Genomic DNA, 144,179 nt, shown 5'->3' with positions numbered 1-144,179 from the left:
ATATATCAAATAAACAGAATCAGACATACAAATCCTGTATTTGCAGGTATAGATCAAATAAATACATGGAAACAGCATTGCAGGTATTAATCAACTGAATAAGACATACAAACCCTGTATTTGCAGGTATACATAAATAATGTATGGAAATATATAGATATGGCTCTACAGAATAACGCAAAAACCCAGCTTTGCAGGCATAGATCAACTGGAATTCACATAAAAACACGTCATTAAAAGGTATATTTAAAACCCCCTAAATTACAGGCATAGATCACAAGTTGCGTCCACACTGCCCACACAGCAATCACACTCCTATCATACCAAGGCAACCAGTAAATGCTGGTACCTAGGCAAGATGGGACTGTGCTTGCTGTGATTGCTGTTAGCAATCACACTCCTATCATGCCAGGTCAGCCAGTACATGATGGTACAGGGTGGCTGTAAGTGATGTGTAGACCCCATACTGCTGGCAGCATCAATACACAAGGGGGCAGCTAGCTAGGTTTCAGCATGTACTGGCTGACTTGGCATGATAGGAGTGTGATTGCTAACAGCAATCACAGTTCCATCATGCCAAGGTTCCAGCACTTACACATCCATTCTATCACACACACATTCATTCATATCATTCACAGATTCATTCCCTCAATCACCCATACCCATTCAAACACCCTCCCCACCCCCTTACCTGCACTGCAGCTCCTCGATGCCGCTGACAGACTTCAGCAGGGGGCGCGGCCTCCCTCTGCGTTCTCTGCTAGCTTCCGCTTCCTCTTTGCAGTACAGAAGACCCTCCCACAGGTAAGTAGCAGGGCTCGAGGTGCGGCCCAAGTAAGATCGGTTGCCCTGGCTGCCGATCTTACGCGGGCCGCACCCTCTCTCTCCTCCACATTAAAAAAAAAAAAAAAGACGGGATTTAAAGTCGCATTGCGACTTTATTCCAATTTCGGCAGGGGGGCAACAGGGGGGGCAAGGATTAACCTAGGGGGGGCAATTGCCCCCCCTTGCCCCCCTGTAGCGACGCCACTGCAGCTTAGGTTTGTAAAGTTGCATCTGAACAAACCATAAGACTTCTGGAACAATATCCTTTGGACAGACGAGGCCAAAGTGGAGATGCCTCAAGATTGTAAGCTTGCGAGCAGGGCTCTCTCCACCTAATGTATCGGTTTGTCTTAGTCTGTCAATTCCTGTCGTCTTGTCATACCCCTTGAATATATGTATTATATTAAGCGCTGCGTAGATTGTTGGTGCTATATAAATAAAAGATAATAATAATGTTTCTCCATAATGCACTAATCACAGCGTATCAGCACAAACACCTCATTCCAGCTGTCAAGCAGGGTCTTGGAGAAGTGATGATTTGGGCTTGTTTTGCAGCCACGGGACCTGATAACCTTGCCGTCATTGAGTCAACCATGCACTCCTCTGTTTACCAAAATATTCTAGAGTCAAATGTGAGGCTATCTAAACCTTGGCAACATAAGTGAGTACCCCCCTAAGTGGAAATGTCCAAATTGGGCCCGTTTTGTGTGGCCACCATTATTTTCCAGCACTGTCTTATCCCTCTTGGGCATGGAGTTCACCAGAGCTTCACAGATTGCCACTGGAGTCCTCTTCCACTCCTTCATGACGACATCACAGAGCTGGTGGATGTTAGACCTTGCGCTCCCCCACCTTCCATTTGAAGATGTTCAATAGGGTTTAGGTCTGGCGATATGCTTGGCCAGTCCATCACCTTTACCTGCGGCCCAATCTCCAAATGGAGGGGATCATGCTCTGCTTCAGTATGTCACAGTACATGTTGGCATTCATGGTTCCCTCAATGAACTGTAGCTTCCCAGTGCCAGCAGCACTCATTCAGGCCCAGACCATGAAACACCCACCACCATGCTTGACTGTAGGCAAGACACACTTGGCTTTGTACTCCTCACCTGGTTGCCGCCACACATGCTTGACACCATCTGAACCAAATAAGTTTATCTTGATCTCATCGGACAACAGGACATGGTTTCAATAATCCATGTCCTTAGTCTGCTTGTGTTCAGCAAACTGTTTGCGGGCTTTCTTGTGAATCATGTTTAGAAGAGGCTTCCTTCTGGGACGACAGCCATGCAGACCAATTTGATGCAGTGTGCGGCATACGGTCTGAGCACTGACAGGCTGTCCCCCCACTCCTTCAACCTCTGCAGCAATGCTGGCAGCACTCATACACTCAACTTCTTTGGTCGACGATGGGGAGGCCTGTTCTAAGTGGAACTTGTCCTGTGAAATCGCTGTATGGTCTTGCCCACTGTGCTGTAAAGTTGTTGAGCAGTTGTTCAGATCCTCAGAGAGTTCTTTGCCATGAGGTGACATGTTGAGCTTTCAGTGAGTGATAACACCAAATTTAACACACCTGCTCCCCATTCACACCTAAGACCTTGTAACACTTACGAGTCACATGACACCAGGGAGGGAAAATTTACACAGGCTGTACAATCACTACATTGTGGCAGAGTCTCATTTCTTTAGTGTTGTCACATGAAAGGATATAATGAAATATTTACAAAAATGTGAGTGGTGTACTCACTTTTGTGAGATACTGTTGATATATATATATATATATATATATGCATTAGACATGCATTTTTAACTACATAATATGTACTTATCTCTCTGAAGTAAAGACACTGATTGAAATCTGAACTGGCAGTTAGTTTTTATTCTTTAATATTATACCCCGCTGCCAATACATTTTATATTGAAAGAAATTGGACTCTACGCAAGCATTTCCTTGGGCCCCATGCTGACTGCAGATTTGGGGAACACTGTGAGTCAGTGCAGTCTTCCCTCCTTCTGACCCTACCGTGACATTGAGAGGTCCTCTCCCAGTAATCATCCCCCAGAGTCCCTTTGTCCCCATTCACTAAACCATACCTCTCTTTTTCTTACTCCCTGTAGTTCAGGTATAGATCAAATAAACAACACATAAAACAGCACGTATAAATTAACTAAATAAGACATACAAACCCTTTATTTGCAGGTATACATAAATAAAGTATGGAAATATAGCATAGCAGGTCTAGATCAACACATTACCACACAGACCCAGGATTGCATTTATAGATCAATTGAAATTCACATGTGAGCTCAGCACTGAAGGTATAGATCAAATAAACAACACATGGAAACAGCATTGCAGGTATTGATCAACTGAATCAGACCTACAAACCCTGTATTTGCAGGTATACATAAATAATGTATGGAAACATAGCATAACAGATATGGATCAAGAGAATAACACCTTAACCTAATGCTGCAGGTATAGATCAATTGGAATTCACATAAAAACTCAGCATTAATGTAACGGCCAGGAATGGTCAGGATCAATAGCTGGGGGTCCACAGAACACGAACCAGAACAGGTGTCCTTATCAAGTGGACTCCCTGCTTTGTGTCCTGATCAATGAACTCCCTACTTTGTGTCCTTATCAGGGCCGGACTGGCCCACCGGGATACCGGGAAATTTCCCGGTGGGCCGGAAGGTCCGTGGGCTGGGCGGCCGGCAGACTAACCATGAAGACAGCCGCTGAGCGGCTGCAAATGGCATTGAACGCCTCCCTCGGTGCCAGGGGCGGGCTGGGCAGGGGGGCAATTGCCTCCCAGGCTGCCCGAAATCTAATCAAAGCGGCCGCTGTGTGCTGACGCGGCCGGCCGGCATCAGCACCCAGCAGCCGTGTGCGATGGCCGTCTAGTGATGGGAGCAGTGTGAGGGGTGAAAGCTCCGCCCCCTCGCACTGACCTTTCACCCCTCACTCTGCTCCCATCACTATGCGGCCATCAGATTGCTGGGAATGTAATCTGAACGGCCGATGCGTGCTGATGCCGCCGGCCGCCTCTGCTTCAATACTTTTTTTTTACTTTATATGGCAAGCCGATCCAGCTTACCATATAAATAAAAAAAAAAGTGTTATAGTAGCTCCGGCCGGCGGCATCAGCACGCACCGGCCGTTTAGATTACATTCCCAGCAGTCTGATGGCTGCATAGTGATGGGAGCAGCGTGAGGTGGAAGCCCCGCCCCCTCGCACTCAGACTGCTGCAGCACCGGATGACAGGTCAGTGGCATCCTGTCAGAATAGAGGAGAACAGTATGCAGCTACCAGGAAGTCAAGAGAAGTAGAAGGTGAGTAAAATAATGTATTTTTTGTACTGTATAATGTTTTTTGTATTTGTTAAAAACAAAAAAAATCGGCATGTGTGTGTATGTAAGTGTGTCCCCCTATATGCCACTCTGCCTCCAGAAATTCCTTATACCCCCCTATATGCCACTCTGTCCCATGATATGCCTTTTAACCCCCTATATGCCAGAGTGGCATATAGGGGTATCAGGTATTTCTGGATGCAGAGTGGCATAAAGGGGGTTAAAAGGTATATCATGGGGCAGAGGAGCATATAGGAGGGTATAAAGCATATCGGGGAGGCAGAGTGGCATATAGGGGGCATAAGGCTTTTCTGGAGGCAGAGTGCCCCATGATATGCCTTTTAACCCCCTTCATGCCACTCTGCCTCCAGAAATGCCTTATACCCCCTATATGCCACTCTGTCCCATGATATGCCTTTTAACCCCCTATATGGCAGAGTGGCATATAGGGGGTTAGAAGGCATATCATGGGACAGAGTGGCGTATATTATTTTTTATTTAATATGGCAAGCTGGATCGGCTTGCCATATAAAGTAAACAAAAATGTCCCATGATATGCCTTTTAACCTCCTATATGGCAGAGTGGCATATAGGGGGTTAGAAGGCATATCATGGGACAGAGTGGCATATAGGAGGGTTGAGGCATATCAGGGAGGCAGAGTGGCATATAGGGGGGTATAAGGCTTTTCTGGAGGCAGAGTGCCCCATGATATGCCTTTTAACCCCCTTTATTCCACTCTGCCTCCTGAAATGCCTTATACCCCCCTATATGCCACTCTGTCCCATGATATGCCTTTTAACCCCCTATATGCCAGAGTGGCATATAGGGGTATAAGGCATTTCTGGATGCAGAGTGACAAATAATGAGATAAAAAGAATGGCGAATAGTGTGACGCGGGTATGTATAAGGGGTGCGTGTGGGTATAAGAGCTTCACCGTGAGATAAACTATATGGGGCTGGTCTCCAAATTTTTCCAGGGCTGCTTTTCAGTCCCAGTCCGGCCCTGGTGCTTATCAAGTGGACTCCCTGCTTTATGTCCTTAATAAGTGGACTCCCTGCTTTGTGTCCTTATCATGTGGACTCCCTGCTTTGTGTCCTTATCAAGTGGAGTCCCTGCCTTTCGTACCCTTCAAAGTGGACTCCCTCCCTTTCGTACCCTTCCAAGTGGGCTCCGTGCCTTTGGTGCCCTTCCAAGTGGGATCCCTGCCTTTCGTGCCCTTCCAAGTGGGCTCCATGCCTTTCGTGCCCTTCCAAGTGGGCTCCCTGCCAAAAGACTTATTTCCGGTATTTATTAATCCTGCCATACGTCCGGTTTCTTGCTAACAGACTTTATAACCCTTATTTGGTTGTCCTGTCATAATACATACAATACATTGCATTACCTAGATTTCTGCTTGTGGTGTCTTTGTTTGTATAATAATGCATCGTGGATTACAGATCGAACCCCAAGTATCTCCTGCACATGGGATCAAATAAACAACTCAACAAAACATAGCATTTTTAGTATAGAGCTACTGAATAAGACATACAGTGGGGCAAAAAAGTATTTAGTCAGCCACCAATTGTGCAAGTTATTACAAAGATGAGAGAGGCCTGTAATTTTCACCATAGGTACACTTCAACTATGAGAGACAGAATGAGACAACAAAGTCCATAAATCACATTGTCTGATTTTTAAAGAATTTATTTGCAAATTATGGTGGAAAATAAGTATTTAGTCAATAACAAAAGTTTATATACCCTTTGTTGGCAATGACAGAGGTCAAACATTTTCTGTAAGTCTTCACAAGGTTTTCACACACTGTTGTTGGTATTTTGGACCATTCTGGGGCTGTCGCTGGGCAACACGGACTTTCAACTCCCTCCAAAGGTTTTCTATGGGGTTGAGATCTGGAGACTGGCTAGGCTACTCCAGGACCTTGACCTTCATTGGCCGGGGCGGTGTGTTTGGGATCATTGTCATGCTGAAAGACCCAGCCACATTTCATCTTCAATGCCCTTGCTGATGGAAGGAGGTTTTCACTCAATATCTCATGATACATGGCCACATTCATTCTTTCCTTTACACGGCTTAGTCGTCTTGGTCCTTTGCAAAAAAACAGCCCCAATGCATGATGTTTCCACCCCCATGCTTCACCGTAGGTATGGTGTTCTTTGGATGCAACTCAGCATTCTTTCTCCTCGACGAGTTGAGTTTCTACCGAAAAGTTCTACCTTGGTTTCATCTGACCATATGACATTCGCCCAATCCTCTTCTGGATCATCCAAGTGCTCTCTAGCAAACTTCAGACGGGTCCGGACATGTACTGGCTTAAGCAGGGGGACACGTCTGGCACTGCATGATTTGAGTCCCTGGAGGCGTAGTGTGTTACAGGTGCCATTAATACAGGTAACGAGTGGAGGACAGAGGAGACTCTTAAAGAAGATGTGACAGGTCTGTGAGAGCCAGATATCTTGCTTGTTTGTAGGTGACCAAATACTTATTTTACCGAAGAATTTACCAATTAATTAATTAGAAACCCTACAATGTGATTTCCTGTATTCTTTCCCCCCATTCCTTTTGTATTGTTAATCCCTTTACTGCCCCTGTTGTCTCTGGGATGCAGATTAAGGGGGCGGTTTCTATCCCAATATCTTCTTTTATGTTAATGTGTGTTTTGCTGGATATATCCAGCCGTCTGTGTCTAAAATAAATCAGTTCTCCTCTTGTTGTACCTAAAGACTATGGGTACTGGATAGTGATATCCCTTTACTTTGCTTGGGGATATTGCCTACGGATTGCGGGGGAATTATTGCTTTTGGTGGAAGTCGCTTTTGGCGGAGAGGGACAACCTGAGGTCCCTGGTCGGTCCGTAACATGAGCACCTTACTAAAACTTAGAGTCTAACATAGTGTCCCAGAAACCATTGGGGAATTCCCTACCAAAATGGGATGATGTCCCTTTAAAGTATAGAACAGCCAGCAAGCAGACTCATCGCATTTCTTTCGGAATCAGAGGCTGACCACAATGATGAATCCTGAGACGTCTTTGTGGAAAGATGTTAGTGTCGAGGGAGGTTGCAAGCAGAAACAGGATGGTGGGCTCGCAGTGAACAGGTAAGTGTAGCATCTGACAATATGGCTCTTTGAATTAATCAGGTGTTTCGAAGTATTCTTAAACTAGCACTGTCTCTTTATGTGGGTAGATATGGTTAATTGTAAACTTAAAAGGGTTCAAGGTCATTCTGGGAAAAACTTGTTTTTGCAGAGCTAGTTAATTAGTGATTATATAATGATAGAAGTGATACATCAGAAGTTGTGTGGATTATATTTTTTTACGCATTAGAGACTGGCTGCTATACATACTTATATTGTTAAAATCACTACTGATTTTAAACTTCTGGCACTGCCTAAAACAGGGTTCCATGACTCCAGTCCTCAGGGCCACAAACAGGACAAGTATTGCTTAGCGATTTCTGTTATTGGGAAGTCAACGTTCAAGCCAGGATATTCAAAAACTGTAGCCTTTTTGCAGCCCTCAAGGACAGGAGTTGTGCAGCCCCATCATAAAACAATGTTTGTTCTGTGTTTTACACTAGTTTTGTTCACTAAACCGTCAGTTTAAAAGTGAATAGTGGCCAGTTATTTGATATTATACTATATTTTAAAAAGGGACCACCCAACCGAGTACATAATGCAAGAAAGGGCTTGATGGTCCTGCAGCTGACACACAAAACACCTGCAAGATTTAACAGATTTCATTCAGTATATTATGAAAGACCATCCGTGACAAGTTTCTTCTGCAATGAGAGAATTAGCGCTGCTTGGCAAGTTCAATCGGTAATCTGGTTTTCAAGAAATCTCAATTATTTTATTACTATACTTGAAGCAAGACCAACAAAACTCTTCTTGCAGAAGTACTAGGGTTGTTACTTCATAATGCTTAGCAAGAACACAGAGAGAAAACATTCACCAAACTCCCAAAATTCCATAGTGAGGTGAGTTGATTCCATACATCTTCCAGCTCCTGTGTTAGCGAGTAAACCTCAATGCTTGCAAGTGTAAGCTATTCGTGCATACTCACACACACACTATATATATATATATATATATATATATATATAATTTTTATTTTTTTGTGGATGAGAAAACCAATTCAGTTAACATCTGAAATAAGATGGCTCCAATTAACTTTTCTGCCAAGTCCAAGAGGGGAACTGAGAGAGACACTTAATTTCTTACTCTTTTTTCGAAAAGGCTTAGAATGCTGGGGATTTTGGCAATAAAACAAAGAAAGAATTCAGCATATACCCAATGAATAACATTCCAAGACTCCTATCTAAGGCATAAATATCGGGGATTCCATCACACTATACGATCATACATTGCTTAGCCCACTACTATGTCAAAATACCCCAAGTTTGGCAAGTCCTATCTAATTTTTCATGGCTATATTGCTTACCAAGGAGCTGAATCAGTGGGACTGCACTGGATTTTAACCCAAAGAAGATTCTCAAGCAATTTAAAGCCTTCTCGGGACTTCATTAATGAGGCACCTGTGTGCTGGTGGGGCTGCTCAACCCTAAGGTTTAAGTAGACTTGTAGATTTGGATTCTTACAAATGTTATTCTTAACAATTTTTGCCTCTCAGTAAAGCAAATCTTCCTTGGCGTAAGTAAAACTTTCTTACATTAAATACAAGTAAACATTTCTGGGGTTCAATAAGCTACTGGAACTGTACATTAGTCTGCGCTAATGCTGTGATGGCATCACAAGATCCTCCAAATAACGACTTGCTAGATGCCCCCAAATATGATATAATCCTAAACCTAACAAGGAGTAACTGTCACCCGCTCCCGCAAATCCGCTGTCCCCCTTTCATCCTGTGTCCGTCCGGCTGCCAGTTCGCCGCTACACTTACCTCGTGGCGAGGTCAGGAGTGTCGGCTGGGTGCTCGGCATGGTGGTCGTGCTCCCTCTGCTGGACACGCGCGCTACTGCCGCTAGTTTTAGCAGCAGCTGCCGCGTTCTGGCAGGTAGGGGGCGCGTGTGACGTCAGCATTGGGGGCGTGGTGGCTACCGGCGCCAAATTAAAAAATCCGGAAGCCCTGTTACCTGTACCCTGGTGTGGTCTTTTGCTGTTTACCTGTTCAGTAGCGTTCTATGGTGAATCTAACCTTGGCTTGTCCTGACTACCCTCTGATCTGTGATTTGGCTGTTTGTTCCTCCACGTGTATGACCTGGATTGTCTGACTACCCACTTTGGATTTGCTGTCCGCCATTCCCTGCACTTTTGTATCGCCTCATTTAGCGAATTGTTCCCTGACCATTTATCTCCGCTTTCCCTATTTTGTATGGATCTCTCCCGCTATACCCAGAGACTATCTACCTCTCCATATCTACCTACTCCGGGGCCTCCTCACTGTTGGGATCATCGAATACCTGGGGGTTGCTTCTCAGTGCACTCCTCCAGGAAAAGAACTTCCGCGGTGAGTGCTCTGGTTTATGGTAGACGTGACAGTAACATGTAATATGTATGAAAAATCATTAAGGCCGCCACACTTACCTGTGACAAGTCATCATGGCTTCATCCCATCCTTTAACCTCTGTGGTCAAGACAGGGTTCTATTATATTTTAGGGCAAATAAGTGAGGTTTTCTTTACAAGCCACTGTTTATTATTTATGGGGAATCTTGTGCTACTGCCACAGCAATAGTGCAGACTCAAATTTCAAAACTAGTTGCTTGAGGTCCACAGAATCCCTGGGAAATTTATTTTTATTTAATGTAAGAAAGATCTACTTTAATGAGAGGGTGGTGGAATAAGCATATGGCTCCTGGATGGTGCTGGTCATGTTGCACTGTTTGGAAAAAAAATTAAAAAGTAGAAACATTTAAAAAAAAAAAGCTTTGGAAAATCTTTCTGTCCACCAACCAGAAAGTATTTGGATCCCTTTAATCACCTCCAAATCATAAAAGACCGATACATGTTGCTGTAGTTAGATGCTGCTGCTGAATATACCTTTTTCAGCAGTTGCCCCTATCCTTTAGACAAATTCAGTTTTCTTTTTTTGGTCACACCAGTAGGAAAATGGCTGCATAAAAAGAAGCAAGACGACTCTATGCTATGATGTTTTTAAAAACACGTGTTTGTGTGATAGTTTTGGAAATTAAGCTTACCAAATTTGAAAAAAAATCCTGCTTGAGAAAACGTTAGCTCTTAGATTAAGATATCAACCAATGCAAAGTTCCTGTCTATTGGGCAATTATTTTGCTTGCTATGGCGAGAACATCACACTTAAACCTTTGTGCAGATTCACTTTCCCTACATCCAATGTGTATATTTCTGGAAAGTTTGCAGGGCAGGAAATTTGTTATATTCTGGTTTTAAGAGTGCAATTAATCAGGTAATGGTATATACGTAAAAGTAATTATGCTGTGTTTCAAATATTTTATTCAGACATTGTCACCTTTGACTTCATTAGTTTTTCCTTAGTTAGAAGCCAGGCAAAAAATTAACACTTATAACAAGATGCCGAGTCATTCTTGTGTTTCTTACAGCCCACAAAGAATTAGAAAGATGTTTGCAGCGTCACTGTGAGGGTATATCTACTCATTAAAGGGTTATATTAAAGTGTACGTCACCTTAGACATTGTAGTTAATTTCTTCAGTATTCGCAATCATTTTTAAGGATCTGCAGTTGTGACTTCATCCTCTTGGTACTTATCTCACCCATGGCTATAGGAGATGTATTGGACAAGGATAGCTTCTTCTCTCCCTTTCAGACCATTCTGGTGGCCCTTCTCTCAGCTCCACTAACTCTTGTTGCCACACACAACCTCATGCAAATATTCACAGCCGCAGTGCCACCACATCACTGCCACTCCAACTTCACACTGGACCCAAAGCACCTACCAGCAGATCCTTGCACTCGGTATGTCTCACCTCTGATGAATGAGACAAAAGCCTGCAGTGAGGAAGATGGCTGGGATTATAACCGGAGTGTTCACACTTCCACTATTATTAGTGAGGTAAGTTTAATGTGATCAAGATAGTTATCCCAGGACTTCTCATTTAGTGCACCCACACACATTATATATTGTTTTTTGGGGGGTTTTTTTCAGGACAAGCAGGTCTTTCTTTAGATACCATTATTTCTACCATATAATCTTATTAACTACAAAAATTTTATAAAAATATTTTGTAAAAAGGGACTTTTTCTGACTTTTATTTGAAAAATCTTTTACTCGTCTACAAAAGCTAATGAAAAAAACTGTTAAATAGATTCTAATACCATATTGCTACTTGTACTTATTACCTTATAATGTGCAAAAAAAATAGTTTTGCTATTTCAAAACTATTTTTTTAAAATATGGTCATAATGCGGCTGCCCCCTTGTCCTATTTGGGACACCTTTGAAACCTGGCACTTCAATTCACTCCATTAGACCATATGTTTGAAAACTAGACACTCCAGGGTATTTGAAATACTAATATTATAACTCTTTCAATGCACCAATTCTACCACCAGCCTTTGTCAAACTTTATGGTAGTAATTTTTTTCACACACATTGTGCTTCAGGTATGAATTTACAACTCCTCATATATGCCACTGTCAAACACCTCAATATGTGTTCAGCAACATCTCCTGAGTACAGTGATACCACCCATGCATGGGTTAGTCAGGTTATTTGGGAGGTAAAAGGCCACCTTTTGGAGGTGTGCATTTTATGGAATTTCAGGATCTTATCAGTCCGTGCAGTCCTATTTTTGGGACATCCTTGACATCCTTGAACTCCAATTTCATTTACCCCATCAAAAAAACATTAAAAAAACTAGACACCCCATGGGCATTTAAAATGCCATTATTTTAACTCTTTCCATACGAACTGGGTGGTTCCCTGGGTGGCTCCTTTTTTATTTTATTTTTTTTACTAATAACATTGTGATTAGTGAGCTGGGCTCCATTGACTTGCATGGTTGAATGCAGCACCTGCAGATAGACCCTCTGTAAACTTGTTAGCTTTTCAGTTGGGGCCACCTTATGAGTTGCAGCAATGTCACTCACTGATAGCGCATGTGGTTGCTCTTTGGAGCAATCACAAGGTGATCAGGGCAGGGGGGGGTGTGTTGCTAAATGTCCTGATATCTAGGTATGTCCGCAACAACGGAAGAGAACGGAAGAGAATGCTGATCGCTTTCAAGCTGGCCATCATCTTTGTTGATCGGTTTGACTGCGGCCAATTTTTCTGTGAGGGGGCTTTCCTCAGGGCTAGCCTCACTTGTTAGGCTTCCGTGGATGTTGCAAAGCTGCCAACTGCGGTGATTGTAGCCATTTAAAATCAGCCCGTACATGTACAGGTTTTGTCGTGAAGTGGTTAAACAGGACAAACACTAGAAGGTACACATCCCCTTTCTCAAGCAGTGAAGTGTTCAACTTTGGTATGCTAGACCTAGCTATTATTTTAATAATGGCCACAGATATCAAACCATATCTACAAACTTACAATCATGTGAAAAAGAAAGTACACCCTCTTTTAATTAATAATTATGGTTTTATATATCAAAAGATAATAACAATCCTCTGTCCTTTAGCAGGTTTATAAATTAAACCTCAGATGAACAACCACACATGACATATTACACCATGTCATGATTTATTCAACAACATTAAAGTCAAAATGGAGAAGCCATGTGTGAAAAAACTAAGTACACCTTATGATTCAATAGCTTGTAGAACCACCTTTACAGCAATAACTCAAAATAATTGTTTTGTGTATGACTGTATCAGTCTCTCAATCCTGTGTGGAGGAATTTTGGCCCACTCTTCTTTACAATGTTGCTTTATTTGTTTTTTAGGTTTGCAGCCCTTTTGCATGTCCCATTTTGGACATGAAAAAACTGCAATACCGCACTTTTACTGCAGTATTACTTCACATTTACTGCACTTTTACTGCATTTGTACTTCACTGTACTGCAGTTGTACTGCAGTTATTTTTGTACGGAAGTACAAATGCAATAAAGCTACAGTACTTTGAAGTACAACTGTAGGTTTGCAGTATAAAAAAAAAGTGCAGTAAATGTGCAGTAATACTGCAGTAAAAGTGCAGTATTGCAGTTTTTTCATGTCCAAAAAACTGCAGTATTACTTCAGAAAAAACTGCAGTAATTTTTCGTAAGGGAGGCATTTGTTTATGCACAGCACCAGGGCCGGCCCGACAATGGAGCCGAGTGGGGCAACCGCTCCAGGTGGCCCCAAGCCCCTTTTTTTTTTTTTTTTTTTTTTTTTTTTTTTTTTTTAAAGCGAAAGAGAGAGAGAGAGAGGGGCGCCGAGTGGTTTTCGCTTACCAAGCTGTCAGTACCCGCTCGGCGCCCCTCTCTCTCTCCTCTGCGGCGAGTCTTCCTGTTCGGTCTCCGGGCCGGCTTGTAATGCTGAGTTCCGGAAGATTTCCGGCGCTCAGCATTACAAGCCGGCACCGAGACCGAACAGGGAGACTCGCCGCAGGACTGCTGAAAAGTAAGTACAAGGGGGGGCGGCCGGGGGGGGAGGAAGGGTAGATAAGGGAGGGGGCGGCATTTTAAAATTCGCCCCAGGCGGCATTTTGCCTTGGGCCGGCCCTGCACAGCACTCTTAAGGTCCCGCCACAGCATTTCAATCAGGTTGAGGATTGGACTTTGACTGGGCCATTGGAACACCTTGATCCTTTTTTTTTTTCATTCATTCTGTTGTAGATGTGCTGATGTGCCTGGGATCATTGTCCTGTCGCATGACCCAATTTCAGCCAATATTTATGACAGCCTCACATTTGACTCTACAATACTTTGGTGTACAGACAAGTTAATGGTCAACTCAATGACTGCAAAGTTCTTAATTCCTGTAGCTGCACAGTCTGGCTTGGGGTGAAGTTTCTGGGATGTCCACTTCTGGGAAGATTGACAACTGTCTTGAATGTTTTCCACTTTTGAATAATCTTTCTTACTGTAGAATGATGGATTTTAAATTGTTTGGAAATGGCCATATAACCCCTCCCAGATTGATGGGCAGCAACAATTGATTCTCTGAGATCATTGTTGATGTCTTTTTTTTCTTGGCATTGGGTTAACACAAACTTGAATTCTCCAATCAACAAGCTGCTAAAACCTATTAATTAACCAAGGTCATTTGACTGGCAACACCTGTCTGCTGCTTAGTATCTTAATTTATATAGAAGCAGTAAGGGCAGTAAGCAGTAGTTTTTGACATATGCCTTCTTTATTTTGGCTTTATTTTTGTTGAATAAATCATAACACAGGTGAGAGTCTATGCTGTACATAGATAGCATGATCTCCCATTCAGCGACAGGGAGGCTTCTAAGGAACTAACTGTATGTCTATGAGACATTAAGGGGTTAAAGTCCACTATTTTTATGATGGCATGATATGTCATGAAAGGCAAAATGTGTTTAATTTTTCTACTGTTTTTTCTACTGTTTATTATACAATGTTTACAACACTGACTCTCTCATGCTATCACACAGTGGGATTTGATATGTGACCGGGAACCTCTGAAAGAAGTGGCTCAGTCTGTCTACATGGCAGGGGTTCTGGTGGGCGCAATAGTGTATGGAACTCTTGCAGACAGGTGATATGCTTCTTATCATTGCACAATGCAGCTATTCAGCCTCAGGATCCACTTTTCTTTTCTGTATGTATCTTTGTCAATCACTGTACATCATTAAGAATATTTCCTCTGTTACCATTATGTTCTATTAACTGCAGAATATATCATTGTTTTTTATTAGGTTAAATAATAATAATAAATACTCATAAACATCATACTGCATATAATTTTCACATTTATTCTTTTGTATAAGCTTTGGCTCAAGAAACCAAGTAGCCATGTAAATCCCTAGACATTTGCATAAAATAAAGATATGGCAGGCTATACTCATATTCAAACTTATACTCACGTGACACAAATTCATACATTTACTGATGTATTCATTTATTTAAATGTCTCTCACAATCACAGTAAAGGGTCACTGATCCATTGTGTACAGTATAGTACTGCATGGCTTATAACATCATAGGAAAACTTGCAATTGATCTTTGAGGTCATTGCCACAGCTAAAGCACACTAGATCCAATTTGGTACAAGCAAGCAGTAATAATATATTAATGCTGCGTATAAACTGATTAGTAGATACACTTGTAAGAAAATAACAGTTACATTTATGTGACAAATACTGGGATGAAAGTGGAAATCTATGATTGGATAGGAAGCCTTCTCTATGGAAGTGACTGTGAATGTGGTGGAGTAATAAATAAGTCTATGTAACTCCTAATTTAGTCTCAGCAGCATATCTTTCTTACAAAAAAATTTACTTTAAAAGAAGTTTATACCGTATTGGCCCGAATATAGGCCTCACCCAATTATAGGCCGCACCCTTATAGTTTGGTGCTATTTTAAAGAAAAAATACACATTAGTGGAATGATATTCTATCTAATGAACAGGGATACATGTATTTTAACATTTTTTGTATCTATTATGCAGTAAGTCCTGTTTTTGACAGTATATACAAACAGAAATTTGGAAAACCAATGAAAACCAATTCCCCCTTAATTCATAATGCGCCTTACTTAAAGATATGCCACTCTGCTGCCCAGATATGCCACTCTACCTGCCTGAGATGCCACTCTGCCTGCCTGAGATGCCACTCTGCCCACCTGAAATGATTTATGCCCCCCAAATATGCCACTAAGCCTCCACCCCCCAGACTTTCCAATGCATCCCAAGACTTGTACCCAGACTCCCTGGTGTCTTGTGGGGGCAGCAGGTGGATGGCTGCGCAATGTGCGTAGACAACCTCTGCTGCTGCCCACAACTTCCGCCAGCAGAAGTGCTGGCAGCAGCAAAGGTTGTCTCAGCGCATCGCGCAGACGTTCACTGGCTGCCAGAGAGGAGGATCACTTGCAGCACTGCAGGAGACCTGTATCCTCCTCTCTGGCAGACGGTGGACATCTGCACGATGTGCTCAGACAACCTTCGCTGCTGTTTGCCGGAACTTCCGCTGGGGCTTCTATGATCGAAGGCTGGTTATGTCACGCGGGCTCTCCGTTCTAGAAGCCCTGGCGGAAGTGCCGGCTGCAGCGGAGGTTCTCTGCGTGCATCGCGCAGATGTCCACCGGCTGCCAGAGAGGAGGATCCAGGTCCCCTGCAGAGCTGCTAATCCTAACCCTGCTGCTTGCTAAATGAAAAATTAAAAAAACACCTGCCCGGCATCCGGACATCAGGCGATACAAACTGTGCATCCCTGCGCTAAACCCTGATTATAGGCCCCGTCCCACTTTTAGTGCAGCCTATTATCAAGCCAATATGGTAGTTATAGGGACTTTGTTTTATCATGACAAAGACCTAAAGCAGATTTTTCAGTCCTGTTGTATTGGTCTTCAGAAGTTGAAGAAAAGTGAAAAGAAAACAAAATCCCCAAACACCTTAAACTACAAATAAATCACTGTGGAACAATTTTTTTTTAAAATCTATTTTAATGTAGTTTTTTTTTTTTATAGAGGCTGCAGTATAGAATCTGTGACCACATATAAGATAAGCCAATAAACTGAATTGTAAGAAATCTTGCCATCCTCATTTCGTCTGCTTATCTCACCACCACAATGCACCTCTCCTCTGCTTTCATGTGCAGACCTTCTGCAGATTACCAGCATGGAATCACTTTTTGTCTGACCTATAAGTTTTAACAATTATGTTTTCCATATGTGCATTTAATAACAATATAATCTCCTAAAAGGTGAGTTAGGCCTCATACCGTATATATATATATACGGTACTTAACCTTAATCTAACCAAGGCTGGCATTGCAGCAATAGTTCTATAGTGTCTCATAGTTAGCTGCAAGCCCCTTAGGCAGATGGATATATATATTTATATAGATAGATATAGATATATATACTTATACTTATACTGTATATGTTAGATATGTAGCACATTAATGTCAATTATTATTAAACAGTATGTAATATGGATGATCAAGCTTTACATGCTTCTCATTATTCAATGTTTCAGGTTCGGACGAAGGGCAGTACTCCTGTGCTGTACACTCCAGATTGCAGCAATGGGAACAGGAGCTTCCCTCTCTCCAAATTTCATTAGCTATTGCTTCTTCCGTTTCCTGACTGGAATGGGGATCTGTGGTTTTCTTATTAATGACCTTGGCCTCAGTGAGTCTCTTTTATATTGAGTGTGAAATGAAATTAACTGCTTTGTGCCTAAACATGTTAAATGTAATGTTTAATATCTGTATAGAACACCTTGGGTGGGAACAGTGCCAAGTTAACTAGGTCAAGCATGAAAGCATGAAAATCCCTTGTGGACACAATATGCCCCAGGTCTAATTGGTTAAAGCAAATCATTTGGGTGTTATATGGTTGGCACCAAAGGGTGCCACTTGAGAGGAAAGAAAAGATTTGTGTACTCTCAAGGGCCCATTCAGCAATGGTCTACGAAGCCCTCATTCTACAGCCAAAACATATCAATTTTAAAAAAGCTCACTCAAAAAGAAAAAACTTGCTACCAAAATGTAACAAAAATGTAATCAACCTTTGGCACTGGGTTAAAAAAAGACTGGATTACTTTATTATTTTTTTAACACTTTTATTGCTTGGGAGCCCCTTTTCAACTGAAAATCGAAGACTTTGTTTACCATTAAAAATGTAGAAAATTTATTTATTTTGATGAAAAACAAGATCTGCAGTATAATTCTTTTTGATATAGGAGACAAAAACACAAATAGTATCCAAATATAGTGCAGTATCATTTATAATACAAAACGTCCTAAGCTGTGAGCTTCTGCAAAGGACATCTGATGTTAATTCCCTCTGTTATTCTTATTGAGTGGCGCATTTATTAACTGTTCATCTCCTAATTAGCTTTTATTTATGAAATATTAACCTCACTGTATATATTTTTTACAGTGAATACATAAAATGTAATACATGTACAGTGGGGCAAAAAAGTATTTAGTCAGCCACCAATTGTGCAAGTTCTCCCACTTACAAAGATGAGAGAGGCCTGTAATTTTCACCATAGGTACACTTCAACTATGAGAGACAGAATGAAACAACAATGTCCATAAATCACATTGTCTGATTTTTAAAGAATTTATTTGCTAATTATGGTGGAACAAAAGTTCATATCAATACTTTGTTATATACCCTTTGTTGGCAATGACAGAGGTCAAACGTTTTCTGTAAGTCTTCACAAGGTTTTCACACACTGTTGCTGGTATTTTAGACCATTCCTCCATGCAGATCTCCTCTAGAGCAGTGATGTTTTGGGGCTGTCGCTGGGCAACACGGACTTTCAACTCCCTCCAAAGGTTTTCTATGGGGTTGAGATCTGGAGACTGGCTAGGCCACTCCAGGACCTTGAAATGCTTCTTACGAAGCCACTCCTTCGTTGCCCGGGCGGTGTGTTTGGGATCATTGTCATGCTAAAAAATTCAGCCACGTTTCATCTTTATTGCCCTTGCTGATGGAAGGAGGTTTTCACTCAAAATCTCACGATTCATGGCCCCATTCATTCTTTCCTTTACACAGATCAGTCGTCCTGATCCCTTTGCAGAAAAACAGCCCCAAAGCATGATGTTTCCACCCCCATGCTTCACCGTAGGTATGGTGTTCTTTGAATGCAACTCAGCATTCTTTCTCCTCCAAACACGACGAGTTCAGTTTCTACCAAAAAGTTCTACCTTGGTTTCATCTGACCATATGACATTCACCCAATCCTCATAAGCAGGGTGACACGTCTGGCACTGCATGATTTAAGTCCCTGGCGGCATAGTGTGTTACTGATGGTAGCCTTTGTTACTTTGGACCCAGCTCTCTGCAGGTCATTCACTAGGTCTCCCCCGTGTGGTTCTGGGATTTTTGCTCACCGTTCTTGTGATCATTTTGACACCACGGGGTGAGATCTTGTGTGGGGCCCCTGATCGAGGGAAATTATCAGTGGTCCTGTATGTCTTCCATTTTCGAATAATTGCTTACACAGTTGATTTCTTCACACCAAGCTGCTTGCCTATTGCAGATTCAATCTGCCTGGTGTAGGTCTACAATTTTGTTTCTGGTGTCCTTCAACAGCTCTTTGGTCTTGGCCATAGTGGGGTTTGGAGTGTGACTGTTTGAGGTTGTGGACAGGTGTCTTTTATACTGATAACAAGTTTAAACAGGTGCCATTAATACAGGTAACGAGTGGAGGACAGAAGAGACTCTTAAAGAAGATGTTACAGGTCTGTGAGAGCCAGATATCTTGCTTGTTTGTAGGTGACCAAATACTTATTTTACTGAGGAACTTACAAATGAATTCATTAGAAATCCTACAATGTGATTTCCTGTATTCTTTCCCCCCATTCTGTCTCTCATAGTTGAAGTGTACCTATGGTGAAAATTGCAGGCCTCTTTCATCTTTTTAAGTGGGAGAACTTGCACAATTGGTGGCTGACTAAAAACTTTTTTGCCCCACTGTAAATATTTATTTATTTAGTTACATTTATTTTCAAGCTCAGATAGTTAACATAATTAATATCTTTTAAATTTACAACTTTTTTTTAATAACATTTCCATCTACCTGAGCTTTGTATTGAGTGTATAGGAGAAATAGCCAGAGGAAAGAAAGGAAAAAAAGAGAGATAAGCATGAGCATATGCACATGTAAGTAAATAGATTAATAAATAAAAGTAAGAGTGAATAAGACTACTCTGTTGGGTTAAGGGGAAAAGAGGAATTATCTAGCTTCTCGAGTTGTTATAGTTTGTCTATAATTTTGCTGAAGAAGCCAATTTCTCCACAGGTTCCACGTTCTAATGAATGCCTTCATATTGTGTTTGGCCAAATATATGAATTTTCCATGTTGTCTAGTTGATTCTAGCAAATTAATCAATTCATCTAAGTTTGGTTCATCTGCCTTTTTCCAGCTCCTTGCTATAATTATTTTTTATGCAGTTGTTATATGTAAAACCATTCTCTTTGTGAGTAGGGGGATGTCACCTAGAAATATATCCAATAAATCAATTTCTATGCCCCAAGCTATTTTATAACCTTAAGCTTCCTCAATTATGGCATGAATCTTTGTTGTATATATGGGCATTCCTACCAGATATGACTCATTGTTCCCTTCTGAATGCAAGATCAAGAGTCTTTGTCATCAGTGAGAGGGTAGGCAACAGAGTTGGCTGTAGTATGTTTTCTTTGTTCAATAGATATTCAATTTTTGAGTCCCATATCTTTAATGAACGTGCTGTAGTTGGTAATATATTTGGCAATTTTTTATCTTTAAACTGCACCATAATTGTTACATGGAATATGGATATAAAACTCTATTGTCAATCATCAGTCAAACTGGTTGTTCTTTGGCAGATCTTATAATATGTGAGATTCTAGCTAAATAAACATATAGAGCTATATTAAGCAAGCCTAGCCTTTCTTTCTGTAGGAACACAGTTAGTTGCAGATCCATAGACCTTTGTCTTTCTCCAAATAAACGTTGTAAGTAGTCTTTGGAGGCCTGTGAGTTCCTATCTATTAATTTGAATCAACAGAGTCCAAAATAGGTACAAGATTTGAGGTAATATTTTAATGTTCTCCACTCTTCCTGTCCAGAGATCTTGTACCTTGACCACTCCTCTAACTCTAACTTTTTTTTCCCAAAGCTTTCTATAATTATGCAAAAACAATCTGCTGGATTTTTTCAGAGCTGTATTTCCAGATTCATGATTGAGTGTTGTTTCCTAAATGTTAAAGCTAAAGTTGTTTACTGAATGTTAAATGGTAGAGCTTGTGTTTTAACAACGTTATTTCTATAAAAGGGACTTTAGAGTATTCTAACACCTTCTGTAATCCATTTACTGAGGAGACTAGATTACTGAGAAATAGATGTCATCTGCAAAATTATTTGTGGCCGAGCCTTATACCCAGAGGCGTATCTACTGAAAATAGCGCCTATGGCAAGCACTGAAATTGCACCCCTGTCCATATATCTAAAACCCATTTATTAGCCCCTGCTGCCGATATATATATATATATATATATATATATATATAAATATTAGACCCTGCTGCTGATAGCCGGTATAGATCAACACACAAACCCAGATCGAAATTCACTTGTGATCTTAGCACTGAAGGTATATATCAAATAAACAGAATCAGACATACAAATCCTGTATTTGCAGGTATACAATAATTGCAGGTATAACAATTTGCAGGTATGAAATGTAGCATCACAGGTATAGATCAAATAAATACATGGAAACAGCATTGCAGGTATTAATCAACTGAATAAGACATATTAACCCTGTATTTGCAGGTATAAATAAATAATGTATGGAAACATAGCATAGCATATATGGATCTACAGAATAACACAAAAACACAGCTTTGCAGGTATAGATCAATTGGAATTCACATAAAAACATGGCATTAAAGGTATATTTAAAACCCCCTAAATTACAGGCATAGATCACAGGTTGCACACCCCAAAGTCAGCCCTGGCGTCCACACTGCCCACATAGAACCTGACCAGCACCCAGATAACACACATAAGATTTGCCACCTTTTGTCCCCAAATAGCCCAGCACAAGTCAACTTTGTCCCCAAACAGCCTGGTCTGTGCCATCTTGGTCCCCAAGGATCAAACCTCCTGCTAGTGCCATCTTTGCCCTTCCACAATTATACAGCTATGATACACACAAACACTTTTACAGTCACTAACTAATTCACACTTTCATTCAGACAACTCATCCACACATTAACTCATGCTCTCCCTCATTCAGACAATTCATCCACACATTAACTCATGCTCTCCCTTATTCAGACAATTCATCCACACATTAACTCATGCTCTCCCTCATTCAGACAACTCATGCTCTCCCTCATTCAGAGAACTCATCCACATATTAACTCATGCTCTCCCTCATTCAGACAACTCATGCCCTCACTCATTCAGACAATACATTCACACATTAATTCACACTCTTTACTTATATCTACTTTATATACCGTATTGGCTCGAATATAGGCCGCACTTTTTCCCCCCACTTTAAGTCTTTATTCGGGGGTCTAGCACCCGACGCCCAGGACATGCAGTCTGGGCGCCGGGCAGGCAGCAGGGTTAGGATACAGATCCCCCGCAGCGGTGCAGGGGACCCATATCCTACTCTCTGATACGCTCAGACAGCCTCCAGTGGCCAGCACTTCCCACGGGGGGAGTGCTGGCACGGGAGATTGTCTAAGCACATCGTGCCGACGTTCACCGGCAGCGGTGAACGTCCGCACGATGCGTTTTACCTCTGCCCCCAAGACTTACCAGAGCAGACTCCCGGGTGTCTTGCGGGGCCGGCGGGGGACACCTACGCAATACGCGTATACAACTTCCGGTGCCGGCACATCTGCTGAGTCCCAGCACCAGAAGTTGTATACGCGTATTGCGTAGATGTCCCCCGCCGGCCCCACAAGACACCCGGGAGTCTGCTCTGGTAAGTCGGGGGGGGCAGGGTGGCAGCATATCCCGGGGGGGAGGAGGAGGATAGTGGCAGCATATCTCGGGAGGAGGAGGAGGAGGACAGTGGCAGCATATCTCGGGGGGGAGGACAGTGGCAGCATATCTCGGGGGGGGGCAGTGGCAGCATATCTCGGGGGGGACAGAGTGGGAGCATATCTCGGGTGGGGGAGAGTGGCAGCATATCTGGGGGGGGAGACAGAGTGGCAGCATGTCCATTAAAAAAAAAATTCTTTAAAAAAGCACCAAACTTTTAGGGTGCGGCCTATACACGGGGGCGGCCTATATCCGAGCCAATACGGTATCTAAAGTTTTTCCACTGGGATAATTCTTGAGTTTTTTCTGTTATTGAAAACCCTTCAACAAGGCCTAATAGTGGTATCCTGAGAATCCTTATGGGCCTGGGGCTTTAGAAGCTTTATGAGCTTTTATTGCTTCTTCTATTTCCTTTCTTGTATATGGCTCTAGAACAGGGGCGTCCAACGTGCGGCCCGCAGGCCAAATGTAGCCCTCCAGACTTCAAGGTGCGTCCCGCGTGAGCAGGGTCGGACTGGCCCACTGGGAAATTTCGTGGGCAGCAGACTACATTCAAAGCGGCAGCCCGGGGAGCCGAAGTCAGAGGCAACTGGAGGCGGGGTACGTCGGCAGTAGGTGGCGGCGCTTCTCCAAGCTGTTCCAGCACTGCCTTCTCCTGCATACTGAGGGCAGGACAGCCCAGAGTCTGGTTGAAGAGACAGTGCCGTCTCCTTCAACACAGAGTTGTAAGGAGAGTGTGATAGGCGGATCTTCAGATGTGACGTCATATGTTATAGCAGTGCTGTTGCAGTACGTCCCTTGTTCTGTGCCCCTATCCCTTCTGTGACCCTTTTGCTGATTTACCTACCTGATCACGGATTGTCTGACCATGCCTATTGTTTTGCTGCCTGAACCTGACCTCGGATTGCTCTCTGACCCTGCTTATTGATTGCCACCTGCCTTGACCTTGGTTTGCCTACCGACGTTCTCTCTCTGTTTTTGGGACTCTTCTCAATACGCCCCTGCATATTGGACTCCTCCCTCACTTACACTCCAGGTACCTTGCGGTCCCTGACACAGAGCCTGTCCTGGTGTCTGTGTGTCAGAGCCTGTCCTGGTGTGTGTGTTTGGGGGTCAGTGTGGCAGAACCTGTCCTGGTGTGTGTGTTTGGTGTGTCGGTTTTGCAGAGCCTGTCCTGGTGTGTGTGTGTGTGTGTGTGTGTGTGTGCGTTTAGGTGTCAGTGTGGCAGAGCCTGTCCTGGTGTGTGTGTGTTTGGGGGTCAGTGTTGCAGATCCTGTCCTGGTGTGTGTGTGTGTGTGTGTGTGTGTTTGGGTGTCGGTGTGGCAGATCCTGTCCTGGTGTGTATTTGGTTGTCTGTTTCCTGGCTCTTTACTTACTGCAGGAATAAATAGAACTATTTAATTTTTACTTATCCAGAGATAAAACACCCACCTGAATTTGTAGTCAATTCAGAGGACAAAACATTCTTGGCCCAGAAATCAGTGAGAAGAAAAGTAAAGGTTTTGTTATTTACACTGTTTTAATCTGCAGGATTAGTGGCACTAAATTGTGGCTTCAGCCGTCCCGCATATGATGACTTTTTTAGTGTACTGATTACTCAACCTGACAGCAGTGTACCACAACTCTCATCATAATATAGTTATCCAGACACAGACAGTGGTACACCACAACTCCCATCATTGTATAATGATCCAGACATGGATGGTGGTACAGCATGACTCCTGACATTATATAGCGAGCCAAACACAGGCAGTGGTAGAGCATGGGTCCTATGATTGTATAGCAAGCAAGACAGAAACACTGGTACAGCATGACTCCTATTATTATATACCAGACACAGACGGTGGCACAGCATAACTTCCATTTCCCATCATTTGCATTTTGTTGCTTTTTCTCTTATTTGCACTTTATCTTCTTTCTCTGTAAACCAGGTCCTTAGAGCACACCCTCTCCATCATTTGGAGAAACAGGGAGGAGGCTGTCCCTGTGGCTTCTCCCTGTTTGGGAAGTACTCCAAGGGGCCAAAATAATGCAGATTTGCAGAGAAAAGTACAGAAACTCTTCTCGTTTTCTGCAAATCCTTTATTATTCTGGCCTCTCAGAGTACTTTTGCAAAAGGGTGGAGCCACACAGACAGGCTCTCCCCTCCGTTCCTCCAATAAGGGGAGTACTCAGAGAGGCTAGAATAATACACACATAAATACTCTGCTCTCATGAATAGCAAACAATTAGAAAGACAACATGTTAAATATATGTGTGGCACAATTACTGGCACCCTTTAAGTCAATAATATATGCACATTTTGAAACCTCAATAATACGTTAACTAATATTTATACACTGTTGAACAGGAAGTCATGTTTGAACAATCTCTTGTTCCTAGTTACCTAGGTGCACTAAAACTAAAAAATATTTTACTTCAAATATCTATGAATTCATAGGGGGGCCAATCATTGTGCCACACATATATTTAAGTTTTTATTTTAAGAAACCTGTGTTGTGATTGCAATTGTTTGATGAGAGCAAAGTATTGTGTAGAAGAACTCTTGAAGAAGAGATCAAAAGGTTAAACAATAAAGACAACTGTTCACAGCCTGCTTTGCTCAGATTTGCCAAGGGTGCCAATATTAGTGGAGGGCACTCTATATACACTATATGGACAAATGTATTGCGACCATTATACTAACAGGGACATTTATGACATTGCATTCTAAATACATAGATATTAATATGTAGTTGGTCCCCCCTTTGCAGCTATAACAGCTTTTACTCTTCTGTGAAGGCTTTCCACAAGATTTTGTAGTGTTTCTGTATGTATCTGGCACTTATGTTGGGTGAGAAGTCCTGGCTCACAATCTCTGTTCCAGTTCATCCCAAAGGTGTTTGATGGGTTTGAGGTCAGGGCTTTGTGCAAGCCAGTCAAGTTCTTCCACACCAAACTCATTCAACCATGTTTTTATGGACCTTACTTTTCTATTGGAAAGTGTTAGTGTATGGTAGTAGAGTGTTAAAGTGTCAGCATAAGTGTGTTACTGTATGATGTTAAAGAGTGCTTATATGTGTGTGTTAGTGCATGGCGTTAACATGAGTATGGGGAGGCAGTTGGCAGCCATACACTGGTCGAGCTGGTTTGCTGCTGGGACAGTATTATCGGTAAGTATGTGATCCTGGTGTTTGCCTGGTGTGCCAGATGGCCAGTGCAGCACAGCATGCAGTTATGTCTGCAGTAAAGAATAATATTTGCCTACAAATTCATATTCAAATTAGATATTTCAGTCACTTTAACCTATTTATACTAGGCAGCTGTCATGGGTATCAGATGAACAGCAACATTTTCACTATGAAGGGTAGACTACTAAGGCTAATGTGTTGCAAATCAGCTTTGCAAAGTCTCTTGAGTGCCTTGTATTTTGTGAGTAATGGTGAGCACCCCATGCAGATGAGCACTGAATCCTTTCAGCATATCCTGCATGAAGAACATGATGAGTGGACGGGTACTGCTTGTTTGTGGACTCTAGTACAACATTCTAAACATAGATAACTATTGAATAAGTAACATACCAACTACAATTTAAGATTTAAATTTAAAAAGGCCTGAAAAAAAGATTTCACTCTATTTTATTCCTTCCAAGAATTAGTCAAATGAACTCTGGTGCTTCAACATCCTTTTCTCTCACCAATCTGATAAGCATTCAGTGGGGAATCTTTCTCATTCACCTGGTGGCTGCTCATGGTCCTGCAATTAAACCAGTGGAGGACTTGCTAAGGTGCTGGAAGAAGTGACACAAAACACGGTGGTAATCAAATGTGCTGTACCAAAGAGTAAGAGATGTGGTTAATATGTTAAATACCGTATTTGCTCGATAAGACGACCCTGATTATAAGACTATAAGATTATTTAGAAAAGAAGAAAAAGTCTGAATATAAGAATAAAAATTGTTTTACTAGTAAATACTAATTCACATAATAATAATTTTTTGGTTTTATTACCTTTTAGTTACCAACCTGCCCCCAGTTATGTACATCTGCCCCATGGCTTGCTGCTCTGCCCCCCAGATGCCTTATACCCCCTTATATGCCACTCTGCTCCCCCCGATATGCCACTATACCCCCTGATATGCCTTATACCCCATATATGCCACTCTGCCCGTCTCATATGCCTTATACCCGTCATAGAAGCCCCAGCAGAAGCAGAGGTTGAGGATCCAGGTCCCCTGCAGCGCTGCGGGGGATCTGGATCTTAGTCTTATAGTCAGACCTTTATTTGAGGTCTGATTATAAGACGACATTGAATATAAGACGGGGTATTTTTCAGAGCATTTGCTCTGAAGAAAACCTTGTCTTATAATCGAGCAAATGAGGTAATACAGAAATAACTACACAACTGGTCCTTTAGCTCAGTCCATGACTCCTCAGGTAGGGAAAAGCCATTACATAGGTATATATAGGGACTCTGACGCATATTTAGAGGACAGTGCTCAAATATAGAATCTTTCTGCACAGTAAACAATCTTAAGAACCATACCTCATCCTTCTCTTGCAGCCATGGAATGGACCCCAAAGAGATTTCGCCCAGCAGTATCAATGTTTCAAGGTTACTGCCTCACCTTTGGGCAAATTGTTCTTGCAGGGGCAGCATATGCCATAAATGATTGGCGTTGGTTGCAAATGGCACTCTCCTTACCCTTCTTCATATTCTTCATATTCATTTGGTATGTTGGCACAACAGAATGTACAGGATATAGCAACCAGGCAGATTACAGTATTTATCCTCCACTATCCCTCCGCTGGGTAATTTATCTCCTCATTTTCTTGTATCAGGTGGATACCAGAGTCTTTCCGCTGGCTCACACTCACCAGGTGCCCCCACCAGGCTCTTATTAACCTAAATCGTGTGGCCAGAATCAATGGGGACAACACAGGAAGCACTATTACTCTTGAGGTAACAGTCAGCTCAGTTCTGAAACATAGTTGCACATAGTGAAACAAACATTCCATTTTCACACTAATTTGTGATATCACCTGTATCACTTCCACCCCGATAGTCCCTTTTTCATCTCTTCTTCTCCAACTATATAGAATTCCTGACTATCATTTATTTCTCCTGCCTCTCTTTTTCAGATGTTACAACAGGATGATCAGAAAGGTGGTCTTGTCAAAAAGATGACACCATTTGACCTCTTTCGCACACCTGTTATGCGCAAAATAACCATTAGCCTTTCTATGTCCTGGTAAGCAACTTAATTTATATGGTATATGCCTAAACATACACAAATTTATCTAATTCCAACATAATATATTGTTTACACATTGAGTCCTTTGCCTGCTCTTTTGCATCCTTGAATAACTTCCTGATGCACTATTAATTGATCCCAACTGTATTCTTGTTCAGTCTGTTGTTGCTTCAATCTGATTTTTGCACAATAATTTTTTTCCCTCAATGCAGTCCGCAGCACTCCCGTGTATCATTCGTTTTTTACCTGTCACTCTCCTCTTTCATAGGTTCTCCAGCAGCTTCTGTTTCTTTGCTCTTGCAATGGATATACAGAGATTTGGGCTGAATATATACCTAGTTCAGGTGATTTTTGGCTGCACGGAACTCCCTCTTAGGATCTTGAGTACAATTACAGCTACTTATATTGGCAGGAGATTCTCAGTTTCCTTCTTCCTTTTAATTTCTGGGGTCTTTATTCTGGGAAGTCTAGCTATTCCAACAGGTATGTTCCAGCCAAGACGACATATCTGTTTAATATTTTTCTGCATTTCTACAACCACTCACTGCTTTTATTGTACTTGTTTTCTGGGAATAATAACACTTAGCAGCAGCTTGTGGGAGATGGCATGGCTCCCAGATAAGTCCTGTGCGTGGTGGATACAACCCAGAAGAGGTGGCAACCCTAAATACAGGTTGCTGGTAGAGTTTTCTTTTTGCACACTTCCTTGACCAATTAAAAATACGGTGTAATACATTTTATCAATTATGTTTTGCCCATTTTCACAAGTATTACCTTTGGAAAAAGACTTCAATGCCTTTCCCAATAAATATATATACTTTCTCCCTCTCCCATCATTCATGTTATATAAAGGTTGTTTATTAGATTTTATGACTCTAATATATATATATATGTCTAATATATATATATATATATATATATATATATGTATATAGTACATGACTTGTTTGAACATATATATATATATATATATATATATATATATATACATATATTATGTTCAAACAAGTCATGTACTAGCTTATGACCAGTGTGTGTGCGCATAACAACATAAGAAATTCAGCACATTAGATGCTATACATCTGTTTAGGGGGGCACTAGCAACAATCCTGTAAATTACTGACTCTTTTATGTATCAATAATAAAAGGAGGTTGTTATGGTGTGGGTGAAGGTTTTGTGGTACATTAGGTTATCTGATTCTAGTGGAGCAACATTTCATTTTTCAACATACCTGGATGTTCATAATGAGAATATATCAATGGCTATAGTTTAGTTTCAGTGCTGCCCAACTTCTTTATTGTGGAGAGCTAGTTTTGATGGACCTACAACCTGGATGACTGGACTCATGAATACATTTAAAAACACATATACTGTACATTTAAACTAGCACACACATACACACAATAATAGACATACACACTTTTACAGTTATGTATTCACACACCTACCCATACACACTAATACACACCCTCACACAATACACACACATACACACTCACACTAGCATATTCACACTTAGCATATTCAACATTCTTCCACATACACAGACACACCTACACAGTCTACCCTGCTGACCATCCTGCTACATGCAGTGAGCTGCAAAGAAGCACATGAAGTACTGCATTGCTGAGATGTATGTGAACCTTCGTATGAATTTACATATCAAACCTTAAATCCATCAATAATATTTTGACCGTTATATATCTGTTTTGACCTTTAGACAAGATGATCCTACAGATGTCCATTGTTGTCCTGGCTAAGGGATTTCTTGGTTCATCTATTGTGTGTGCCTATCTTTATACAGCGGAACTTTTTCCAACTGCACTCAGGTAAAGCTTACATGTTTATTGCACATTTCAGAGTGATGTCACACCAACTTGTGTAGTACATACATGGACTTGTTACCTGGTAGAGATGGTATGGCCAATTTCAGCATGAGAGGGGTTAATTCGATTGTATAGGCATGTGGTGCCAAAAGGTCTTATAACATGAATTTGTCTTTTGAAGCTGGGACTTCAACCCTCTGCAAGGTGTGAAATGTTACAGAGGAGGTGCCTCTACGTCTAGCTCCAATGTAAACTGTCTGAGTAACCCACCATATGCCTGTCTCTCCTCATAGATAGTGGATTCTTTTGATATGCTAAGTGACTGCTAGCAATCAGGAAACCATTTCTTTCAGGGTCATATCCAACACATACATCAATAATGACACATGGATTCATAATCATAGCTCCTTTTGTGCATATGTAGAACGGGGAAATCACACCCTACAAAAAGTAATACAAATATGGTTAGTGCAAAATTGGAAAGAGCCAAACTGGGTTTTTTTGCCTTCTTTTGGATCAACAGCAACAAATATAGGAAAGGCTGAACTTGATGGACGCATGTCTTTTTTCAGCCTATATAACTATGTAACTTAAGCTGTTTGGAAGAAAGTGTGAAGTCTGTGGTATTCAGTCATAAGTAGCAAGTGTGACATATCTATGGACTTCATAATTTACAAGAAATTAATAAATGCAAGAATTATCGCTGTGGCTCCACAACACAAGGGGAGGTCACTTATGGTTCATATAGGTACACCTTCCCTCTGCTTATACCACCTCCGGGCCGGCTTGGAAACTCGAGATGAACTGGAAAAAAGCGATGATAGGAAATTGGTCAGTGTGCTTACTAAGGGCCTAGATCTAATTTATTTAAATTATTAATAATTGTATATTTTTCAAATATTAACTTCAGAAATTAGTTTTAAGGGCATGATCTATTCTGATCCCATGGCATCACAGTATGTTGCCAGTTCAATTGAGGTGACTGCTGATTTTGTCTCTTTACAGTCTGGGGTGCTTTAATTTAGCTTCTTTTGCTACCCAAACAGTCATTTTCATGCTCCCTTGTCTATAATCTGTCATCCATTTAACAGACTCTGTTTTCACTCCATGTTTATTATGTCATCTATTTTCTTGACCTCTTGTTCTCCTCAAAGGCACAAGCTATTTTACAGAATTTTTGTTCGGCCCTAATTTCCCTATCTCTCATTAACAAATGGACCCATGTCTTTATGGACCTTGCTATAATTATTGGCACACACTTCTTAATTATTGAAATCAGAGTTTGGGCTAGGCTCTTTACTTCCAGTGAAGGAAAATCTTAATGTTTAAGCATACTAAGACATTTTGGACAATGCTATGCTTCCAACTTTGTGGGAACACTTTGGGAAAGGCCCCTTTCTATTCCAGCATGACTGTGCACCAGTGCACAAAGCAAGATCCAAAAGGACAAGGTTGGATGAGTTTTGTTTGGAAGACTTGACTGGCCCGCATAGAGCCCTGACCACAACTCCATCAAACACCTTTGTGATGAACGGTGTGAGCCAGGCATTCCCATCCAACATCAGTGCTCTACTGGATTAAGAGGAAAAAATTCCCACAGAAACACTCCAAAACTACACACAGAAAATATACCCTCTTTGAATTCTTTGTTTTACATATCAGGACATGATAACAATCGTTCGTTCGTTTTCAGGTCTGAAAACTAGTGAAATACACTCTCTGATGAACACATCATGTCATGATTTATTCAACAAAAATAAAGCCAAAAAATGTAACCCATGAACCCATGAGTGAAAATCTAAGTACACCTTAAGCTTGTAGAACCACCTTTAGCAGCAATAACTTGGAAGTAATTGTTTTCTGTATGATTTTATCAGTCTCTCACATCGTGAGTTTGGCTCACTCTTCTTTGCAACGCTGCTTGAATTCATTTAGGTTTGCAAGCATTTGTGTTATATCAGGGGTGTCCAAGTTTTTTCTGCAGTGGGCCACTTCATCAGAATTGTATACGTGCAAGGGCCGCACTCATTTTTCACTGTGAGAAAATATGGCCTTTAATAAAATATGCAGATTAAAATAAAGTAAATGGCACAAAACCTTTACTTTTCCTCTCACTGATTTCTGGGCCTAGAAAGTGTTGTGACTACAAATTCAGGATAATTAAAAATTAAATAGTTCTATTTATTCTAGGGATGCACCAAAATGAAACTTCTGGACCAAAACATTCACTTAGCCAAAACCGAAAATGACCCTCCTGATAATAATAAAAACTCACATTTTTAATAAAAGTAGGTAACACACCACAATTGGACGAAAAAATTAGGAATGTGACTTGGCATGATAGGAGTGTGATTGCTAACAGCAATCACACTCCTATCATACCCAGGCAACCAGTACATGCTGGTACCTAGGCATGATGGGACTGTGCTTGCTGTTAGCAATCACACTCATATCATGCCAAGTCAGCCAGTACATGCTGGTACAGGGTGGCTGTAAGTGATGTGCAGACCCCATACTGCTGGCAGCATCAATACACAAGGGGGGCAGCTAGCTAGGTTTCAGCATGTACTGGCTGACTTGGCATGATAGGAGTGTGATTTCTAACAGCAATCACAGTCCCATCATGCCTAGGTTCCAGCACTTACACATCCAACCAGTAAATGCTGGAACCTAGGCATGATGGGACTGTGATTGCTGTTAGCAATCACACTCCTATCATGCCAAGTCAGTCAGTACATGCTGGTACAGGGTGTGGTAACTTGTCTTGTCCCCATAAACAAAGGGATTAGGTTAAGGTGGGCGTTCTTAGAATCCTTCCCTCCCACAGTTCACTAAAGGAAGTGATGAAACAGGATGTGACGTCAAATGAAGGGTATATAATATAATACCACACATGGACTCTTTCAGTTCTTTTTCCTTTTCCTCCATGGTGGATGTGGTGAGAGCGAGCTCCCGGCAGTGAGCTATTATCGGATCTGGAGGCTTAACATTGGGTGAGATCAAATTGTGTTGAAGGGAATTGTTATATGTATAGAGAGAGAGATAAAAAGGGGGTTGTTGTCCTGTGGGGTTTGGCTATGCGTGTATATGAGATAAATGTGTTTGCTGTGTTGTTACCTTATAATAAATACCTTTTAATGTAGACGAACCTTTGTGAGATATATTTTTATATTTGGTTTAAACACCACACAGGGTGGCTGTAATTGATGTGCAGACACTATACTGCTGGCAGCATCAATACACAAGGGAGGGCAGCTAGCTAGGTTTCAGCATGTACTGGCTGACTTGGCATGATAGGAGTGTGATTGCTGACAGCAATCACAGTCCCATCATGCCTAGGTTCCAGCACTTACACATCCAAACACCCTCCCCTCCCCCTTACCTGCACTGCAGCTCCTCGATGCCGCTCACAGACTTAAGCAGGGGGTGCGGACTCCCTCTGTGTTCTCTGGTACTGCACAGAGGAAGCAGTACTGGAGCAGAGTCATGTGATGTCACGTGAACTCTGCTGGGTTCCGCTTCCTCTTTGCAGTACAAAAGACCCTCCCACTGGTAAGTAGCAGGGCTTGAGGTACGGCCCGTTAAGATCGGTTGCCCTGGCTGCCGATCTTACGCGGGCCGCACCTCGAGGTCTCACGGGCCGCATGTTGGACGCCCCTGTGTTATACACATACCTGCTCCCCTTTCCCACACTGCACGTCCTCCCATTGTCAGGTCCGCTACGTGGTGTGATGGTTTGCAGCCTACTAATCGGCTGAGACAGCCTTTTTTGGTACCTTCATTGGGCACCATTTTGATGGTAGGTTTTGTTATGATGGCCAGATAATCACCTGGCTCCAAATTTGATTATTTAAACGCCTGACTTCAACCCTATGGTACACAATCCTCGAAGTGGTTTGTTGTATTTGTTGTTTTGGCGATTTCTCTGTAATTTTGACCTCACCTTGTATGACCACTTCAAGATTCGAAGAGAGGTACAAATGACACCAGCAGCAATGAAGTCCAAAATTAAGCACAGGTCTGTACACGACCTGTGCTTAATTTTGGACTTCATTGCTGCTTGTGTCATTTGTACCTCTCTTCGAATCTTGATTGACCTTGGCTTGTGACTTGAGTTTGGCCTGGCTCCCGATGTCTGGTCTGGTTGCATCCTCGTTTCTTTCCCATGTGGTGAGTCTGTTCACCTTTTATCACGCTAGTGGTTTTGGTGAGGTGTTCTGGGCATACTTTGGTATACAGAGGAGTTCAATAACTGACTGACGTTTTTCGCTCCTCAGAGCTTCATCAGAGGTCTAGGCTAATGAGGAGCAAAACATGTCAGGGGGGCTATTTGTCTGAGTTTTTAATAAGCTTGTGTCACTGGTCATAATTCAATTATTCTTGTTGTTAGGACTGCAGCCATCAACAGTATATATTATGTGATACTGTTAGTGTTATATGACTGTGGGCATATGCCCTCATGTCACAGTGACGTATACCTTTTACGTAAGACACGCTGGCCGCTTTAAGAGTCACAGCCACATCGGCTGCAATGGCATTTCGGTGTGCCGGCCAGTTCGGCCGGCCTACCGCGGATGCTGCGGGCGTTAAAGATGGCCCTGGTATGGCCGAATCAGCCGCTTAAATGGGCGGCCGCGTGGCCATTTAATGTAGATTCAGGCCCAGCCCGCCCCTGATATGCTGTTTAATAATGTACAAATGTCTGTTGAGAGCAAAAAAAAAGTATTCTTCACTAACAGCAGCTAGACTATTCTCATTAAGAAATTATTATGCTTCATCACTAATGCTGTATTTTTTTTGCAAAATATCACTTAAGATTTTATAAAAGGTATGATTTAATCATATTGTTACTTTACTAAAATGCAGGCGACACAGAAACATAGAATTTGATGGCAGATGAGAACCATTCAACTCATGTAGTCTGCACAATTTTCTTTATGTAAAGACCTTAGTCAGTCCTTAATTTTGTCTTGTTTCAGGATAGCTTTATGCCTACCCCACAAAAGTTTAAATTCCCTTACTGTATTAGTCTCTACCACTTTTGATGAGAGGCTGGTCCATTTATCTAACACTCTCTCAGTAAAGTAAAACTTCCTTACATTACATCTAAGCCTGTGACACTGCAGTAGAGACTATGACCTCTTGTTATAACAATTGTCCTCCTTTCAAATACATTTCCCACCTGTCAACCTTTTATGTATTTACAAAAATACTTGAGCAAAGCAGGATCCCCAAATACATAGCATTTTTTTGGTTAAAACTTATTTGTTTGTAATTTTCTCCACCAACAGACAGACAGGAATGGGATTCACCAACATGATGATGAGACTGGGTGCAGTGGTGGCTCCTGTAGCAATGATGACAAAAGTATATGTGCCATTTCTACCCCTTATCATATTTGGGGTGGTGCCAATTATTTGTGGAGTACCTATTTTGTTTCTGACTGAAACACTCAACTGTCCTCTTCTGGACACCGTAGAAGAAGTGGAGAAAAGGTTGGTATTGATGGGACACATGGATATTTCTATCTGATTGTACAGATTATGACACCTTCATGCATAGTAAATATTCAGGAGTTCAATAACAAAACAAAGAAACTTATAATTATACAACGCATGAAGTAAACTGTGGCACCGCTGATCCCTAAAATGTCAAGCCTTACCAACAGAATACGCATAAACATTCTCTACTTACAATGTTTGTGCTTTTAAGGTTAATATAGGTACATACAACCTGGCATAAAAAGATCTGGTGAATGGTATATATGACTATACATACTGACATTTGATAGCATATGGTTAATGACAGCTATAGAATTAAACCTACCATTTTTGTAATTGGAAAACACACTATCATGTATTTGTATTTCTTTTCAGAGACAGAAATATTACACCCGAGATGACGAATGATTCAATACATGAAACAGGATCTGTGCGGGGTACCAAACTTTAAAACAGCCTTTCTATAAACACAGGCAATGCATACTGCCACATTGTTAATGGTGAACAATAAAACAATACTGAAGGAACACAATAACTACATCTGCTAACTGCCTCTGCTGAACCTTCTTGTTCTCTCTGATAAATTTAAAGTATTACATTCTTTTTTTTCCCTTCAAATAAAATTTTATTAAGGACCGAGATTGTAGTACATCATCATAAAAAGTTAGTCATGCAACATGAGTAATACATCCATAGCGAGACATATAACAGAGTGCATATGGTGAGAAATCCAAATCGTTACACATTGGAGATCAAAGAATGACCAAAATAAGGTGCTGTGTTTGCTGGTGTATGATAAAGGTACGATACATCACATATAGTAGACTCAATGGAGCAGTTGCATAGTGGAATACAACAGCCAGACCTACAGATTTTCGAAAGGAGATAATTTCATGAACCGAACGGCGGTGCAGAACTAAAACCGATAAGAAAGAAAACAAAGTGAATCATAAAACATCGTACCCTGGGGGTCGCACTGTGGAGAGCAATCCAGATCCTGGATAAATATTGCCGTAAATTTTGGTAACAGATGCTAAGCTGGGAATACAGTAAATGGCGAGAGAAAGAGAAACCAGAAACCAGGTGCGGTCAGTACCTCTCAAAAGTCCCCCCAATTCCAAAAAGCAATGTTAGTGACAATGTTCAGAATAGACCGAGCTGTCCAACCACAGAGACCAGACACGATTGTATAAATGGATTGTGTGGGCTGCCATATGTGACATTTTCTCCATGATCCTGTGCTTTTCTAGAGTGGAAAGAACTTCCGAAAAAGAAGGCTGGGACGACGCTTTCCACTTTTTAGCTATACACAATTTGACGGCCAGGAGAACGTGAATTACTAGTTTCCTTATGTTGGAGGGAGGGGGTCATCAAACGTGTAGGAGGGCACGCTCAGGAAGGTAGTCAAACTCAGTATGGCAAATGAAATGAAGGAATGAAAATACTCATATGTTAGCTGCGGATTTTGCGCGTCTGCTTGCGCTTCGTGCAGATCTCGCTGCTATTCTTAATGCCCAATCTCAGAGATCTTTTGTTCGTCTTAGGGCCCTCTTCTATGAACATGGGAACAAGCCGGGGAAATACTTAGCCCGCGCTTTGCGTAAGAGGAGGCAACTCTCCTATATCTCCAGGATTCGCTCCGCAGGGGGTGTCTTGCGCTACCTCCCATCCGAAATTGCGCACGAATTTGTAGCCTTCTATTCTAACCTCTACAACCGCTCCCCTACACACGACTCCTCTGGTGATTCGGAGGCTCGTCGATTGGCTATTGCTCACTATCTATCCCGTTATTTACCCCGTCGTCTGTCCAAATTGGACTCTGAACAGTTGGAGGTGCCGATATCTCTGGACGAATTGTCTAGGGCGATTAAGCTTTCTAAACCGGGGAAATGCCCGGGTCCAGATGGTCTTACTTTGGCCTATTATAAAAAGTTTTTTGATATTTTGGGTCCCCATTTGGTCTCTGTGTTTAATTCTATCTTGAAGGGGGACTGCTTTCATCCCCATACTTTGGCGGCCACGGTAGCTGTGATCCCAAAGGAGGGGAGGGATGCTGATCTGTGCGGTAGCTATAGGCCTATCTCCCTGTTGAATGTGGATGTGAAACTATTCTCCAAAATACTGGCTTTGCGATTGGGTAGATTTCTTTCGGCTTTGATCCATCCTGATCAATCGGGCTTTGTGCCTGGTAGGGAATGCAGGGATGGGACTATCCGTGCGATGAATCTTATCCACCTGGTTCGGCATTCGGGGGTCCGGTCTATTTTGCTTTCTACAGATGCTGAGAAGGCATTTGACCGGCTCGACTGGACGTTCATGCTCGCTGTGCTTCGGGAGGTCGGTCTTGGTCCTCACATGTTGGGTTGGGTCTCGGCTCTGTACTCTCGGCCTTCGGCCAGGGTTCGTATCAATGGGGCTCTCTCCCCCTCGTTCCCTATCTCCAATGGCACTAGGCAGGGTTGCCCGCTTTCCCCACTGCTTTTTGTCCTCTCCCTGGAACCCTTTTTAGAGGCGGTGCGCCTTAACCCGGATATTTCAGGGGTTGTCTCTGGTGGTATACAGCATAAGACGGTGGCTTTTGCGGACGACATGTTATTTGCACTTACGACTCCCCGCGTTTCGCTTCCCGTGCTCCTCGAGGAGTTTCGGCTTTATGGTAGTCTCTCTAATTTGAAAATTAATGCGGCTAAATCTGAGATATTGAACATTTCCTTACCTAGGGCGGAGGTGGACTCTTTGACCTCCTCCTTCCCATTCCGGTGGTGCGCTCAGGCTCTGCGACACCTGGGGGTCTGGCTGACTGCGGACCTCTCTCTTTTGTATAGGTTTAATTTTCCTCCACTGCTTGATGCGATTCGCAAGGACCTTCGTTCGTGGGGATCCTTGGTTATTTCTTGGATTGGTAGAGTTAATGCCCTTAAGATGAACGTTCTTCCCCGCATATTATATCTTTTGCAGGCCTTACCTATAGTTCTACCGAGGACCTTTTTCTCGACGGTGCGCTCGTTGTTCCTGTCCTTTATTTGGGCTAGAAAATCTCCTAGATTGGCCATGGCGCTATTACAGAGGCCTAAAGTGCAGGGTGGTCTGGGGTTGCCTTGCGTCCGCACTTATTACTTTGCTTGCCATCTCTTGCGGTCCTTGGAATGGACATACCGCCCTTCCCATAAGTTGTGGATACCTTTGGAGGCGAGCGCTTGTCTAGTCCCAATCCAAGCACTTACCTGGTTGCCTCCATGGGTGGCTCGGCGGCAGGTGGAGGGCAATCCCTTTGTGTTGGCCACCTTACGGGTGTTACACGCTGTTTCTCGCAGGGGTCGGACGCTGACTTACCCTTCTCCCAAAACTCCTCTTCGTGGTAATCCGGATTTTCCCCCGGGTGTTTCTGGGGGTGCTTTTTTGGGGTACCCGTCGCATGAATCTCCCGTGTTGGGCTCCTTTCTGCAGGGGCATAACCTTCGGCCCCTATCTGAACTTCTCCCTGGGATTGCTCCTACGACTCTTCAAGTTCTCCAGTACCTGCAGCTGAGAGATTATGTCGCGTCCATCCCGCAGAAACACCACCTTGTTAGGGACCTTACCCCCTTTGAGGCTTTGCACTCTAGGGATGTTCTGCCTCCCCACGGCGTTTCTTTGTTGTATCAGCTTCTGTTATGTGTCGATGATTCCTCTGCCAGCGTATGTGGGAAAATGGGAGTCGGAACTCGCTATCTCGCTTACTGCGGGGCAGTGGGGTAAGATATTTGCCTTGACGCATGGCTGTTCCCTCGGCTCTAGGGCTCAGGAGATGTCCTTTAAATTTTTATCGCGCTGGTATCGTACACCGGTACGGTTGCATGCTATGTTCCCAGAGAGCTCTAATATGTGTTGGAGGTGTGGGCGATCGTTGGGGACGGTGCTTCATATCTGGTGGGAGTGTCCTCTACTTGTCCCTTTTTGGGAGACGGTCCGTGGTCTCCTTCCCCGTTTCACGGATTCCCCGCCTCCTTTCGCCCCTGCTAACTATTTGCTACATTTTACTTCTCAACCCGTGTCTGTGTATCGGCGTTCGGTGGTTAGACACCTGCTGAATGAAGCTAAAGCCCTGATTCCCCTTCATTGGGGTGAATCGTCTCCACCTTCTATACGAGAGTGGGTGATGCGAGTTGAACATGTTCGTGAGATGGAAGAGCTGGTGGCCAGGTCCGATAGTCTTAGTGAACGGCACTGTCGTACTTGGTTTTACTGGTCCCAGTTCCTGGCGGACCCCTCATCTCGGCTGCTGTTTGGCTGATGTTGTCTTTCTTATTCTCTGAGCGGCTCTCTCTTCCGTCGTCCTTGAGTGCTGCGCTTTCAGGTTTCCTGTCATTGCGCTGCGCATTGTATTATGCATTACCCTGATGTGAGGAGATTTTTTGTGATTTCTTGTTGCTTTTATCAGAAATGTACCCCGTTCCCCTTCTCTTTTCTGTTCCCTCATTTTTCCCTTTTGTGTTGTATACATGTTTTAAAACAATAAACTTTGATTTACAAAAAAAAATAAAAATAAAAAAAAATACTCGCAGCGGTTGCAGTACTGGGCAACTCCACCACATATGAGCCATGGAATCCTCCAGCCCACAACCCCTCCAGCAAAGTTTAGAGTGGCTAGGGACGATATGGGGCATTACAGCAACACTGTTTGGGTGCAGAAAGAGAACGTAGATTGCTTTCTTCACCAGTTTGAAGTTATGACGTTCCTGGCACGTCAATTGTCATAAACCGTCTGTTGTCATCAAGGGGTTAAACATTTAAGTGTAAGCAACCTCCTTCAAGGCCTGACAATTCTCAAAACTGACTGCTTAAAGTGGCAGGGAAATGCTGCTATTAAAATCAGTGGCAATGCTTTTCACGCAAATGCACAAGGATCTCAAGGGGAGAGAATAAATAGTGAGAATGGGAGAGATAAAGAGAAAGATATAGGATACAACCAAGTCTCCTGGTCCAATTTGTTTCGGGTTCTAAAATTCCAACATTTTGGCCAAACCTTTTTGACATTAATTCGGCAGTTATATTGTACTCCCTCCACTGTCATTACGACTAATGGGTTGGATTCTCCCCCGATTATCATGGAACGGGGTGTACGTCAGGTATGTCCCCTTTCACCGCTGCTTTTTAATTTAGCTTTGGATCCTTTGCTGAGGTTGTTTCTCTTATCTTGCAATATCCCGGGTATTGATGTGGGTCCCCATCAATTGAAAGCTTATGCATTCGCGGATGATGTTCTTCTCTATATTACTCACCCGCGTCTTACCATACCGCTTATTTTTGACCAGTTGGATACGTACGGGAAGGTTACGGGGTTTGTCGTTAATAGGGTTAAATCCCGGGTTTTGTGTCTGCGCCCCTTGAGATGCCCCCCAGGCATGCCTAATTTGGGAATACAGTGGGGATCGAAGTCGCTCTTATATCTGGGGGTGAAGATACCCAAGTGCCCGACTCATCTCTATAGCTTCAATTATAGACCTATGGTTAGGAAGATTGCAAGGGAATTGCAGGGTTGGAAACATTTGCCGCTCTCTTTTTCTGGGAGGATAGCCCTTCTTAAGATGGTGACATTCCCCAAATTGCTATATCTTTTCCAGTCCTTGCCACTTTTTCTTAAACGAGTCGATAAGACACTCCTGAATACTTTATTTCGACGTTTTATTTGGAATCACAAAAAAACCAAAATCGCGACCTTTGGTTTGCAGCGTGAACAATCAAAATTAAGTCTTAACCTCCCTGTCATTAGGGATTATAATGTTGCAGCCTTATATCGATATGCGGTGAACTGGATCTCTTGCTCCACCACTTACGCAGACTCTAAGTTGGATCAGTGTTTTAGCCCCTCTGTTGCTATCCAGGCCCTTCTCCACACACCCTACACTCAACTTCCCCCACATGTTAGGGACAATCCTTTGCTTTACTCCACTATAAAATCCTGGAAGTTGGTCAGACTCCGCTTGGGTCTCCAATGGCGATACGCTTTATTCCAGCCTTTTCTTCAAAACCCGATTTTTCAGAATGGTCAGGCATCCGCCGTTTTTCGGGTCTGGGCGACACAGGGGATACGCACTATTGCCCCCTTTTTGGACCATTCCTCAAGGACGCTTCTGCCCTTGATTTCTTGTAGGGATAGACTTGTATCTATTACCATACCTTGGTTCGCATACTTGCAAGTACAGAGTTTAGTCAGGTCGCAGTTGGGCCCTCTCACACTGCCAGACTGGACCAGTCCCCTTGATGGACAGCTTAGGCAGCCTTCTTCTGCTCCGACGTCTACGAAGTTTATCTACAAACTGATACACACCATACCTCACCATGACTATTTGCCGAAAGGCTTACTAGCGTGGTCCACACATTTTCCTGATGTCACGGGTGATGATCTGCTTCATAGCACACTGACCACCTGTAAATTATTACCTGCTAGCTCCTACCTAGACATGCAAGGGCAGCAGGTCCAGGGGGCAGCAGTCTCCCTGCTGCAAAACTCCTTGGACGATCAGCCCCCTGGTGTATAGCTATTCAATGGGCCGGTTATAGGATCTCTGATTTCCCACACCAATGGGAATGCCCCACACCCAGGCACAACATCTTACACAAAAGACGGCAATCTTAAAGTCGAGGCAAGCAACACATTCTAAATCCCCCCTCCCCCCGCAAAAAAAGGAAACTGGCAAATCTCTGGTCATTATCTACACCTCACAACTTACCGTTTGGACATTTAAAATATATTTGGTTTAGTATTTCAGTGTCATTTATGAAAGTTGTGCAGGTAGTCCATCGAAATGACAACCATCATCACAATACTTCATATATGACAGAAAATAAAACACAGAAATAGGTAACATATTTTAAAACGATTATCCTCAAATATTTAATTGTTTCCTTAAAAAATGTGGCCTTACCAATACAGATACTTAACTTTTACAATACTAACCATGGCAGTTAGAATGGATTTATTTATCATTCCACCACCGTTTTGTGTATAAGCACTGCAGACTACCACCATATTGCGCCTCGCTTAGAGGTGTGCAAAGATGGCCGCCGCCTCTGCGGTTTTTTTTCTATTTGCCAGAGACGTTGTTTACATCTGGTCACTAGCTGTTGCCCTTTGGCGTCAGCACGTAGCGTCGACTGGGCGGAGCCCAGGAGAGAAGCAAAACACATAGTGACCCGGAACCGGGTGACACAGATCGAGTTGGGAAATACCGATAGCTTGAATCTGGTCACCGAGAAAACGCTACCTCCCTGCCTAAGAAAACGAGACTAGATCAGAATTAAGTACTAATATCGCGACGTTATTGGAGTGTATTTATCACTGTGGGATTTGACCCCAGGTCCTACGTGGTAACAGACGGGCAGAAGAGACTTGTTTACATGACAGGATACATATTGGTACCAGGGAGGTGAAGCTTTGACTTTGAAGGGTGACCCTCTCAAACAGTGCTGGTTTTGGTTGTTGACAGGAATATTGACAGGCTGTGTGGAAGAATAGGATGTACTGTCTCAGTATATCAGGGGACAACTTTTAGGAAGACTGACAACTAAGTGTCACAAACATACTGGTATTAGAATTACCATATTTGTTTTGTTTGAGGAAATTCTCTAGGCCTTTTAATGTGACAAGAGATACCGGTTTCTACTTGATGGCGTTTAGATACAGTTCTTTACTGTGACCAGACACCGGTTGTTGTTGAGTGACAAGTGGTAACATTCCATAAATCAAAGGAATAGTGTCATTGTGGCAAAAAGTAGTCACCCCTATTCTCTCATATGGTTATGAGGTGAGAGTAGCTACCTATTTCCCCCCTTACTTTCCTTTCTGTCCCCACCATGTCTTGGTGGCTCTTTCCATGGTCAAGTTCCATCAAAAAACGAGCATGCAGGTATCTCCTGCAACATTACCTTGGCCACTACCTGGAGGAAAGACTAAGTCTCGAACAGCTGAGCTTGGACCTCTACAATGGAAGCGGACGTCTCTCTGACATTCACCTAGATATCTGGGTAATGTATATATTTTATTTATTACAATTTGGTAAATGGAGAAGAAATCACTACTGCATTAAGTGAATGAGGGTGTTTGTAGTTTGGGATCAGAGCCCTGTTTACTTAATTCTAGTTTTTTCATATCCATTCGAATATATGTATTGTAAGAAGCGCTGCATACATTGTTGGTGCTATGTAAGATAATAATAATGAAACTTCCTTCCATATTTGTTATTAAGAATGTAATGAACATGGCAGCAGGAGATATCTATGGGAGCTCACGGCTAGAGTTTAGATAAAGTGGGCTGAAACAGAGATAATGGTGTCTATTTTAACTTTTATTATGTTTTGGGTGACTTAGATCCAATAAGGCAGAGGCAAGTTGCCAAGTTTTGGCATGCCCCTATTTAATCAGTAGGTACATGTGACGCACAACACTTTGGCTTCCCATCCGATGTTTTTTCCACCCAGCACAAAGCTTTCATCCTTGTCACGTATCTAATAGCCATCAACAGCACCGGTATTTAGATGGCATTCTTACAGTAATGATCACCTGCATGCCACTGAGCTGACCCAGAGATTCCATCTGGGACCTGTGTAGTAATAAACCAGTCAGGCACTTATTAAGCATTGCCAATGCATCATTAAATATTCCCCTTTACAATACCAATACTTGGGGAGAAAAAAGTTTAATGAAATACGCTGCTTCAAACCGTTAGTACTTAAATATTTTCTGGGTTACAGAGAAATTTCAGCATGTTCTGCAGCATTATGCTGGTTGATAGTATGAGTCCTAGTGGGGTGAGCCTAAGCCTTGACCGATAGACCGGTTTGAATGCTGTATTACTTATTTACTAATTTTCATTATGTATAGAAAATTAGCTTGTGTTTACTGACTTTGAAACTTGTTTCCATCAGCGTAGGCTGCATCTTGACAGTGAAAGTGAATGGACATGGTACATATACAATGCTGCCCAAGTACACCAAATAGAGTGTTTTGAATATTAAGACATCAAAGTGTTGGCAGCTTCAATCAAACAACTAAACATTATTTATTTTAGGGCAACACAATAACATCACAACGGGGCTATAAGCTATGATTAAGCTGCTTCTGAAGTCTGATAATGCAGTGGCCACTAGACAACTGCAAATCCACTACTGCTTGAATGGGAGGCCAGCAAAGTATTGGCTTATCAGTACTGTGCCTCACTATAAAAATGACACAGTTCTGGGGCATTTCTTTGTAGGAAAAATTTAACCCCTTGGTGAAAAAGAAACCCCCCAGCTGCCCCCTTAGAACTCGGCAAGTTCAGCTTCATCCTCCAGTGGCTTAAAGGGACACAATATACATCATAGGCACTTTATTCTGTATCATAGGTCCCTTGAAATTTACATAGTGCCCCCCTTGTAGAATCCCCACAAATGCATTTGCCCCTTTTCCCACCTCCCAGATCTTCTGTGCAGGAGATGTACGTCCTAAGAGGTGCAAACAGGTTACTATGCATTCCTCTTTTGGACAACAACCACAGAGAAAAAGGCGACTGGGGGTACCCTAGGGCAGCCCCAAAGGTAAAGACATCACTGCCTAAGATAAGGACTTTTCCTTTAAACTTTTTAAAGAATGTATATTGAAGGACTCACCAAGTATTTTAATAAGCATTCTTCTTTAATGAGCCTGCCAGGGACATAAATCTGCCCCTTTAACATACTTCCCATTAGGGTCTGGCTTCCACATATTGAGGTCCCTTGTGTGGAGTCACTTTTGAAATCAGTGGAGACTCAACTCAGAAGGACTCTAGTTGAGAGTTTACTATTAAAATAACATTTATTGTGATGGCATATGAACAGCTGGTTTGGGTATGTTTTGCTTAGGTAGGCAGCAGCTTGTACGTTTCCCTCAATTTTATCTATTCCGTTTTTGGAAGGATGGCGTTGTGGTGCTGAAAGCCACATGGGTCTATAACCTGTTCAACCATGTTTACAGTAAGAGCTGTATTCACCTGAAGGTTATAGGCAAGTTGAATGTCTCAATTCTTTGATTTAACGACGCATTATGAAGAGACAACTAGTGGCTGTCTTCTAGAAATAGAAGAGATGTGTTATACAATGAATGGGAAAATTGCATTATTTAATTACATTATATTTATTATATTTACTCAGTTTTGTATTGTAGATTTTGAGTTTGACCTGTACTATTTTTCTTAATGCCCCCCCCCATATGTCCAGCCTTGCACAGAAATACTTTTCTTGTCATTGTCACCTGTTACCCCATACATATCTGAGGACTATTTATACCAGATTTTGAATGTGCCTTTCAAAAAACCCAGTTGGTTGGACTTTTTGTTTGCCAACCAACTGGTAAAAAAACTGGATGCTGCTGTTAGGCAAGAAACATTTAGAGAATGCAAATGTGCACCTATGTTACACCCTACCAGGAAGGGGGCAACAGCCACCGGTAAACGTAATTAAGAAAAGAATAATAAACGCTTACGAGATACAGAATTTAAAGCCATGCTGCAAAATCTTATTTCTTCCTCCATGATCTGACATTTCTTGCCATTGATAGGTGGATTATGCTGTCAATCAGTGGTAGTTAAGGGCTGCCAAAGAAACCAATGGGGTTATTTTCCTGTCACTGATTGAAAGCTTAAACAGCCAGTCAGTGGCAACAAAGAGCTCCCACTGAAATCAATTGACATAAATGATTTGCATGCAGTGATCTGACTGGAGGTGAGTAGATCATGTCCTGGAAGATGCATTTAGCTAGGAGTTGGAAAATGAGGCAAATGCGTTTGGAAAGATTCTGCAGAGTCCCTCCATCAATTTGCAAAATGGACTGCACAAACATTTAAAGGGACCACTCACCTATCATTCTTTAAAGTGCATATCATGGTTGACATGCCCCTTTTTAATATACAGAATTGCACATTTTACTTTTGTACTTTTTCTAAGAAATAAGATTGCTTGCATACTTTTCCACTTAGACAAAACATGAATTGCACCTTCCAGTATGTTAAGTAAGTAAACACAAGCAGGGCTGTTTAATCACACAAAACAACATTTTAGCAACTTTTGTGAGTGAAGAAAAACTTTGCATGATTAATTAGAATTATTTGGGTTACAAGTTTGGGCATTCAACTTGGGAATGTCACTTACTGATTTAGAGTTCATAGGGCCTTTCCTGTGCAGCTTTTTTGGAACTGAGATCTATGTTTATAAACTGTGTGGTGAAAATACAAAGTAAATACATACCTGAAATATGTGAAGAGGATCAGTAAAAGTGATCTAATGTCCTGGCTGATTCCAAGAAACTAACCTGATTGAACAAGCTCTAGAAAGTCACCAGCTGTCATTATCCATCCCCACTTCTAAGAACAGAATGTAATGTCCAAAACTGAGTGTCAAGTTGACCTGTCACCCCTTTAATTGCTAGAAGTGCAGAGTACAAAGGCCAGTCTCTCTTGACAGCAAACAACCAAGTATGGCACATGGTTAAATAAGTGTTCCTGCGTTAATATGGAAGATGGAACTGGTTTGAATGGACAGGGTGTGCTCACGGGCAATCATCTCCTAATTTCAATGTGTCACTTCCTTGAAGTATCAAATTAAGACACGTAATTCTCCAATGAGTGTGTACTAGGAGATGGGAGTTGTTCACATGCTTAGGCTATAGATCATCATCCTTAGTTCTTACAATGCTAAATATTCATTGTGTCTAGTTCCATATTTTTGTTCCTATCACATGTTCATGTTCTCTTCTTTTTGTCTGCATATTTGGGGTTTCTCCTTTTTTATCCTCCTTTGGTCTTAGTTTAAGATGAGCAGGTTAAATCGGAGTCCCCATTGAAGCCAGGACAAACAGTAAATAAAAATGTAAGCTCCTTTCCCTAACTAGGTATAAGCCACGGCACACTACAATTCTTGTTGTAGTAGTAAGACTGGGGGCCTTGTGGACTTCTAAATTGTTTGTTTTTACGATTTCTGTTTTTGTTAATTTTTAGTTTTTACTTAGGCTGCTAGTTGGTGCCTCTCTTCAGTACGCCGGCAGTGACCTCTTCACCTCCTTGCCAGTTTTGCTGTGTCAAGTGGGAAGGGTACAGGCCGTAGCAGTCATGGTTTGCTTAGAATTCTTCACAATGAGGACACTCTCCACCCACCACATACACTTTACTGCATAGAATAGCTAGCTTTCACCTGAATCCCCTGTATGCATTCCTCTTTCCTCGGCTCTCACCTGTTTGGATTGCAGAAGATGAGTGCATACTCACACTAGCCACATCTCCCTCACACATGTGCAGTAAGCTTTTGTATTGATTTAGATTGGAGTCATTTTCTGTCAGTGGTTGACTGCTTCAAGCAGCCAGAACTTGTGCTAAATTATTTTTAAAAAGGTACAACTCTTACCCCTTCTACCAGAAAGATATATCAAAAATAATTCCTTCTTGGCCCCAATCCAAAGTTGACACCACATTTGTGCAAGAAATCTGAAATAATTTTTTATTTAGTTTAAAAAAAAAATTGGATATTCATAACACATGACAGACAAAAAAGCTTTGGTCAATTAGGGGAGGATAATCATGTTTTACAAAAGAGCTAATATGTGTTTTTTCATTGATGGAATTGTATAGAGCATTAGATACTCCTTTAAAGGAGAGCTATCCTGAATGATCAAAGTGATGTATTAAAGGGGCACCTCAGCCTAATCAACAAAGTTTGCATATCAAAGTACTTTGAAATTACCGTATTTTCTCAATTATAAGATAAAGTTTTTTTCAGAGCAAATGCTGTGAAAAATACCCCTCGTCTTATATTTGAGGTCGTCTTCTAATCAGACCTCAAATATAGGTCTGACTAGAAGACTAAGATCCCCCACAAAGCTGCAGGGGACCTGGACCCTCCTCTCTGGCAGCCTCTGCTGCTGCGGGCACATCTTCTGGGGGCTTCTATGACGGAGCGCCGGCATCACATTTGGAGGATGTCTGTGTGCATACCGCAACCGATGAACGTTTGCGGGATGCGCACAGACAGCCTCCGCTGCTGCCGGCACTTCCGCCGGGGCTTTATGGTGGAGCACCGGAAGGTCATGTGATGCCGGCTCTCTGTCATAGAAGCCCTGGTGGAAGTACTCGCATGTAGGGGGTATAAGGCATATCGGGGGGGGGGGGGGGCAAATAGGGGGTTAAAATGCATGTCAGGGAGGCAGAGTGGCACATAGGTGTATAAGGCATATCTGGGAGGCAGAGTGGCAAATAGGGGGTTAAAAGGCATATCTGGGGGCAGAATGGCATATAGGGGGTATAAGGCATTTCTGGGGGGCAGAGTGGCAAATAAAAGGAAATAAAAACAAATGCATAGTTTAAATGTGAATTAATATTTACTAGTAAAACTTTTCTTAGTTTTAGGGTAGTCTTATATTCAAGCTTTTTCTTTTTTCCTAAATTAATATTCAAATTTTGGGGGGTTGTCTTATAATCAAGCAGATACAGAACTTCAATATGCCTTGCTACACAAGTAAATAAATGTGTAGACCCATTTTTGTGCCTACATTCTTGCACCGTCCCATCTTAGTGATTCATGTTCCTTTTCGGTCTACAAGCCCAACATTGGTGAAAGACATCTAACAGGAGATCGCAATCTCCAAGCATTTCCCATGAACCTATTAGATCCATATGAAACAGAAGTTTGACAAGCCTCCTAAGCCTCCCCCCAGCGCTGAAGTGATTTGCGAACCCCGTCAGCATTTCCTTCTGGTTGTTTTGCTTCAATTTTTTCATCGTATGCTCTGTCTCCCCCTTTGTCTCATGCCCCTCAAGCTACTAATCCATTGTAATCTTGCAAGAGTGCGACCCAGTATATTTTTACATGTGTTTTTATTGTCATATTGTATATTGTCAATTTTAATGTTATCGTTAGGGAATTTGCTGGTGCTCAGTCAATAAATGTAAACTTAATACCTTCATTGGACTTTTTGATTCTTGTGATAACTGGTTTCATTTTTTTTTGGTCTTGGCTTATTTTGTCTCTCTTCCTCCTCTAACCTTTCCTTTTTCATCTCTTTCAGTCGGTGAATGAACTCCTTGAGTCCACTGGGGCTCCGCTAGAGATCACTGATGGCTTCATTGGTAGTATTTCTGTCACCATACCTTGGTCTGCCCTAGTCACTGAAAACTGCACCGTGGAAGTTTCTGAACTACAAATTACATGTCGTCCAAAATACAGGAATGGTGAGTGTCCATATTTTGGTTGTTTTTTTTTTTAAATGTATTATTAGTCTTGGGTTAGGATATGTATGGGATTACAGCTCCTAGTTTGAATACTAGTAATAAAATTACAACTACTAAAATGCAACACCCTCTTTGAATTCTAAGGTTTTACGTATCCGGACATAATAACAATAATCTGTCAAAAGAATAGGTAAACACTACCTCAGATGAACAACAACACATGACATATTGCACTGTGTCATGATTAATTCAACAAAAATAAAGCCTAAATTGAGAATATGTGCTTCAAAAACTAGGTACACCTTATGATTTAATAGCTTGTCGAACAACATTTAGTAGCAATACACAAAACAATTACTTCATCAGGCTCTCAGGTTGTTGTAGTGTCAGCATAGAAGGTTTAGGAAATGGATACCAAAAGCAGGAACAATCCGTGGGTTAGAATGAAGCCACGGGTTATGGCAGGCGGCGACAATCACATAGAAGGTAAACAAGCATGAGTCAGGGCAGGCGGCAAACACTCAAAATCAGGGGACGGTCCAGGAATCAAAATACCGAGACAGGCAGTAAGGAAGCCGTACAGGAACAGGATACGGGTATAAGGGACAGGATGCAGCAGGACACAACCATAGGGGAGCTGGTATAACCAAGCAATGAGTGTAGTGCTTGGTTCCTTTTTATAGTGTCATTCGGCTTACGTTTTGCTCGCTCTCATGTCATTTCTCCCACTCCCTGTAAGGGGAGTAGGTGCACGTTTTGTTCCGTGCACGCGCCCTCATGTAATTCCTACTCCCTGTAGAGGGATTAGGTGTTCATGTTTTGTTCTGTGCGCGCGCCTCCGAGGCCTGGACTGAAGCTTCGTGGTGGAGCTGCGTGTGTACCCCCGGTTTCCCGCAGGTAAGACGCGACAGAGGTCACGACCTGTAGAGGAATTTTGGCCCGTTTTTCTTTACATTGTTGCTTAAGTTCATTGAGGTTTGCAGGCATTGGTTTATGCACAGCTCTCTTAAGTTCCTGCCACAGCATTTCAATCGGGTTGAGGTCTGGACTGGGGCGTTGCAACACCGTGATATTTTTCTTTTTCAACCATTCTGTTGTAGATTTACTGGTGTGCTTGGGGTCATTGTGGCTGTCAGACAGATGGCCTCACATTTGACTATAAAATACTTTGGTATACAGATGAGTACATAGTTGACTCAATAACTACAAGGTTCCCAGCTCCTTTGGCTGCAAAACAATCCCAGATCACCCCTTCACCACCCTGCTTGACAGTTGGTATGAAGTGTTTGTGCTGATACTGTGTTTGTTTTTTTGCCAAATGTAGCGCTGCGCATTGTTGTCAAATGTGTCCACTTTGGTCTTGTGTGTGCAAATGACATTTTTCCAGGAGTCATGTGGTTTGTTCAGATGCAACTTTGGAAACCTAAGCCATGCTGCCATGTTCTTTTTAGCGAAAAGAGGCTTTCTTCTGGCAACCCTTCCAGACAAACCATACTAGTTCATTCTTTTTCTAACTGTACTGTCGTTAACTTTAACATTTAACATGCTAACTGAAGCCCGTAAGCCCGTAGCGTGTGAGATGTAACTCTTTTTCTTTTTTTTGCAATTTCCCTGAGCATTGCACAGTCTGACCTTTGAGTAGATTTGCTGCGACGTCCACTCCTGGGAAGATTGGGAACTGTCTTGTATGTTTTCCACTTTTGAGTAATCTTTATCACTATAGAATGATGGACTTTACATTGTTTAGAAATGGCCTTATAACCCTTCCCAGCTTGATGGGCAGGAAAAAAAAAACTTCTGTTTTATAGAGGTGGTTGCACTTGCTGATGGTCAATTAATCAAGGGCATTTGATTAGCAGCACCTGTCTTAAACCCCTATGGAAACAGTACTTATTTTTCACACATGGCTTCTCCATTTTGGCTTAATTTTTGTTGAATGAATCATCACACAGTGTAATATGTGACATGTTGTTTTTCATCTGTGGTTGTATTTACCTAATTTTTAGACCTACTAAGGAAAGGACGACTGTTACTATGTCCTGATATGTAAAACAGGGCTCGACAAATCCCAGGCGCCAGGTCGCCATGGCGACAGAGAATTTTGTCCTGGCGCCTAGGTTTTGTCAGCCTCTTACATCCATAAAAAAATGTGGATGTAAGAGGCTGAGTAACCACACGGGGCGCTGCTGCTGTCTGCCCAGGAGTCTGGGCAGACAGCACAGCCACTCAGAGCCCGCCCCAAAGCCTGAGATCACTCCCACGGAGTGATCCTGTAGGCTGAAACCGCGGTTGCTGCAAAACCAGCAATCGTGTTTTCAGCTGCCACAGGCAGCTTCAGGTAAGGGGGTTGTGTGTTGATTGGGCCCCCACACAAGTGTGGGGACCTGACCCAACACCCCCCAGCTGCCTGATCGCTCCATGAGAGCGACAGTGCAGCGTTAACCCCTTCAATGCCGCGATCGCGGCATTTAGGGGTTAATTCCCGTTTTGTATGGGGCTCTGCTGCTGGTGGTCTGCCTGGAAGCCCATGCAGACCAGCAACAGCAAAAACGAGTCCCCACAAGCCCTTTGATGATTCCTGTAGGCATGGAAGCCTACAGCAGTCATCAAAGACTCCCCTCCCTGCAATGGCTGGTCTATAGACCAGCAATTGAGTCCCAGCTGCCAGAGGCAGCTTCAGGGACAGGGGAGAAGGTTCTTTGGTCTCCACATGAGTGTGGAGGCCAGCCCCAACACCCCCCTGCTGCCTGATCGCTCCATGAGAGCGACAGTGCAGCGTTAACCCCTTCAATGCCACACTTGTGTATGACACATTCGTGGCATTGCAGGGGTTAACATTTTTCCCCACAAGCTTGTGGGGACTAAATATCAGTCAATGCTGTGCTCCAATGGAACATCAGCATCGAAAGAGTTAAAAAAATAATAATTAATAATAATAAAAAAAAAAACAGCACTGACCTGAAAGTCCAGGGTGCTTCCAGGTCAAACGCTGTGAGTTTAGTAAGTGGGCTGATGATGATCCGATCACTCCTAACCAACTGTTAGTTTAAAAAAATCCTGGCTCCTAACTTTTTTACCTGGCGCCTAGATTCACAACAAATTTGTCAAGCCCTGATGTAAAACCATATAATTCAAAGAGGTTGTAGTTTCTTTTTCACACAAGTGTTTGTGTGTGTGTGTGTGTATAATATATATATATATATATATATATATATATATATATATATATATATATATATATATATATATATTATTTATAAATTTTTTTTCTTTTCTTTAATTACCATGCCATTACATGTTTTTAGGTTCACTAGGTAGAGAAAGCCATAGCTGGTCCTCCTGTATGACCACCAGCATGCAGCTGGCTCAAGAGTGTTTGAAGGAACAAGCAGAAGAACCATCAGATCCTCCACAGCCTATTGAGGGCTTAGAGATGTTTGCTCAAACTATAGAGACAGGTGAGGTTCTGATAAATTTGCTTATGTTAAAGTCAGTATTTCATAAGATGTGATTAAAATATCCATTATTGTCCTCCTGAAGGCATGTCAAACCAGACTAATGGCAATTGCTTAATACGAAAAATTATGCATGCATTGTACTTGGTTAAAGAAAAACGTTACTATGGAATACTGACTATTCCTTAACAAAGAGAAATTTATTTTGGCAGTGCTGCGGAGGATTAAAGTGACCTTTTTAGATACCATTGTCCGGATTGAGAACACCCCAACAGACGGTGATGTGAATACAGCCCTAGAATTCCACATAAAAAGGTCAGACTTTACAAGTACTACACAACGCTGCTCTTATTAAGTTGACATTGACATCATTGCTACACTGGATAATTTGTATTGGACAGCCCAGAGTTTTGGAAACAACCTTTTCCATAAATAAGACATCACATTTACTTGTTTTAAGCCTTTTCCCTTTTAAGCATCTACTCATCTCAGAATCTAATTTGATTACCTTTGCTTCCTATTGATATGTTTATTATTCTTCATGTATTTCCAAACATGCCTTTATTTTTTTATTTCCACTTTGGGACACATTATTCTTTGAGTTATTTTATGTTCTTTCCCATAAGTTCACTCTAACTTTTTATGTGATTTATCTTTTTTTAATGGGTTTTATGTGCTGCCCTCTACCGCATTTATGTTCATTCTTCAATATTGCTGATTTCATCCCTTCATCTAAATCGTATCAGGCCTCTCTTTCAGACTAGATTATTGTGATGAAGCTGTAAGGGACTGTTCCCATGCAACTCCCGTGGATATCCATCAACCTCCTGCTTTCATTCAGAAGATCCTGCAGCTGAATGGGGTGTCACTCCATTATGAGGAGTTCAAGAACAGAGGCCAAACCCCGTCTGCCACTCCTGCTGCTGAGGTACTAGCACACTACAGATAGTAAAGCATGTATGAGAAGAATTGTAATACACACGTGATGATTGGTGGGCAGTTGTAGCTATAGGGGTATCTGTGTAGGGGGTCCAGGTGAAAAAGTGGTAGGTGTCTTTGAAAGTACTTTGGATCATAAGGCAATCTTTGGTGGATATCTAGGGGTTCAGAGTTGCATGTTGTTTGTTTTGTGTCCCTCAGTGTGGAACTGATTTAAGTCATGTGACTACCATGCCTGTGTCTGTTAATTACTCAAACTTTCTCAAGGAGGAGTAGTTTGGCTTTAGGACCTAGGAAAGGTAGCTGCATTTAACTTGTACATGTTGGTGCATAAACTACCATAAAATGGTAGTGTTATAAAAACTGCATATTAACTGCACATTTTTGGCTCACTTGTACTTTACAGGATATCCACTTATCTGCCCAGAATACGAACCCAGAGTCAGTGCATTTTTCAGCGGCTCCCAGCCGGCCTGTGGAGCCCACAGAACCTTCCTTACCTGTCCTACAGATCGGCAGCTTCTCTGGGTGTACAGAGCTTACCATCAAACTGAAACAAAGTGATGTGTTTCCTGGGCCAAAGGTGATTTATTAGCTTTGTTGTTTTATAGAAATACTGTTGGGCTAAACAATGGTAATGCACATGCTGCATTTTATTAAAAGGAGCTTTTAATGGGTTTCAAAGGGGAATAATATGTCATACTTCCAGAGGCGGATCCGTGTTTACTGGAACATTTTCCATGCTAAATTAATTTGTATAACCCTAATAAATTGCTTTAGATAGAACTGTACCTATTCAATAGTATGTAAGAATGCTAAAAGAAAACTTCTGGCAATACATTTAATTGTTCTCTATTAAAAAAATCCTTTCTTCTAACTTTAAAGCTTTAAAGTTCTTTGTGTGAATACATTCCTGGAATGATTTGTCTGTTAACCATGAATGTGCTGTTAGGTCATAATAACATCCCCTATTATTTATTTCTCGATATTATTATACTATATTCCACAGTACTGGAAAGACCATGTTCATAACCTAAATCTTCCCTGCTTTTTATTGCCAGTCCCAGAACTCTTTCTAGTTCCACTATGTCCTGGACACAAAATTTGTGCTGCATATTCATGTAGAATTTATAAATATGCAATGGGAGTTATTTATAAAGAGTTCTTCTAATGCAAATGTTAAAATTGAATCTTTTCACCATAACAGCCTATGGAATGGTCTGTGTAGTGTGAACCTTCGACTGGAGGATCACTTTTCAGACATTGCACCAAAATAAATTTTTTACATAACCTCCTATTCTGATTTTACAGTCTTATTCCCCTTTTTCATCTTGAAAAAGTTATTTTGTCCACTGTTTCTCCAATGTTTCTGAATGTCGGGTAAATATTCTGCATTTTTGTGATCATCAAATCAAATAAAGCTTATTTTATAAGAATGATGGATAGTACATGTATGCATGTAATATCTAAGTGTCATAGAAGGATAGGAGCGTAGGAGCATAGAACTATTTTGGCCTTTTTGCTGTTCTACCCTCTCAGTAAAGCAAAACTTCCTTGCAGCTAAACCTCTGACCCTCTAGTTTTAAATTATGACCTATTCTTCTAACATTTCTCCTCCTTTGAAATAAAGTTTCCTCCTGTACTTTGTTAAATTCCATGATGTATTTAAATGTTTGTCACATATTTTCTCTGTAAACCCATCAGAATCATATTTTCCTCTTGCAAATGCATGTAGAAAATTCAGTACAGCTGTTTCTTTGTCATCTTCAACTTATATCAGTGCCGTCCAACTTTGTTGGTACAAAGTGCCAGATTTTGTCAGAACAAGTTGGTAGGGGCAGTCCCTCAAATATTACACAAATACATGTACACACTAATTCACACTCTGGTATCATCACACCTTCACAGCTCCCACATACACACTCGCTATAGCACACACTTACTCATACATGTACCTACATGCTAGCACGCATTTACGCGCAATCACACTAATGCACACTTACACAATAACACTAAAACATCCTTACTCTATCATCACACCTCCACATGCTCACACATACACATCTCCACACCTCGCATAACACTCATCACACACTAACCTTGCCTGCAGCCCCTCTTTGTGGCTGCTTGCATGCTGTGCGAGCAGCCACAATATTACCTTAGGGTCTCATAACATTGCATTACGTAAACGCACTGTGCTTCCACCTCTTGAAGAATTTTGGACACCTGCTCTGCTCTGAGTAGTTAGTCTTTAACCGCCATTGTAGCCACTTACATAGTTTTGCTGTTTAACCGATCAAAGAAAAAAATTGCAGAGAGAAATTGTTTTACTTTGTAGAGAACGCACTGTGCCTTTCATTGCTAAAGCATATTAAAGGTGTATCTCTAAGTGCTGTAAATATACTGTGTATGTTTTATCTGCAGCTTGAGATCGATGGAAAAATGGGATCTCTTCATTTGTTCCTGAACCCACGTCAAATATGTAACCTACAGCAGCTTATTGATGCCTTGAGTATTTCTGGTGAGTTCACGTTATTGCAAAATGTGTCAATCCTAAATAATAAGTCAGCAAACAAAGACCATCACATAATTCCATGTGGTATTTTTTTGTTCATTAACAGAATCAAACAATATCAAAGAGAAGCTGTTAAAGAGTCGGCCACTGGATATGGAGGATTTGAAACTAATAGAGCAGGACCTAAACCAGCAATTGCACTCAGGACCTGGATCTGTATTTGAACCAGATCCAGAACTGGTATCGTTCCAGACTCTGGAGAATGGAGGTGAGAAAAATCCTTTAGCTGCTAACAGTACTAGCGGAAAAATAAATTTCTTGTACCCAGCAATAATGCGAGGTATAACCCGACCCAGTTCTGTTCAATGCAGAAACTTACATTTTTAAATAATGCAAATCGTAGTATTAACCCCATTGCAGCCAGCGACGTACCAGGTACGTCATGAGAAATGGTCCTCTTAGGACCAGTGACGTACCAGGTACATCCTGGGTAAGCAATTGTGGCAAACACGACGGCATTAATGCTGCTACTGTTTGACTGGCAGTCTGTGCAGGCCAGCAACAGTGAACCAGAGTCCCCCAAACCTTAGATGGATCATCATTGACACCTTAACATCTCAGCTGCCATAGGCAGCGTCAGGGACAAAGCACTAAGTTTCTTCAATCCTCACACAAGTGTGGAGACCAGCTCAAAACTCTCCTCTGCTGCAGAATCGTTCCATGAGTGCTCGTGCTTGTGTCTTCAGCCCCACAAACTTTTTGGGACCAAATAACAGTCAATTATGTGATCCTATGGAGCTCCAGCATTAAATTTTTTTTTTTTAAATCAGTAGCAATGGCCTGGAAGTGAAATGTGCTTCCAGGTCAGTTGCTGTCAGACTGCAGAGCCTATCAGGAATGGGCTTACCAATAGGAGTGATATGATAATTATGATTGCAATGTTTGGCACATATTAACGCTAGAAAAAGTGTTAAATGCCCCTAGTAAAATATTTTGGCTTTTCAGCTTTCAAGAGATATATACTTTTCTTTTGCAATTTTGCTTTTTCGAGCTGCTATTGGAGCACGACTTGCATCACATTTAAAAAAAATAAAAAAGCAATGAACATCATTCATACTTTAGCCCTATAACCACCAAAATAGATGAAAAATATCAGTCATATTAGCTGTTTCCAAAATCAGGACAGATACCGGTCAAGTACCTCCCATCATGGGGAAGACCCCCTTCTACCTCACTACATCTTCCTCAGCCTCCATGTAGAAGGGAAGAGAACTCCCTCCAACAACCAGCAGCAGCTGCTCCGAAAAAAGGGAGACCCCCTCCCTCTGCTCCATTACTGCCTAACCAGCCGCCACGGGGAAGGGGGAGACGGCCCTCTACCTCGCAACAACCATTTTTTTTATGGTGGGGGGTCATATTCGGTTTCAGACAGGTAAATGCTGCATTTTCGGTTTCAGTCCAGAAGTTTCGGTGCATCCCTAAGCCAGACAATGAAGTGGTAGGCCTACACTACATCAATGTTTGGCTTAGTATATAGTGATAGGAGTTATTTTTTTTTGCCCCGGCTATTTTTATAGTTTTTATTGTGGAAACCATGAAGGGTTTTTTAGACTTTTTTCCCTATATATATTAGATTTTTCCATACTAAATGATGGTGATATATGATTGATCAGGATATTTATAGTTTCAAAAGAAATCCCTACTTGCACTCAAAAAAACAACGTATATTAATTGTGACTGAACATCCTTCAAAGCATAAGGGGTTTGCCAGAGATCTTTAAGAACCACTTGTCTTCTAGGGTAAAATAAAAACCAATTCCGGATCCAGCTAAAATTGAAGTATTTATTTTCTTCAAAACAGCAGCAAAACCAATATTCAACATAAACAAAATAAATCCTTGCTCCTCTGAGCACAAGTTTTCCCAAAATATTTACCCAAAATACTGCAACCAAACAAAATAAAACCAGCAGCTTTCTTGGCTGGGATAAAATGGGGACAAAATTGCACCAAGCTGGTCCTTTTAACCCCTTTGTGATCAAGGCTGTTTTTTTATCATATCATCTAATTTCCTATAAAAAATATGCTGAAAATGTGAAAAAACACAAAACAACTAACTTTTATTTGAAAAATCAAAGTTTTGAAATACTCAAGTTTTTTTTTTTAATGTTTTTTTGCTTTTTTCTGCAAGTTATTGGGGAATAAGTACAAATAACGTTTTGCTATTTCAAAACCATTTTTTCCCCAATCTGCCCCATGTGCTATTTCGGGTATCTTTGAAGCCGGCCAATGCAATTTACCCCATCAAACCATATATTTTTGAAAACTAGACACCCTAAGCTATTTCAAATGATGGTAATTTAACCTTTTCCATGCACCAATTCTGCTACCAGCCTTTGTCAAACTTTGTGGTAGTAACAGTAGTAAAGCTCCTGGTAAATGCCACTGTAAATGCCCAATATGTGTTCAGCAACATCTCCGAGTAGAGTGGTACCAACTATGCATGAGTTTGGGAGGTAAAATGCCACATTTGGGAAGTTGGGTAACTCTTTCCATGTCTGGATTTTTGGGAAGATACAGCACTAATTTTAGCACTTGCTCATAATAATAAGCTTTATTTTTTTATTATTTTTGGACTTTTTTTTTACATTTTGCTGGAACTGGATTGTTCCCCTGATGGTGACATCACTGCATAATTATTTTTAAATGTTACCCCTTTATTTTTTAGCTATTTTTCTTATTTTTTTCAGTTTTTCAATGATTTTTTTAATATTTTACTAATCACATTGTGTTTGGAAAGCTTGGCTCCATTGACTTGCATGACTGAATGCAGTACCTGTATTCAACCTGCAAGGGAAGCCAGAGTTTTCAGGAGGGTCTGGAGAGATCCTCTTGGAAATTTGTTTATTTTTTAAAGGACGCCGCCATCTTCCAAGTGGCAAAATCTCTCACAGTGGCAGTTGTGACCGCTCTCTGAATCGATCACAGTGTGTCCTGGGGTAGGTGTTCAGTGCCGCTAAATGCCTCTCTACCCATTTTTGTTGATCGACTCTTAATGATGCCGATGTCGGTGTTGCTGAATATTACGGCAACACCGTTTAAGCAATTGTAAATCGCTTTCTAAGATTGTTTAATGCCATGATGTGCCAGCCACGTCATTGGTCATTAACGGACTGTTTTTGGGTGAAGTGCCTGGCCCGTCATTGGTCGTTAAACCCTCCTAAATAGACCAAGTGAGCTGTAGTTAGTCACCTGTAAATCCTGGCCTCGATTTTGTAAGCCTTTTTAAACCACAGCCCACCCTGCTCTTCTGGATACTCCAACCCAGGGACCCATAACCCAATTTTCAAGTCTCACACTTATATTTTATTCATCGTGCTTATCTTTCCCGGGGGCTTCATTTGTAAGGGAAAAGAAAATTAGCCAAAGTAGGTTGGTGTATACAGCCCATCCACTACTGTACCAGACTTTCTGTCACATAATACATAGCAAAACATGAATATTGCTCTGGTCTTGTAGTGCAAACATTGCAAAATAAACTGACCTTGAAATTGTTAAGTTTACTTGGACCATTCTAGAAATAACGTTTCCAAAGTTAAAAACTGTACTTGCTAAGTGTCATTTAAGAGGACCTCATTTGTTATTTATAACTTTCATGATATTCATTATGAATTCATGGAGAGCCCCCCCCCCCCCCATGGGTTTATACCTCATGACTACAATGGGTTTGTGGGTGGAATGCAGTCTCTGATAGTCATAGTGTAGTCATAGTGTACGCAGTGCAGTGCTTTGTGCCATTCTGCTGTATTCTTCACTCGGCACGACTACATAATTAGTAAGATTGTAAAGGAAATTATACAAGCACGCTATAAAAAAAAAAAAAGTATACATGCATTGGCTGTTTCTGCCTAGAGGTTGATCCTGAAATATATATTTATCTTTATCTTTGCAGATATATTTTTTTCCATGACGGCCATGACAAACAGTGCCACTTCAATCCGATCTGCAAATGAATTGTCAGATGTAGATATGGAATCGTCTATCTACAGTGACTACAGTGTTACCCAACTTCAGAGCCCAGCTTTCACTCCTGGGGTGAGAAAACATCCCAAAAACCTGCTAAAGTTTTTTTTTTATTTTTTTTAAATGCCATGTCCAGCATCATGCAGGAATAGCATGAGGCTAATCATTAAATTGCATTAGTCATTTTTGCATTAAGAAATCATTGTGATCTGTTCTATTTAGCTATTTAACTGCATTTGTAATAAAATGTTTCAATGTAAAAAAACTTTAACTTCCAGAGCAGACTTATAAATATTAACATAACATAATGATTAATTTTATACTAAAATGGTTACTATGTCTGGTACATAGTATAAATTATATAAATTATAAGGCACCAATAATTAAGCTACTGTTCATTTAAAAAAAGATAAATGTTTAAAAAAATGGTCTTTTTAACACCCTTAATTAATGTGAAATGTTGTTCTCTTAAATGATATATGTATATTTAATACTGAAACGTGTCTGTAGATACCCTAGAGTGATGCATATATTCCTCTTGTCCATTCATACAGTTGATACTGGGCAGCCCCAGGCGTTACAGGCACTCTCCATTCTCTGCCACACTACCTCCCTTACAAAACCTTCACAAGATGCCAGGTGAGATCAACCCACTGTATTTATAAAACCACACAAACATGCCAGTTCCATTATGTCGTTATATCTTCCATGTTTTCTATTGGCTGCTTGAAATCATATTGGACCTTGTTTATCATTCTGTGGTACATGTACCCTGAGGGTACATTTGATAGATTCAGAGGGTGCTCCAAAACAGGTCTCATTTTGAAATCTGATGGTATTTAATCAAAGGTTACATTAGTAATGAAAAGTTTTAGATCTTGCGTTTTATTTTTTTAATCAAACATTTTGTAATTCTGTTCTCTCGCAAAGGCAAATTCAGTAGTTTATGGCATCCCCCCCTTTTAGTTGGTGGCAATTCACGCATTTACGTATTTCAAAGTTTAAAGAAACAATTAAGGTCTCTTATGTAAGTATTGTTAAATAGGTAAAGTGTATAAAGTGTATAAGTGCATTCCTGTTCTGTTGTTAGGTAAATCATGTGCTCCATCCTCGCTGGAGCCACTCAAACCTGAAATGTTGCTGAAGCTGACTCTTGGCGGGCTCACAGTCACTGTCCCTCATCTACTAGATCATACTAGAATTGTACCAGACATTTCCTATCCAGATGCTGTCAAGCACTTCTTCACTGAATTGAGATCCTTTCAGTATTCAGCCTTCAGCGGACGAGACTTCAGGCATCTTCGTGGCCATTTTGAGAAAGCGTGCCAGCTGAGCAATGTCAGGTAAAGGGCTTAGTCATTGGTAATTGATGAACTTATTCTATCTGCCCTTTGGCCATCGCCGTGGTGCTTAGGGTGAGGTAGGAGGCAACAATTGTATCTATTTAAATATTATATACACATACACTATTTGAACAAAAGCATTGGGAATTTCAAGTAGACCATTGCCGCAGGTGTATAAAATACCCATGAGTCGTTCCAAAGAGCTTGGTGAATTCAAGTGTGGTGCCGTGATACGATGGCACCTTGGCAATACGTCAGTTCATGAAATTTTATCCATGCTAGATATTTCGCAGTCGACTGTAAGTGGTATTATTGGAAACTGGAAGCATTGTGGAACAGTAGCAACCACGTAGCCAAGTCACAGAATGGGGTCACCTAGTGCGTAGGTGCATAAAAGTTGCCAACACTCTGCTGATTATATAGTTACAAAATTCCAAAGTTCCACTGGCGTTAATATCAGCACAAAAACTGTGCAGCGGGAGCTTCGTGGAATGGGTTTCCACGACCGAGCAGCTGCATGGAAGCCTCACATCACCAAGTACAATGCCAGGTGTCGGATCTATAACTGTAAAGCACGCCACGGCTGGAGTCTGAGCAGAGGAAATGTGTTCTGTGGCGTGATGAATCACAGTTTTCTGTTTGGCAGTCTGATGGGTGAGTCTGAGTTTGACGGATGCCAGGAGAAAGTTATCTGCTTGACTGCATTGTGCCAACTGTAAAGTTTAATGGATGAGGGATAATGGTATGGGGTTGTTTTTTAGGGTTTGGGCCCCTTCCAGTGAAGGAAAATTGTAATGCATCAGCATACCAAGAGATTTTGGACAATGATATGCTTCCAACTTTGTGGGAACAGTTTGGAGAAGGCCTTTTTCTATTCCAGCATGACTGCTCATATGCAGGAAGCAAGGTCCACAAAGGCATGGTTGGATGAATTTGGTTTGGAAGAACCTGACTGGGCTGCACAGAGCCCTAACCTCAACCTCGTCAAACACCTTTGGAATGAACTGGAACAGAAATTGCAAGCCAAGCCTTCTTTTCCAACATCAGTGTTCTGTACAGGTCACTTGAGTTCCTCTACACCAAGCTCTTCAAACCCTGTCTTTGTGTAGCTTGCTGTCTGTACAGCACCACAGTCTTTATAGAAAAGGAAAGGGCCTTCCCCAAGCGGGTGCCACAAAGTTGGATGCCTACCATTCTATGGATCCTGTAGCATTAACATTACTCTTCACTGGAAATAAGGTGCCAGCCCAAACCCTGAAAAACAGCCTTGCACCATAGTCCCTCCACCACCAAACTTTACAGAAGGCATCCTTCTGGCATCAGCTAAACCGAGGTTTGTCCTTCAGACTTCCAGATGAAGTGTGATTTATTATGCATACGTTTCCACTATTCTGGAGCCCGGTGGTGGTGTGCATTACCGTCACTGGACTCGGGAACAGTACAAACGCTTGGAGTTGCACATAGTGATCTTCTGCTCGTGTGCAGCTTCTCAGCAATAGATGCCGGCTTTATGAAGTTTTGACACACAGTGCATTTGTTGATGTTGCTTCCAGAGACAGTTTGGAACTGCAGAGGGCAGGAGATTTTTATGTGCTATGTGTCTTAATACTCAATGGCCCCCCCACCCCCCTAAATGAATGTGTGCGGTCTACCAACTTTTGATCGTGCTGTTGTTACTCCTAGACACTTCCACTTCATCATCATCATCATCATAGATAATAGCATTTTAAGTGGACCGGGGCTGATCAAGCAGGCAGAAATTCTACAAACTGACTTGTGTTAATGGGGGCATCCTAAGACAATGCCAAGCTTAAAGTCACTGAGCTCTTCAGTATGACCTTTTCTACTGCTAATGTTTGTCTAAGAAGCTGGCTGTCTATATGCTTGATTGTATACACTTGTTAGCAATTGGTGTGGCCAAAACACCTTAACTCAATAATTAGAGAGGTATCCACATACATTTGGTCATATCGTGTACATTTTTAATACTTTAGCATGTGACAATGTACCTGATTTTTATTGGTTTATATTTGGGTAAACGTAACAGGATATTTTAGATTTTTGCAAGTGAAAACAACGGCAAAGGCATTTAGCTGCAGACACACAAAATGGGCATAGCGGACATTAGTTTCTCCAATATCACTGTTGTATTACTTGGCTTTAATGTGACAGTGGTCTGCTATGTCTCATCTAGCAAAGGCTGGCTTAGCCGCTGGTAGGAAGCTTATACAAATAATGTGACTTCTTGATCTTCACTTGGTCATATAAAACTGTTTGTGAGAAAGACTGGCTCCAGCCTGAACAGAGGCATCACCTTATCATGGTCTTCTATTAAATATCTATGGTTCCGTTATCCTGCAGAGTTACAGCATTAGCTACTCAGATTGTGTGTGAGCAGAGATCTGGCAGAGGGACACAACAGACCGGTTTTGACATAAGCTTTGGGATGCTGGAGATTTTGGAATGTTTGCAACAGGGAAAGGACACCTCTAATAAAGCAATGGACCCGGAGTACACAAAGGTACGGGCATTAAGATATGTTAAACAGCTGATCACTGTTACTCATTGCAAAAGTTAATGATAAATCTGCACGCTTTCCACTCTAACAGCAAAAACAGACCTCGCTTCCCTGCATGTACCCCCAAATATAGATGATACTTTCCTAGAAATATAGGCATGTTAAAGCGGTGCTAGCCCTTACCCTTAAAACCATTTCTAAAACCACAGTGACACACACATACAGGGGTAGACAAACTTTAGGAGCCATATGCAAATAACTTCTAAAATTTGGCGGCACCTAACTTTCTACTCATAAAAACATGTGAGTCTCTGTGCATGTGTGTATCTATATATGCAGTGAATGTATGTATGTATATGTGTGTGTATGTATATATATATATATATACACATATACACAGATCAGCCATAACATTATGACCACTGAACAATGGACTAGCGTAAAGATCTGAGCGACTTTGACAAGGGCCAAATTGTGATGGCTAGAAGACTGGGTCAGAGCAGGGTGGTCAGTACCTATCAAAAATGTTTCAAGGAAGGAAAAGTAGTGAACCGGCGACAAGGTCATGGCCGGCCAATGCTCATTGATGCTAGTAGGGGGCGAAGGCTGGCCTGTGTGGTCAAATCCAGAAAATGAGCTACCATTGCTCAGATTGCTGAAAAAAGTTAATGCTGGTTCTGATAGAAAGGTTTAAGAACACACAGTGCATTGCAGTTTGTTGTGTATGGGTCTGCATAGCCACAGACCAGTCAGGGTGCCCATGCTGACCCCTGTCCACTGCCAAAAGCACTTCAATGGGCACGTGAGCATAAGAACTGGACCACAGAGCAATGGAAGAAGGTTGCCTGGTGGGATGAATCATGTTTTATTTTGCGCCACGTGGATGGCCGGGTGCATGTGTGTCGCTTACCTGGAGAACACATGGCACCCTGCCACAAAGCAAAAATGGTTCAGGAGTGGTTTGAGGAACACAACAACAAGTTTAATGTGTTGATTTGGCCTCCACATTCCCCAGATCTCAATCCAATCTAGCATCTGTGGGATTGCTGCCAAACAAGTCCCATCCATGGAGGACCCATCTTACAATTTACAGGACTTAAAAGATCTGCTGCTAAAGTCTTGGTGCCAGATAGCCAGCACACCTTCAAAGGTCTAGTGGGGTCCATGCCTTGATGGGTCAGGCCTGTTTTGGCTGCAAAAGAGGGACCTACACAATATTAGGCAGGTGGTCATAATGTTATATATATATATATATATATATATATATATATATATATATATATATATATATATATATATATATATATATATATATATATGTGTGTGTGCGTTAAGAACTGCTGTCTATTTCCTAGTGTATCAGGTGGTCCCTTTTCACCACCTTCTGTGCTTATTATTGGTTTGATGCTTCATTTCCCCATATATCTGAAGAAGTCTGACCTTTTAGGGTGGTTTACTGTACCTGCTATGAAACTAGTTATTATTCTGCACCTAGCCTATACTGCTGGTCTTGATACATATCCGTCATACTAAGGTGTGTGATAGTAGATCAGTACACAATGCAGTGTGTCTTTTGACTGTTTGTGCTCTATTCCAGCTCATGGTTTTCCAAAGTCCAGTATCCTCTTCCCGTCCCTGCTGCCAGATACACTACAAACAGGTTCACAGAACACCTTCCAGAGTGAGTTTCACACCTGCAAACTACACCTCCTTGTACACCCCTGATCTTTGCTTCGCTCTTTCTTCATAGCTATTTTTTGGCTCTTTGTAGGAGTTTTTCCGCTTTGCCTTTTATGGATCTTTACTTTCTTCCTTCTTTACAGTCTGTTTTTAGACTCTTTTTTGTTTTTTTTTCTCTTACCCATTACTCCTTCCTTCTCTCTCTCTTTCTTAGAGCAGCCATAAGAAACAGGCTGTAAAAGTTAACTCTGACATCCTAGTGGAATTGGAAGAATTTCAATGTGACCTTGACCTTGGTTTGATTGACCGGCTTGGATCCCTCTTCCAGGACAAAGCTATGCAGGAGAAACGCCCTGCTGATCACCTTGACATGCACACGGTAACCAAAGAAGACTTGGGTTTGTCATAAGCTGTTAAAGGGACACTGTCCATCATATAAACATAATGCAATATAAATTACCATTTCCCCTCCTTAAATAGAATCCCCCTTATGCATTTACTTCCCTCCCAGCTGCTTGTCTCATGGGCTGAACACATCTCCTGCTTGCCATTACCCAGATGCACTAGCCATCTTCAGCGATGACAAGCAGTAGAGATCCAGAGGGTCTGAGCAAGGGCGTAACTAGAAACCACGGGGCCCTGGTGTGAAAAATTGCCCTGGACCCCCCAACTTCAACAGCTCGTCTGTGCCCTGATTTCCCCCCCAACATACAACGTCTGTAAACACAAACAAATTACACACACTTACACATACTCACTAACAAACACTCCATCTCGCCAGACTTACACAATGAAACATCCATGCTCATACACATATACAATTACACAACCATGCTCATACAAACACACAAGTACACATGCATGCTCACACACACAAACACACAAGTACACATACATGCTCACACACACACACAAGTACACATCCAATTTCCTGCTGTATACCGGGGCAGCGGGTTGACGTCCACACGATCCGCGTAGACAACTTAGGCTGCAGCCGGAAGGAGCTGTGGCTAGCAGCGTAAGTTGTCTACGCGGATCGCGTTGACGTCAACCCGCTGCCCCGGTATACAGCAGGAAATTGGAAGCACCAGTAAGTGTGTGTGGGGTGGGGGGGGCGTGTTAAATGGGGGGGAGACAGAAGGAAGACTGCTGCCCCGGTATACAGCAGGAAATTGGAAGCACCAGGAAGTGTGTGGGGGGGGGGGGGAGTGTTAAATGGGGGCATAGGGCATTTCTGGAGGCAGAGTGCTCTATGAAATGCCTTTTAACCCCCTGAATGCCACTCTGCCTCCTGAAATGCCTTATACCTCCCTATATGCCACTCTGCCCCATAATATGCCTTTTAACCCCCTAAATGCCAGAGTGGCATATAGGGGTATAAGGCATTTCTGGAGGCAGAGTGGCACATAGAGGGTTAAAAGGCATATCGTGGTCCACAGTGCCATATTGGAGTGGCAAGCCTGGGGGCAGATGTGCGTAACTGGGGGGCAGGTTGGAAAATACAAGGAAATAAAAAAATATATATATTTTTCTCAATCATAGCTTTTATTAAAAAATGTAATAGTTTAGATGAATTAACATTTACTGGTAAAACTTTTTTCCTATAGGGTCGTCTTATATTCAGGCTTTTTCTTTTTTTCCTAAATTAATATTCAGATTTTGGGGGGTCGTCTTATAATTGAGCAAATACGGTATATCGATTTTGAACCGGTTACGAGGAGACAGGAAGAAAGTGTTGGATAGTGGGATAACTTCCCTGCCACTAATTATTCATTTTTCACTTAAAGGAGCACCTAACCTATGCTTTGACATCAGAAGATGTAAGTCTTGAATTCATATGGTGGTAGGTTGTATATGAGCCTGATGCTTTAGGGAGTATTCATTGTACAAGACAAATGCAAGGTATAACTAATACTTCCTCACTTTCCGCCATGCAGATTTTTGTTAATCCTGCCCCTGAAGAAGATACAGACATTTGTGTGGTGGCTTCAAAAGCCCATATACATCTCCAGTTTCCTGTGCCAGACTTGAGGCCAAACACAGAGCGCCGATCATGGACAGAAAAGGCTGTGAGACGGGAATGCCTGGAAATGGAGATAGCAGACATGAAGATTCATACCCAGAGGAAAACGGGGACAGAGGAACCCAGCAAGACAGAGATAACATTCGGTGACTTGCATGGTGAGACACAAGGACACCGTCTGAAGAAGCTGGGAATCTATTCATCCCACTATTTGAATAGTTAAATAAAGCTACAAGTCTACCCTTTTAGTTGTACGGGAAATATTGAGAGAATTGAATAAAAGTACTTTGACTCTTAAAGCAACACATTGCATTTAGACACTTATTCATCTGAATATATTTCTATGGTCCAGCGTTTTACAGTAAGATACACTAAATAAACCTATAGCCTGCTTAAAATTAGCAATGTCTATGTTTAAAAACCTATACCCGTAGGATCAACTATCTTAACTTACACTAGTAGGCAGACATGCTTTGTAGTCAAAAGTTTTGGTTATTTCTCATAACTGCCACATTTCTGAAAAAATCAGGCAGAAGATATTTAAGGGGGGACTCCCACCACATTTTTTTTATATTACTAGTACCAGATTCCAAATACGTTTTCAAAAGTATTGTAGTGTTTTCTTTTGTAATTTTCCCCCCGATAATAAAATATCTACATACAGCTACATATTAGCCATTTGTATGTGTTCTAGCTCTCTTATTTTACCCAATCAACTAGACAAACACCCTGGCTCCTTATACTGCCTATGGTAGGCAAAAGAATGCCTCGGTTTCAATAACCCTACCTGAGAATCTCTGTTGGAACAGACTTCACTAGCTTACATATGCTATTGTTTATGCTTCAGAAATCTACCTTCTGTACTTCTTGCATTGTTTTTGTTGTTTGTTTTTGTTTAGTTTTTTTGGTTTGTGTGAATTGCCTGTGCATGGCTTGCATTCTTGCCATTGGCTGCTGCTACTCCCATTGACTTCAATGAGGATGCACAGGGAGCATACTAAGATACACTGCTTTAAGTAGAGGGAGTTGACGAGGAACTAAGACAGAAGTCTCATTTTGTAAAAAAAAATCCCAATTATCAAGAAAGCATGGACTGGACTTGTTTTTTTTTTCTCTTTTCTTTCTAACAATAGGGGAAAATCACACAAACCTAAAATATCAAAAAGTAAAAATGGTGGCTGCCGTGTTATACTCGTAAGGTAGATTTCCAAAACATAAACATGGTTTGTTTTAAGCTTTTCACACTGTTTCATGGATAGATTTAATGTACAAAATTGTTAATTAAGGATTTAGAAAACGACAGAAGTACATTAAAGGCCCGGTAATTGTTTGATGCTGAACATTGCTTTTCCCATGCCATCTAAATTGTAAGAATTGTTGAAGGCTACAGGTACTTATGTAAATCCCTTTCAAAAGAGGGCCTTTGTTGAACAGAAGGTTAGCGTGTGCGTTCTCCAGTGATACCTTGTCTCAACAGGTTACAAAAAAATGTGTTAGGGCTTGGTGTATTATGTAGCATGCAGGGCTTAATATCATGTAATGCCTGCAGGTGTCTTCACTGATGGTGAGAAACATATCCCTTGTGTCAAAATCAGTAAAGGCGCAGATCCGTTGGCAAAAGCTGGAGGAAAGAAGTATACCCTTGCCACGTAAGTACTGACTGTTGTCCATTTATAATGGTTTGCATTTGTGCACTGTGCAAATACAGCGAACCCGCTCAGTGTATAACCATGTAGAAAATATTTAGATAACCTTGGTCTTCCAACGGTCTACTAATGTTTAGTTGCTTGGGATACTAGAGAGAAATTTTTTTTGTTCCTGGGCACAATCTATGAATGCCTATTTTTGTGTCGTGTGACAAGTGTTCCTGGCAAAAAAAAGTATGAATGAGGGAAAGTTATACAAAGTTAGAGAATTATTTCTAGAAGAGGTTTTGGCATTCAGCAGAACACGGGATGGTGTTTCTAATTCTATATTTAGTTTAAAACCCCCAAAAAAACCCTGAAGATACTGTTTGCAGATGTAGAAATCTGCAATATTTTGTGTAGACAAGAGTGTAAGCTTGTGAGTAGGGCCCTCTACCTGTTGTATCTGTTTGCATTTTGTCTTTCAGTTCTGGTTTTGTCTTATGCCTCGAATATAAGTATTGTAAAAAGCGCTGAATAAATTGCTGGCACTATATAAATAAAAACCAATAATAATACTAATCTAGACAATCGGTTCAGTTTTTTTTATTTATTAAAAACACTGAGTAGCTAAGCTGAGCTAAAAGTAGTAAGTGCCGGACGCGTTGGTAAATCTCTGGAGGCCTGGGGCCAGACTTTAACCCTAAAGCCGCAGTCATTATATATCTTATTTGCTTTTTAGTTTTATGTTTTAGTAGAGATGGGCTAACCCATTTGCAGCAATCAGAATTTTGGACCCGTTCCCCAACTGTTAGCTCTATCTTTAGACCTCAGCAGTTAATGAGTTTCTTGTCAGCCCATTGAGCCCATGGAGATATGTTTTTAATTAATTTTTTTCTGATTTACCTTACTTAACTTTTGCTCACATGGAGAACCGTCTAGTGACCACATGGGGAGAATTTTCACCCCTTTGCCTATTTTAGAGCTGTTGTACCTCTGCAACTTCTCTGTACCAGGAGAATTAAGAGTTGATCACAGATCACTCCTGCCAGCAGCCTTCCGGCACTTTATGAATACCTCAGGACCTCAGGATGAAGCTTCAAATCTACAAACCACAGTGCTAGACAGACATGTTGGACAATCCCCTGACTAATCTTTCATGCTACGTTTTCCTGCATTAAACAGAACATGGCTCCTTCCCTTTTCTTCCATGGCAGCCATCTTCATACTCTTCAAACATCAGTTCACCAGGGCTCTGAAAGTGTCTCTCCCCACTCCACGCTGCTCTAGGCCGATCCCAACAGACCATTCCTTTACCTCTTATGTTCAAAAGTAATCTGTGAGCACCAACTGTTCTTGCATATTAACCTTGAAAAGGTTAATGCAGCCATTTTGAGGTCTCTGGGGCACCAAGCCAAAACTGTATTGATGTAACAGAGAATGTCTGTGATTAATATAAGAAGCCATAAAGGTCCCTTGAACAACATCCAAGGAGTTCCAGGCCTCTCTCTCAAAAGTGGTACCTTTTTGGGCTCTAACATTTCAAATTAAGAACGTCATATCAATAGTGACATGATGCATGGTTGTGGCAGTGCCATGGTTTGGGGTTACTTTTTCAACACCAGGATGCAAACAGTGTGTCATTGTTGAAAGACTTATGAATTTTGGTTTATCAGAAAATTGTACTGGAGTGTGTCAGACCACGTCTATCAGATTTCTTTTTGTTTTACTCCATGAGGGAGAGACCTGTATATACTTATTTGCTAAAAAAGCAATCTAGCCTATATTTGAAGGCATCTATCGAATTTGATAACACTGGGCCTGTGGGTAGTGAATTCTACATTGTTTGTTCTAACTGTGCTTTAGATGCAATTTCACGTCTGAATGGGTGACCTCTTTGTACAGTCCTATTAAGGAGCAGATCATCAGCTGGTATTGTCCCATTATGTATTTTTAAAATAATATAATATCCCGTGGAACATAACTTTTTTCAAACACAAATTCAACTCCTTTAGCCTTTCTTTATAACCAAGGAGTTCCGTTCCTCTTAATAAATTTGTAGCCAATAATGCATGTTCAACATGACTTATCAATATCTCTCTTTATACATGCTAATATCTTATAGGCCCTTGCAGCAGCTGCCAGACATTAAACAATGCTGCCATGTTTATTGTCTGCAATTATCCCCAAGTCCTTTTCATTTAATGATTTCCCTAACACAACCACATTTAAGGTATATTTTACACATTTATTTTTCCAGAATGCATAACTTTGCATTTGTCAACATTAAGCAATAAAATCCATCATCTCCACTTATTCTATGCATGGCATTAACAGAATAAGTTCTATATGTATACTTGTTATGTATATATGTATACTTCTGTGTTTATATGGATATATATGCTCATACTGTTATTTGAACCCTGTTATTCATCTTCTTCCTCACTCAGCATTTCAATAACCCTCCAACCCCAAAACAAAGCCTCTCCTTGGGACTATGATCAGGAAAAAATGGATGATCCAGATCTTCCATCTGTTGAAAGCCCATGTGAGCTGAAACAACCAGAGCCTTCACCATTTTCATCTAAGAGAACAATGTATGAAACAGAGGAGGTGAGTTTGCAGAAAGAAAGGTTTGATATGTGTCAGTGAAATTGTAGTCGCTTCCTGTATCTACCCTTTTACTTTTTATCATTTTTTATCCTTTCCAATAATCCCTCTGCTTATTTTTTGCTTATCGTGTTTTTTTTATGTCTTTCAGATGGTTATCCCTGCTGACCCAGAAGAAATGGCAGATTTTCAGCAGGTTACATTGACTTCATCTCAGTACACACTTGAGGTCACTCTGCCCAGAGTTCACATCTTCCTTCCCAGCAAGGACATGTATGAGAATCTTTATAACAGGTACTTTTTCTTCTTTTCCTACCCTCTAATTTTTTCTTGCCCCTTTTTTCCAAACCATAAAACCCTTCTGTTTGCTTCCAGGCTGTGCAATGACCTACTGATGTGGGAACCAGTGTCTGTGAGTGATTCATCTCTGGCTGAGTCTCTGCTCCCCACCGAACAGCTTCACACTCCCAGTTATAAGCCGGATATGTTCCGTATGTGCAAGTCTGCATTCAAGCTAGGTAAGTTTAGGATCTGTCCCTCACCAGCACATCAGTCTCTGTGTTCAGGTCACCATCTCCTTCTATCTCTTCTTCTGTTGTTGTTGTTGTTATTATCTTCTGTTTATATAGTTTCAATGATTTACATAGCACTGGCAATACATACATTCAAAGGGTATGACAAAACTAGAATGGGCAAACCGATACAGAGGGCCCTGCTTGTAAGATTACAGTTTGGAGGCTTTTGTTATGTCAGAATTAATTTTGTGGGAACAAATATGGTTTTTATATCTGCCATGAAGCCATGTGCTTCACACATTTAGGAACATTGGTATAAACAGGCATTTATTCACACAGGTTGCACAACAAAATGTCGCTCTTGGCAACAGTTTCCCACTCGTGATGCAAAATCTATCGTAAATGTGAAGTTTTCCTGTAAGAGAATATAATCTGTTAATTGATCGCTGAACTTCAGTGACATATTTAGGTCTCACAATGTATAATAAATGTTTTAACCCCTTCAATCCCCTATAGACATACTGGGACGTCCAAAAAACGCCCACAAAGAAACCCCTATGGACGTCCCGGTACGTCCAGCCCTTCATGCAGCGTCAGGGACACATCCCTGCCGCTGCACGGGAGACCAGGCTGTCGTTTGACAGCCTGGACTCCCCCCTGGCAGCAGAAGCCGGCGTTGCCGGCTTTCTGCTGCCCGATCTCCCGTAACAGCTTCCGGCATGAAAGCCGGTAAGCTGTTACGGTTGAAAGTGCCCGATTGCGCAGTTGCAAATGCGCGATCGGACATTCCCTTCCGGGTTATGTCACTGCTGACGTAACCCGGAAGGTCATCGGATGAGGCACAGAGACGCTGCGATCTCTATGCAGGTCTGTGAGGACCTGCATAGAGATCACAGTGTGATTGGTGCAGGGGGATCGCGGGGAGGGGAGTGAGAAACCATCTCTCTCACTCCCCCTCCCGTCCTGAAAGAGAAAAGCAGAAAAAAAAAAAGTTAATTCATTTAAAAAATAATATTAAATAAATCATTAAAATAATAATATATATAATACAAAAAAAATTATAATGTGAGCTGTGATGTCATTGTGACATCACTGGCATGTTCAGGAGGTCCCTAGGAGGGCCTCTAAACATTTCTGTGTAAAAATAATATATAAAAAATAAAAAAAATGTAAAAAAATGTAAATTAAAAAAGATAATAAAAAAATTATAAAAAACCTTACATCCCATTGCCCTAGCATAACATCTAGCCAGTATAACCCTTCTGCCCCCGTTCACAACCCCCAAACCCGTTAAGCCATAGGCATAAAAATTATACAAAATTGTACACCTTATAGTATGCTCCCTGGTGCTGGGAAAGTCTGGAAAATCTATATAAATTAGGTATTTCTGAAATCAGGACACCTGAATTGATAAACTTGGAGGGGATTTTCCATCACTTTACCTAATTTTGTGAGGATTCAGAGGGAAAATGTAAAAAAAAAATAGTTTAATTTTCTAATCTTCGCTAGTTTTTACTAAATTTCTAATTCTAAATTTTCAGCTAATCATCCAACTATGGTATCAAACGAAAGCTCTATCTCTCCTTGAAGAAACAATATATAGTTTCTATGGGTACACTATTCACAGGTGATTCATCATCGCTAAACCGACATTCCCCAAAAATGACAAAATTGCTCTGGGCTTTGAGGTAGAGCCCTGCGCGGGACTACTTTTTTAATCCCGCTCCCGCCCGCTCCCGCAATGTGGGTGTGCCGCTCCCGCCACATTTGTGGCCAATCCCGCCCGCTCCCGCCACATTTGTGGCCAATCATGCCCGCCTCCTTACCTGATTTCCCGCGCGTCTGCCCTCGAGTTGTTCCCTCACGGCGTCTCTTCTCTTGCTCCGCCCAGGAACAAGGCGGAGTCACAGGAAGTGACTTCACATCACGTGACTCCGTTTTGTTCCTGGGCGGAGCAAGCTAGGAGACACTGTAAGGGAGCAGCAAGAAGGCAGCCTTGCGGGACTGCGCGGGATTACCGGGACCCGCAGGTACAGTGCCTGACCGCCCGCCCCAGCAAGACCGCCCGCGCCCGCAAGTTTTTTGGCGGGTCCCGCGGGACCAGCCTCCCAGTGCAGTCCTCTACTTTGAGGTACCAAAAACCCCTGGGATTGAAGGGGTTAAGAACTCTGCCACTCTATTTATGTCTACCCTTGTGTGTCAGTTGTTCAAGTATAGGGGAGTTACTGAGACTGGATTGTGTAACATTTGAAAAGCTATTTGAGTAAAGTTACTGTAGATGGGGCTGTTATATTAGGATTTAGATTCCATGAACTTTTGCCTGGATGCCTCTATTTATTCAAATAGACACGTGGGAGCAGATATGTCTCCAAGCTAGGTTGATCTGTTATCTTGCTGTCAGAAAAATGTTAAAGGTTATTCAGAGTGCTACATATGTATTTTCTTTGTTAGTGGAAAGAAAATGGAAAAGGAAGGTTATGCAAGTCAGACGGGTTTAGCTATGCATTGTCCTCGGGGGTTGTCAGCCGTTTTAGGTGCCTCAGGTACTCACCGCGGCAAGATATACACACTAAACCCATGGGATTTGTGTCACAGGACTTGAATGTATCTTAGAACACCATCATTAGTTCACATTAATTACTTATTCTATGGAGCTCTAAAATTACCTTTTATTAAGGACCTACATTTTGGACTATTTTATATTGCTCCATAGAGATTAGCCCCTTCTATAATCACTGCATTTTCTTGTCCACACTAAGAAAATATTTTTAGCTGGGATTGGGGGGGGGGGGGGGACTGCAAAAAATGATATATCAAAAGCAGTCTTCACTATTTCATGACTTGACAAACTAGTGCACATGTATGCAGTGTATAAAAATAAACTTGTGGCTGTTGTGGGAATTCTTAATTGAGTGGATTGTTTCTTTCAAGTGCAATTTCACATTAAGTATGTTAATTGTTATATGATTATATACTTGCATATTCCTTCTTAGTATTAGGTTTATTTACTAAGTGGCTTTCAGTCAATTTAAAAAGTAGTGGACAACGTTATTTTGAAACCAATATAATATACACTATATGGATAACATTATTGGGACATTTTTATAATTATAGAATTCAGGTGTTACAGTGCTGAACTGCTTAGGTGATGTGTCCTTGAATCCAATGACATTGTGTAGCGAGAGAACCACATTTAGAGATAGAAGGTGCTATCCTGCTCTTTCCACTGGATCCCCAACTTAGATTAGAAAATAGTGCTGCTAATATAAGAACAGTTTAGGTCACCATAATTTTTTTATTTTTTTTTCTAGTTATTGCATGTTACTTGCCAAAAAGTCAATATCAGGTGTGACAAAGTAATTTATGTATCTGTGAATGAGTAATGTGTTTCTTCTCTAGCACAATTTTAGGTGCTATATGAATGGCACGCCTTCAGATTATCTCTGCAAAACCAGCTCTTGTGCTAGAATGAGACATTTCAATGTGTATTTAATTCTGTCTTATCCTCTATTCTTATAGTGTACTTATGTCTTCTATAATGAGTAAACTTCCGGTTTCAGAATTTAACTTCTGAATTGCAGAGATTTGTTGGGTAAAAGCACAGTTGCAAGTGCTTTTTCTGCTGCATAAAAAATAGTAGTTGTATAAAAGTCTTCTATGACTTTATTGTGTGCTTCACAATATTGGCCAAAACCTGCAGTTGTCCTTTTGTGCTACTAACCCTTGAAACTGGCAAACCAATCCCTTTTTATATTAGTATCTGTTAAAACACTGCTATTTATTTGAGCTCAACTCCAATTCATTTCCTGATTTTGTTAGCTGGTGTGTAAAATATGTCAAACCAATCATACTTGGGTACCAGTAAGCATGCTGTATGTGCATCTCTTTGTATGACTTTGTTTAGAGATTGGAAACAGTAAGCAAACAGACTTAGTGTCTGTGAGAAGCAGAATCTGTATTTGGTTCATTTTCTCTCTTTTTCCTATTACTTAAAGTAATTGACTCTTCCTCGAGGCTCTAAAATTGAGCAAAATCATATAAAGGTAACCCTTGTTGCAAACTGTGTGACCTTTACTATACATTTTCATATTCATGTGCTTGTGGTGGCAAGGGTATGATAAAAGAAAAAAGAGGCAAAGGCCTGTCATTTTAAGGATGAAAAACCATACAGTGTTACATTATTGCTAACAAACCTGTATGTATCCAATGCTAGACTCGGACTCTGAAGATGAAGACTCTCATTTCTACTCTGTGGATGAAGCTGCAAGGCTTAAGAAAGGAACACTAGGAGGCCACAGCTTCTTTTCTGCTTCAGTCACCATTTTGCAAGGACGTATCACAGCCTGGGCTGAAACCAAGGTTAAGAAATATCACTGTATCACTATTGTACATATTTTACAGTCTTATCTGAACTTTAGTGTGCTTTGAATCTCCAATTTCATCTTCTCCACACTTTATTCTCCAAACCTCTTAACAACAAATGATGTGTCTGGCAATTCTTGGTATTAAATAAGCTTAAAAACAATCTAAGATGGATTTCTTCGATAAATGGTGTTGCTGAAATGCCTTGATATGTTCAGCAACAGCAAAATCTGCATACATATATCATATATGTATGCTTCATTTAAAAGAGCTTAGGAGGCAATCAACGATCGCACTCTTAAGCTTAAATGGTGTCGCTGAAGTGCCCCGATAGTGTCACACTGAAAACCCACTCCAGAGCGCACTGTGACAGCTCCGTAGAGCGGTCACAAGCGCCATTGTTAGAGATTTTGCCACCACATGATTAGTAAAATATATATTTATTAAATGGTAACAATTAAAAATAATTATGCAGTGATGTCACCATCAGGCGAACCATCCAGTTCCAACAAAATGTAAAAAAAAATTTAATTTTTTTTTTATATATATATATATATATATATATATATATATATATATGTATATATATATATTTTATATGAGTAAGTGCTAAATCTAGCACTGTATCTATCCAAAAATCCTGGCATGGAAAGAGTTAACATACTAGAGTTGCAAGTACCCTTGAGGTCTCTAGTTTCAAAAAAAATTTATGGTTTGGTGAGGTAAATTGAATTGGCCAGGTTCAAAGATGTCCCAAATAGGACATGAGTGAAGACTGACCAGATGTCAAAATGAAAAGAAAAATATGCACTCTTCCCAAATGTGGCCTTTTAGCCCCAAACAACTCGAGAAACCCATACATGGGTGTAATGGGTGGTTGTTGCTAAACACATATTAGGTGTTGTTTGGACTGGAGCTATAAATTCATACCTAAGTAAAATGTGTGTGGGAAAAAAAACACAGACAAAATCACTGCAACAAACTCTGACAAAGGCCGGTGGTAGAATTAGTGCATGGAAATAGTAAAAATATCACCATCTGAAATAGCCTGAGGTATCTAGTTTTCACAAATATATAGTTTGATCAGAAAAATTGAACTAGTCGGCTTCAAAGATGTCCCAAATAAGGCATGGGGAGAGAAGGACCAGATGTCCAAGTTGAAAAATACGCACTTCCCAAATGTGACATTTTACCTCTCAAAAACAACCAGACAACACATGTATGCTATCGCTGTACTCAGGAGATGTTGCTGAACACATATTGGGATATTTGACAGCGACATATAACAGGAACTCTGAATTTGTGTAAAAACAAAAAAATACTACTACAAACTTTGGCAAAGAAAATGTAAAAATATCACTATTTGAAGTACCCTGGGATATCTAGTTTAAATACGGTTTGTAAATTGAACGGGTAAATTGAAACAAATAGGGCACAGGGACATGATTACCAAATTTGGAAAATAGCTATAGCATAGCCAAAAAAAAACCCTTCAAACATTGGTTATTTCTTAACTCGGGACAAATAGTAGAATCTAGTTAGCAGGTCTTTTCATTAGCTTTTGTAATTAAAGTGAGAAAAAGTGGGTGTTTTCTTGTAAGATCAATAAGAAGAATGGTATTTGAAGAAAGCCCTTCTTGTTCTGAAACTTTTGAACCATTCGTCTGTATATCCAGCAGGAAGAGGACTGCAAAGTGTGAGAAGGCATTTGGCCAGTCTGCCCAGGCACCAGTCCCAGGCTGATTACTCTTTATCTCCTATGTCTTTCCTTTTTGTCCTGTTACACCAGCTACCTACTATGTTTGTTAACCCATATTCTTCTTATTTCCCCACATTTCTCCTTGTAGGGAGAAGGAGGTAAGAGGTTGGATGACCACCATGGTGAGGTAGTTCTAGATGTAGAAAATGGACGGATCTTCACTGTATCCAAGTACAAAGGGAAAGAGGACCTCAGCTACCTGTGTATAGAATCGGACAATGTGTCTCTGTACCACAAAGGTATGCACAAGCACACCCAAAACGTAGTTTTCCATAATAGCAACCAGCATTTTCTTAACCCTCACTTTTTGCTGTCTTTTGCAGCTGCTGTGGAAGATTACTTACCGCCTGTGAGCCTTGAACTGCCCACATTTATGCCCCCTAAAAACTTGGACCCTACTATTTATCCCTCTGAGGAGGGCGTGTTGGCCCAGTTGTCAGGAATCCGCAAGGATAGAAATTCAAAGATGCTGTCCTTGGCTATCCGAATTGACCTTAACCTTGTGAAAAATGTTAAGGTATGTTCTTATTTTATTTGGTTTTTTTTATTTGTATTATTATTATGCATACCAGCAGCACCTGTTAGCAAGACACTGGTCTAAATCGAATGAAGGCTTCATCCAGTTCTATCATGATACAACCCAGATAAGATTTTTCCCCCCAATGTAAAGAACCTATGTATAAAAGATAGATAGATTTTAGTATACATACTGAGGAAAAGTTTTAGGCAGGTGTGAAATTGTTTAGAAACAAGAAGGGATATAGATGCCTTCTCTTAAAGAAAACTCTAGTATTTACCCAGAAAACAACACAATGAAAGTAAAACAAAAGTGATATAAAGGATTGTGCATAAAGTAAATAAAAAATATGCAGTCGCCGTCTCTGTATGGATCATTTCAGCATATCAACATATAATAAAAAAACAGTATGGAAACTGTGTGACCCTATTATATATGTTGATATTGATATAACCACTCATCTCCCATTAAGTTTTCATTTGCATTTACTAGAGGCACTCAAATACCGGGTCTAGTATATAAGAACACGGCAGGACCTCAGTCCTTACCATCCAGTAGACTTCTCAGTGTAGAACCATCAAGTAATGGTGCGGAGGTAATAACTGTGAAAATAGGATTTGCAAGAGAAACGGATGTAGTGTGATACCATAAAAAATATACAAGTTATTGGCCCCCAATAGTTAGGCTTACTTTAACACAATATAAAAAAATATTTAGGCATTTAGTTGGGGTGTGTGTGGAATAAGGCACAGAATTATGATCACAATTACTATATGTGGTATTAAATTATAAATCAATATAATTAAACAACATGTAAAATGTATTAAATGTTTTCAAATAAAAAATTAAAGTAGCATGCGAATCAGTCTTGAAAATCCTCTGTAAATCACAACCTTGTATAGAATTTTAATAACACAATTATCTCTTCACTAGTGTGATAACTTAATTACTCAGTAATATGTGCAAACTGGAAATCATAGAAATCCCAAAAAGTGTGAAGCCCTTAAATCTGAAAATACAGCCATTAAAGCATAGAATAGGTTAAAACTCAGCCTTAAAATACTTTGGACTTTAGTAAGAGAAAAAATAAAGCCATATTTGTTTTATCCTAGAGGAATGTACAAAAACAAGATATGCTCTTTAAGACATAATAAAATGTTTAGATAACATTTTATAGATTTCAGCAGTTAACTTTTTTGACGTTGTTTTACATCAGTTCAAGTGAGTCAGTTGCCTCCTCACTTGATGTACCTGTGGGGAATTCATGCACTAAACAAAATACTAACTGCTCGTGGCCTTAAATATGTGTTTTAATGTTTAATACGTTAAGTACATTACAGAAGTGGAATTGTTTTTTAAAATTTGTTTTTTTATTAAGTCTTTTTGCTAACATGAAATAATGCTTTAGTTTCAAAATATGTAATTTAATAAGTTTGAAAACTGAAATTTTAGATATGTATGTCATTACGTAGATTCCTCTTACATCCTTTTTCTAGCTCCTAATTCTCCTGTGAACATAACCCCCTCTTGCTCATAAAAAGCTCTGTGGTTTTTTTCTCCTGCTTGGAGGCATGTTGGGATCTGTATTATTTTTCGCTATTAAGCCTTTTGTGTTTAGAATTTTAGTTATCTTCAGTATTGATTTGGGACTATTTCCTCATCTTGGCAGCTGGTCTCATGAGGACAGAGAGTATTTATGCAGCCTTTGTCTGACCGTTCTTGGACCTGGACAATGCAGTTTCATGAATCTCCCAACTATAAAACCAGCCATCAGAATTAGTCTTAATTTCCTTTTACTTTTTCTTATGTTGGATACATGAAGTACAGACTCTTTCCTTTACTTTATTGAGAGGTCCTGTTTTTTAGATCCAAATGGGGAGAGGGGCAAATCTTGTTCAGGATAGAGTCCCTACAGTCCATGTTATCAAGCATTTAGGGCGTTGCTGGACCTAAAGGCAGTTTGCCTTGCATCCTCTTTCGCAAGAACAATTAACATTTCTCAACACAACTACCCATTTTTATGCACTCCTGATATAAATTGTTATCGTTGCCTGGTTCATCACAAAAGCCGTGCAGAAGATTTGCTTCTCCTCATGAACCAGCATAGCATCTCTGTGGTAGCATCTTTATAGGATCATCATGACCTGTCCCAGATTGTTCCTCCGTCACTCCAGTTCTGGGCATCCTATCCCGGATGTCATGCATTTCTTTCTTTCAAAAGATAGCCGGAACAAGAGACCCCAGTCAGCATCACTGAAGGTCTGTCTATCCCTCCTTTCAGTACATTTGTACGTTTCACTCATCAGTGTGAGAGAAGGCATGCAGGAACTGAGGCAGTTGTGGTTGTATCTGGATTGTCCACCATTTTCATTCTTGGAGAAGACAGATGGTAAGCAACCTTTTTCAGTCAATGTCATTTCGACATGGCCAAAAGGTTGTTTCTTGATCCGTTTGGGATCAATTCCATATACCTCATCATATGGATACTATCGTGCTTCAGTCCCTTACCTCATGTGTACCTAATGTGTAATTCTGTGTCACCAGAACTGTGGATCTTGGTCCTACCATACAGTCCTGTACAAGGTGGTCAAATGGAAGCCATTTTTCATATCTTGACGTTGTAAGAGCACATTTCTAACAATACAGAAAGGGGAGAACACCCTTAAAAGCATAGATATTTGAGATTCACGGCTGCTGCTGCTGCTGAAATGAGCAATATGTACATACAACACAGCAAAAGATCAGCACACACCCAGCAATTACTATTTAAAAGCACACATCTAAGGCATAAATAGTATAGAATAGAGGATTTCATATATTTTGCCAATTTTGGCAAGTCCTGTCTAATTTCACATGGCTATATTACTAATGAGCTGAATCATTGGCACTATACTGCCTTTTAACCCACTGAGGCTCTCATAAACTGTAAAGTCCTCTCTGGACATGTTTCTACCTTACTTGTTTTGCCAGTTCTGTAGGACAGATCACCTATGTAATGTAAACCTGTTGAGGCAAGGCAGTTTAGGAGAGGGCCATCAATCACTGGTTGGTGTCAGTCTCATTTAGTTGAAAAAACAAACCCTTGTGGGCCCATTTATTTCTGAATGATGTGTTCTGGGCAAACAGGATAGCTGTCCAGTCCCTGTGTTTTGTGGGACTTCTACTTGATTTCCTTGCACCCTTTTCACCGTGTCCTTATTTATTCCATGGACAAAGGTCAAGGCTCTTTTTGGCTTTAATACCTACCCTTCTGTAATGTCCAACCACCTATCTCCTGCATTTTGGATCTGTTCAATGTCAACTGAACTTTCTGTGAGCATGCAGAAGTTTTATTCACAGAGTAGAATGGAACAAGAAATGTAATATGTGATTTAATATGACGCTACAGTGATATCATATGAAGCTTGTTCTTCTACTGGATCCAGAGTTTTTAAGTATACAGTGCACACAAATGCTAAAGTTTAGTATACATAGCCTTTTAAATAGCCTTGGAACAGTTATGAAAGGTCTCTTAACAAATGACCATTTTCTGTGAATGTTATATTGATGATTGGTGTTAAATGGTCTGTTATGTCTAGTTTTAGCTTAATGTATTTTTTCATGCACCATCAGCTACTCATTTGTTGTGGTTCAGAGAGAACAAAAATAATATAAACAGAAATAAATAGAAATGTATTATTTATTACATAAGCCTGGAATACCGACCACAAGATCGGCTAATTAAAAAAACACATGTTACTTTCTGTTTTTAGATCTTTCCAAAATATAGATCTAGGTGATAAATTCAAATGACTTGTGTAACTGTGATTAATATAAATCAATATTTTTAACATGTACTAAAGAGTCACACCAATCTTATTATGCTTTGCTAGCCATAACCTTGAGACATGAATTTTTTGTCATAATTATTTCAGGAATTCCTAGTAGCCTTGAGGTTAGATGGTGCCACCCTTCGTCATCACATGGCATTGCCCAACCAAAGCTGGCACAGTCAAGTAAGTGGCTTACTTATGTATTCTTTTAAATATACATATTTATTTCCACATTGCTTCAATGCTTCACTTTTATCATATTAATCATACATTTGTAACAAGATATGGTCCTTTTACTAGTGAAGGGAAGTGTTCAGCAGATGTTCATAGTTTATCATGTCCTACTTAACTGTGAAAGAAGGATTGGTGCCATTATATAGTGAAAGGTTAAACACAGGGTCACTATGACCTAGATGCATCCAGGTCCTTAGGCACTTGATCCTCGGGATGCATAATTCCTGATAATGCATGATTTCTCTCTATTCCGTGGCATTTTGTGCATGTTTTGGTTAGTTGGACCACATTCAGCTTTCTGCAACACCCATTGAACAAAACATGTTTATGGACAGTTTCATTATTATAGGTAAGTACCCTGAGCCTAAAATTTCAACTATACAACTGGTATATAATCTGTTATTCACAGTCAGTCACGAGACCAGAAATTCCATCTAAAGCAAACACACCACCAAGCCTGTTTATGTTATTTATTATTTGAATACTTTGAGTCGATTTTAAATATGGTGCATTTATTTTTACCTTTGACAATTTGAAGATATCTGGAATTTTTTCTTCTCCAACACACTAGTAGGCTAATATTACCATAATTCTTGTTGGTTATCGCTTTGGTTACAGTTATTATCAGCCTTGTTTCTTTTTCATGTTTCAAACACCCCAACAAAGCAAGCTACCACAAAAGGACTTGTTTTAAATGGTGTAGCTAGGTGAATATTCTAAGTAGGACTTTTTCGGTGGCTCCATAACCTGTTATCATATATGCAACTGTATATGTCACAACGTAGTACATTATTCACATATACTAAATTGTAAACACTTTTGCGGCAGCTTTAAACACTTTAGTGTTATCTTAATTGCCCCTGATTTTATGATAACCTCATACACAAGAAATATCCCAAAAAGGCTAGCGAAGAAGCATATCAAGTATCTAAGAAAGACGGTTGCTTGTTAGATGTGAAAATTAGTAGACTTGTGCATTCAAATTCGTACAAATTTGTCTGAAAAAGAGCTTTGGATTTCGGATTGCATTTCTGTGCTCTCACATTCACTCTCTCTCTGTCAATATCCTCCTGCCTTCTCCGCCGTCCGCTTCAGTGTCCCCATCTGCTTTTTTCGGAGCTCTGCTTCTTCTCTTGCCTTGGAGACAAATTCACTGAGCAATAAAAGCTTTTCTGCACCTCTCTTTCTCCGCAAATCTGGCTGCGTTATTCTGGCTTCTTGGAGTACTTCCACAAAAGGCTGGAGCCCCGGCGCACACCACCGGCATAGCCTCTCCCCCCGGTCCTCCAGTTGAAGGGGAGAGGATGTGTGCAGAGGATCTGCCCTTTTCTGAAAAGTGCTCTTGGAGGCCTGGATAACAGAGATGATACCAGAGAGAAGCGGATGAAGAAAGAAAAACAAGAAGAGGCAAGAGTAGAATCTGAGCTGTGGAAAAGGAGTTAGGTACATGGAAGCAGCAGGCCGAGGAGGTAGGGAGACACTGAGGAGAATGTGAGAGAGCGTAAGTGACCACACTCTGTCTGAACCGAAAGGGCAGGAAACAAAATGTATTGTCCAGAAACAAAACCCAAATGCTTTTTGGTCCATATCCACAAGTCTTATAATTCGTCATTATCCATTTTATTTTATAGTGTAAATGTCTTTTTTTTAGTGGTAGCAATAATCTTATTTACTACTTTCTTTGTTGCATCCTCTGTCTCTAATCCACCTTGACCTATTTATATTGGGGTTTTTTTGTGCTTTGTTTTGCCTTTCCCTGTTATTATTAAATATAATTTACCAGTTCTTCTAATCTGATTGTTGGCTTTGCCAGTGTCTTACCTTGTTTGTCTTCTGCTGCCTTGACCCCAGATCCTGGATTTCTTAGATGTAGTTGATGAACCTATCTTGGGATACAGTACTCCAGCAGTCATCACAGTGTTGCACACTCACCTTTTCAGCTGTGCCGTGGATTACAGGTATAACAAACTGTTCCTTCTTAAGGCTGTCTGGGACCCTGGACAAGCATGCACACACAAACGCAAAACATACCCTACATACTAGTAGGAAAGGCTCATGAAACACTTCTTTACGTGATCCATCTGAGTGCCTACCTCCTGATACAAAGTAGAACCTCATTGTGCATTAAAGCACTGAGGACCCGTCATACATGGGCTTAATGTATAATCCACACTTATACCAAACCTCATGCAAATAGGGATTGGTCAGTATTTTCAGTAGTGGAACTCTTGGTTCATTAATTACACTTCTCTCCAACCAATGTATTGTAACCTATTTCCTATACTTCCTTTTTAGACCTCTTTACCTCCCTGTCAGAGTCCTGGTGACCGCAGAAACGTTTACCCTTTCCAGTAACATCGTGGTAGACACCTCCACCTTTGTCCTCAGGTATAAAACCAATCTGTACAAGATCTTTGTGTATAAATTGACTTTTGTAAGGCACATCCACTAGATACCGCTGCCACCCAATACCGTTTTCATTTGCCTTGCTTTTCTTTCTCCACTCTTTTCTTTTCCCATCCTTTCGCACTTTAAATTTATTCTCAATCCCCTCATTCCTTTTGATTTTTACTCACTCTTGCTTGCCCTAATTTTCTCTGACAACCTCCGCCTTAATCCTCTTCCTAACTAGTAAACTAAATTCAATCTGATAAAAAAGGGTCTCTGTTTATTTTTATTTTTGGTCCATTAATATCCAATCCCCCTTGAAGCTCAACTACGAAGACAATGGGCTCCCAAACCTTGGAAAAATGAAATTATCTGAGACCTCTATTATTCATTTATCATTTATTAAAATCATATATATATACCGTATTGGCTCGGATATAGGCCGCACCCGAATACAGGCCGCACCCTAAAAGTTAGGTGCTTTTCTAAGGAAAAAATTTTCTTAGTTAAAAAAAAAAAATGTAGAATAGATCTGCTGCCACTCTGCCCTCCCCCGAGATCTGCTGCCACTCTGCCCTCCGCCGAGATCTGCTGCCACTCTGCCCTCCCCCGAGATCTGCTGCCACTCTGCCCTCCGCCGAGATCTGCTGCCACTCTGCCCTCCACCCGATATATACTGCCACTCTGCCCCCCCGAGATACGCTGCCCTCCCCCGAGATCTGCTGCCACTCTGCCCTCCCCCGAGATCTGCTGCCACTCTGTCCTCCCCCGAGATCTGCTGCCACTCTGCCCTCCACCCAAGATCTGCTGCCACTCTGCCCTCCACCCGATATATACTGCCACTCTGCCCCCCCCCGAGATACGCTGCCACTCTGCCCCCCCCTCGAGATACGCTGCCACGCTGCCACTCTGCCCCCAAGATGTGCCCCCCCAACAACTTACCAAAGAAGACTCCCGTGTGTCTTGTGGGGCCGGCACTATGTGCTTTAACAAGATTGTTAAAGCACACCGAGCAGACGTGCCGGCAGCGGAGGTGGTCGTTCACGCTCATCGTCGCAGCTGGTAAACGTCTGCACGATGCGCTTAGACAATCTCCCGTGCCGGCACTCCGCCTGTGGAAAGTGCCGGCAGGGGAGGCTGTCAGAGTATCAGAGAGTAGGATACGGGTCCCCTGCACCGCTGCGGGGGATCTGTATCCTAACCCTGCTGCCTGCCCGGCGCCCGGAACTGCATGTCCCGGGCGTCGGGCACTAGACCCCGAATATAGGCCGCACACCCACTTTAAAGATTTAAAGTGGGGGGAAAAAGTGCGGCCTATATTCGGGCCAATACGGTATATATGTTTTACAGAAGTAGCCATATTTTAGACCTATACCTCCAATTAATGTGTTACTCTGGATAAAGGGCGTACATCTTTTTGCCAGGAAGCTTCCATTTTAAAAGTTCCATCAAATTAATCTGGAAAACAGGCTAATGCTCTGGGAGCTTCCTCAGGGAATTATGAACATATTACAGCACTATTAGCTCTACTGTAGGATACTGCGAGGCACTCGTAACTTAAAATAGCACTCACTGACTTTAAAGATATATATCCAATCTCATGAGGCCCCAAGCTCTGGGGTGAAATAACAACAGGGAGATTATTATTAAGCCATCTGATTAAAAGGGCAGTGTAGTAGTTATGGATTATGACAATTATCTTTTAGAGAGGGACGTGTAGATCATAATTAGTAATATCACTGAGTGCAATATCATCTGAGATATTTACTTAAAAATTTTATTTAGCTCTCATAAAATACGTTTTATCAGTTTTGATACAGTTTTCTAGTTTAATATTCAACATCAGGGTTTTAGTACCCAGTACAGAAAAGGGTACCTAATCCACATATGTGGAGTACTATGTTCCCACACTGCCATTTTAGAAGTTAAGCAGTATACATACATGTACAAAGGGCTAACACAAAGAGGGTGCAGCGTTTTGAATTATGTCACTGATGTTGTGTCTTTCTTATTACAACAGTACATGGATAAGGTCTCTGAACTGTCACACCACAATCTTTTCCTGTCCCCCGTTAACCACATATTATATTATCTGCATATTTTCAACTTCTTTTTTTTTATCTACTATTTTGACATCTTATTGTTTAACAGCTTGATTTTTTTTCTGTAATAAATCTGATTTTATGTATTTTGTTTTGCTGTAGGTTTATATTAGACGACTCTGCCCTTTACCTGTCAGATAAATGTGACACTGATATTACCGATTTAAGGAAAGGTAAGTGAAACGCCATCGTTTTGTTTTTTTAATCTTCTGGACATCATTGCAGTAAGGTAAGGAGAAGACTTGTGCCTGTGAACCTAAAACGATTCAGATGAATTTTTCTTTTAGTTTTTCGTCCATTTGTTTTTTGGACAATTAATTTAATTTCCTGCCCTTTGTTTTTAGACACATTTCTGAGGGCTTTTTCCATTTTGGAAATGAAATCCGTTGTCGCTCTCACACTCGTTCGCGCTCTCACACTCGTTCGCGCTCTCACACTCGTTCGCGCTCTCACACTCGTTCGCGCTCTCACACTCGTTCGCGCTCTCACACTCGTTCGCGCTCTCACACTCGTTCGCGCTCTCACACTCGTTCGCGCTCTCACACTCGTTCGCGCTCTCACACTCTCTCAGTGTCTCCCTAACTTTTCTGTCAACCTGTCTCTTTTCCTGCAGTCCCCCTTTTTTTGTTCTGTCTTCTCTGTCCTCTTCTCCCCTCTATCTGCTCTGTTTTCGTGGCCTCCCGGAGTACTTCTGCACACACTCCCCTGATTGGAGAAACGGGGGAGGGGCTGTCTCTGTGGCTTGCAAATTTGCAAACCTGTCTACATAATTCTGCCCTTTTTAGAGTGTTTCCGTAAAAGGGTGGCGCAGCGGGGACAGCCTCTCCCCCATTCCTCCAATCTTGTGAGAGAGAGTGAAAAGGAGTGAGTAGGACTGTGACTATAAGTGGTTGAGAGTGAACAAAACAACAAAATGCAAACAAATGCGCAGTTCTCTGCTTTGTATTTTTTACGTTAGGGACCCTTCTTGCTTTTGGACATTCGTAGGAATTAATACATTTTGTTACAATTAAAATTTGTATAACTCTGAATGAACAGGTCTATTAGGGAGCATAACATGACCCAAAGAAAACCATTGATCCTTGAGGCCATCTTTTATGGTGTTGTACCTACTGGAGTGTGCAAAAATTATACTTTTTCTCAATTTCTTAAAATATATTATTCCTTGTCGTTGTGAGAAGCACAAATTATAGCAAGAAAATAAACAATAAACAAACATGGATCTCATTTTTCAAGGAGGGTATTGGACATTCAGTTTACTTATTTACTTATTTGTTCCACTTCCCAGTGTGAAACTGACTGCCTCTTTAGCTACTGCTTTATTAAGAGTTGAATTATCGCATTATATGTTTTAACAAGAACATCAGCCTATGTATTTTGAAGTAGCACCTACCTGGAAAAGACTCTGGGCCTAAAGAGAACATTGTGTGTTTACTACCCCGCATTGACCCAATCGCGTACTTACTATTTTTGGTTATCCTTAGATTTTGTCTGTGTTCTGGATGTGGACCTTTTGGAGTTGGTTATCACTACATGGAAGGGGGACACATCCTCAAAGCTGGTAAATATCAGGGTGGGAGGAAACAAGATTGTGATTTTCCCTGACGCTCTTCCTTTATCTGTTTCTGTCTCAATTTCTTTCTTTCGTTTCTTTTCTCACATCATTTTTTTTCTTCCTTATTGACTACTCCCACGTCCTTCTTTAACTCTTTCTATGTTTTAGTTTCATCCACTCTTCATTAACAGTTAAACTCTATTTCAGTCCCAGCCTCTCTTTGAACTGCGCTGCTCTAACAACGTCCTCCACATACACACCTGTGCCGACTCCTGTGCCACGTTGGTCAACCTTACCCAGTACGTGATGAACAATGGGGATTTGCACTGCCCTCCGAAACCTGAGCCACCCACTGAGATCGCGGGACAGAAACTTCAGGTAGCAGCTCTCTCCTAGGACATCTAATAGCCCAACATCATCAGTAACACCAGTAACTACCTGTAGTACATTATTATGTTTAATAGGCAGAAAGATCCATTCCAGATGGTAATGATGTAGCAAATGTGATAAAGCTAATTCAATTGAGTTAGCAAGTTAAGGTCTCAGCTTAATGTTCTTATTTTCTTTCCATGGCTAACATGGTAAAGCTCCATGTTGAGTAAAGAGAAGGGAGAAAAGTACGCAACTAAACGTATCTTGAAACATACATGTAGCATAAACATTTCAACATGTAGATGTTTAAATGATCACTCATATTGGAGTCCATTTTACATATAGTGCATTTTACTGCGTGTGAATCAGTGCAGGCATTCTTTACTTATAGGCATTAGAAAATGACCTTCCCCTCCACATACTCAAAAGAATTCCTGTTCAAGTGAGTGGAGACTGAGTGACAATTGAAATCAATAGAAGTAGCAGCAGCCACTCGCATGAACACTATAGTTTTACTATTCGGTGGCGTACCATTGGCGCTGCCCTAGGCCTAACCCAGAGCAGTACCACCAGCCACTGCCTTCCTTACAGCTGAGGGCTGAGATGTAAAAGTTATATCCCGGCACTCCAACTTTTAAAGATGCATGCGTCTGGCCTCCAGAGCGTTAGTGGGCACCTGGGGAGGGATTCTACAGGGAGCCTGATTGCCCAAACACAATATAGGTTCCATGAAACTCCGGTAACTATAAAATACATGCTTCCATTTGCATGCCATAAAATGCATCGTAGGCCACGCAAGATGGGCCCAAGCATCCATTAAACATCACAAAGGGGTCTTCCGGTAATATTGCAGCCATTATGTTTACTATGGGCTGCCTGGTTTAATTTACTGATCTTCTAAAGTTAGGAAGATGCTGCCGGGAAAGTAACCAAGCACTGTTCTTGGAGATGTTGCTTGGTGTGCACTTAGTCTTAAGTACATTTATCAAATGTTTTCCTGCCTCATGAGTTTTTAAAATGTGCAGTGCAAGTATTTTGAGGTGTTAATGAGGAGATGTGGTAAATGTGCAACTCCGCCAAATATGATTACATTTGATATTGCCGGAGAACTTTGACATATAATTTTTCTTAGCCTCAGGTCTATTGTAGTTGACCTGGTAAGGGAATGAAGACAGACCTGTCTGGTGTGTCTGCAAAGTGGTCTACAAATTCTTTTTCCATCTAAATAGAAAGTTTCTGATTTTGTTTTGCAGAAAACTTCCATCCCGGTCTCAGATGGAGTTTGTTTTTGCTGGAATATAATATTTTACATATTTTTCAAGCCACTTTAGCTTTGATTGTCTACACATTATATATTTTGTATATGTTGATGACATAAACAATAATGATGTTGATGCTCAGTTGAGCCGAGCTTGGAGCATGCGCCATATTTTGTTTTTTTAAGTAAAGGAAAAAAAGGATCATTTTGATCATTGAGTACGCCTCTTTGTTTAGATAACAAACTCTGATTTATATCTTTTCTAGCTTGGGTGGAAAATTATAGCTTTTCATTTCTGCATGCAGAGAGCACTTTAGTAACAGCCTTACCTTATCATACCTAAAATGATAAACAAGTCCTTGTTTGGATTCGAAGTTTGGGGGTGGAGGGGGGGTGGGAGATCTCCCACATACCATACTGCAGATGTCGAGCAAACATTGGCCGGTTGGCTGTGTTTTGCACTCTCAAGTGCTGTAGTTCAAATATCCACCGTTTAACTCTTGAACTCGCTACTTGTTTTGTATTCTAAAAATGCATACAGACTGTTTTATAGAGACCCATCTGCGATGTAGCAATGTCCTGTATAGAAAACAAAGTGTGTTATGATGATATAACCCTAATCTCAGTCACACATACATTGTTTTCTCTCCTGCTTCCTTTTATCTCGTAGATAAATAGGAACACTAAATACCTGTTTTATCTACTAATGTGGTAGATGTGTCCTTTTTCTTGCTTAAATGTACGCCTCCAAATGATTTTACAGTTGCTTGGGTATTTGTGAAAGTCAACAACTCAGGAATCCTTGATTTAAGGACCAAGCTTGTCTAGATCCAGTAGAATTTGGTATGATGTCCTAGATACTTTATATATAAATCACCATTAATTGATTGACTGATCATTAGCAATTTGTTTTTTCTGTTGCAGCCCCCAGAAGGCCCCTCCTCGTTACCTCCATGTTTACCCGCTGAAACTGCACAAATTAACCAGGGAGACCTTACTGATGCTCTTATAGACACAGGAAAAAATAACAAAGAAAGCTCTGAAGCCGGTGAGTGAGGTAGAAAGGGTGAAACTTTGGCTTTTTGCAGTTTCTATATTATATATATATATATATATATATATATTATATATGTCTGTCAGTATGCAGCAGTATCTAGGCAGGTCTTCCCTTTTGATGCTACAACTTCTGTTTTTCAGGAGACCCTCTCATCCGTCAGAATTCCCCTGTATCAGTTTACCTTTTCCCAGAAGAAATTAAGTCAGGACAAAGACGTGAGATGATTTCTCCGTCGCCTCCGCTGCCGGAAGCACGGGTCTCCCAGGAAAGCCTTGGCCTCTCAGACACTAGTGGCGATAGTGAGCTGACAGACACCGATGACTTTTGCATCCTGGATGCACCTGGTATTGGTGTGCCAGTGAGTAAACACCCATGTCCCTTTTAGAAATATGTTTATTCATATTTACTTCCATGTAATGACCTTGACTGTCATATTTCTCCATTCTTGTTAATCACAATCTTTCCCCAGCCTAAAGATGGAGAACCTGTGGTAAGAAAGTTGGTGGATAGTCCGATTCTAGTCAAGGACGGGCATTTTTCACGACCCCTGGGCAGCACCGACATCCTGAAGCCACCGAGTAAATTCCCTGTGCCGGAGACCCGGATTGTGCTGCGGGAGATATCTGTCGTATGGCACCTGTACGGTGGAAAGGATTTTAGCAATTGCAGAGCAAACTCAGCCCGGGCACAGTCGCCAAGGTAAGACCGGAGCCAGGTAGCTGATTAGTTTCTAACCCCTTACTTAGAAAGTCCTTGTTTTAATCTGGAATATACTTCTACAAAGCAGTAACCTCTAGGGATTTTTTCCAGATTATGTGAACGTACTCGATAAAGTCTGATTTTTTTAAATTCAATTAAGAATTCCTGTTTTAATTTTATATTTTGGGACTTCACCCACCCAATAATTATGTGTTGATGTTTATTACAGTAATCTAATTAATGATTTGAATGAAGACATGTAAAAAATGCACATTTCCAAATTTCTGCTTGATAAAACAGTATTTTGCTGCTGCTGGGAAGACTAAAATTAAGCATCACTATATAGGTGGAGTTTTCCCATAATTTCCATAAAACAACTTAACAAATGTAAAATCTAATACCACAAATGTGGAATATTCCATTAAAAGGCTTCTTAAAACAGCTTTCTTGCTTAAAATATCAGCTGTCATGTCGGATGTGCTAACCAAAGGTGCTGCTTTCAGGCTGCTCATGAGGCCCAAACTTGCTAAAATTTGTACAGTCTAAATTATTATATAATTAGATAAACTAGCGGTAAATTATTTTATTTTTATTTTCTAGCTTTTCTGGTGCCAAGAGATTGTACAGTGCACCCGAATGGAACTGCACTACTCATTCCTTTGAGACAGAAATAGTTAACAAAACTTGTACATGGTGTTTAAAACACTAAGCTGCTGGAATTTTTTAGAATTTTAATGTTTAATTTTCTTAATAGATGGTTCAAGGAACTTGGCAAGAGAAAGCAGGCTGACCTGTTTTGCTCCTTGTATTTTGGAATTCTAGAAATTAACTTGAAGTATGTTAAGTTTGTAAATTTGTTTGGCGACCTGGAGTGAGAATGAATTGCAAGCTAGTATTTCAAGCCATTTTTATATGTCAGCGTTCATCTGTCATCACAAAAGTGACAGATCTGCTTCACATGCTTCCCGTATACATTGCACTGGTCATTCCCCAGCAAGTGGATCGATTAAACATTATCTTGTAAATTAGTTTTAATTGCTTACATTTCTAGGCCTTCTGGCTAACGGGATACAGCTGAAGACTACAAATATGGCCGCCGCAGGTCTGCGCACATGCCGCGCTTTCAGTAGTGCTCCAGAATTTAGTTATTAGCGCTAAGTTTTGCGTCAACCCTGCAGAATGTGTTGGGACCATGTAACCTAACACATAATAAAATAGAACGAGGGGATTTTGGGCCATCGTGGCATAACTGTTAGATATACATGTTCTGCCAGTTTCTAGCTTAACTTGTCTATAATATTTTCCCCTAACCATTTGTGGCTGTCAGGTCTAACCAGGCCTCTTTCATAAGTGTAATGCTCATATATTTTTAAATAACAGTACATTCTTGCAATAGATATTGGAAGTCAAATCTGTGTTTGCTGATGACACAAAATTAGGTAAGGTTATAAAGTCTGACCAGGATGTAGCTTCTCTTCAGAATGATTTGGGTAAACTAGGGGACTGGGCAAATAAGTGACATATGCGATTCAATATAGAGAAGTGTAAGGTAATGCATTTTGGTACTAAAAGGCATTGCATTGGGAATAGCAGAAAAAGAGAAGGACTTGGGTATAATTGTGGACCATAGACTTGGCAACAAAGTGCAGTGCCAGTCAGTGGTTGCAAAAGCCAGTAAGGTATTTTTATACCTTTTTTTTTTTTTATTTTAGTTATGAAGAAAGACTAGAAAAACTGAACTTGTTTTCACTTGAAAAGAGATCTGATCTCATTGTACAAATACATACAGGGTGTCACGTCACAGCGTACAAGGAGACACCGAAGTCAGGTAGGACTGGCAAAGGATGCTCCAGAGAGCAGTGGTCAGGATACCGGAGAGCAGGAACGTTGTGGGAATAGCCGAGGTCAGGATACCGGAGAGTAGGATAGTTGTGGGAATAGCCGAGGTCAGGATACCGGAGAGCAGGATAGTCGTGGAATAAGCCGAGGTCAAATAACAGATAAACAACAGGAACGCGTTCTGAGATAGGCACTACCGAGATAGGCACGACCATCAGAAGACAATGTCTCTGAGTCAGGAAGTCTCTTAAATAGGCACAGGCGTTTAGGCACCAATTGAATATTTGGCGGGAAATCTTCAAAGTGCCGTTACGTCATTTCCTGCGCGGCCATCTTGTGTTTGCCGATTTCGTAATCTCCCCATATAGGTCGATGTAGTATCTGCAGGCGCCACTAGGTGGCGTGAAGAAGAACGTGTCCGGACACCAGAACAGGACCTGTCCTGAAGCTGCTGGGAACGCAGCGTGAAGGAGGTAGGTCTTCCTTGCCATGGCAGCGGCTGCCTCTGCTGTGCAGAGGCGGGGGGTCTCTCTCTTCTTTGCAGCGGCTGTTGTGCAGAGGCAGGAGGTCTCCCCCTTCTTCGCAGTGGTTGCGGCTGCTGTGTGGAGGCAGGGAGTCCTCTCCCCAGTAGCGGCTGTGGCTGCCGTGCTGAGGCGGGGGGTCTCCTCCTTCTTCGCGGCGGCTGCTGCTGCTGATCCAAAGCGGGGGGTCTCCCTCTTCTTCGCTGTGGCTGCCAGGCCGAAGCGGGGGGTCTCCCCCTACCTCGCGGCGGCTGCGGTTGCCGGCCAGGAGAACAGGAGGATCTCCCTGCCCGGTACGTGACAGTACCCCTCCTTAAAGGGGGCGACCCCTGCCAGGACAACGCTGACCTTTAGCATGGAATGCACGCACGAGATGGGGAGCATGAAATCGAGCTTCAGGAACCCAGGAGCGATCCTCTGGACCGAGTCCCCTCCAATGAACCAGATATTGGAGACTCCCTTGTTGTCTGCGACAGTCCAGGATAGCTTGAGGAATACGCCCAGAAGTATCCCCGGCAGAATTCTCCGAAGCAGAGGGTCTAGTAGAAAAACGGTTGCAGACCAATGGCTTCAATAGAGACACGTGAAAAACTCGAGGAATACGGAGTGTCCGTGGCAGAGAACGTTCATAGGCAACCGGATTCACCCGGCGGACAACCGAAAACGGGCCGATGAAATGTGGCGCCAGCTTCATGCTGGGAACTCTGAGTCGCAGGTATCTAGTAGACAGCCATACTCTGTCCCCAGGAGAGTAAGCAGGAGCGCCAGAACGCCTCTTATTAGCCTGAAGTTCCTGACGACCACCAGCCAGCTCCAAAGCCCTCTGCACCGAAGACCAAATAGACTGGATATTAGCCAGCCGCTCCTCCAGCTGTGGGTCAGGCGAATTCGGAAAAGCTCCAGGGAAGGGTTGCGGATGCAGGCCGTAAACGCAGTAAAAGGCGGATTCTCCTGTAGACTCTTGTACAGCGTTGTTACAAGCAAACTCCGCTAATGGTAGTAAGTCAACCCAATCGTCCTGATGGTGATTAATGAAGATGCGCAGGTATTGCTCAAGATGTTGGTTAGCCCTCTCAGCTGCACCGTTCGACTGTGGGTGATACGCAGATGAGAATGCCAGGGTGACACCCAACGCCCTTGTGAATTTGCGCCAAAAACGTGCGATCAATTGGGTACCACGGTCAGAGACAATCTCAGTGGGAACACAATGAAGACGGACGATCTCCCGCATGAAAATGTCAGCCAATACGGAAGCCGTGTGTAGTCTCTTCAAAGGTATCATGTGGGCCATCTTAGAAAAACGATCAATGATCATCAGGACTACAGTATAGCCCTTCGAGTTGGGTCATTCCACAATTAAGTCCATGGCAATGTGAGTCCAGGTCCTCGAAGGACGAGGCAATGGGTGGAGTAACCCAGCGGGGTGCCTCCTGGAGGACTTGTTGGCAGCGCACGTGACACAGGAACGAACAAACAGGGCAGTGTCCTTAATCCATTCTGGCCACCAAAACGTCCTGGACACGAGGTCCTTGGTGCGTGCTAGCCCTGGGTGAGCCGCAGTTCTGGACCCATGGGACAGACGAAGTACTCGGGTACGGAGGTGTCCAGGAACAAATAGTTTACCAGCCGGCAAGGAGGCTGGAGCTCGGGCTTGTAATCCAGAGATGCGGTCAAGTAGAGGAGTTCGGCAGCGAAGGTGTAGAGCAGCGAGGACCTTGGTAGCAGGTATAATAGGCTCAGGCGCACGACCCTCCTCCTCAGGGAGCAGATGCATTCGGGAGAGGGTGTCAGCCTTGACATTCTTGGAACCCGGACGATAAGTCAATACAAACGAGAATCGGGAGAGGAACAAAGCCTATCTGGCCTGTCGAGGGTTCAGACACTTGGCAGTCTCAATATACTGAAGATTCTTGTGATCCGTGAGAATCAATGTGGGAATTGGAACGCCCTCCAGAAGATGACGCCACTCCTCCAGCGCGAGAATGACAGCCAGAAGTTCCTTGTTCCCGATGTCGTAGTTCCTCTCTGCCGGGGAGAATCTCCTGGAGAAGTAACCGCACGGATGGAGAGGGCCACTGCAGGAGATCCTCTGTGACAGAACAGCACCAACTCCGGACTCGGATGCGTCGACCTCCAGAAAAAACGGTAGACGAGGGTCAGGATGACGTAACACAGGAGCGGTGGTGAATTTGGTCTTGAGTCGAGAGAAGGCAGAAATGGCCTCGGCAGACCACTCCAGGGTGTTAGCCCCTTTCTTAATAAGGGCCGTCAAAGGAGCCGCAACCTTAGAATAGTCACGGATGAAACGTCTGTTATTATTGGCAAACCCCAAAAACTGCAAACTGCAGGAGGTCTCCCCCTTCTTCGCAGTGGTTGCGGCTGCTGTGTGGAGGCAGGGAGTCCTCTCCCCAGTAGCGGCTGTGGCTGCCGTGCTGAGGCGGGGGGGTCTCCTCCTTCTTCGCGGCGGCTGCTGCTGCTGCTGATCCAAAGCGGGGGGTCTCCCTCTTCTTCGCGGCGGCTGCCGGGCCGAAGCGGGGGGTCTCCCCCTACCTCGCGGCGGCTGCAGTTGCCGACCAGGAGAACCGGAGGATCTCCCTGCCCGGTACGTGACACAGGGTCAGTATAAACAGCTCTCTAGGGTTTTTTGCCTTCTTTTGGTTCAGCTTTAGAACTAGGTATGTGTGAAAAGTTGAACTTGATGGACTGAAGTCTTTTTAAAACCTACTATACTATACTATACTAGTACATGATTCACATTTATCCCAAGCTTGTGTTGTTGAACCAGAAGAAATCCAGTTCCCTATAAAAAAAAAAAAAAAAAAAAAACCAAAAAAAAAAACACAGCACTTTTTCCTTATCCTAGTGTCTAAAATTTAAAAATCATTAAAGTCTTTTGTTTTCATTTGTTTTTTATTCTAATGTCTTTTCGGCAAAAAAAAAATCTTTTTCTTATTCATCTAACAGCTGTAAAAATGTAAATCGGCTTTTTATAGGTGTTCAGGTCCATTATCCATTATCTTGATCTAATTTACGAGACAAGCAGGATTATATATATATATATATATATATATATATATATATATATATATATATATATATATATATATATATATATATTGTGGTAAAGTGTATGGGAGAGTGGTTGAAGGGATATATATCTCAACTGGTTTCCTCAGCCAGGCACGGTAGCAAACCCAGGAGCCCTCAGGTGAGGCTTCCTAAGCTCATTACTGGGGAGGAAGCCTTAAAAGAGAGGGCTGTTAGGTTTGAAGGGGGGAGGAGAAACTGAGTGAAGGAGCAGCTACAGCCAGCGCTGCAGCCCACCAGGTATGAAGCTTTATCTATGGAAAACCTGTTACTTTGCTTTGTGCCAAACCTTAGGCTTGTAGAGAGGTATCCGGATGTTTAGTTAGAGCCGGACAGGCTTAGAGTTTGTTTTGTTTACAAGGTGCTCTGTGCCTACAGCATCTAAATAAACACGCTTTACATTTGAAACCTGTGTGAATACAGTCATTGCCGCCCCATGCGTGAGCTGTTCCCTACAATATATATATATTAACTTTATTAACTATAGTAACTTCATTAGCATAAGTAGGACTTTGTTAAAATTGCCATAAGGAATCAGCTGTGTATGATGTTGAGTGTGGACTGTAAACAAAATATCACAACTGCCTGCAACGGTGACCCCCAGATGTGCAGATAAACAATATGAAAGAAAATCCAGTTCTCGACAGTGCTACACTTCATTGTCAAATACCACATTGCACCTAAATGATTTTTTTTAAATGTTATTCAATACTATCTATTTAACATGTTAGAACACAAAATAAAATTAGTATATTTTTAGCTCTCTCTCTCTCTCTCACATTTTTGTTTTAACTCTATTTCAAAACAAATTGCATCAAAACCAAATCACTTTTCTACCTCGTCACCTTTCTTTGCAATGCAATCTAATGCACAAAATCACCACCTTCTTCACGATAACGGGCCATGTGTCGCGAACAAGCGTCTAAGCACTTCCGCTTATGCTCCTCTGTCAGCTGCTTAGGCACCCACCTGGCACACACTTTACTGAACTTAAGGCTGTCATGAATCAGGGCATACGCAGATCCAACACTCACATCCAGCTTTCCCGCAATCTCTTCAACTGTTCTTCTGTCTTTGCAAATCAGTTCCAGGGTTCTTTCTTCATTCCTAGTGGTCAGGGCTGTAGCTGGATGTCCGGAGCGCTCTGTATCCGTCATACCAGTACGGCCATTTACGAACTTTTCAATCCACTCGTAGACGACTCTACAAGAGAGAACTTTATTGCTATTCTGAGCACTCATGCAAAGATGAATCTGTGCTCCCGGCACACCTTCTGTTCCTCTTTGGTGCAATTTTAATTTTCGAGGCCACCTTCAACTCTTATACAAAACTGGAAGGGCAGCCGGCTTGCCAGACAACTAGTCACATGACACGACCAATTACTACTCCTCCCGCCTTCACCGTTTCCGACTGAAATATAAAAGCGCTGAAGCTTTTTGAACTTCCCTTGTCTGTGTGTGTGTATATACTTGTGTGTGTATATATATATATAGAGAGAGATAGATAGATAGATATATGTTTGCGTGGTCATGATGAATAACGATAGCATGTGTTGTGTGGTGCAACATGTCTGATGAGCTGATCTTCTCTTTGGTAATCTCTTGTTCTGCAGGTCAAGGACAAGTTTGCAGAGTGCCCGTGGTTCACCATCACGATCGTCTGTGACTAACCGCCCCCAAAACACATGGCGGACACAAGGAGGCAATGGGAGGAATCATGACATACTAATGGAGATACAGCTGACCAAGGTTAGAATTGTCATCTCTGTACAATTATGTACAAGTCTGTGACTTACATTTCTCATATAATGTTACCTTTCATTTTAGTGCGTGGACGGAACACATGCATTAATAATACGTTAACTCATTCTAACCGCATACACTTAAACAACGCACCCCTGACACTCATACCATGTTTTGACATGTACACTTATCAAATGTAACACACACACCCACACACACACACTATACAACCGTATTGTAACACACTCACGTGTATGATCAAACACTCACTCCAACACCATACACTTAAACATGCATACAAAGAAATATTCAGGCTTCAATATATATGTGTGTATGGGCAGACATGTATACGGGCATTATATATGTGTATTTATGACCAGGCGTGTGTAAGGGCAGTGTATTAGTGTGTATATGGGTAGTGTGTGTGTGTGTATGGCTGTAAGAAATCATTTTTATACTTTTATTTTGTTCTGCACATTTTAGGCCTGAATGCAACTTGAGTGCTAGCAATGCATGTGTGTGTATGGGTAGCGCTTATGTGTGACGGAAGTGGATATTTGTGTGTAAGAGCTGTGTATGTGGATACGTGTGTGTATATTGGCAGGCATATGTAAGGGCAGTGCATATGTTTGTGTATGGACAGGTGTGTGTAAGATCAGTGTATGTATATGTGTGTGTATTAGCAGGCATGTGTAAGGGCACTGTATATGGGTAGTACATGTGTGTGTGTGTATGGGCAGGCATGTGTAAGGGTGAAATTTTATTCTGCCCTAGGTTACCCCACTGTGTAGAAGCCTTGTCTTCTACAGGTATGTCTGCATGTTGATTCCCTAAACAGTAAATTGTACCAAATGGATTATTTTTATATTAAAGCATTAACTATGGATCATAAAGGACTGTTCTTCATAACTAATATCTACCAACAACTTACATCACCACAAAATATATCAGGATGAAGAAAGAATATACAGTACACTATATTATCTAAAATCTTCAACTTATCGTAACCATGTAAAATGTTGCGAGAACACTAAGTCTTACGTCAATAAAATTTAAACTTTCGCAGGTGAGCTTTCAGCATGAGTCTTATCCAGCACCCTTTGGAGCAAAAACAGAGATGGTCCATGTAGGGGAACCGGATGAAGTCCCTCTTGCCCGTCAGGTGTTTATAGTTCAGGAGCTGGAGATTAGAGACCGTCTGGCTACATCACACATCAACAAGTTCTTGTACTTGTACACCAGTGAAAAGATGCCACGCAGAGCTCACTCCAACATGGTGAGAAGGGCAGATTGTCATTGACAAGGGTCTTCGACAGATGTGTTTTATTAGTAAGGTAGAGAAGGTGTGTTTGGATAATATAAGACCCAGGTACTAAGAGTAGAATGAGTTAGTCTGTACGAGTAAGGAATCAAGAATGGGGCAGGATGGTAATAACAAGAAGTGTAGGAGATTTAGAGACTACTGTAACCATAAATACGGGTGAATAGAAAGAAACAAACAAAATAAAAGCTAAGTGAGAGGAGTACAAAAGTAACAGACAGGAAGTTGGTAGAGGTATTAGTAGGGAATTGATCAGTCATAGAACTAAGATTAATTTAAATTGTTTTCATTAACTGTTATTAACTACCCCCATTCAATCTGCATACTCTTTTGTAGCTTTCTATTAAAGCGCTTCATGTTTGTCCTGAGGCTGGATTGGGGGGACCCGAATGCTGCCTCCGAATGTCCTTGATGCCTCTAAGACTAAATATTGATCAGGTATGTGACCACTATTTCCTCTTCTTAACATGCAACCTATACATACGTCACATCTTTTATCATTTATGCTTCTACGTCGTCGTTTCTTTCTAATAACTCTCCATTACTTTTATTAACTCTAACTCTATACAGTTTGATAACTTTATCCTCTGCCTCTGTTATATCTCAATTCAGTTCTCAAGGGCATTACACGCAATAATGGGTTTTGATATTTAAGTTTTGTCAATGCAGTCGCAAGCAGAAAGCGAAAGCAGAAGCGGATGGACACAATACACAATTTTTGACTCACTGAAAAGCCATGGTGGAGACGGGCCCCCTAAAAAGGTCCGAGTTTTCTGGTGAGGAGGGAAGTTAGGTAGCTCTTCTGAGCGCCCCTCTCCTCTAAACAAGTATTTCAGTGGTCCCAACCTTTGCAGGAAGGGACCAATAGTGTATATGTGCAGTGCACTCGGGAAGGAAGGGGCCTCATATCCTTCGAGAGTGCGACCCCTGAAAAAAATGAAGAAGGGGACCAGGTGTCCACTGTGGACTTACGGCACTTGGCACTTTTTTATTTAGCCAATAGAATTTATTTTTTTTATATAAGTTAATATGTTTGATTATGGTTCATTGGACATCATAATGATTTAATTGTCTTATAATTATGACATCGGAAAGGAGTTTAATAATACTTCTATTTACCCCTTAAATTTAAGTGGAAGGGTTTCCATCACCTTTTACCCACCATAACTTATGTAATGGTTCATTGGAGAAATCCTAAAACTGTGTCAGGGCTTTGGTTCTCGATGAGTAAGTTGATAATCCCTGTTTTACCCCTTTTTTCCTTCTTTATACCAATACCTCCAACATTTCTTGTTCATTTTAGGATGCTCTCTTCTTCTTAAAAGATTTCTTCACAAGTCTGGCCTCTGGTATTCAACCTGTTGTTCCCTTGGATTTGGGATCAGATGGTGAGTATATTAGGTAAAGTCATTAAGCACATTGTTAGTTTTTTTTTCTTTTCTCTCAATATGTCCTCTCTGCCTAGCATCTCGCTTGGATGATACAAGCAAACCAAACTCTGAGACTGATACGGGGTTAGAGACCTCTGCAGAGTGCAATGACGAAGAAACCTCATCTCATAGCTCATCCAGCGATCAGCCCATATACTTCCGGTAATTGATGATAAATGTAAGATGGAGTAGTGGAAAATTTGCAGTGAGAGTGTAAAAGATCCGTAGTTCCCGTAAACAGCCAGTGAGGCACCTGCCAGATGCATGTGATCGGTCTATCCAGTATAAAACCAAGGCGATCGACACCATTTAACTTTGCTTTCTGCATGGTGAACACCTTAGTGGGAAAGGGGATCCAATGATTTGCCTAATGTAGACCTCTTGGTAATGCATGCTGATTTCTCTTTTTCTTTCTATATTTACAGAGAATTTCGTTTCACTTCAGAGGTGCCAATATGGTTGGATTACCAAGGAAAACATGTTACCACAGAACAAGTGGTAAATAATGGAGGAAGCAGCAGTTCTCATACTCGGCACCTGTCATACTTTTCATAAATATGTCCAGTGTGTCACAGTATGGCACTGTGGAGGTCCTTATATTGAAAAACACAGCGTGGTTGGTCACATCATCCTGCAATGGTGGCTTGAACAGTGGATGCAGGGTGCAAAATAGTGGCGTTCCCAGCCACAAAACACAGCGATGAAGAAAGAAATGTGAGCAATGAATGCACCTCCATACTCCAACTGATGAATCCACAGCAGTCCCATTAATACCGTATTTGCTCGATTATAAGACGAGGTATTTTTCAGAGCATTTGCGTCTTATAATCGGGGTCGTCTTATAATCAGACCTCAAATAGGTCTGACTATGAGACGACTAGGATCCAGATCCCCCGCAGCTGCAGGGGACCTGGATCCTCCTGTCGTCCCCCCCGCCCCACTTACCGGTGCTTCTGAGTCCCCGGTGTGCAGCTGGGGCAGTGTGTAGATGTCTACGCGATTCGCCTTCCCCGACTGTCAGAGAGAATTCCCCGCACCGGTGCCGGGAACTCTGATCTCTGACAGCCGGGGAAGGTCTGCGCGATGGACGCAGACAACCCCCGCTGCTAACCGCACCTCCTTCCGGCTGCAGCACAAGTTGTCTACACGAATCGCCTCCAGAAATGCCTTTTTAACGCTCTATATGCCACTCTGCCCCATAATATGCCTTTTAACCCCCTTAATGCCAGAGTGGCATATAGGGGTATAAGGCATTTCTGGAGGCAGAGTGGCACATAGGGGGGTGAAAAGGCATATCATGGGGCACAGTGGCATATAGGGGGTATAAGGCATTTCTGGGGCAGATGTGCATAACTGGGGGGGCAGGTTGGAAAACAGAAGGAAATAAAACCAAAATATTTTTCTCAATCATAGCTTTTATTAAAAAAAAATAGTTTACATGAATTAACATTTACTGGTAAAACTTTTTTCCTATAGGGTCGTCTTATATTAAGGCTTTTTCTTTTTTTCCTAAATTAATATTCAGATTTGGGGGGTCGTCTTATAATCGAGCAAATACGGTATAAAAGTATGAAGTTTATTGAAAAAATAGCAACAACAATGGAGAGAAATCTCGTGTTTCGCCGTGAGGCGTAATCATAGACTAATCAAAGATTAAGCATCACAGCAAAACATGTGAGATTTCTCTCCGTTGACTTTATTATTTTTTTTTTTTCCCAATAACCGTCATACTTTTATATTAATTGGACTTCTTTGGATTCGTCGGTTGGAGTATGGAGGTGCATTAATTGCTCACATTTTTTTCTTCTTTGAAAGGTCCTTATATTGCCCTTTGTTTGCCAGCTAGCGTCACTGTATGGGAGTGTGAGTGTCCTTTTACTTTAAGTTGGCATAACTATACGGTAGTGTAAGGGTAATGTTACCGCCCTGTGTACCAGCTCTAATCACCACGTGTTATATAAATATGTCAAGTTTGGCAGGTTGGAGGTCCTCATATTTCCTTTTGTTTGTTGGCTAGCGACACTGTATCAGAGTGTCAAGTAACCCTCATTTGGGCTTCTGACATCACTAAAAGACTGTGTAAGGGTCCTGTGTTACTGCCTACTGTATGTCAGCTGCAATCTCGCTATGGCAGTGTTAGGGTCCAGTTATCAGATGTTCAGTGTTTTATGACCATATGGTTGTGTGCTACATCATTATGGCAGTGTGGGGGTCCAGTTACTGCCCCTGTGTACCAGCTCTTATCACCATGTGGCAGTGTGAGAATCATGCTACTGATCACTGTGTCTCAGCTACTATCTCAGTGTGACAATGTAAAGGTCCTCATATTGCCATCTGCCTGGCCCTCTGTTGCTATACTGTACCAGTGCATGTTACATACATATATATATATATATATATATATATATATATATATATATAGGCATGTTCAATGGCAGATAGACTGTATGAGGAGGAATACTGTTTCTGTGCCCAGTTTTCGAAAACACGTACCCAGCTGAAGTCAATCTGGTTTTTTTCAGGGCACCTTTGCTGGAATATTAATTGGACTGGCCCAGCTGAACTGCTCCGAGCTAAAGCTGAAGAGGCTTTACTGCAGACATGGGTAAGGGATATATATCATGCAAAGTACTACTTTAACATAGTAATTTAGGTTGAAAAAAGACACAAGTCCATCAAATTCAACCTTGCTGTTGGCCCAGATGAAAGCAGGAAACCCACACTGAAGCTATTTTCAACAGTACGTCAAAAAGGGTAAAAAAGCCGCCTTGACTCAAAATGGCAATCTGATTTCTCACTGGATCAAGAAACTATAGCTGATCATGTCCTTTTATCAAATGATATCCCTGTAAATTCTTCTATGCTATAAAATCATCATAGCTCATATTTAAAAGTATCACATTTTATACCACAATGTCTGTAGGTAGTGAATTGCACATCTTGTACTGTTCTGGCTATAAAGAACCCTTTTCACTGCTTTAAATTCCTTTCTTCAAGTCTGAATGGAAGACTTCTTGTTCTTTATACCGTCCTGTAAATGGACAGGTAATTGTATAGTGTCTGGAGTCGCCATATGTATTTGCAGTATGATATAATATCACCTTTCTTTCTAATGTAAACAAAACAAAAACACATTGTCAAACCACAGATACTCTAATAGTGTGTTTAGTGATGTATTTTATTTGTTTTAAAGGTCAAGATCCAACTCTTGTAACTACATGCAGTGTTGGAAGCATTGCTCTTAATCCCATTGAATGCCATAATTGCTGCCTCATTCATATTTTTCTACTTGGGAACACTTAACTGTCATGTGATGCAAAAGCAGGCACTGATAGGTTAATGCCGTAGAAATTTACCTGTGTTTTATGTAAATTAACCATTAGATGAATGTATAAAATGTCAGATCTGCTCTGGGTATTTGCTTAACATACTAAAGAGCGCAGGTTTTTTCGCTACGTGGATCAGCACCTAATACATTACCAACCTTACTACACAATGCAATGCAATTCTTTTTTTACACTTGCGTTGCAGGTATTTCATGCTATCATGATCAGCAGAAACATGTAGTAAAAATAGATTTGTATTACTGTAGAAAGATTCAGGCTTTGGATTTGCATTGTTTGCTTAGCTGTTTGGCATCATTATATAGAGCCATGTATTTGTGTGTATATTGGAAAACCCGCTACTAATACCCATGTAAGGGGGACCCAGCCTCACTAATGCGTCACAGGCCCCCTAAGTACCCCTCATGGCCAGCTACCCGGGACCTGGCCTTTGTGTGGGACCAGTGTGGGGGGGCCTTGTCTTTAGGTTTGTACTGGGCCTCAAGATTTCTGATGACTGCCCTGCAGGGGCAGAGGGGGGGGTATGTAGAGGCAAGTGGCCCCCAACCCCCCTCCCTCACTGTAACTAATGCACACTATCTGACGCACAGTTACCTTGCACGGAGCTGCCACTCAACCAACACAGGGCTATGTAATGTTGCATTTCGTAACGCGCTGAGTCAATCCTCCATACAAGAGCCAGTCCTGTTTGGAGAATAAAGACTGGCCTGGAGGGGTTATTGCCTTTGCATCTTAAGCCACCCAAGATGGTGATAAAGTTACAAAACTTGCAAACTCTAAATTACCATTCAAGTTCTAGTAAAGTTTTTTTTTTTATTCCATCCATTGCAAACAATTTCTTATATGTATGAAATGTATAAAAAAGTTACTTAGTGTGACGTGTTTTGCCAGAGTGTCCATAACAATCGGACAGCAGTGCCGTCCTGCAGTGCGTTATTAACACTGCCAGTGCCTGTACCTGTTGAGAACGGCTGTGGTTTTACCATTTCCATATTTGAATAATCCTTTGTCTTTCACAGGCTATTGGGAGCCGATAAGGTTTTCTCTTATGCCCTTAATGAGTGGCTGACTGACATTCGCAAGAACCAGCTTCCTGGGATCTTGGGAGGAGTGGGTCCCATGCATTCTGTTGTTCAACTCTGTAAGTAAATTCCGGGAGAGGTTTAGCTTTGGGGCAAAATTAAGGGAAAAATGTAATGCTTTGGCAATTTTGAAATGCTACCTGTAAGATATTCTTAAACTCCTTATAGTGCATGCTGTCTATACGCATCACATTGTAACTATTTATTATATTATTATCTTTAATCTTTGTTACGCAACAATTTTTTGTACCCCCAATTTATCCTGTTCAGGCCAGCTAATTTCCTTAACGTCTTCCCTTGGAAAGTTTCCCCGACTGCTTTCCCTCAACTTCAGAATGCTTTACGGATTCATTTTGGGCATAATTCTTTGGAGGGGTAGTGCCCACTCTTGCATCGCCTATGTACTGAGATTTTTACTTGTGCAGTTATGCGAGAGCTGCCACCTCGCTGTCTTACCCTAAGGTGATATTGATAAGGTGTTTACTGTGTTAGAAGCTCTAGCTGTACTATATGCTAGAACTATATGCTGGAACAATTCACAAAAGGTACAGAAAGCACGTAGCAATAGAGGGCTTTTCTAAATAAGAAATGGAGAAAAATTCCACTTGAAATTTACTGGCTATTTTTTACTGGATATGCTGTGGTTAACGACAGATGTAATATCAATGCTGCAGTGTATAAGTGAGTAACAAAAATAACACACAGCAGCATTAGCGTGCGTTTCCTTTTAAATGTAAGCAGCTATATAAGTGGAATATTTGTTTTTTCTTAGTTCATGGTGTGCGTGACCTTTTCTGGCTCCCCATTGAGCAGTATCGCAAGGATGGACGGATTATTCGTGGCCTGCAGAGGGGAGCAGCATCCTTTGGTACCTCAACTGCATCTGCAGCCCTGGAACTCAGCAACCGACTGGTGCAAGCTATACAGGTAATCAAAACGCTCTCACTTATGATTACAGCATAGAATGTAACCCTACCAAGGGGTTTTAGTACCCTTGAGACCGTAGGGTTTTTTTGCCATGTGTTGGTTTAATCAGGATTCCCCTTTTCTACACAGTAGGTGCCACTGCCGAACAATTACCCAATTTATGTTTGGCAACACCCCGATTCCAGTAATACCATACATCGTTTTTTATGTTCTAGAGGGCCACATCCATCCCTTACATGTCACCCTATAGTGTGCTATACTATCATTCTACTGGCTTAAGGGGTTTCAGGATAGTGAAGGGTTTTGCTGTGGCAATGTAATTCTCAGTGTAATATGAAATTGCATTATATGGTATTCATGCCAGTGCTGTCACAGAGATATCGGAGAGCCTACTATATAGTTTTATTTAATTTTTTTGGAAGAAAGATCTCTTGTATTGATCACACTTTGATTAGCACCGTGATTAGCTACCTAACCTTGCATTGCTGATTACAATGTATATGATCAGCCAAATCTGGGGTGCAAACAGAGATCCCTGTTGGGTCTCTCCTCTCTTTCATAGACCTTCTGGTAGGTGTCAGCATTGCCAGTACATGCAATCACTCAGGAAGCCAGAGATGTCCCTGGTTGTATGAAAAAGGCTGGATGTACCGGTGTGTCCTAAGAGACATCTTGCCTCATCTTCTATGAATGTGCCAGTACGTCCTTAGGGTAGCTAAGGGGGTAACGTGTAATGCAGACTAGGTAAATGAGTCAGGTACACTTATAGAGACTGCAATTGATAATGTTAGGACATTATGTTGATGCTTATGAGCATCCAAGGGAATTCACTATCCCTCGTGTTGTTCTGCTTCCAGGCTACAGCAGAGACAGTGTATGACATCCTATCTCCAACACCGCCAGTAGCCCGGGGCTCATTTGATGCCAGACAGTCCCGTAAGCTCAGAAGAGGCCATCAACCAGCAGATCTACGAGAAGGTGTAGCCAAGGCATATGATACTGTGAGAGAGGTGAGTGCATATTGAAATTGTTGGCACATTATATACGCATTTGCACTACTACTTTTTTCACTGTTAAAGAGTGTGGAAATTGTAAAATTATATGTTGTCATCAATGTCATGGCAGCAACAATAATTTGTGCCTCTACAGGGTGTTATCGACACAGCTCAGACCATCCGTGATGTAGCATCCCGTGGCCATGAACAGAAGGGCTTGACTGGGGCAGTAGGAGGAGTGCTGAGACAGATCCCACCTACTGTAGTGAAGCCATTCATAGTGGCCACAGAAGCCACTTCAAACCTTCTTGGAGGAATGAGGAACCAGATCCGACCTGATGCTCACAAAGAGGACTCTCAAAAGTGGAGATCCGATGAGGGACAGGACTGAATAATAGCAACTTTCTTTATGAAGTGCCAAAGGAGTTTTAATCTGTGAAGATGATTGGGGTATGCTGGATCTGTGCTTCAAGTTTGGACAAATAATGTCATTGCAAAACTATCACAGACCAGTCATAACTACCTTGTTTTTCTCCATTAAACAGCCACTTAATTTTTTCCCATAAAATTCTCTCCATGTTCGTTTTTTCCAGAAGACTACTTTCTAAAAATTTCCCTGTGAATATACTTATTGGTCACAAAGATAGTAACCCTTCCAGATGTTTAATTCGCCATATGTCTCTATGTAATTATTCTATAAAACTGATAACCCATGCAGTGACTGAATCTCATGGCTGGGCTAAGCTATTTCAGTGTAATCACAAGGCAATATGGCACTTTTTTGGCCTTGTGTAATGACATTTTCTACCAAGCAGAAAGGGAATCGGAGCACAGAAGCGACTGTTCTTTCACTGCAAGTGTCTCAAGCACAGCTATACATGGCCTCGCTCCTTTCCTTTATAAGTTTTATATCCCTTTTCCCACTTTTAAATGCTTATATTTCAACTCTGAGGCCAAATAAGTATAAATATATAAATATGTATAAATAAAAACAATGTAAAGATTTTCCAGTGTGATATGCTCCTGTTGTACGAAACATAGAGAAGAATGTAACATGAAGAATTTCACCAGAACATAGATATAAATTTTATTTCACAGAATGTGGGATAATGGGGTATCTAAACTGTGTTAAACCAATAGTTTCTCACACACATTAAGGTATAGTAAGCCCACATTGTGATTTTGTTCAAACTTTTCTCAGTACTTTGATATGAAAGGAGTTAATTATCATATTCCAGCAAAATAATGTGACACAGCATGAGGCTATTAGCGTGGCATCAGTCCTGGTTTGTATGAATGTCGTGCAACAATGCACTGCGTTACAACCCAGCTGTTAGAAGAGATCACTGGTCTGTTATTACATTGTCATTATATTGATCACCCGATGCCTGTAACAGTCTGGAACTCTATGTGGTGTTGAGTATATATCATGAAACTTAAAGTGCAAGTTTACGTAATTCACGGTAATATGACCAACGTGATCCAATGTGAAGATGACGGTAACTATGGCTGTCACTTGTAATATAGAATAACAAAGCTAAAGGGGACCTATTTGTGTGCTTCAATAATGGATATGACCCTACTATTTAATAACCATGTTGAAGCTGGGCTGTCCTGCCTTCCCACCCACAGCATAATGATACAGTGATATAGACTGAACGAAACAAGACGTTTGATACTCCCACTGAGTAAGACGGAGATGGTCTCTACTGGCCATGGTTGATCCAGATAAATGTGAATTGGTGATCGTAAACATAGGCTTGTGGTTTGTTTACCATATTTACATTTTGCTGAACTGGTTAATGCCGTTTCATGCTCAACTCTCCCTGTTGAAGATTAAGACTATAGTTGGTCTTGGGCACTCCCTTTTTGCTGTTATTTTCATGTTACTCTTAAAGAATAATTTTGTTATTAGCTCAGTAAAAACAGACAACTCAAGTAAGACTCAGATCAGTGCATACAACATGCCGCACAAGCTGTATAGCCCCCGTTGCCAGTGTTTTACACATTGTGATCATGCGATACTTTGAGTTCATGCTTTAACCGAACTTAAAATTTTGATTCTTTTGAAGCAACAACGTACTGCAGTAACAATTTACTGCAACCCTTCATGATGGGTGCTTTATGTTGTTTTGATTGTAGTGAACCAACCAAGGCTTCCGATATCCAGCCAATATAGATGTGCCTGAGGTTCATTTGTGAATTATGTTTTGTTTTTGTGTTTTACACTGAGCTTCACAATTCTTTATTTTTTGAGTAACCCTTTTCCCTGAATCAGATGATTGGTAGCCAGGTCAACTGTGTCCATGCTGCTAATTGATTAGCACCATCTCTGTAAGTCTTTACACCTTTCCTATATGAGGGACCTCAGCATAGCTTCTTTTTTTCACAGGTTTCTGTCGCCCCCCCACACAGGTGTATCACGGACCTCTGCCGATGTCTCTTGTGTTGTTAAAAGGTCTTTTTCTGCTGTCTTTGCAATGGTATCATTTATTTCCCTTTCTGTTGATGCACTCTTACATGATAGGCTTTTCCTTATTTCCTCTATTGCTTTTTCTTCTGGCTCTTTGGGCACAATTTCCCTGCTTTCCTCCAATTTCTGCATTGTGTCCCGAATGGTCTGAATGAGATTTGTGAGCCCAAGCAGGTAGCCATCCTCATGGTTCCCAGCCTCCCAAGCCACATCATGTCTCAGGGTAAGGTGAGCAGGTGCTGGAGATGTTTTGCCAAAATCGATCATCCACACGTTTGAGAAGCCTCGACGGTCATGAACAAAAAGGAGGGAGCTGCCAATCACCTGAGGCAGGAAAGCAACAGATTTCACATAACCACCTTTCTAACAAAAGTCTTTGTTTACATATACCCCCCTATTATACACACTTTATAGTAGAAAATGACCAAAACATTTACACTTTCGTTTTATTCCAGTAAACTTTCTCGACATACCAAGAGGCTGCAATATTTGTCAGTTATGTGCAGGTTTAGAGGATCTCCCCAAAGCAGGGTGGGATTGTCTGACTAAATAGCTGAAATACTAACATGTAAATGTCATGAAAGCAGTTATTCTTGTAATCACACTAAGGTTTTTGAAATATTTGTGAAAGAATTTCATCCTGCCTCATTATTCTCTGGATATTTTGGTATTGTATAATCCATATAATCTTTCCTATTCCCGTATTCTATACCATTAAAAAAAAAGAAAAGCAATATACATGTTAAAATACGCAGTTCTTTAGCAGGGGAAGTATGTTGCATGTTAGGGATATATCTACCCAGGAAAAAAGGCAGGAAGTGAAAGTGTATCTTATATTACAGTGCCACGTGGTATATGATACATTTGTATCCCAAGATTGTTTTTTGGGTGGGTTGTTTTTTGGGTTTAACTTGTTTGCCTTAACCATGGCAAAAAGCTTACACTTGTTTTTATTTTTATGTCTAGCAAAATGGTATTGTATAACCTTCAGGAGTCTGTTGTGAGTAGTGGCTCAACATATTGAGTGGAGCAAACTAGTAAAATCATTACACTGCATTGGGGATATCCAAAAGACTAAAGTGCTGCACATAGGCCAACTTGATGGACCATGCATTTCTTCTTGGTTACATTGTTGCAATCTTTATACCTATAGAGATTCCTTTTGGAGCGAGACAAAGATTGCAGATATTCATCTGGTATGAATGTTTTTAGGCAAGCAGCAAATCCATTTGATATTTTTCATTCCACATTTTATTTAGTCTTAATCCGAAGATTTTGTTTGAGACCAACGGAAATGGCTTCAACAATTTTTTTTTCTTAACAAAAAGGGGAAGCAGCAGAACATGAACTCGGAATTGGAATTACGCGGTTTTCTTTCTTTATTAAAGATTATGTGCTCATGCTGCACGTACATGGCATGAACTACCAAGAGCTGAGGCAGAGGCTGAGACACAGTAAAACATCTTAATTGTAATACTTATAATATTTATCACATATTTTGCCTCTATTTTTTTAACTACAACTTGATTTCTCACTGGCACAAAACACGAAGGTCTTATACTGGCCTGTTGACATCTCTAAACAGCAGCTTTTGTCCCTTCTTACTGACCTCATGTGTGCTGAAGAATACAGATTCCTTCAGAACAGCTTGCATGCCCTCCAGTCTGTTCAAGTAGGCAGCCTGCAATGAACAAACTGTTATTCTGACTTCATTCATCTCAACGTGACAGCAACTTACAGGAGCCATCAGCTTTCCACATTTATTACCGTATTTCCTTGATTATAAGACAAGGTTTTTGTTTTTGAGCAAATACTCCTCGTCTTTTATTTGGGGTTGTCTTCTAATCAGACCTCAAATAGAGGTCTGACTACAAGACTAACATCCAGATCCCCCGCAGCGCTGCAGGGGATCCTCCTCTCTGGCAGCCTCTGCTGTTGCCGGCGCTTCGTCTGGGGGCTTCTATGACGGAGCACCGGCGTGACATGACCTTCCGGTGCTCTGTCATAGAAGCCCTGGCGGAACTAACAGGCAGCAGAGGTTGTCTATGCACAGCATGCAGACGTCCACCGGCTGCCCCCAATAAACACCAGGGAGTCTGAAGTACGGGGGACAAGTCTGGGGAAGCATTGGTAAGTCGGGGTGGGCATACAGGGGGTTAAAGGGCATTACTATAGGCAGAGTGACATATAGGTGGTTAAAAGGCATTCCTGTAAGCAGAGTGGCATATAGGGGTATAAGGCATAACTGGGGGGCAGTGGCATATAGGGGGGGTAAAAGGCATTTCTGGGGCAGAGTGATATATATCAGAGAGGCAGAATGGCATATAAGGGAGTATAAGGCATATCTGGGGGGCAGATGACCATAACTGGGGGGCAGGTTGGCAAATAAAGAAATAAAAACAAAAAAATAATTTTTCTCAATCATGGTTTATTATTAAATATGAAAAACAGTTTACATGTGAATTAATATTTACTAGTAAAACATTTTTCCTATAGGGTAGTCTTATATTCAGGTTTTTTCTTTTTTTCCTAAATTAATTTGGGGGGGGGGGTCTCATGATCGAGCAAATATGGTATTTGTTTTCTATAGCATCATAATATTTTGCAGCGCTGCATAGAAGCAAGCAATGCAGAGAAATGTGTAATATTTTTTTTACCCGTATTTGCTGAATTATAAGCTGACCCCCCCCCAAATTTGAATATTCATTTAGGAAAAAAGAAAAAGTTTTACAAGTAAATATTAATTCACATATTTTCATTTTTAATAAAAACTATGATTGAGAAAACATGCTCCAGCAGAAGCTGAGGATGTCTGTGCGCAGACATTCGCTGGCTGCTAGAGAGGAGGATCCAGGTCCCCTGCAGCGCTGAGAGGGATCCTCCTCTCTGGCAGCTGGTGAACGTCTGTCTATGCGCCACCTCTGCTTCTGCCCAGTACTTCCATTGGGGCATCTATGGTGGAGCACTTCACACCGGCGCTGGGTCACGGAAGCCCCAGGGGAAGTGCTGGCAGCAGCAGAGGTTGACATAGAGGAAGATCTAGGTCCCCTGCAGTGCTGCGGGGGATCTGGATCTTAGTCTTATAGTCAGACCTCTAATTGAATACAGTATAAGACAAGGAGTATTTTTCAGAGCATTTGCTTATATTCGAGCAAATACGGTAATAAAAAATCAATGAAATCTAATTCTAAAATGTATACATTTATTTAAAGTGAATAAATTACAAATGTGTACATGGGTGTGTATATCAATATACATCCAAATACTCATGCTATTATCTAGTTTTTGTGTTCTGCAGTGGATAGAAAGATTTGCATTAACATGGAAGCCTTTAGGTCCCATAAAAATGTTATTTACAAAAGCACTTTTAATCATTACATATGACACGCTATGTATGTATTTATCATAACTATTCCATGATGTGATATGTTTGAGCTGTAATAATTTCTCATTAAATATATTCATTACAGATAAGTATTTCAGCAAAAATTTATTTCATTTTTTCCACCTAACAAGATTGACACTATGCCAGTATGGGATAACTAGCAAAATAATGTATTTGTTCTGTGTTCCCTTAAATCTCTTAAGCTGCGATGGGACGTAAAGATTGTTATACATGGTAAAACCATTAAAAATGATTATATTAGAATTATATTTAGATTTTTACCATATATATAGTGGGGCTGCAGGCTGTGCATGAATTTGGAACTTAATAGTTTTTATCTGTGCGTTAATACAACTCCCTCACCATAATATCAGTCCGACCCTTGGTAAAAGTGATAAATGTCTCCACGATCTTCTCTCTGCTTTTCATTTGCTTGAAGTCTTTCTTCACGGGACCCCCTTCAATCTGTCCGAGACATGGCATTGTCTGTATGAATTTTGTTGCCACATATTCAGGACACCAAATATGATTTCATAAAGGTTTGCAGCTCCCGGAGATGAGAATTACAAAGGGTGTAAACGCACAGTAACATTTTTTATGCTTAGTTTCAAAAATATTTACTCTACTATGCCGCAATGGAAAACATAGTCATTGAATGGGACCATCACTTGCTTGATAGGACTTTCTGAGGGACAAAGACCAAGTGCCACACTGCCACTATGTACCTTGTAAGAAGCTGATAGAACATCAACAGCATTAAAATGTATTTATCCAAATTTGCTCATAGCCTTTGTTTTCCAACTGTCATTTTTGGAGATAGTGGTTTTAAATTATATAGTCTGTGTGATTTATTTGTTGAAAGAAAAAATGTGGTTTCAGTTGCCTCAGTTCACTATTCATTATGAGGGTAGTAGAAGTATTATTAAACGCTCATCTACAGACACCAGACAAGCCAGAAGGCTTGTTTTTTTCCCTCAGAAATCTCATGGTGCTGCCACAAGGGATTCTGGGTAGGCGCATGCAAATAAGGTCAACAATGATCGCCCTTTGCTTCTATATCCACTTTATACATGTAGATGAGTGTTTAATAATGCTTCTACTACCCCCTTAATTTTAAGTGGAAGGGTGTTCCATCACCTTTACCCACCAAAACTGTTGTTGTTGGTATTTCTTGTGCTTCCCCAAACCTCAAGTATTAAGCCAGTATTACCACCTCATACTGGCGAGTTCCATTAAGGACAAAACAGCTGTCCATGAGTGGTGATCTGGCTACTGCACATCTTACCCGAGTTTTCTAAACGCTGTCCTGTACAGCGGGCAATTACTTTCAAGGGTTCCATGTATAAAGTGGATATAGAGGCAAACGGTGATCATTGTTGACCTTATTTGCATGTGCCTACCCAGAATCCCTTGTGGTTATGGCAGCACCATGAGATTTCTGAGAAAAAAACAAGCCTTCTGGCTTGTCTGGTGTCTGTAGACGAGTGATTAATAATACTTCTACTACCCCCTTAATTTTAAGTGGAAGGGTTTTCCATCACCTTTATCCATCATAACGTTTGTTATTGGCTATTCGTTATGAAGGACCAATAATGGCAAGTTTTTCTGATAAGGGCAGAGCATGCCCTATACAATGTGTAATTCAATGGATATGCGTTCGGAAGAAAGCTCGCTGACTTTACACATTACACAGTGCAAGCCAAGCTCTTCTTTCAGCAAAAGGCTCACTGTTGAAAAGTCAATGAGTGGAAACTACAACTCTCCTGCAACTACCTGGTCAACTCATCCTTTATATCAGAGGGCTGAGTTCCCTTCTACACCTGCCATCAGGGTTAGACTGAATAATTATCATTGTGTAATATTTTCCTACTTTCAGGCCAAGAATTGTATTATTTTGTAAAACACAAGGTCAAATAGTACTGCTTTAAATACAGAGGTTTAAACACATAAGTTAAAAGAACTGACTTTAGTAAGAAGAATTCTAAGTTACTGCATTCATCATACTTTCAGCCTCCCAGGTATTATGACTCACTGTGGCTCCTTCAATGCGAAAGCCCAACAGAGCTGTCGAGCTTACGGTCTCCCTCCACTGCATGTAACGAGGTTTGGTGATGGCTTTCTGGTCATTCTCTTCAGAAGTGGGGGCTAAGGGATCCACACTGACCATCTTGTTATACATGTCTTTACGTGGGGTAGGCTTCAGCTGGGCTTTTGCAAGTTCTTCTTCTAGATATGTCCTGAAGCATAAGGGTTTTGAGATTTACAAGTTATATAGTAATAAACAGGTACAGTGATATCCTGGCTCAGACTGTCCCTTTTGAAAAAGGCAGTGATTGGTAATCTATGGTGTGTACGGTCTTGACAGAGGAGAATTATCACTGATCCATGGGGCATCAATCTATGAGGAGATACAGGGATGAATCTCACCTGATACCCATTTTGCAATCCATAATGCTAGGACATTCCAGGCCCATGAGGAGGTCCTCCATCTTTATATATGTCTGGCCATCTCTCTCCACCAAGCCATGATAGGTGGGTACATATGGTCTGAGGGCATCCTCCATAAGTGCCACCAGACAGGCATTCTCTATGGGACTGAACTTCTTAAGGATATGGCCTCGCTCACTTGTCTTAAAGTTACCTGTGAGAGAATCCATATTGGTAAATAATCACGGAATACAGGATGCCAAAATTCCCACTACAAACTATAAAATAAATTATACCAAGTTTAAGGTGAGCCATACCTTCACAGGCACAAGTATTCTAATCAAGTCTTCCCTACCATTATATTGAGTACTGAAGCAATGTTCACTTTATTTCCTAAATATGTGAGCCACTATTAATGTCATCTCAAAGCGGATCACTACAGCATAATGATTTTTATAAAAATACCTTACCCTAGAAATTCAAATTGGATAGGAATGCAACATAATCTTGCATAGGATATGTGGCTGGGAGGCTTTGTCATAACCAAAAATACTAATTATACTCTTTTAATTCCATGTCCATAGCTTCCATCTCTATGGTCTATCAACAGGAGGCGCAGTCATACCTTCGTGTCCAGCCAGCTGTACCCAGGAATTCTGCCGACGAAGGGACCAATGCACCATTGTAAAGAACGTCTTCCAAGATTTGGTCTACAAAACATATGTATTTTAATGCAGACTATTTCTCATTTATTCATTTATATAGAAACTTCTCTGATATTTCTGAATACTGCTAATAATTAATTTTCCCAGCTTTGGGCCAAAAAAACAACTTATGAAACAGACTATTATAACTATAGTCTGATCACAGTGTACCAATAGGATGTTTCCAGTACGAAGAAAGTCTGTGCCATGAGAGCCACACTCTTTTGTGTGGGGAAAATATTCCATCCCCAGGCTACTGTAGTTAATTAAATTAGATAATGTAAATTGAGGGGGAAGGTGAGAAACATATATGCTAACCAAAGAAAGTGTTATAGGTGAGAGAAAGAAACAAGCAAGTGGATTGTAATGGAATAACCATGAAGGGTTAGGGTAGGGTCACTAAAAGTACTAAACCAGTATTAGGTGGCATGACAGCTGTGTATTTCTAAAATTCATACGCACAATCATTACCTCCCAAGCACCTGTTTTTTCAGGGACAGTCCATACTTCTGGGAGCTTTGAACATCTTAGTGACCCCACTACAAGCTCATAACATCTCATGTTTATAGTGTATAACAGCTTCATGGCAAAGCATATAATGAAACTCAGTGCTTAATCTATATTAAATGTAAATTATACGGATAAGGCAATGAAAATGGTCCAAAACTAGGGTTCAGCATCTACACGAGCAAACATAGTCCCCATGCATGTTATTTTCATTAACATGACTTAATTATGTAATATGGTTAAACTTTTTCATTTTAGAAAATGATAAACATACCGCTATGCACAGACACATGATGCAGTGTGAGTAAGTAGATAGAAGGTTTTGAGAATATGGGTGAATAACATGGGCTGATTCACGTGAAGAGAGACTGAAAAACACAACAATCTGGCCCGGAGAAACAGATGGAAAGATGTAGAACATGAACAATGTGTCAATGAGGACTTTGCTCGGAAGTGACCAGGGTCATTCACCATACTGTCTGATGGCAAGCATGACCAGATTGCTATGAAGCAGTGTAGGCCATTGTCTTCTGCCATAGAATTGAAAAAACAACATTTGCTCTTACATTCTTTCAGATCCATTCGGGTTGTATTGTCCCTTTCCATAGGTGTGTATAAACATAAGAAAATGCAGGAGTGTGGTATTTTTAGTATATCAGATATGCCTATTCACCCTCTTTCTCATACCTTCTCAATCCACAGTCACTTCTCCCACCACATTCTTCCATGGGAGGAATGTCTCCTCCACCCTCTCTACACCTTCACTCCCCACTCTATCAGAGCTATCTGGTCCACCCTGTACTAGCTCTTATTTCTTTTCCTCAGCAGGAATCCCTCTAAATAATAGAGTCTCTATCACATATTAATCTTTCTCCTCCTCACACAGGCATTTCTCCTCTCTTTCAAAAGCCGGTTTCTCTTCCCCCCTCCTATCCTCGGGCAGGGATCTCCCTCCTCTTGCTGTGTTTACATTATTAAAATAGTTTCCAAACTGCCTGTCTCCTAGGGGTCTGTTTGTTCAGCCTTGACTTCCCCTCTTGGCCGCAGACACACACACACACACATATAAAGTACACAGGGATAGGAAGCACAATAAAATACAGCCCCAATATATACCCCTGACCTGTGTACCACCCCCCATTATTCAGATCACTTAGAGATGAAGACTTAGGACTGTAGGGCACTGGTGGAAAGAATAAAACGCCTGTAATTTTAGTCAGCAACGTGCCTGCTTTGAAACATGGGTGCTTTGGTCCACACAAAATCCATGGGGCATGAAAGTGACAGCTTTCCCCAATGGAGGCTGTTGATCTCTCAACAGAAGGAGCTATAAGGGTAGCTTACTGACCTGTGCTTGGCACAATGAGAACTGTCTGCCGTTTTGAGGTTAGACTCTTTCAAAATTAGATGGGTGATAAACTGCTCATCACTAGCACCAAAAGTGTAATAATTTTTTTTTTTAAATACAGTAAACACGCAGATCTTTAAAAAGTCGCTCATTGCTAGTTATGTTTGCTGTCTTACAAGTTATGTAAGAGATCAGTGTCTCCCTGGCAGGCAACACACTGTTTCTGTTATATAAGGCCTATTCTGTGTGATACAGGACATGGGGGAGGGGGGGCTTCCCCGGATACACAGGGAGTTCCCTTTCTTCTGCAGCTTGCAATTTAACTCTTAGCTGCCTTGCACACTCATGCTTTGTATATGTGGATCAAGAGGCAAAATTTTCTAAACAGCTAGAAATATATACAAAAATTATATGCTCTCTGCAGATGCACAAAAATGCACATGAAAAAAAAACTTGAGGGGGCAGGAAATGCACAGAGAAGAGATTCTCTACTGGGTCTGGTAGAAGGTGCTTTATCTCTTTGCACAATCTATAAAGACAAGGGGAAACCGCACAGCACAGCTTTGTTGTGAGACCACAAAGGTAAAATAGGTTGATTAAAACACTCTAACAAGAGCAATCCTTGAAGAAGAAAGACTACATTATTTTGATGCATTCTAATTCATAAACCCACCACAGTATGGTGTGTGTGGCCCTTATTCACTTAAACACTGGCCCTATTTGTGGGCAGAAGACAATTGGGGCTTCAATTTTCAAGTCAATTTCTTTAAAACAAGAATTACTTTGCAATGTTATACTGGTGTATAGAGTTCCCTTTTTACATTGCATTATATGGATGATGCATTGTATGTAACTAGCCACTCATGTTCAGCCAAGGTCTAACAACAATATAACATATATAACAACTGAATCTCTGTTTCATTAATATTTTGGTTTTCTATCTGGCAAAGTTTTGTAGCAGTTAAGACGCAACCATATGAAATATCCAATCTGACGTATGTTGGAGCAGCAAAACAATTTTGTATAATTCAATACATATTTTGGTGTCAGAAGTATCACTTTTAAGAGCCTCGGCTCTCGGGTTGTGGCTATATATATTTTACATATTACCTAAAGATCATAGGAATTCATCTAGTATATACGTTCTGGATCAACATGATGAACCTACCACTTCAAATATAGCCATACCTTTACACATTTACCACATGTCCTTTGTTTGTGTCTTCTTCATGAAACTCTGAACTTTAAAAATGATGAAATGCTGTCTAATCTGATACTACCCTACTCCACACAGCATTCTCAAATACCCTTCCCTTTACTCCGGCATCTTCTACACCTTTGTTTCATTTTGAAAATGTCTACTTGTCCCTCCTGTACTTGATTATTTCACTCCTCACCTTTCCATTTTCTCTCTCATCCACCCTCCTTCTGTGCCCTCCCCCAGTCCCCCCCTCCCTGCTGTGATCACCCAGTCCCCCTCCCTGCTGTGATCACCCAGTCATGGCCAAATTCTTAGAACTGTGTCTCTTGCAAACCACAAACTAAAGACGTCACCACAGGCAGGGAAATCCTTCTGTACAATAAGAGGAAAGGAGAGACAGGGAGGCTAGAAGAGGGCAAGAGACTTGGAGGGCACTCAGAGATAAAACCTCAGAAATAAAAGTCAAACGACGTTTGTCACTCAGCAGAAAGTAAGATAGGGAATGGAAATGGGGAAGAAAAAAGTTACAAAAGACGATGAGGTGAAAAAAGCCATCTTGGGTCAGTGGATTTACACTAGAGGGGTGCAGCACCAATATGGTCACTAACTCCTTATTTACTGAGGGTACTTCATACCCCAAAACCTAGTGATTTTTTTGTGTTTTGACGATACAGTTCTTTAGCTATGATTCCCCTTTTTTATTTTTACTGAACTCATACAAATTAAACATAATTTTTTGGACAAATTGGACTTTCTCTTGATACCACTTTAAGATGTATAGTCCAACATTTAGTATGAATCACAAAAATTAAATTTTTTGTACGATTTTCTATTATTGTCACTAAAGTAGCTGAGTTGAGCAATACATCGATTAAAGTGTCTTGAATTTCAAAATACTATATGTAAGGATTACTACAGTATATCTTTGTATCTTTATTAACAATTTTGTACCAGTATGGGGTCATGTATTGTGGTATAATCAACTGACTGTACATGTATGAGCATGAATGTGTGTATTTATGTTAGTGAGCCTGTGTAATTATGTGTAAATGTGGGGATGTATGTGTAAATATTTGTGCCAGTTTTAGGCTTTTATTGAAGCCTAAATAGCTATTCTGTAAGGTCTATAACAATTAACCAACTACATATATATATGAGGAATATTCAATGCACCATCATGTAGCACTTACATCAACTCTTAATTCCAGGGCTGTTATTTTTTATCTATCTTCTAACATATGTCTAAAAAACAATGTTTTGCTCCCTTCCCCCACAAACTGATCACATGTGATCCCTCCATGAGATCTGAACTTCTGTGAGTGTGAGGGCAACGACACGAGTGTGACACAGTTAAGTTTACCCAGGGTGGTAGGGCAAGTTTATAACAAAATAATAGTTACTTACTAAGGTTAAAAAAAGACTTCAAGTTTTACTTATCCAAGATAACCCTTAATTTTGTCGATAAAGGCCGAGGGGAGAAAATTTCTTCTTGACTTCCTATGCAGTCAAATTGATGCATTTTCTGTTCTCAGTACTCTTTCTTGCCAACATGTAAGCCAGTTTATTCTGAAAAGCTTCCACAGAGCCCGAGGTGACCACATTCATATGTGCGCGTGTATTTTGTTATTTATTTAGCGCAAACAGATGTGTTTAGTGCTTTATAGTTTACAGTATAATAAGGGGAGGTACAATAAGAGCAGCTGAACAGTAACCACAGTATGATTACATTATGAAAGGAAGCTCCTGACCCAAAGAGCACTTGCCTTACAGTCTAAGAAGGTAGTGTATTCCCAACTGCTTCTTATAGGTAAGCACATTAAATGAGTGATGAGTTAAAACTCTCTTCCTCTCCCCCTCCAGTTTTGGTTCTAAATGGCTCTTTTGGAACATGTCAATGGAACTATATCTGGCTATGTTATATAGCAAATAAACACAAGTTGCCGTTTTTGTAACTTGCATATGATATCAGACACACTTGGACATTGCTGGTAATAAATAAGTCATCGGTAGAAAGTGTCATCAGTATAACCAGCATGGGCACCAAGCAACTCTAGGTGCCCATGCTGGTGTATGTGTATATAAGAATATTTTCAAAATAATTTCAGAATTATTTCATGTACTAGACTGCAAATTAGCAAAAATTATTCATGGATATACATTTGAATAATTGCTGCAGATTTAACTAGGGATCCACACCTTGTATTGCAGCCCTCGTGTCTAATAAGTGATTAAACAGTACTGCTTGGCATTTTCAAGGCTTTGGATATCCTTTTATATCCTTTTCCATCTTTATAAAGTTCCATTATTTTGTTACGCAGGTCTTTTGACGGTTCTTTTCTGCTTCCCCTGGCTCAGTATAGCCTGCTCAGTGCATCCACATCAGAGATAACAAACTTATTGACTATTTATACACAGACACAATTGCAATTTAAAAAGCCACAGGTGTGGCAAATCTTTAATTGCCATTTTATCCTGTTTGTGTCACCTTGTGTGTCTGTAACAAGGCCAAACATTCAAGAGTATGTAAACGTTTGATCAGGACCATTTGGGTGATATCATTATGATTTAGTTTAGTATAGTATAGTAGGTTGAAAAAAGACTTCAGTCCATCAAGTTCAACCTTTCACACATACCCACTTCTAAAGTTGATCCAAAAGAAGGAAAAAAAAAACCCTACTTGGGGCAATTACCAATTATGCCACAACAGAGAAAAATAATTCCTTCTTGATTCCATAGTGGAATAGTAAACCAGATTACTCCCTGGATCAACTTGCTAATACGACTGTCCTTTTACCAGTTGTAGCCCTTTATGTTATGCTTAACCAGAAAAGCATCCAGACCTTTCTTAAGAATATCCACAGTTAGATAATACAACATCAGTAGGCAGAGAATTCCATATTCTTATTGTTCTTACTGTGAAGAACCCTTTCCCATGCTGATGCTGAAATCTCCTTTCCTCAAGTCTCAACTGATGACCCCGTGTCTTTTGTAGAGACCTCTTGGTGAACAGATCACTAGAGAGCTATTTATACTGACCCTGCATGTATTAATACAATGTGATCAGACCCCATCTCAAATGTCTCTTTTCAAGTGAAAACAAGTCCAGTTTTTTCTAGTCTTTCTTCATAACTAAAATTCTCCATTCCTCTAATTAACTTTGTAGCCCGCCTCTCCGCTTTCTTCAGCTCTATAACATCCTTCTTAAAAACTGGTGCCCAAAATTGCACTGCATATTCAAGGTGAGGCCTCACCATTGCTCTATAAAGAGGTAAAATGATATTTTCATCTCGTGATTTAATACTCCTCATTATGCATGCCAATACCTTACTGGCTTTTGCAACTGCTGACTGGCACTGCACCTTGTTGCTAAGTCAACAATTATACCCAAGTCCTTCTCCTTTTCTACTTTTCCAAAAGCAATGCCCTTTAGATCTCACCTGCCACTTATTTGCCCAGCCCACTAGTTTATCCAAATCATTCTGAAGAGAAGCTACATCCTGGTCAGCCTTTATAACCTTACCTAATTTTGTGTCAGCAGCAAACATAGACAAGTGACTTCCAATATCTATTGCAAGATCATTAATTCCAAGATCATTAATAAAAAAGTTAAAGAGAACAGGACCCAAGATAGAGGCACCCCACTTACCACAAGTGTCCACATCGACATCGAGGCATTACAGCAACACCGCAAAATCAATGCCAACATTTCACAATTTCTGCCAGGGTATGCAAACTTTTGAGCACAACTGTATGACATGCTGCCCCAGTGTGTACCTATATCACACCCTGCCCTTCTGTGTACCATAAGTACAATCATCAAACTCCAAACTGAAACATAGTGTTAGACCTTTCTACTCATGTGCTGATATTCCCTAATACTGTGAACAAAGTATCTCTTTTCTACAGCTGAGTAATTTAGTTGTCCCACTTTATGGGATAAATACAAATGATCCACAAGGGTGACAAAAGAGCTCCCTTCTGTAAGGGTGGCCAAAATAGACTTTCCCTTGTTCCCCAAGGTGACAACACGTTTGTCTTCCTTTTCCACTTAGACCTGGCACATGTCTTTCTCAGTGTGACCAGAGGGTATGCCTCTTTCTACAGTTGTACAATCATTTTCCATGGTCATAAGCTATCTTTATAAATATAGCATAATCCCACTTAATTAAAAACCCCATAAAAGGTAACGCTCTCTGCACACAAGATATTCCAGGCCCAACATACAAGCCATGGGAAGCTGCTTTATTAGGAGGGTACATTTTTAATCATGATGGAACGGAAAATATATAACATTAATGTTATTCCAAAAACAGAAATTAAAACAATAAAAAATAGTAATGGTCATGAAAGAGGGTGTGTTTAACAGGTGAAAAATAGCAAATAGTTTTTACTTTTCTAAAAGTGCAGACCTAAAAAGAGTTTCACCCTTAAATCACACAGTGTACACAGAATACAGGAGGCAGATACCACCCTGCCCTCAATTAGGTGGCACAAAGGTATACGCATTACGCATTTTTTTGTTGAAAAGGTAACAAATAGGGAATCCACCAAACCTACCGCAAAGCTGAACACGCTAGGCTCACAGATTTCACTATTCCTTTAGCAAGGTTCAAGAAGAGCTTGGGACCAGAGCCGGCCTTAGGCGTTGTGGCGCCCTGTGCGGACTACTCCTCTGGCTCCCCCCCCTCACTACCCCCCTCTCTGCCCCTTCAAACTACCCGCCCTCTCTGCCCCTTCAAACTACCCCCCCATGCCCCTTCAAACTACCGCCCCTCAAACTACCCCTTCAAACTACCCCTTCCCGTCTGCCCCTTCAAACTACACCCCCCCTGTCCCTTCAAACTACACCCCCCCTCTGCCCCTTCAACCTACACCCCCCCTCTGCCCCTTCAAACTACACACCCCCCCTCTGCCCCTTCAAACTACACCCCCCCCTCTGCCCCTTCAAACTACACCCCCCCTCTGCCCCTTCAAACTACACCCCCCCCTCTGCCCCTTCAAACTACACCCCCCACTTACCTTGTTGCCGGAGTCCTGCGGTGAGAGCGGGAGGCATCCGTCTTCTCTCTCTGCCGCGGTGCCAGCATTTCATGTTGAGAGCCGGAATAGTCCGGCGCTCAACATGAGATGCCGGCACAGCGACGGAGTCACGGAGAGTAAGGGGCGCCGAGCGGTTGCCGAGAACTTCACAAGCAACCGCTCGGCGCCCCTGACCGGGACTTAGATTTAAGCATCGGTTTTTTTTTTAAACTTTATTTAACATGAATGATGTTAAATAAAGTTTTAAAAAAAAAACAAAAAAAAAACCGATGCTTTAATCTAAGTCCCGGTCAGGCGCCCCTGCAACCATGGCGCCCTGTGCAGTCGCACAGGTCGCACACCCCTAAGGCCGGCCCTGCTTGGGACAGTGCCAGAATTAGTGCGGTAAGAGGCCTGGTGCTTAATAGCTAGTAGCCCCCCTCAAAAGGAATAACAGCTGAATTTGAGATATTCCCAACTCAACGGCCTACATTTTGAAATTCTCAATACAATTCTCCTGAAATTTGTTCCCCATACATTACTATTTTCCCCATGTGTATTTGTTAACTCTCCTCCCTAGAAAGGGTGCAGAGGCAGGCTACAATATTAATAAAAGAAATGGAGCACTTTAGTTATGAAAAAAGGGTAACAAATTTAAATCTGTTTAGTTTAGAAAAACATCACCTCAGAGGGGATACGATAGCATTATATAAATATATTCGGGGACAATACAAACCATTGTGTGGAAATCTGTTCATAAACAGGACTATGCATAGGACACGTGGTCATGCATTCAGATTGGAAGAAAGGAGATTTAGACTAAAGCAGAGGAAAGGGTTTTTTACAGTAAGGACAATAAGGATGTGGAATTTTCTGCCTGCAGAGGTAGTTTTATCGGAGTCTGTACAGACGTTTAAACAGCAAACGGATGAATACTTGTAAAACCATAATATTCGGGGATATAATCTGTAATTATGGGGAAACAGCTTATTGATCCAAGGAGAAATCTGACTGCCATTTTGGGGTCAAGAAGGAAATTTTTTCCCTGGTTAGTGAAAAATTGGAAAGAGTCAAACTGGGTTTTTTTTGCCTTCTTTTGGATCAACAGCAACAAATTAACAGATATAGGAAAGGCTGAACTTGATGGATGCATGTCTTTTTTCAGCCTATATAACTATGTAAGTATATGTAACTATGTCTCCCAATATATTTTTTTATCAACCCTCTTCTTCACTCGTTTTTTTATTAAACTACAAATCTCTTTTTTTTTTATTAAACCCCAACATGATTACATGTTCCCAATGTTTTACACCCCACCATTTCATCTCCCTTATGTTTTACACCTCACAGTTACATCTCGCCTATGTTTTACACATCACCATTAAATTTCACTTGTGTCATACTCCCACCTTGTCAGATCCCTTGCCTCCCTACCGCATCCCGGCCTCCAGTAAAATACCTTGCCCCTATCATATGTCCAGTTCCCTATAATATCCCCAGCCTGTTCTCAGATCTCCTGCCCCCTATAATATGCTTTACCCATAGACCTCTATCAGCTAGAATGGCATATTTCAGATTACCTACCCCTTGTCATATGCTTTTACCTAAGACCTGTATCAAAACCTCAGCCCCAGTAATATTTCCCCCACCTCCTGTAATGTCCACTGCAGTCCCTATAATGCCCCCCTTAGCCCCTGTATTGTCCCCACAATCCCTGTATTGTGCCCCACAGCGCATATAGTTTTAGTTTCTTATATTAATTTATACACCAACATATACATACTCACAAAGTCATATTTTAGTCCAGTTCATATGGAGGAAATTTGAATCTATAGACATATGTGATTCAGATGTTTTTTTTACACTTGCTTATCTTATTTCACACATCAATATATTTCCATGCACACACACACACACACACACACACACACACACACATGCTTCCACACACACACATATACTAACATACTGCCACACTCACTAACATACTGCCTCACACACTAATATACTGCCTCACACACTAACATACATTTGCACACACACTAACACACAAATACACACTAACGTTTTTATACACATATGCACTACCATACATACACACACTAAGAAACATACTTCTAGACACCCCTACTTTAGTTTGCTCAGGAAGGGGCAGTAAACCAGCCTATAATAGCTCTCTTCTGGTGGTCCTCGCTGAGTATGAGCACCAGGATATGATGTCATATCTCAGACTCAGTAAGGCAGCAGCCTGCCAGCCTAGAGGTTTGCCTGGCCTGGAGGGGGGGAATTGTGGTGCCGGTGTTGGGGGACACCACCGGAGAAAGCACCTGTAGGGCCTGTGAAGGGAGGGCTTTGCACTGGCTGCACCCCCTGATGTTCTGCTCCTGCTAAGGGGGAACCCATTTAATGTAAATTAAAGTAGATCGGTTATTTTTTTCTGAAGTTTGGACTTAGAGCTCTGTACTTTAAATAAGAAGTAACACATGTAACAAAAACTTCCCTTATGTGTATCATATATAGAAATGTATCTTAACCTTGTTTTCCCAGCGTCTGAAAGATTATTCTACTCCATTATGTTACTGCTAAACTATTGTTAAGTTCCTGATTATTGTTGATTGGCTCAAATAGCCTTTGATTGGTTCAAATAGCCTTTGTAAGGATGGGGAAGGGAGAGAACTTTTAGATTACAGATCACAATTTCATTGAGGTTAACATCTAAACTAAACATTCTACTGATGGACAAAAACACAAACTACTGGTAGATATAATTATAATAAACAAGTTTAGCCTTTCATAATGCATAGTGAAATAGGTCAAGTAAAAAAAAGAACTTTCGAGTATGAAAAAGGCCAATGTTTCTCCTTCCTCATGGGTTTGCATCCCACAGCAGTGTTAAATACACCATAGATTTTGTGTATTTCTCCTCCCCTATCCATATAATCTGTTACAATGCAACCCACATACTGACTGCAAACCAATAATTTTCCCTCTGACAGTATTATCTAGTTCCCACCTGCTGTATTCCTTGCTGGCTTTGTACCTCTTTTCAACTCAGCAGGCGATTAGCATCTTCACCCACTGATAACAATTTCTACCCGCATACACTGTGCATTTTTTAACTGTTTCACAACTGTACAACCCTCTTGTTATTTGCATTACAGCAATAAATGATATTTCTTCCCTTCACATTACCACATCATTACCACCCACCACTGACGCTTTCTCCTCACCTTACGAAGGGTTTTCCGCTTCATCTGAATCTCTTCCTCTTCACTAAAGACCTGGTCACTTTCTGGAGAAGAGTATGCAACTGAAGAGCAGGTGGATGTGCTTGAGATTGAGCGATCTGATGCCCTTTCTGTCTTCTTTTTGGTGTCTTCCCCTGCAAGGACTTCCATTATGTCATCTTTCCCTATAGACCCACTGTCATTCCTTTCTGAACTGATTTCACATTGTTTTGTAGCGAAATATCCTTGGGTCTCTATGTCCTTTTCTTTCTCAGACCCTAGCTTTGGGAAATCTTCCACTATGGAAGACAATTCTGAAGGCTCCATTTATGGTGCTATTGACGGAAAGCCCTCACTGAATCTCAAAACTGCAATCCCTCTTAGTTCCTAAATGTTCATCCAGAGGTCCTTGTTTTGCTGTTTCATCAGCCTGTCTTCCAAGATCTTTCTTAGCCCCAGTCTTCCTGTGCAAATGACATCTGTAAATAAAATACATTTTGAAGACAAAAGAAATTACATTTGTAAAGTCATGTCATGGTCTGACACGTTTACATATGTACTATTTTTCTTAGCAGAACATATTAACAAGGAGAGTTGTCAATGTCACAATGTATCTACATGAGTCAAGTTGTAAATGCATACTTCAGACCTTATATGCACTGTAATGCAAATTAAAGCTGCATGTTACCTTTTAATTATGTTTCTTTGCATCCAAATACACAATCATCATCTTTATACATATGGTATGTTTTACCACCTCACTACCTCTTTTGTCTTGCATGAGATGCCTACAACCAAATGTAGCACACAACTCCAGGACATAATCACACAAGACTGACATTTAAAAAAAATTACTGCTTGCTTATATTAATCAAATAAATTTAAGCATGATTTTTTTTATTTCTTTTTCAATTAACATGAACACATAAAACCTTTAAAGTAAAAAAGGTGCTGTTCCACCTAATCTGCTAAAGTTAATTATTTTATAACTAAATGCAGCATTTAAAGCATAAGTCTTAGTATTTCTGAATGTCCAAGCCCTTTCTAGAAATAATTATTTATGTAAAAGATTGTAAAATACCCCATGGGAATTTTTAGGCTATCAACTAACGATTCCAAGTTTAGTGTAATGTGGTACAAGCACTGACATCTGCATGCAAATACATAAGATACATATACTATTTTATATCTGTGCCTTAGTCATAGGGTGATAAGTAATAAGGAGGTGGATGACTGAAACATGTATATATACACACACCATTAGATCTATTTTTTAATTATTACAGTATTATTATTATTATTGTTATTCATTTATACAATCAACCTTAACAACTTAAAGAATATTATAACCATATTCCCCATGGCAAGAGAAGGGTGAAAACAACCAAGAATGACCCAATGTAAGGGAGGAGACCTTAGAGATGAATGGAGACAGCAAACTGGGGAGGTATGAAGCCAAAGAGAGCTTAAGAAAGGATCACTGAGAAGGAAGTACAAGATAAGTAAGCACAGCTGTTACATGGTGGAAAAAAAATATGGAAAAAGCAGAAAGAGGGTGTGCATGCATGACAGTCTCAAAAAAGAAAATCTTTTGAGCTGGGTATCCCAGTGCATTTGCTTCTATGCTTCTAATGTCAACATTTGCATGTTTTGTTTGTCTTTTACACAGTGCTAAAGAGTGTGTTGGTATTTTGAAGAATAAAAAGCAAATGAGGAAAGCAGAGCATAATAGCAAATTATCCAGGAGAATTAATGAAAAAATATTTTTGTGCAGAGAAAAAAAGAATGGAAGTGCTGCTTCTAAGAATCTAAGTCAAACAAGATTGCAACTTTTAACTAAAAAAAACATAGTTTTGAATAACAAACAAAATGTTACTCTGAGAATGTTTGATGCAGCTGGACGCTTAGCGCTAGTGATAGTGTATTTAGTGTGTATGCCAGAGGATTGGATTGACATGCAAAGGATTAACTGCCTTTCCATTCTCCCCCCACCTTGTAGGTTTCTCAGTTCTCTTGTCCAATGCTCATTGGCACACAGCCAGGTTTAAAAGGGAGAGGAGCAGTTCCCACAGACATGAGGGTATTTAAACATCCCAGCAAGCCAGCTAAATCCAAGGCCAGAGGCATAGATAAAATGTCTGGCACATGTAGTGCTGAAGTGGAGGCAGACTACACACCCTGGTACACAGATGGAAGGGAGTAGGGTTATGAAGAGAATGCCACATCCAAGTCTGGAGGGGACAAGGATTCTGAAAATGCCATATACAGACAGGTCACTGCTACATAGTTTGGCACACTATAGTCTTTTGTACTCAGCAAAGGGGTACAGATCACAGCATGAAACATTACAGAGAAGTGCAAGTCTATTTATGAAAGGCATATAATGGAAAGACCATAGGCACTCTTGGCCTGTATAAAGCAAACTAGTTGTGTGCATAAAGTTCTTCTATTGTGAGATGCCATGGAATGTCCATTTTTTTAAATTAGGGCATGAGGGGCAACCAAAATGTAACTATGCCCCTGTCCCTGGCATTGGGTCACAGCACTTAAATTAGTTATATGCAGATCCTGCTTTATCAAGACCAGTGGCCCTAGATGATCAATGTAATAAGCTAGCAGAGCTGACCTGTCAGCAACCTAGAACACTTAAAACAGATTCTGCATCTGTGAAGAGGTAAGTGAGAGGTAAGTGAGAACTTTGCACACCTAGTTGGGGCACAGACCAACTCTACAGTTAATGACTACTCCACTTAATCCTTAAAAAAGAACCTCATGAATGGGCAAGTACAGTACATGACCTGGAGCAATCACAGATAAAAAAAAGCTATATTGAACATTTGAGGAGTAAGCAAATCCATTATTTTGGAAAACTGATGGACAAATCCCAGTTATATTTATGTGTCATAAAAGCTAAAGAACAGAACATAGAAGAACCAGGGCACAAGCAATGTATATGCAGATGTAGATAAATTGAGTTTCTACATCTACAATCCCATTAGAGACCTCTTTCCTAATAAATCAGCTTCTTGGAACTCTGGAGTCAATCGCTGTTGGACGGAAGAGGAATAAACACATGACATACCCATCAACACATCAGGTGGCCCTCCAGCTGGGCTTACAATCCCAAGAAGACACACTTCTGAATACTGGGTACACTAAAGATGCATTATATAAAAAATGTTAAATAATATGTTAAGATATATTATCCCCATGAATGCCGTGCACAACTGTATACCCTGGACCCTACCAGATGCTCCAGCCTCCAGATGTCTCCTTAGCCGCTAATCCACAAACAATACAAATAACTCTAGAACCGTTGTAAACTGCACACAAGTAAAGGTGCCAGGCTCGTTACCAAAGAGAAGACCCGTCCTGCGTTAGAGCTGACAGGTGCAAAGTGTCCTTTATCACGCCTAAAACGCAATCATTGTGCAAGATAAGCCATGTGGCTATGGAGACATGTAAGGCTAATGCCAGGCTAAACATCTTCCATGCCAACCTGCTGACACGTTTTGCATCGCTGCACTCACTGAATGAGCCTAACACCAAAGTTTCAGACAGAGCAGTTAGTGTGAGACACTGCAAGGAGGGGATGCTCACTCATGACTTCCTAGTTGGTGTCCCCCACAGCCCGTCTGCATCCCCTACTTACTTCTGCTCCTCGGTCTTAAAAGCTTTCAACCTCTCTGTTCCCTTGGTGGATTTGTTTCTAACATTAAATCCATGTGATCATATAGAGGCGGGCAGAATAAGAAGGGGAGCGGCGAGAGGGAAGGATCCGCAAAGTAATGAAAGGGTGGACGTCTTGTGCAAAGTGATCTTACTGCGCCCCCTGTTGGTCAGGACTTTATCTCGCCTGCTGCCCTGGAAGGATCGGTTAGGCCATTTCATTGTTTGCTATATTGACTACGTTTCAACCATTGAAATCAGAATAATTTTAATAACCTAAAATATGTTAAACTGTTACATGCAGATAAAATACAATGGGGACAATTGTATAATTGTATAAGTATACCACAGCAACCAGTGTAACGGTCCAGTCAAGTAAACTAATTGATTCCTATATTATTATGGCGACTTTGGATCAGAATGGTCCTTTATAAATAAACCAAGAGTATCTGACAACTTTGTCATCATCTATGCAGACAAAAGTTTTACTTTACTACTGAGGACCTATTGGGGACCTGTCTTATATATATATATATATATATATATATATATATATATACACACAGGCGCTCGGCCAAGTTGACTTCAAGGACACAACATAGAATGATCAATGAGGTAAAAAAATGAACACTAAAGTAACAGCAAAAGGCTTGAAGATTTTTTTGGAACTCGATTAAATCTCTGTTCATGAGTATACTGTATGCAAAACAATAAACAGGCATGGAGCCCGTGGCAGGAAACATTGCTGCACACCTGAGGTTTGCCCCACACACTCTGCAACACTACTGGGAAAATGTTTTGTGGATTGATGAAACTAAGGTTGAATTGGTAAGGAAGAAAATACAGCACTAAGTATGGCATAAAAAGGACACCCCATACCAACATGGAAACATCAGCCCAACGGTGAAGTACAGTAGAGGGAGCATCATGATTTAGGGCTGTTCTTGCTACACTGGGGCCTGGACATCATTCTATCATCAAGGGGACAATGAATTCCCAAGTTTATTATCCAGCATAATGTTAGGATGAAGCTCTGTAGAACTTAGATGATGCAGGGTAATGACCCTAAACTTCGAAGTAAATGTATTGCTTACAAAAGAACCTGTTACGTATGCCGTGGAATGATCTCAAGTGAGGTGTTCACGCCAAACATCCTAAGAATATGGCTGAATATAAGCAGTTCTGTAACTGCTTATATTTGCCCCCGTATTTGCTTGATTATAAGACAAGGTTTTTTCTGAGTAAATGCTCTGAAAAATAACCATCGTCTTATATTTGAGGTTGTCTTCTAATCAGACCTCAAATAGGGGACCTGGATCCTTCTCTCCAGCAGCTGGTGGGCGTCTGCAACCTCCTCTGCTGCCGGGGCATCTATGACGTCATATGACCTTCCGGTACTCATTCATTTGAAGTGCAGGCAGCAGCAGTGGAGGTTGTCTGTGCACATCGTGCAGAACCTCCACCGGTTGCCCCCACTACACACCAAGTAATCTGAAGCTCAGGGGGGGTGTCTATGGAAGCACTGGTAAGTCTGGGAAGGGTACGTGTGGCATATAGGGGGGAATATAAGGGCTTTCTAGAGGCAGGGTGGCATATAGGGGGTTAAAAAGAATATCAGGGAGGCAGAGTGGCATATAGGCGGTTAAAAAGAATATCAGGGAGGCAGAGTGGCATATAGCGGGTTAAAATGAATATCAGGGAGGCAGAGTGGCATATAGGAGGTTAAAAGGAATATCAGGGAGACAGAGTGGCATATAGGGAGTTAAAAGGAATATCAGGGAGGCAGAGTGGCATATAGGGGGTTAAAAGGAATATCAGGAAAGCAGAGTGGTATATAGGGGTGTATAAAGCATATTTTGGGGTACAGAGTGGCATATATGGGGGTTAAAAGGCATATCTGGGAGGCAGAGTGGCATATAGGGGGTAAAGGGAGATGTGCATAACGGGGCAGGTTGGCAAATAAAAGGAAATAAAAACAAAAAAATATTTTTCTCAATCATAGCTTTTATTAAATATGAAAAAATAGTTTATATGAATTAATATTTACGAGTAAAACTTTTTTCCTATAGGGTCGTCTTATATTCAGGCTTTTTCTTTTTTTCCTAAATTAATATTCAGATTTTGGGGGGTCGTCTTATAATCAGGGTCCTCTTATAATCGAGCAAATATGGTATATATATATATATATATATATATACCATTGCCAGATCGGGATTCACTCTACTGAAACAGCTCTAACAAAAGTCTCCAATGACTTGGTCTCTGCCAAAGCAAAAGGTCACTACTCTATTCTAATACTACTGGATCTCTCTGCTGCTTTTGATACTGTTGATCACCACCTTTTTCTAGACTCACTTGCTTCTATAGGCAATCGAGATACAGCTCTCTCCTGGATCTCCTCATATCTGTCTAACCGTTCCTTCTCTGTCAACTTCTCTGGCAAGACATCATCGCCCCTTCCACTTTCGGTTGGTGTCCCCCAAGGTTCAGTCCTTGGCCCTCTGCTGTTCTCTCTTTATACTTCATCTCTTGGCAAACTAATCAACTCATTTGGCCTCCAGTATCATCTATATGCAGATGATACCCAAATCTACCTGTCTTCTCCTGAGCTCTCTCCATCTCTCATGTCCCGTATTACCAATTGCTTGTCTGCTATTTCTTCATGGATGTCACAACACTACCTGAAACTTAATCTTTCTAAAACTGAACTCATTATCTTCCCTCCCTCCATCTCCACTCCACTACCTGAATTCTCTATCACCATTAACACGACTATCTCCCCTACTAACCAGGCCCGATGCCTTGGGGTCATCCTTGACTCTCCTTCATCTCTCACATTCAGTCCCTCGCCAGATCCTGCCGCTTGCACCTAAAAAACATCTCTCGTATCCACCCATGCCTCAAAAACTCTGGTTCATTCACTTATCATTTCCCGTCTTGACTACTGCAACACTCTTCTGGTTGGAACTCCACTGTCTCGACTCTCTCCTCTACAGTCTATCCTAAATGCCGCTGCTAGGCTTATCTTCAGGGCCGGCCCTATAATGGGGCAGACTGGGGCAATTGCCCCAGGCGGCACTTTAGAAGGGGCGGCACTTTGCCGCCCCAAGCGCTTTTTTTTTTTTTTGAAGCGGAGGAGAGAGAGAGGGGCACCGAGTGGTTTTCGCTTACCCGCTCGGCGCCCCTCTCTCTCTCTCCTCTGCGGCGAGTCTCCCTGTTCGGTCCCGGTGCCGGCTTGTAATGCAGAGCGCCGGAAGTGACGTCAATTTCCGGCGCTCAGCATTACAAGCCGGCACCGTGGCAGAGCAGGGAGACTCGCCGCAGGACTGTTTAAAGGTAAGTACCGGGGGGGGGGAATCGTAGATTATGGCGTCGGCGAAGTTTAAAATGCCGCTCCCCCCCCCCCCGGCGTCGGCGGGGGGGGGCGGCGTTTTAAACTTCGCCCCAGGCGGCGTTAAGTCTTCGGCCGGCCCTGCTTATCTTCCTTGCACATCGCTCCTCTTCTGCTTCCCCCCTATGTGAAACCCTCCACTGGCTCCCAATTACCTTTAGTTCTTCCCATGGGCTAAGGTTCTCCTCCTCACTTATCACCTCTTCCTTTTCCCGTCTACAAGATTTCACTCGAGCTGCCCCATATCTCTGGAATCTACTCCCAAGGAACCTTCAGCATTCACCCTCCCAACCGACATTCAAGAAATATCTAAAAAAACACTTTTTCAGAGAAGCCACACCATCTTAGCTGCTAGAACTTCCTTGTCACTGATACAACCACCACACTACCTCTCACCCTTTCTCTATGCCTTATGTTTGTCACCCCATTTCCCTTTAGATTGTAAGCTTGCGAGCAGGGCTCTGTCCACCGAATGTATCGGTTTGTCTTAGTCTGTCAATTCTTGTCTTGTCATATCCCCTGAATTTATGTATTGTATTAAGCGCTGCGTAAACTGTTGGCGCTATATAAATAAAAGATAATAATAATTCATGAGGGTACCTGATGCTTTCTATGTTTGGTTAGTAAGATCCTGTGCAGATGAGGGTATATATATTGAAAAGTAGAGGTAAATGTATGTTAGTAATATGTAGGGGGTTACAGCATCAGGGATTCTCTAGGTATGGAGTGTGGTAGGTTGTAGGGTAAAAGGTAGTGGTCAGACAGAGGGAAGTGTATGCTGGAGAATTAGAAGGCTGTGCAGTGGTGGAAGGAAACCAGGTCAGATTGTTGGCAATAATAGCATCAGATAGACATTGTCCACTGTGAGGCTCTGTTGGAGGCATGAGAGGCAACAGCTTAAAGGATCGGATGAATTGTTGTTTGGTATATTAAAGTCACTTAATGTTAGTGTAGGGATGGTAGAAGACATAAGGTGAGATAAACATACAAAGTCATCAATAAATTGGGATGTAAGACCAGGTGGTTGGTAAATCACAGCCACTCACATGGCCAGTGGGAAGAAGTAAACTTCAAAAGAAGGGAAAGGGAGAATTAAATTGTGATATCCAGTAAAATGTGCAGTAGGAACTCTTGTTGGAAATAAAATAAAAGTGTCAGCATTCTGCAAGGGGGTCTGTTGTGAGATCAGCTAGCCAGTATAAAGGGAAAATGATCTTTGCAAACATGTCATGGTCAGTCACTGTGCTATTTCATCCTTGGGGAAGTTATATTGTGTTTCTATGGCATAATGGAACCACTTTTTATGTGTTTCTATGGTTGATATGCTGTGACATGTTGCATACATGGGCTGTTTGTCCAAACTACATCTATATACAACTACATATATTATATACCTTTTCAAATAAAATTATTATGTTTTGTAAGTTTCACTGTTTGGCTTGTTATCCATCTTTGCCTATGTAAAGTGTAAGCTGTTTATAAGGTTGTCAGGGAGTCTTTACATCAGGAAAAAAAAGAAGATAGGCTGTTAAATTCTATGTCTGTGTAATTTTGCTAGCACGATAATTGAATAAAATTGCACATACTACCTCAAACTGAGCCTATCACATGTTAAATGCAAAAGACATTTCGCAACTACGGGGACACACTGTGGCCACCATGCATACTGCAGCTTAATGAAGTTTACGATAATTTCTGCTTTTTTGTATACTGTAGAAAATGATTTCCAGAACATGTACAGTAAGTAACTGTACTATCTGAAAAGTCATCATACTGTAGTAGAAAAGGGTAGAAATCCACTGACCACCCACCTTGTCACATCATGTTTATACAATGCAAGGTGACTGGACATTTAAGGAATGTTGAATTTCCTTCCCTCAACTCCTGCTCTAACCATATACTAGCCCACCACTCCAGTGGTCGCCTCCAGTGAAGGGCACCCTGAAATGTTTGAGGGAATGGTTTACGTAAAACCTCCAAAATTTTGAGGTCAGTGGGAAAGTACATGTGGGATAATGTTTTTTGTTTTTTTTTAGTTCATGTTTAAAGGATGATCAGGTAACCTATTTAATGATTGTAGCACATAATAGGTGTGCTCTACCGGCTTTCACACTCTACCACCTGAAGCATTTAGTATTTTTTTTTATTACTTTTATATTATAGTACATAATACGATCAGACAATAGACATAGACGGAGTTTAACAGACTTCAAGCAAGACAGATTGAAGTATTGATATTGCTAATACAGATCAATTACAGTAAAGAAATACATATACAGCAAATCTCAATCAAAAGCCGATATATAGTATTACCGGCAAAGAGACATAAAGAAGATTAATTGACATACTACATATAAGGTATATGGTTATTGGTAAGATGTTGTTGGCAAAAGTACAAAAATCCGAAGTGGGGGAATCCCTGTTTCTTATAAAATAAGTCTTCCCCAAATTTCCCAATATTTGTGCATAAGTCAGTTCTATAAAATCCACATTCCATATTCCTCTAAATGAAGCATTTGGTAATGTGCTTTACCACCTGGAGCAGTTTTGGTGCTACTTTGATACTGGCAGTTATTATTGTTCTTTCAAAATGAATTAAAAGTTGGAAGCAGTTATTATTAGTTATTGTGTGATGAGTGACCCCCAAAATAATGTTGACCAAAGATTTCCATTGCAACATATTCAACAAAGAGACTGCAGTGTTTGAGACACCATAAACTGTTGGTAGAGCTGGCAGATACAGAGCCGTGCCATCTAGATTTGTTTGAACTTGTTTGTACGAATATCTGATAATGAGGCAGGACCAAGCGAAACAAATGAAAACAAATTGCAAAACCCACAAAATTTTGTTAAGTTTGTTCATTCGTTTGCCTGCTGTAGATGACCCATCACTCCCTCTCACAGATTTTCTGGGTTGACAGTTATTGCAAGATGTTACTTTTTTCTGGGGTCAAACAGGCTTAACAAAGCTAAGATTAGCATTTTGGCAGCATTCCCAGAAAATGAGGTCAACGTTCAAAGTGGGTAAAGTGCCATTTATTGCGAGTCCAATAAATCTACCAGGTGCTGTTTATTAAGTATTAGCAAATGCAACCTGCCCAAGGACAACATGCAAATGGTTACATACAACAAAAGAAAAAAAAATGTTCCAATGCCAGGCATATCTAAACTGAAAAAACATATTTCAGATCATTCTAAAAACTAAACTTATTAATAATATCTTTAAACATATTAGCCAACACACCAACTTATATAAGAGAGAGGAGCAAAGATGAGGAAAGGAAAAAAAAATCTCAAGGGTTTTGTGGACCTTGAGTTAATTCTGCTAGGAGGCTGTTCCACATATCCACCATTCCCATAGTAAGGTACATTTTCCTTACATTAAAGAAAACTGTATTACATTAAATAAAAGTTCAAATCTCAGGGGTTTTCTGTTGGGAGGCTGTTCCACATATCCACCACTCCCTCAGTAGAGTAAATCTTCCTTACACTAAATAAGAGTGTATTACATTAAATGAAAGTATAAACCTCAGAGGTTCTGTGGACCTCAAACTTCTGCTGGGAGGCTGTTCCACATATTGAATATTTTGTCCGAACCCAAAGAGCAGGAAACAAAACAAAAATGTAGTATTCTTGGGCGTTTTAAGCTGTCCAAGAAAAGGATGCCAAACTACATGCTCAGTTAAAAGTTGTAACGCGTTTTTCCTTTACATAGATTTAAATGGAAAACTTCATTGCAACCTCAGTTTATGTGATATTTTAGAACTTGTTTATTTTTTTTTGTCCTGGAGATGCTAACAAACATGGTGACAAACATGATGGAAAGTTTATACAGCTATAGTCTCTGTTGAAGGAAGGGGTAAAAATGTCCGAAACAAATAACTTCCCATTCAAATAGATGAAGCCAGATTTGCCAGTCTACAAAGAAGAGTTTGAAGAGGTAATAAGCCCCCTTCGTCAGAAGGTGAAGATGTGGTTATTAACAACAATAGGAACAATGGGGCTAGAATTTATGGACCATAGGTGTTTGGGCTAAAACAGACTGTCGCTGCTTCTACATAGAACACCATTTAAATGCAAGAAGTTTCTGTTAATTCACAGTCAATCACCAGGAAAACTACGTCAACCTGAGCACAAGAGCTTACATCCAGAGTGATCTTGGTCCGAGGTGGAAAAATAAGATCTTGAGGAAAATGAGAGGTGTAAATTGACAACTGCATCTAAATCGTTTGTGCTGGAATATTTTAAGAAATAGTTCAAATTAAGATTTTATTTTATTTTTGAAAGACATGATTTTTTGGTTTTGGTGTTTTTTTATGTTAAAATTTGTGAACCAAATTAATATGTATGATGACTCTCATTCAAGTGGAATATTATATTCAGAATAATGGCCTTTAATCAAACAATATAGATTTTCTCCATACTGTTTTCTATTCTTCTTTTGCAGTATCTTTTTATTAAAGGTTTTCAAAGTACAATGCAAGATTCCAAACAGAACCAAATTAAAATCCAGAAAAGTTAGAAAAAAAACGGATCCTTACGTCAATATGCTGATGTGATGTAATCCTCTATATTGCTACATTTAGCAAAATTCACAAACATCGAGTTGTGAGGGATCTGTAGCACAACATTCTATAGCTATCTATGAACAATGACAGTCTGACTTATGGCACTATTTAGCATTGCCATAAAGCATGAACTAGGTGTGTTTTTTCAGCATGGAAAAACACCCAAGTTATCACAGGATTGACAACAATGGTACCATCCAGGTCTGCAGATAAATTTGGTTTATTGGAAGTCGATGGGATAAAACCAGGTTTTTGTCAATGCTAACCTACAAGTCCCTACACAGCACTGTATTGTTTCCACTGAACGTTTTCTTTAACAAAGGAAATGAAAACCATCCCTTAAAAAGAAATAAAAAACAGTTATAGTTCCAATCTTCACAAGGGGTTTTTGTGATTTTTAAGGGGTGTAAAATGCTATGGTACCTCATATCCAGCAAACATCAAGAGTAAAAAAAAAGAGGCAGAGGAATCTGGGTCTAAAAGAAGGACTATCCCTCTTAAATGTATTAATATAAAATTAATAAATATTTACAAATGTAAATATACTAATAGATTATGTGGTGTCATATGTCCCCATACATAGTTCTGGCACTTTTTGTGTCTGACAGTGCTATATGAAAAACTGTCTGCAAGCTGTTGGATAACTTAGGTGCCTTGGTCTAATCAGGTTACGAGGAATCTGCTACACCCACCTCAGCATGCTCCTGATACATGCTGTAGCTAAAAAAAACAACCACAAAGGGGAGATTATACCTTGAGTACATCTCTAGAGGCAGTCAGTTTCAATATGGATAGCAAAATAACAGAAGGCAGGGGTAAGTTTGTCCAGAGGCATTGGTGTCATGTAACACAGCAGTAGTCTGAAGACAGTCTCACTCATGGGTGTGTGCTAGAGTAGTGTCTGTGTGCTAGACTAGTGTATGTGTGTGTTACAATGGTAGGTTTAGTGGGCCCTTTGCTTTTCTGCACATATGCCTGTGACAGAAAGAAATATAGAGGATGGGTGGTTATCAGTGTGATAGGACCAACCTGTACCCTAACTGCGTACACACGCCAGATGCTGCTTCCTTCTCCCCATAGCCACCAGGAATACAATATTTCAATCATCAGGTGGAGCTAGCATCGAAGACAGCAGGAAACACCGCTGCACAGGAACCTTGGTGGCACTGTAGCATAGCAATACAGTGCTTTACTGTCCTTACAAGGACAGCACCCCAATAACACCCAATGGGCACCCATCCTTAAAAAGGACATTATGGAATTAGAAAAAGTGCAAAGGAGGGCTACGAAATTAATAAGGGGATTGGGAGATACTAGTTATGAAGAGAGACTAAAAAAGTAAAAATTATATACACTGGAAAAACGGCATCTCAGAGGGGATATGATAACATTATATAAATATATGCAGGGCCAATATAAAGAGCTCTTCAGTGACCTGTTCATTAACAGAAATATACAAAGAACAAGAGGTCACCCTCTGAGACTGGAAGAGCGCAGGTTTCATAGACGACAAAGGAAGGTATTCTTCACAGTGAGGACAATTAAGGTATGGAATTCACTTCCAAGGGAGGTAGTGTTATCCAATACATTAGATACCTTCAAAAGGGGCCTCGATATTTTCTTAGAAAGGCACGATATACAGGGATATAAATAGAATAATATTAATATTTTAGAGCTTCTTGATCCAAGGAGAAATCCGATTGCCTCTTGGAGTCAAGAAGGAATTTTTTCCCCTGATGGCAGAATTCGAAGTAGCTTAATTAGGGTTTTTTGCCTTCTTTTGGATCAAGAATAGAAAGGTTAGGTAGAAGGGTTGAACTTGATGGACTTAGGTCTTTTTTCAACCTTATGAACTATGTAACTATTTAACTATGTAACAAGACAGCACTCATATTGAGGTAAAACAGGAACTGGTTTAATTGGGAACAGCACAAATATTTATACAGACAACATAATTGGATCAGGAGTATAATCTCATCAGACAGCCCGGCGCCTCCATACAGTTCTATGGCCAGCAATGCCCACCCGACAAAAACTCAGGGTGATCCCGAGGGAGCTACGTCAATCCCAGGGCACAGCCACAGTTCCTAGCGGCCGTACAGTTTCATGAATTTGCAGCCACGTCCCGGTCAGGCGTATGGAGCGTTTCCGGCCTGGATAGCAGGGGCAGGCAAAGTGTACTTGGACACGAGTGACCATGACAAGTCTTGTGGAAGTCTTAGTGCAGTTATTGAAAGTCTTTAAGATACAAGCATTTTGCTTCATACGCCAGATGGATAGTATACAAGATTTGTGTTAAATGTGTTTTGGGGCACCTTTTCATAGAGTAGAACCAAACCAGACTTTTTTGATAACGTCTATGGTGTTTGGCTGAGGCTGCAGAATAGTCCTTGGGGTTACCTACTGAACATTTGGCATATACTAAGACACTTAAAAAGTTCAGATCCATTCCCATCATCTCTGAATCAACTCTAAACCAGCCCCTGCTCTTAGCGGGGGAATTCCTAATCCTAAGTACTTTTTGGTAACCTTTGCTACTATAACTGATAACTTTTTATGTCATAGACAAAGTCCAAAGTGCTTAGTATATGGCCACAGAGGTAGCGTACTCAATATTAGGAGTCCTTAACGTACTACTATAGTATAAGAAGCTACAGTTTAAGTCGTGGGTAGTTATATTTGCACGCTAGAATGCACAGCAAGTGTTTGAATCTTGTAGAGATTGGTGGGAAAATAACCCTGAAATATTTAAATAGGTCACAGTTAGTTTAAATGCATATTTGTCCTGAGGACTGGAAATGTAATAAACTCCCTGTGAGCTTCTACAATCTATTGTGAAACTGAAACTGTCTTTTACTATAAACTAAAAGGATCGACAGTCACATATTGTTATTTATATACAACTGCTTTACCTTCAGTTGTTTTCCATTTCGCTGTTTATTTTAAATTGCATGTTAACTTTTATTAACTGTAGGATCTTTATTTGAAATGCTGCTCACATTTATGGAATATGATAGAAGCTCCACACTTTAATTACCCGTGAGCTTAAAAAATCCAGCTCAAATACTTTATGTTTCAATATGAACGGTCTGCCC

General features: G+C 41.1%; 3 protein-coding genes across 3 annotated transcripts; 2 read left to right on the top strand and 1 right to left on the bottom strand.

The window, feature by feature from the left end:
• Window positions 1-10,896: 10,896 nt before the first annotated feature.
• On the top strand, window positions 10,897-39,578 carry LOC149281758 (organic anion transporter 3-like). Its single transcript, XM_089499054.1, has 12 exons — window positions 10,897-11,193; window positions 14,679-14,782; window positions 17,223-17,377; window positions 27,287-27,455; window positions 27,565-27,685; window positions 27,865-27,974; window positions 28,246-28,361; window positions 29,783-29,807; window positions 35,096-35,299; window positions 36,850-37,046; window positions 37,815-37,961; window positions 39,157-39,578. The coding sequence occupies exons 1-12, from the start codon at window positions 10,897-10,899 to the stop codon at window positions 39,576-39,578; spliced, it is 2,067 nt and encodes a 688-aa protein (XP_089355180.1).
• Window positions 39,579-43,141: 3,563 nt separating this feature from the next.
• LOC149281757 (autophagy-related protein 2 homolog A-like) lies at window positions 43,142-109,556 on the top strand. The gene is made up of 42 exons (XM_089499053.1): window positions 43,142-43,312; window positions 49,356-49,518; window positions 52,824-52,976; window positions 53,186-53,288; window positions 53,733-53,901; window positions 54,355-54,495; window positions 56,337-56,433; window positions 56,534-56,695; window positions 60,378-60,520; window positions 61,003-61,087; window positions 61,539-61,791; window positions 64,153-64,312; window positions 66,204-66,368; window positions 67,927-68,170; window positions 69,562-69,661; window positions 72,088-72,250; window positions 72,399-72,541; window positions 72,623-72,765; window positions 76,976-77,121; window positions 78,972-79,122; window positions 79,207-79,400; window positions 83,315-83,395; window positions 85,298-85,404; window positions 85,742-85,834; window positions 88,039-88,109; window positions 89,421-89,497; window positions 89,699-89,869; window positions 92,046-92,169; window positions 92,319-92,536; window positions 92,648-92,877; window positions 97,901-97,912; window positions 99,943-100,072; window positions 101,133-101,342; window positions 101,724-101,825; window positions 102,691-102,779; window positions 102,875-102,979; window positions 103,243-103,315; window positions 105,340-105,422; window positions 107,181-107,302; window positions 108,016-108,170; window positions 109,028-109,180; window positions 109,320-109,556. The coding sequence occupies exons 1-42, from the start codon at window positions 43,142-43,144 to the stop codon at window positions 109,554-109,556; spliced, it is 5,892 nt and encodes a 1,963-aa protein (XP_089355179.1).
• A 1,995-nt stretch (window positions 109,557-111,551) lies between these two features.
• LOC149281756 (inositol-trisphosphate 3-kinase B-like) lies at window positions 111,552-129,783 on the bottom strand. The gene is made up of 7 exons (XM_089499052.1): window positions 129,460-129,783; window positions 118,076-118,160; window positions 117,451-117,664; window positions 117,056-117,260; window positions 115,387-115,488; window positions 113,248-113,319; window positions 111,552-111,962 (listed from the first exon to the last, which is right to left on the bottom strand). Exons 1-7 carry the CDS (start codon window positions 129,781-129,783, stop codon window positions 111,552-111,554), a joined length of 1,413 nt encoding a protein of 470 aa, XP_089355178.1.
• Between the last annotated feature and the right edge of the window lie 14,396 nt (window positions 129,784-144,179).

The sequence above is a fragment of the Sceloporus occidentalis genome, unplaced genomic scaffold, assembly GCF_023333645.1.
Source record: "Sceloporus occidentalis isolate IW3139 unplaced genomic scaffold, rSceOcc1.0.p SCAF_128, whole genome shotgun sequence".
Lineage (NCBI taxonomy): Eukaryota > Metazoa > Chordata > Lepidosauria > Squamata > Phrynosomatidae > Sceloporus > Sceloporus occidentalis.
The sequence above is the reverse complement of the archived record's forward strand: the minus strand, read 5'-3'. Positions and strand labels throughout refer to the sequence as shown.

Excerpts from the sequence above, each read along its gene's own strand:
- LOC149281758 (XM_089499054.1), top strand. The coding sequence starts at position 10,897 with ATGGCTATAGGAGATGTATTGGACAAGGATAGCTTCTTCTCTCCCTTT. Across the intron at positions 28,362-29,782 it reads ACTCCCTCTTAGGATCTTGA|CGGAACTTTTTCCAACTGCA; the intron begins GTACAATTACAG and ends ATCTTTATACAG. Across the intron at positions 37,047-37,814 it reads CCCTACACACGACTCCTCTG|AGGCGGTGCGCCTTAACCCG; the intron begins GTGATTCGGAGG and ends AACCCTTTTTAG.
- LOC149281757 (XM_089499053.1), top strand. The coding sequence starts at position 43,142 with ATGTCTTGGTGGCTCTTTCCATGGTCAAGTTCCATCAAAAAACGAGCA. Across the intron at positions 53,902-54,354 it reads CTGCCACTCCTGCTGCTGAG|TCAGTGCATTTTTCAGCGGC; the intron begins GTACTAGCACAC and ends ACGAACCCAGAG. Across the intron at positions 85,835-88,038 it reads ACCTCCACCTTTGTCCTCAG|GTTTATATTAGACGACTCTG; the intron begins GTATAAAACCAA and ends GTTTTGCTGTAG.
- LOC149281756 (XM_089499052.1), bottom strand. The coding sequence starts at position 129,783 with ATGGAGCCTTCAGAATTGTCTTCCATAGTGGAAGATTTCCCAAAGCTA. Across the intron at positions 117,261-117,450 it reads GATTGCAAAATGGGTATCAG|GACATATCTAGAAGAAGAAC; the intron begins GTGAGATTCATC and ends CTTATGCTTCAG. Across the intron at positions 115,489-117,055 it reads TTCGCATTGAAGGAGCCACA|ATTGAAGGGGGTCCCGTGAA; the intron begins GTGAGTCATAAT and ends TGTCTCGGACAG.